The 118,130-nt window shown below is 43.5% G+C and overlaps 7 protein-coding genes and 1 long non-coding RNA gene across 14 annotated transcripts in view; 4 read left to right on the top strand and 4 right to left on the bottom strand.

Moving 5' to 3' along the window:
* Positions 1-600: 600 nt before the first annotated feature.
* Positions 601-6,289, bottom strand: dedd (death effector domain containing). 3 transcript variants are annotated; one of them, XM_055892434.1, is made up of 5 exons: positions 6,150-6,289; positions 4,348-5,009; positions 3,962-4,063; positions 3,701-3,838; positions 601-3,434 (listed from the first exon to the last, which is right to left on the bottom strand). In XM_055892434.1, exons 2-5 carry the CDS (start codon positions 4,922-4,924, stop codon positions 3,007-3,009), a joined length of 1,245 nt encoding a protein of 414 aa, XP_055748409.1. In that variant the 5' UTR covers positions 4,925-5,009; positions 6,150-6,289; the 3' UTR covers positions 601-3,006. The 3 variants fall into 3 exon arrangements, with proteins under 3 accessions (XP_055748409.1, XP_055748408.1, XP_055748410.1); XM_055892433.1 differs by having other exon boundaries at positions 6,158-6,289; XM_055892435.1 differs by having other exon boundaries at positions 4,348-4,861; positions 6,158-6,289.
* Positions 5,421-17,958, top strand: LOC129830144 (uncharacterized). Its single transcript, XR_008755492.1, has 3 exons — positions 5,421-5,644; positions 14,156-14,361; positions 14,550-17,958. It is a non-coding gene; the product is annotated as an uncharacterized LOC129830144 (long non-coding RNA).
* A 5,938-nt stretch (positions 17,959-23,896) lies between these two features.
* On the bottom strand, positions 23,897-38,793 carry LOC129830138 (extracellular matrix protein 2-like). 2 transcript variants are annotated; one of them, XM_055892427.1, is made up of 10 exons: positions 38,447-38,793; positions 38,032-38,157; positions 36,678-36,829; positions 35,712-36,219; positions 35,318-35,433; positions 34,013-34,148; positions 33,490-33,647; positions 26,287-26,426; positions 25,179-25,505; positions 23,897-24,648 (listed from the first exon to the last, which is right to left on the bottom strand). In XM_055892427.1, the coding sequence occupies exons 1-10, from the start codon at positions 38,601-38,603 to the stop codon at positions 24,456-24,458; spliced, it is 2,013 nt and encodes a 670-aa protein (XP_055748402.1). In that variant the 5' UTR covers positions 38,604-38,793; the 3' UTR covers positions 23,897-24,455. The 2 variants fall into 2 exon arrangements, with proteins under 2 accessions (XP_055748402.1, XP_055748403.1); XM_055892428.1 differs by having other exon boundaries at positions 35,712-36,216; positions 38,447-38,792.
* Positions 38,794-47,352: 8,559 nt separating this feature from the next.
* Positions 47,353-52,099, top strand: tpk2 (thiamin pyrophosphokinase 2). 2 transcript variants are annotated; one of them, XM_055892411.1, is made up of 8 exons: positions 47,354-47,595; positions 47,877-48,118; positions 48,210-48,273; positions 48,360-48,490; positions 48,601-48,719; positions 48,852-48,984; positions 49,084-49,180; positions 51,914-52,099. In XM_055892411.1, exons 1-8 carry the CDS (start codon positions 47,520-47,522, stop codon positions 51,958-51,960), a joined length of 909 nt encoding a protein of 302 aa, XP_055748386.1. In that variant the 5' UTR covers positions 47,354-47,519; the 3' UTR covers positions 51,961-52,099. The 2 variants fall into 2 exon arrangements, with proteins under 2 accessions (XP_055748385.1, XP_055748386.1); XM_055892410.1 differs by lacking the exon at positions 51,914-52,099 and having other exon boundaries at positions 47,353-47,595; positions 49,084-49,280.
* A 43-nt stretch (positions 52,100-52,142) lies between these two features.
* On the bottom strand, positions 52,143-59,545 carry LOC129830134 (rho-related GTP-binding protein RhoA-C-like). Of its 2 annotated transcripts, XM_055892414.1 has the most exons (6): positions 59,436-59,526; positions 57,105-57,201; positions 54,586-54,741; positions 54,252-54,372; positions 54,012-54,142; positions 52,143-53,690 (listed from the first exon to the last, which is right to left on the bottom strand). In XM_055892414.1, exons 3-6 carry the CDS (start codon positions 54,739-54,741, stop codon positions 53,517-53,519), a joined length of 582 nt encoding a protein of 193 aa, XP_055748389.1. In that variant the 5' UTR covers positions 57,105-57,201; positions 59,436-59,526; the 3' UTR covers positions 52,143-53,516. The 2 variants fall into 2 exon arrangements, with proteins under 2 accessions (XP_055748389.1, XP_055748388.1); XM_055892413.1 differs by lacking the exon at positions 57,105-57,201 and having other exon boundaries at positions 59,436-59,545.
* A 1,732-nt stretch (positions 59,546-61,277) lies between these two features.
* Positions 61,278-64,418, bottom strand: LOC129830135 (NADH dehydrogenase [ubiquinone] 1 beta subcomplex subunit 11, mitochondrial-like). The gene is made up of 3 exons (XM_055892415.1): positions 64,177-64,418; positions 63,346-63,476; positions 61,278-62,263 (listed from the first exon to the last, which is right to left on the bottom strand). The coding sequence occupies exons 1-3, from the start codon at positions 64,360-64,362 to the stop codon at positions 62,134-62,136; spliced, it is 447 nt and encodes a 148-aa protein (XP_055748390.1). The 5' UTR covers positions 64,363-64,418; the 3' UTR covers positions 61,278-62,133.
* A 10,499-nt stretch (positions 64,419-74,917) lies between these two features.
* On the top strand, positions 74,918-83,796 carry LOC129830132 (properdin-like). The gene is made up of 10 exons (XM_055892409.1): positions 74,918-75,037; positions 80,400-80,544; positions 80,662-80,843; positions 80,941-81,111; positions 81,238-81,432; positions 81,578-81,751; positions 82,066-82,254; positions 83,002-83,113; positions 83,340-83,466; positions 83,552-83,796. The coding sequence occupies exons 1-9, from the start codon at positions 74,983-74,985 to the stop codon at positions 83,464-83,466; spliced, it is 1,350 nt and encodes a 449-aa protein (XP_055748384.1). The 5' UTR covers positions 74,918-74,982; the 3' UTR covers positions 83,552-83,796.
* A 6,092-nt stretch (positions 83,797-89,888) lies between these two features.
* The window catches only part of tmem201 (transmembrane protein 201), a 34,948-nt gene continuing 6,706 nt past the window's right edge, over positions 89,889-118,130 (top strand). Inside the window, exons 1-7 of one of the 2 annotated variants that reach the window (XM_055892407.1) lie at positions 89,889-90,146; positions 93,521-93,641; positions 109,637-109,831; positions 109,968-110,147; positions 110,413-110,777; positions 110,931-111,134; positions 117,436-117,665. In XM_055892407.1, coding sequence (XP_055748382.1) covers positions 90,037-90,146; positions 93,521-93,641; positions 109,637-109,831; positions 109,968-110,147; positions 110,413-110,777; positions 110,931-111,134; positions 117,436-117,665 — 1,405 coding nt within the window. In that variant the 5' untranslated portion in view covers positions 89,889-90,036. Of the gene's footprint in view, positions 90,147-93,520; positions 93,642-109,636; positions 109,832-109,967; positions 110,148-110,412; positions 110,778-110,930; positions 115,099-117,435; positions 117,666-118,130 lie in introns of those variants that run through there. The other variant, XM_055892408.1, reaches the window with a different exon arrangement.

Here is a 118,130-nt window from a genome sequence, read left to right as displayed (position 1 = left end):
GTTCCATTTGCTTGCACTACACAAGAAAAATGCATTTTAAAAAGTTGCAAAGAAAACTAAATATAGCCTATTGAATTATCTACAGAAGGTTACAGAAGTTGTCTCATGTTTCTGGGGATCATAACTAGACATGCAATCTATTAAGGCTTAAAAACAATTAACATAGAACCTATATAATAGATACCAATTTGTAACTTTGTGTTATATTCCATTAGGGAAGCATGAACAGCTGTATCGCATCGTAATACTTGCTTTAATGTGTGGTGTGGCAAACTCAATAACGTCAGTTGGCTGAGGGGACTCTTTAAAAGAAAAATCTATAGATAATTGGGTAACAATTCCTTTTAAATGTATTTTTATCATCTAAAAGCAAGAAAATGTCAAAAGTATCAGTAAAACTGAAATAAAAGATGGCACATGACATATTGCAAAACAATGTGAATTTAATTTCTGGTCTTCAGAACCTGGCAGAACCTTTTATGTACCAAGATTAGATTTTAGTACCAAATATGACTAGCTTTTATTTAATACATGGAAAGGTAAAGGGAAATGTCCCTGATCATTTTAACAAGAGTTAAAAGCAAGAATGAATTTTGAAAGCAGTTGGCAAAATCCTTTAATCTTCCATAAAAGTGAATTGATCCAGGAAAAATCTAAGACTAAGTAGCAGCGCTAAAATGCTAATCTTGTCGGCTATAACATTAATTTACCAACACAAATTAAAACATATTAGGGGAATACAAATATAACAGATGCTGCACTCTGATTAACTATATTACCTTTTCATGTGGAATCGTATAGATAGTGAACATCCGTTTAAAGTAACTGATGTACACATTATACACTGTTAAACAGATGCGGCCAAATATATTCGCACTCTTGCATTTCACAATAGAGCGCAATGGAGGTGAATCTTCAGTTTGTTCTTTTCAAAACTGATTGAATGGCAATTTTTACCCCATAGGCACCTGCAACTTACAACAGGTGAGTAAGTAAAATTATGCAGTAAATGAGAATCATGCCTCCAACCAAATTAATTAGACTTTATTAATTAGTCCAGGCCATTTTTTACTTTGAAAGGAAAATCTGAAAAAATATGTTTTTGTTCTTCTTGCCCATGTGCCGTTGTAAATCAAAAAAATACACTTGTAAACACCAAAATATTTTTTAATTTCAACTTATTTTAGAATAAATAGTGAATCAAGCAAGGGTGCCAATATATTTGACCACATCTGTATATGAGACTGAGGACATTCTTACAATGCAAACAAGTATGAAGTGAACCACTTTCCAACACCTCACTGCTCTTGACCTTGCTGCATCTATGAAAGCCAACCTCACAACCTATAAAAAATGTTGCCTAGAAAACACCCTCATATGTCAGCGGTATAGCCAACTGTATTAAATAATTTATCAGATGGCAGTCTGATCAATGTCTGTGGATCTGACTCTGGCTGTACGTTCATCACACACGATATCTCAGACAGCACTGGGACGATTTTGACTAAACTTACTGATTGGTCCAAGGCGGTGAAACATGTTTAAAGTTGAAGTTAAAGTTGCCTCGTTTCCTAAGCAAGTATCAGAGGCTCCTAACTTGGGTAGCACTACACCATGCTACATTGTGTCAGACGGATTGTAGGATAATGAACTGTGGACAAAGATGTCTTGAAAATGTGGTCCAAAATAATCACCAACTACTCTGGTCTTGTACATTTGCATGAAACACAATATGCCTAATTATACCGTTGTAGTAAAATGTATCATATTGATGAACTCAATCAAACAAAATGGTGCTCCCAGTGTACTTCCCTAAATAAATGGTTGAAAGTACTAAATGCAGTGTGTAGAGCCTTTTCTCTTTACATGAAATTACCATTAAAAAGCAAAAACAAGGGGGGAACTTTGTATGTTGGTTGTAACTCAAATATAATAAAACAATTGTTTAAAGTTGAGATCCACATAAGGTGAAACAGGCCACTGGTCACCCCAGGCGCTTTTGTTTTTGTTTTGTTTATGAAACAGAGCAGCGGAGCATCGTGGTACCTACTCTGCTGTTCTATCGTGCTTGCAATGATGTGAGATGATGTCAGAGGGGAAAAAACTGTGTTGTTTGAAGTACCGTCCTTGTTGTAATATCGCAAACAGACGTGGCAGTTTCACCACTAAGGATTCCAGCTTTAATGAATGTGTCTTTCTGATTAAATTCTAATATTGACAAGCAAATCAGGAAATAAAAGTCTGAGCCATGGGTGAATACACATATTCAAAAAGGACATTTGTATTTGAGATGAGGGTAGATTCAAAATGATTTCAAAATGACTTGACGTTTTTTTAATACTTATTACTGCATTCTGTTGTTGAATTTTGTATTGCAATTTTCAAGCACATCTGAAACCACTCAGTACGCTTAATCTTTTCAATCCATTTGAACCAAATCATCAAGAACGACCCACACAAGAATAGTTCATTTGACAACGTACCAAAAATATTTTGAAATGATTTACTACCAAATAATTGTATGATGGCATGTCTCTGGCTTACAATGATTTTGTCCTTATCTGGCAGTAAACAAAATGCTAAATGTCCCAATAGGAACTTGTTTATAGCCATGTGTAGTAATAGTCTACTAGGGGCCATTTCAAGAACACTTTATGGCAAAGAGCTGTGTGATACCAAAAGAAAATGTTAAATCAGATTTTATAGTCAATTCACAAGTTACAGTAAAAAATATTAACATTGTCCTTCCAGCAGAAAAAACTAAACCTTCAACATTCAAAACACTCATCTTATGTCTGTGTTCCATACATCTAACTCAACTTCCTCTTGCTCACTTTAATTTCACATTCCCTTCATAGATGAAAGGGCAGGGCACCCAGCATTCTTCCTCATACTTCTTCCTGAATCAGACCATACTTTACACTTTCCTTGCTTCTGTCCTCGCCGTTAAGTTATCTTATTTGGGACATGGGTGCCCCTTCTGCTAAAAGAAGCAGACATGCGCTTCTAGGAGGATGGAGTCCCTCTGCCCCCTTCGGGAGTGGCAGCAGCCCCGGCCCCAGCCCCACCTCCAGTGACCAGGTTCCGGAGCAGCTTGCGGCGGCCGGCCTGATAGTCCTCCTCATCCACATTGACCAGCAGTTTGATGGCCTCATGGCCCACCGCCTGTTTGAGTGAGTCTGTGATGAAGACGCCCTTCAGGGCCTCCAGCAGGGAGCCATTGATGTAATCCCGCCAGAAAGCATCTAGGTATGTGAGCTCCGAGAACTTGATGTCACAGATGATGGAGCCCAGGTCCCGGGACTTGAGAATAGTGTTTGCCTGGTTGAACCTCTCAAACTGCCTCTCCAGAGCCTCCTGCTTGTTGGAGAAGACGTTTCCCTGAAGCGCTGATTCATGCTGGCAGTACTCGGCGCGCACTCGTAGGCGGATGTCTGCAGGGGTGTGGGGTGAATAGGGAAGAGCAAGTGGAATGTTATACAGAGGAAGTGTGTGCCGTCTAATGCCATGGAAACAATTCAGTCAAGGAATGACTTAATTCAGCAACTGTATAGTTTGGTCGCAGATATGTATGCATGTGCTTTAGCCAACTCTTTTGTAATTCATTGTCATGAAAGAACTGTCAAAAAGTAGATACACACATGCAACCTCTGAAGGCATAAAGTTACTAAACAAAACAGTTGCTTTTGAATTCCCTTACCACAAGTTTGCTTCTCCCTGCAGTCTCCTGTGGTGTGCGCCCTCTTCCTTTTGCGGCTCGGTAATGGGGGGCCTGGCTTGGTGCGGGGGGGGCCCACCTGGGGCCCCGATGGAGAACAGCATATTACTGGTTGGGGGCCTGTTAGTGGAGTATGGGAAAAAATGCTAAGATATATTCATTTCACTATTTCCACCAACTGTATTACTCCCCCCACACACACATACTGTATGTAGATGTATACATGTAAAGTCACACATTCACCTGTCCTTCTGTGGGGTATAGCCTCCCTGCTTTCTCCTCCTCTGGGGGACACATAACGCACTGACGTCTCTTCCAGGTACTTATCCACTGGGTCTGGGCACACTGAAAAGCAAAGCACAGCAACACTTTTGGTTAGTGACTTAATATTTACATTTAATGCAAATTCTCAATTAAGAAAACACAAAAAGTGTGTTTTCAAGAAGTTGGCGAAAAGTGGTAAAAAAATGTTTGGTATAACATTTTGGAGACCGACAACATAACATTTTGGGGATCGGCAACCTACGTTTTCTGCCTTGACGCCAATAGATTTAGTTTTCTTTTTCATTTTCAATAGAATTTTAGTGGGCCTGAAAAAGGCAAAGGTTGAGAAGGAAACCACCACTCACCGGTCTGTCTCTTCCTGAGTGTGACGTAGGGCAGCAGGTCGTGCCGTGTGATGATGCGGAGCAGCTGCAGGACGTGCCTGAAGTTGGTCTCATCACAGCGCCCCTGGCGCTCCAGAGCTAGCAAGAAGTCCCGGCCGCTCCTGATGCCTCCGCGCTCATACTCGTCGATGACGTCCACGAACAGGAAGGAGAGCACTCGCACGTCACGGTGCGTGAGCTGGGCTCCCACTATGTCAAACATGCGGTGCAGTGAGTACAAGCCGTAAGCGTTGTCTACGGCCTCCTCAGGCCAGGGTTCGAAGCGTCCCGACGAGGGCCTCCTGGAAATGGCAGAGTTAGTGCAGGAGGCCGAGGCGCCCCTGTTCACTGCCACTCCGCTGGAGGTCCCCACTGATGAGGACCCCACACCACCCATCAGACCTCTGTGGGGGGCAAGGTGCCCCGCAGCACTACTCTGAGTAGAGTCCAGCTGGTTTGGGTGAATGTGAGGCCTACCGTGGTGAGCTGAAGAGTTCTGGGGGACAAGGAGGGGAGGGTTGACGTTTGCATTGGGGAGGGGATGCTGCTGTGAGGTCATCACTTTGTTAGGGGTGGAAGATGACAACGGGGATGCAGAAATCCCAACAACTTCTTTGTTGTGTCTGAATACTTAAACTGCTTTCCTATAAAAAAAAAAAGAGGGACAAAACACTTCACACCTGGCAAAACAGTAAAAGACCGGAACTGAAAGAGCATAAACTCAAACAAAGGAATGGTTTTTAACATGAAATTAGGTTGATTATCTAAACTCAAGTTTCAGCATCTAGATAGGTAGCTAAGCTCTCTATTGTGTAACTTAACTAGTAACGTTAGTGTCTACCATGCCTATAGCTAGCAAGCCAACCAAACTGAAAGTTACTAATGTAATGATAACAGCTAGCTTCTAGGCCAAATCATCTTGCACGGTTTATCCCTTTAAAATAAGAATTACACACTTATTTGAGCAAGGGAAACAAATATACACAACATGGCTGTCAATCATGATATCAGTGACGTAACTCTCTCCCGAAGTTTACTAAACATCAACATGTAAAATGGGCAATGATGACTGGTTTTCTAGGCTAGCTCAATGCACCAAGCCAACAACGACGTAGCTAGTTAGCACACTCAGTCAGGCAGAGGTCCAAGCTAGCTGGCTAGTTATATACAATAGCATAGCCAGTATATATATATCATCTTTGGCATTAGTAGCTAACGTTAACCACAACAGTCAGGAAGCTAGGTAGGTCATTGTTAACAACAAACATCTAACGTTACAGTAAGTACAGTAGCTACTAGCTAGTTAAGTTAGCTACATGACATTGTTAAATTTCGCTAATCCTAAATGACTAACTAACGTTAGCTAGATAAACCACCCAGATAACTGGATAACCACCAATCTACAAGCAGCTTGTTATTGTAGAAACGCAGCTAGTTAGCTAATTAGGAGCTCGTATGGAGCTAGTTAGTTAACAAACTAACGTCGTTACGTCAACTCGTTTCAATTTAAATTAACGAACGTTAGCTAGCTTGCTAAACGTTATTTAGTTACACAAAACAACAAAAACGTGGTCACAAATTAAACGACATCATCGGTAGCTAGCTAAGAGTCGTTTTTTAAAAGACATTTAGCCACAGTAAGGACTGGTTTTCGTATGCTAGATAGTTGGCTAACTTTAGCAATGTAGATAACTAGTGCTAACCATGTTTACCTTAGCTACGTTACCTTAAGTTAATGGCGTTAGCTACCTTGATTCAAAATAAATCAACTTGAAAGACCGTACCTACTTACTTAACGTTCTTGGTGGAATGCTAAGCTCCTTCAAGATCAGAAAACACAATTATGATGGATAATGTCACACTCTTTCCAGAGGCTACAATTAGCATGCCCATTGTCCTTTCTCAACTAAAATGAAAGAATATCCGGTACACAGTATGATTCACATCCAGGTTATTAATTCAGGCCCTGTTATAATACTTGTGAACGAGACAGTCTTTGCTTGTAAAGTGCACCCTTCCTTCCTCTCTCTCTTGAACTAATATTTAATCAAACATGAAATGGATCATTTGTTTATGACAACAAAAACATAAACAGGAGTATGTTTTGGGTTATGATAGGTGATATGCAGCTCATAACTGAGGCATTTACAAATTAGGCTTCAAGATGGGAAGCCTATAACATCAGGGCATCATCCTGATTGCACCTATCCTATACATTTAATTCAATATAGCCTACACAGTATTTACATTATATATGATGTGGATTTTAATCTTTGTTTATACAGGTACAGGTAAGTATATTAAGAAACAATTCATGTTTACAATGACAACTTGTCCGTCCAAACAAGAACCTATTTGAAAAAGAAAGTAACAGGCTGATGTAGAGAGAGCGTAAACTGTATTTGGGCTGGATCCATGAATTCTGCGGTGCAGAGACGAGAGCTGTACTCCCTGCGCCACAAAAGCTTTAGGCCTAGGGGCGGAGGCAGAGCCTCTTTCCATTCACACCAAGCCCCAAAGGCAACAATTCCTTACAAAGGCCATCCCACAGCTACCACCAATGTAGCCTAATATGCAACTTGTGGTTGATATAAAATAATATAGACGCAGGCTACTGATTGAGGAGTGAATCCACACTGGAAGCTTTACTTCTTAACACACACTACAGTTGCCCTGTAGGACACCTCATCCAAATACCACACATGTCATAACAAAATCATCCACAACTCAAAGGACAAATTATTTCATATTGCTCCGATACATTGGCAACATTTAGCACATTTAGTAAAATAGATCACGGTTTATTAAATATATTATATTTACCACAATGTCTTGGAAAACATCTGTCCTGTATTCACAATCCTTATCCTTGGTTCTTCTGGGAATCTAAAAAAACAACAACATAAAATTAAAATTAGCTTCTCAAATATATTTATTTTTATGAATACTTTCTCTGGGTTCGCGCCCAGGCTCTGTCGCAGCCGGCCGCAACCGGGAGGTCCGTGGGGCGACGCACAATTGGCATAGCGTCGTCCGGGTTAGGGAGGGTTTGGCCAGTAGGGATATCCTTGTCTCAGTATGTAAAATGTAATAAAATGTATGCACTCTACTGTAAGTCGCTCTGGATAAGAGCGTCTGCTAAAATGACTAAAATGTAAATGCCCAGAAAGTCCTTGATATGCATCTCTAACTTTGGTCCTGGCAGTTCCAGCCAAGCACTTACACACACGATTCAATCTCCAGGACTTGTTATTTTTGTTTAACCTTTATTTAAAACCTCTTGGAAATAGGGGGCGCCCTTTTCCCTTCTGGATAAAATTGTGCCCAATTTAAACGGCCTTGTACTCTATCCTAGATCATATGCATATTATTATTACTATTGGATAGAAAACACTCTGAAGTTTCTAAAACTGTTTGAATTATATCTGTGAGTTAAACAGAACTCATTTGGCAGGCAAACTTCCAAACAGGAAGTGAAAATTCTGAAATGGGTCTCTGTGAAAGGCATTGCCTATTCAATTGTCTTGTATTTATGGATCTGTATGCGCTTCATACGCCTTCCACTAGATGTCAACAGGCAGTAGAACATGGAATGAAGTGTCTAGCCTTCCCTGGGACCGGATGAGAGTCGTTGGAGTGAGAGGTCAGCCATATTGGTAGTACTTGGCTACGCACTTAGGTTTGTCATATCGTTGTCTGCAATGCGTTAGGTAGACACGAAGAAATGCTCCGTCTGGAACGTTATTGGATATATTTGTGAAAAACATCCTAAAGATGGATTCTCAACTGAGTTTGACCAGTTTATTGAATTTTTCGTTCATGTGTAAAATCTTCATGGACACGTGAGCTCCACCATGCTAGCCAAAGTTGCTAATTCAACAGAAGAAATGGACATTCTAAAACAAAACAACGATTTATTGTGGAACTAGGATTCCTGGCACTGCATTCTGATGAAAGTTCATCAAAGGTAAGGGAATATTTACGATGTTATCTTGTATTTTTGTGGACTCTTTGGACTCCAACATGGAGTGCTGTGCTTTGTACTAAAGTTATATTTTTTAAATCTAACAGCGGTTGCATTAAGAACCAGTGTATCTTTAATTATATATGCAACATGTATTTTTCAGCAAAGTTTATGATGAGTTTTTCTGTTAGATTACGTGGCTGTCTAAAATTTCTCCGGACATTTTGGTGCCATTTGTGACCATGGCGGCAATGTAGAACCACGATTTATAGCTATAAATATGCACATTTTCGAACAAAACATAAATGTATTGTATAACATGATGTCATAAGACTGTCATCTGATGAAGTTGTTCAAAGGTTAGTGATTAATTTTATCTCTATTTGTGGGTTTTGTGAAAGCAATCTTTGCCGTGAAAAAATGGCGTTGTGTGTTGGGCTATTGTGGTGAGCTAACATAAATATATGTTGTGTTTTTGCTGTAAAACATTTAAAAAATCGGACATGTTGGCTGGATTCACAAGATGTTTATCTTTTATTTGCTGTATTGGACTTGTGATTTCATGAAATTATATTATATGATATCCCTGTGCCACTAGGCTAGGCTATGCTAGTCAGCGTTTCTGATAAGGATGATCCCGGATCCGGGATGGGGGGTCCGTAGAGGTTTTAACTGATGGAGACCCCAGTTCTACTGTATATGTATGTTTCAACTTACCTGGTTGCACACAGCTTCTACATATCGTACAAAGGCAAAGTGTTCACAGTTGAGTGAGAATAGTCGGTATGGGAATAATAAATGTTCATCAGAGCATCAAGCCTCTGATTTATCTTTTCCTGTGATGAGGGCTGGTGACCTCCTTCACACACAGGAAATTCTGCTTGCAGGCCATGGCGGATGGTACTCATCAGTCACACCTCATCTAGGATCAAAGCAGTTTGGGAATAAAGATGCACTTGAGGGTCATAAAATAGTAATTACATAAAAGTAGTTGTACATTTGTTGACTCAAGACTTTATGGCTATCATTAACTCTAAATATCAATATAAGAACTCTGTAACACACATTACATTTACATTTACATTTTAGTCATTTAGCAGACGCTCTTATCCAGAGCGACTTACAGTAGAGTGCATACATTTTTATTACATTTTACATACTGAGACAAGGATATCCCTACCGGCCAAACCCTCCCTAACCCGGACGACGCCCCACGGACCTCCCGGTTGCGGCCGGCTGCGACAGAGCCTGGGCGCGAACCCAGCCCAGCCTGGGCACGAACCCAGAGACTCTGGTGGCGCAGCTAGCACTGCGATGCAGTGCCCTAGACCACTGCGCCACCCGGGCGCACCAATCTTGTATTACCCTGTTTTCACATTCATGTCTCACCTGTCACTGCAAGATGGATTATGTGTCCATCTTCATCATATACACCCAAATGTGAGTATCCAATAGGGTAAGAGAATTCGATCAAGTCTCCAAACTTGGTAGCTGACAAAATGTCATCAATATGTACAGAACATACCATAAGAAATGCATTCAAAACTCCACCCTATAACAGCTTACCTATTCGGTTTAGCAGCAGAGTTGACATTGTAGATGCAGGTGCAGGTTTGTAAAGGATTTCACACAATTGTTCTTGCAATTTTCCAACATTCAATCTGTAGTTTTACTGTAGTTTAGTTATAGACTTGCAGTGCTTAACTTTTTGTTTTTAAGACATCATACAGTGCCTTCAGAAAGTATTCACACCCCTCAACTTTTTCCACATTTTGTTGGTGTTACAGCTTAAAATTAAATTGAGATGTTTTGTCACTAGCCTACACACAATACCCCATGATGTCAAAGTGGAATGATGTTTTTTGAAATTAATGAAAAGCTGGAGACTCCAGAGTGGCACAGCGGTCTAAGGCAACATAAGGCGTCACTACAGACCCTGGTTCACTCCCGGGCTGTCGCCGTAGGAACCGGACCGTGGATCGTTGCCGTAGGAACCGGACCGTGGATCGTCGCCGGAGGAACCGGACCGAGGATCGTCGCCGTAGGAACCGGACCGTGGGTTGTCGCCGTAGGAACCAGACCGTGGATCGTCGCCGTAGGAACCGAACCGTGGATCGTCGCCGGAGGAACCGGACCGTGGATCGTCGCCGGAGGAACCGGACCGTGGATCGTCGCCGGGGACTCCAGACCGTGGATCGGCGCTGGAGGAACCAGACCGTGGATTGTTGCCGGAGGCTCCGGACTGGGAACCCTCGCATGAGGCTCTGGACTGGGAACCCCCGCTGGAGGCTCTGGACCGCGGACCGTCACTGGAGGCTCTGGACCGCAGACCGTCACTGGAGGCTCTGGACCGCAGACCGTCGCCGGAGGCTCCGGACTGGGAACCCTCGCAGGTGGTTCTGGACTGGGAACCCCCGCTGGAGTCTCCAGACTGCAGACCGTCACTGGAGGCTCCGGACTGCAGACCGTCTCAGGAGGTTCCGGACCGTGGACCGTCTCAGGAGGTTCCGTACCGTGGACCGTCTCAGGAGGTTCCGTACCGTGGACCGTCTCAGGAGGTTCCGGACCGCGGACCGTCGCCGGAGGTTCCGGAACGGGAACCTTCGCCGGAAGCTCCGGACCGGGAACCGTTGCCGGAAGCTCCGGACCGGGAACTGTCGCCGGAAGCTCCGGACTGGGAACTGTCGCCGGAAGCTCTGGACTGTGGAGGCGCACAGGAGGCCTGATGTGTGGGTCCGGTACAGGTGGCACCGGGCTGGTGACACGTACCTCAAGGCGAGTGCGGGGAGGAGGCACAGGACGTACTGGACTGTGGAGACGCACTGGAGGCCTGATGCGTGGGACCGGTACAGGTGGCACCGGGCTGGTGACACGTACCTCAGGGCGAGTGCGGGGAGGAGGCACAGGACATACTGGACTGTGGAGACGCACTGGAGGTCTGGAGCGTAGAGCTGGCACAACGCGTCCTGGACAAGGCAAGTGCGGGAAGCTGGCACAGGATGCACTGGGCTGTGAAGGAGCACTGTGGATGCAGCGCGTAGAGCCTGCGCAGGATATCCTGGACCGAGGAGGCGCACTGGAGACCAGGCGCGCTGTGCCGGCACAACCTGTCCTGGACAGATACCCACTTTAGCACGACAAGTGCGAGGAGTTGGCACAGAATGCACCGGGCTGTGAATGCGCACTGGAGACACAGTGCGTATCACCGCAAAACATGGTGCCTGACCGGTCACATGCTCCTCACGGTGAGTACGGGGAGTTGGCTCTGGTTCAACACCTGGCTCCGCCAACCACCCCGTGTGCCCCCCCCCCCCAAATTGTTTTGGGCTGCCTCTCGGGCTTCCGTCGTGGCCGCGAACCCCGGTGTCGTCATTGTTGTTCCCTCGCTGCCTCCGTCTGCTCCCATGGAAGGCGATCCTTTCCGGCCTGGATCTCCTCCCACGTCCAGGATCCCTTACCGTCCAAGATATCCTCCCATGTCCAGGATGTCTGCTCCTCCTGGCCACGCTGCTTGGTCCGTTTGTGGTGGGATCTTCTGTCACGATCGTTATAATGAGTGGACCAAAGCGCAGTGTGATCTAGGTTCCACATCTTTTTATTTCTAGGTGGAACTCACAGCAAAACAAAATCTATATTTCTCAAAACGAAACGTGAAGTTAACAATAGGGCTAACAGGCAACTATACATAGACAAAATCCCACAAAGCACAATGGGGAAATGGCTGCCTAAATATGATCCCCAATCAGAGACAACGATAAACAGCTGCCTCTGATTGGGAACCATACCAGGCCAACATAGATCATTAATCACCTAGATAACCCACCCTAGTCACTGTCACGCTTCAACCAATATAGAGAATAAACAGCTCTCTATGGTCAGGGCGTGACACTGAAAGACAAATTCACCTTTCAGCATGACAATAACTTAAAACACAAGACCAAATATACACTGGAGTTGTTTACCAATACGACATTGAATGTTGCTAAGTGGATTAGTTACAGTTCTGACTGAAAATCGTCTTGACAATATATGGCAAGACTTAAAAATGTCTGTCTAACAATGACCAACAACCAAACTTGACAGAGCTTAAAGAATTTAAAAAATAATAATGTGCAAATATTGTACAATCCAGGTGTGCAAAGCTCTTAGAGACGTAACCAGAAAGAGTCACAGCTCTAATCCCTGCCAAAGGTGAATCTAAAAGGTGAATCTAACATGTATTGACACAGGGGGTTGAATACTTATCAATATACAGTATATTAGTGTTTTATTATTCATTACTTTTTTACAAATGTTAGAATTTTTCTTCCACTTTGACATTACAGAGTATTTTGTGCAGATCGTTGACAAAAAATTACAATTTAATTAATTTTATTCCAATTTTGTAACACAAAACATTTAGGAAGAGGTCAAGGGGCATGAATACTTTCTGAAAGCACTGTACATTATAGGCCTACATCTCTTCTGTCATGAAACAATACTAGGCTACATAGGCCCACTATTTTGTAAAGTTGTTAGTTGATCAAGAAATAAACTATAAGAGTAATTTATTAATAACCTACTTTCAAAACATAATACACACACAAACAATTCCTTACCTGCGGCAGAAAGATAGGCTACAGTCACAGAGTACAGTAAAGCTGCAGGTGTTCTCGCGCGTTAAATAAAATGCAAGTTGGGCAACGAATTTCACCACTGACTGTTGTAGAACTCAATATGTTCTTAGTATATGACGCTATGGTAAAATATATTGTAGCTCACATGCTGCGTGTAGTCCATTATTGTGTCAATAGTTTTGACCATTAAATCTTAGCAGGTTTGGTGGCAGGGCGTGTTTTTTTTTAGTTGAAGGGAAAGTCTTTTGTAAATTATTTCAAGTGTCAGTGACTCATTAATGTTTGGCCAGTATTTGTATTGTTGTCAGGCTGAAGCCTATTAAAAAGTTAGCCAGTCTGCAAGAATATTGAGAATATTCTAATAGGTGGGATAAAATAGTAAAATATTGAAATACCTAGAAAAACGTCTAATGACATTAATTTGTTGAAGAAATCACACGATTTCATTAAAAGTTATGCAAAATGTGCTAAATAATTTCCAAACACATCATAACAACAAAAAATGTTGAACAAAGTTTATGAGTGATCAATTCTTCGGTGATTAAAGGTGATTAAAGCTTTCAACTGACAGTTTGTATTGTTCTTTTATATCCAAAACATGAGGTCAGTTGAAAACAAACAAAGAAAATTATTTATTAATAATCATGGTTGACCTTAAAATGAGGGACAGGGTTTTTTTTCTTAAAATGATTCACTAATCACATAATATAAATAATAATCTTCAGAAATGACTTTGTCAAGCAACAAAAATAACTAGGGCTATGATGGTGAAAACTTGGGAAAATGTAGGGCTTAAGTGGGTTAAACTCTTCCTTGAAGTTCCAGAGTGCACATAGGAAATTGTCAAAATGCTGAATTTGTGAGTATGAATGTGCTCTATATTAAAGGGCAATTAATTTAACTGACTATGTAAATGCCTTATTGGTGCTAAATTTTTACTTAAAATTTCAAAGGGACGCAAAAGGGACTCATTTCGTGGAACGACCTGCCTAACGACCCACCTAAATACATTGGATTGATTGATTGAAGTGATGAGGATGATCCATTTTTTCCCAATATACAATATCGCCCACCCCATGCATGCAAAACAGACTTCAGTTATGTTTTATTTATCTATCTTTTACGCTACGTCAGACTATCAATTAATTGTTTTTGAACTGTTTAACAAAGTTATTTATTTTACATCTGAGTTGCATGTATTTCTCCCCAGCTGGTGCCTCTCATGCACTACTTTTTGTGGTTGCCAAACTGTACGGACATCCTGTTGCTGACACAGTGGAAGGTGGTCGGCACCACCTCCCAGGAGTTGATTGGGTTATCAAAGAGACTGATCCCGTTGTAGTAAGTCTTCTTCACACCAAAACCCTCAGGGCAGAAGTCATTCATGTCAACCTGGCTGATGTTGTTGGAGTGAAGGTAGACCACCTGTTTAAAAAACATTACATATATCAACTGTTATCAACATAACATAACATATCAAGTGAAATCACCAATGTTGATGTTTAAAAAACATTACAGATATTAATTGTTATTAACATAAGTGAAATGACCAATGTTGATGTGATTGATGCTGCTTCACAACCCCCTCCACACTTTACCTGCAGATGCTTCATTCCAGCAAGACCTCCAGGGACATTGGGGATCCGGTTGTTCTCTAGATGCAGCTCTCTCTGGTTTTGCAGGTAATCCAGGCTGCCGTGCTCAATGTGGCGAATGTGATTGTAGCCTAAACCCAACCTAACACCCACACACACACACACACACACACACATTGAAATTGAGTGATTGATGAGACAATGAAGGGCAGACAAACTAGAGAAGGGGTCCCTAATTACATTCAGCCGTGTGTCGATTTTTCCTTGAGCGAGTGGTCGGGCCACCGAAACATAGTTATTAATAATTTGTACACTGCAAATTGACCGCAACAATCCTAAACAGATATAGTTTTTGACAAAAACAGAATAATTTCAAACGTTGATGATTACATTGGAATACGATCACATATGCCTCTCCATTTTTGCGTGGGAATACTTGGAATCAGAATTCCTAAATTAAAATCACTTTCAGCTAATTTCCTGGTGATTAAACTGTATTTTATGTCCAAGAACGAAAATTATATATAAAAAAATCTTTCAGATGCTCACTTCGTATCTTCAAAGGAAAACATTTATTAAAAAAATTAAAAAGCATAAAAGTAACAACAGCATAATAGAAGAGTCATTGTTCAAGTTGCACAACAGAAACTGTCGGGTATCATCATGATAGGGGCACCCTCTATTGCAGGGTTCCCCAATAAGCGGCTCTCAGGCCAAATTATTTCCCCCCCAAGTTTTCTGAGCAAAGAAAAAAAATATATAGATCTACAGCATTCATAAACTCCTCATAAATGCATAATGCGATGGACTTTTAGAAACTCTCAGATATTGAACACTCTCTTGTATAGCTACTTGTCCAGACGTACCTGTGCAAACCCTCATATTGCCTTAGGTCTTCTAGTTCAATGGCTTGAATTTGATTCTGATCCAAATGCAACTCATGTAGACCCTCAGGGAGATCCGGAAGGTGAATGAGAACAAGTGACTGATAGATTCAAAGGATTTTTCAGTGGAAATGTGTGGGAAGTTGCAATGTAACAAACAGAACACTTAGCAGAACACTCCAAATATAATTATTGTAAAGGTTATGCCATGCTTTCTACCTTTAGGGATGCCTGTGAGTTTTGCCTCAGAAATGCGAAGGAAGGTAAGTTTGAGACCATCAAAGGCTCCCGGCTCCAAACCACTGTTCTGAATAGGATTCCTCCCCATCTCTGTAGGAGAAAAGTATGTGTTTAAGTCAATGCCAATACCTGCTCCAGTACTCAAGCGGCTAGATGTAGACCTCAAAGACCTTTAGATGTTAGATGTGTTTTGCTGTTCCCATATCTGGTACTAACACATAATAAATATGGCCTAAGGTCCAACTATAGCTTGTCATCTCACCAATGCAATTCATGCTGCCCAGGCCAGAGAAATCACCAGCCGCCACCTTCTTGATGTGGTTGTCATGGATACGGAGCTCCACCAGAGAGGAGGGCAGGTTCTTGGGCACGGCTGTCAACTGGTTGTGGGAGAAGTAGAGCTTTTGCATCCTTCCGAGGGGCATGAAAGCCCGCGGGTGCACCCTGGAGATCTTGTTATTCACCAACACCAGAGCCTGAGAAAAGAGGGATAGGTCATGAGGAGACCAGCCACCCTGACCCAAAATAAATATAGACCATCGCTCATAGAATAATACAAGCATTGTTTTCATTGTAATACTAAACCATGATATATTCAAACACAGATATGAATCAACCCATTACCATTATATAATAAGTTATGTACAATATATAGTAAACAATATATTACTTTTAACAGCATTAAAAGTGTTTATGTTTTCAGTATGGACACTGAAAGGGGGCACTACTATGAAAAAAAGCAAAGACAGACAAGTGATGTATCCTTCTATTGAAATGCCAGAACTCTCTTCCACCATTTGTGTTATGACTGTTGGTGCTCACATAGAGGTTGCTGAGACCCTTGAAGTCATCCTCTCTTATCTCTCTGATCTGGTTGCTTTGAAGGTCCAAGAGCCTGGTCTCCGGGGGGACGTCATATGGCACATAGTGTGAACCTGCAGATCAAACCACAAGAGATGAACTTACCTGCTTGACTTTACAAACTTTTCCACATTCTGTCAGTTCACAATGATTACAATTCAGTTGTAATATAAACAGTTGTTATTGTTGCTTTTCAAAAAGTGTTAAATCTATGAATCATGACAAAATACCTCTTGGACACACACAGTATGTTCTCACTCTTAAGGTTATGTCTGGATAATTCTACAAGTTAGAATTTATCATCATACTGTATTTTGGTAAATGCTGAGTAATTTTCTGGGCTATGGTTTGTATGCATATGTTGCACTTTGTTGTTGTTTGTGTGTGAGATGTCACCATATAATTAGGAAGACACCAGCTACCCCAGACTCCACGTAGCACTAACAAGTAACGTGCAGTTGTGCAGTGTGGCTGCTGTCTATACATTAACAATTGTATGTTAAGTGTGAAGAATCATTTGGAGAGAATATAATATTGTGACTTTGTATCTCTTAACTCACCCAAGTCAGAGCACTGCACAACCTTCTGGTTACACTGACAGCCGAATGGGCAAGTAGGCTGTTCTGGTTTGTAGTATTCCTCAACTGCTGAGCCCTCTTCATCGTTCATCATCATCATCATCAGCCCCTCTACATCGATGCTCTTCCCAAAGTCCAAGAAGCCCTTCTGCTCAAAGGGCAGTGCCACAGAGGGGATGGGTAGAGGGGTGGCACACAGCAGGAGAAGGACAACAGAGAAGGGAATCATGGCTAAGCCTTTTGTTGAAGAGAAATCACAAGAGGAAGACAAAAAAAAGCACAAGGAAAATGAACAGCAGTCAATAAAGAACCACAGTTATGAATCCAGCAACTATTCCTGTAGCCTACAATTGCAGAGTTGCTCCTCAATGTAAAAAATCTATTATAAACTGGGTGGTTTGAGCCCTGAATGCTGATTGGCTGAAAGCGGTAGTATATCAGACCTTATACCACGGGTATGACAAAATAATTATTTTTACCGTTCTAATTATGTTGGTAACCAGTTTATAATAGCAATAATGTACCTCTGGGGTAAGCAGTATATGACCAATATACCACGGCTGTAACGTCCTGACCAGAGTTCTTATGAGTTTTGCTTGTTTAGTGTTGGTCAGGACGTGAACTGGGTGGGAATTCTATGTTGTGTGTCTAGTTCGTCTGTTCCTGTGTCTGTGTCCGTTGCACCACACGGGACTGTTTCGTTTGTTCATTCGTTTGGCTAGTTTTTCCTGTTCGTGCGTTCTTCGTGTCTATATAATATCTCAAGTTCAGGTCTGTCTACGTCGTTTTGTTGTTTTGTTTCTATTCAAGTGTTCTTCGTGTTTTCGTCTTGTTTAATAAATATTCATTATGTCATCATACCTCGCTGCGTATTGGTCCTCAGTTCCTTCTCGCCTCTCCTCGTCTGAGGAGGAGGACGACTTAGACTGCTGTTACAGAACCACCCACCAAACTCGGACCAAGCAGCGTAGCAACGGGCAGCAGCGGCAGCAGCAGCAGCAGCGGGACCAGGAGAAATGGACATGGGAGGACGAGCTGGACGGAAAAGGACCCTGGGCAGAGCCAGAGGAGTATCACCGCCCCAAAGCAGAGCTGGAGGCAGCAAAAGCAGAGAGGCGGCGTTTCGAGGAGCTAGCTCGGCAGCAGGAGCCGGATCTGGGTTACACCACTTGGGAGGAAATAGACAGGTGGTCGGTTGACCCAGGGAGAGTGCCGGAGCCCGCCTGGGATTCGATGGAGCAATGTGCAGAGGGATACTGGCGAATGAGGTTAGCACGACGACGCGGTAAGAAGCCCGTGAAGAAACCCCAAAAATGTATTGGGGGGGGGGGCTAAAGGATAGTGTGGCGAAGTCAGGTAGGAGACCTGCGCCCACTTCCCATGCTTACCGTGGAGAGCGGGAGTACGGGTAGACACCGTGTTATGCGGAAGAGCGCACGGTGTCTCCTGTACGTGTGCATAGCCCGGTGCGGGTTATTCCACCTCCCCGCACTGGCCGGGCTAGATTGAGCATTGAGCCAAGTGCCATGAAGCCGGCTCTACATATCTGGCCTCCAGTACGTCTCCTCGGGCCGGTGTACATGGCACCAACCTTACGCATGGTGTCCCCGGTTCGCCAACACAGCCCAGTGCGGGTTATTTCACCTCCCCGCACTGGACGGGCTACGGGGAGCATTCAACCAGGTAAGGTTGGGCAGGCTCGGTGCTCAAGAGAGCCAGTACGCCTGCACGGTCCGGTATATCCGGCGCCACCTTCCCAGCCCAGTACCACCAGTGCCTACACCATGCACCAGGCTTCCAGTGTGTCTCCAGAGCCCTGTTCCTCCTCCATGCACTCTCCCTGTGGTGCGTGTCTCCAGCCCAGTACCTCCAGTTCCGGCACCACGCATCAAGCCTCCTGTGCGTCTCCAGAGCCCTGTACGCACTGTTCCTTCTCCCCACACTCGCCCTGAGGTGCGTGCCCTCAGCCCGGTACCACCAGTGCCGGTACCACGCACCAGGCCTATAGTGCGCTTTGAGAGTCCAGTGTGCCCTGTTCCTGCTCCCCGCACCAGCCTTAAGGTGCGTGTCTCCAGTCCGGTACCACCAGTTCCGGCACCACGCACCAGGCCTAGTGTGCGCCTCAGCAGGTCAGAGTCGGCCGTCTGCCCAACGCCGCCTGCACTGCTCGTCTGCCCAGCACCGTCTGTACTGCCTGCCTGCCCAACGCCGCCTGCACTGCTCGTCTGCCCAGCACCGTCTGAGCTGCCTGCGCTGCTCGTCTGCCCAGCACGGTCTGAGCTGCCTGCCTGTCCAGCACCATCTGAGCCATCCGTCTGCCCAGCGCCGTCTGAGCCATCCGTCTGCCCAGCGCCATCTGACCCATCTGTCTGCCCAGCGCCATCTGAGCCATCCGTCTGCCCAGCGCCATCTGAGCCATCCGTCTGCCCAGCGCCATCTGAGCCATCCGTCTGCCCAGCGCCATCTGAGCCATCCGTCTGCCCAGCGCCATCTGAGCCGTCCGTCTGCCACGAGCCTTCAGAGCCGCCCGTCTGTCCCGAGCCATTAGAGCCGTCCGTCAGTCAGAAGCCGCTAGAGCCGTCCGTCAGTCAGGAGCTGCCAGAGCCGCCAGCCAGTCAGGAACTGCCAGAGCCGCCAGCCAGTCAGGAGCTGCCAGAGCCGCCAGCCAGTCAGGAGCTGCCAGAGCCGCCAGCCAGTCAGGAGCTGCCAGAGCCGCCAGCCAGTCAGGAACTGCCAGAGCCGCCAGCCAGTCAGGAGCTGCCAGAGCCGCCAGCCAGTCAGGAGCTGCCAGAGCCGCCAGCCAGTCAGGAGCTGCCAGAGCCGCCAGCCAGTCAGGAGCTGCCAGAGCCGCCAGCCAGTCAGGAGCTGCCAGAGCCGCCAGCCAGTCAGGAGCTGCCAGAGCCGCCAGCCAGTCAAGAGCTGCCCTCCAGTCATGAGCTGCCCACCAGTCATGAGCTGCCCGCCAGTCATGAGCTGCCCGCCAGTCATGAGCTGCCCGCCAGTCATGAGTTGCCCGCCAGTCATGAGCTGCCCGCCAGTCATGAGCTGCCCGCCAGTCATGAGCTGCCCGCCAGTCATGAGCTGCCTCCAGTCATGAGCTGCCCTCCAGTCATGAGCTGCCTTCCAGTCATGAGCAGCCTTCCAGTCATGAGCTGCCCTACAGTCATGAGCTGCCACTCAGTCATGAGCTGCCATTCAGTCATGAGCTGCCACTCAGTCCGGAGCTACCACTCAGTCCGGAGCTGCCACCCAGTCCGGAGCTGCCACCCAGTCCGGAGCTGCCACCCAGTCCGGAGCTGCCATTAGTCCAGAGCTGCCTCTCTGTCCGGAGTTGCCCCTCTGTCCTGAGCTACCTCTCTGTCCTGAGCTACATCTCTGTCCTGAGCTACCTCTCTGTCCTGAGCTACCTCTCTGTCCTGAGCTACCTCTCTGTCCTGAGCTACCTCGCTGTCCTGAGCTACCTCCTAAATCATGTGGGGGCCTTGGGGAGGATTCTTAGGCCAAGGTCGTGGTAGAGGGTCGCCACTCAAAGGACGCTAAGGAGGGGGACAAAGACAGTGGTGGAGTGGTGTCCTCGTCCGGCGCCGGAGCCGCCACCGCGGACAGTTGCCCACCCAGACCCTCCTCTTGAGTTTTAGGGGTGCGTTCGGGGTCCGCACCTCAAGAGGGGGGTACTGTAACGTCCTGACCAGAGTTCTTATGTGTTTTGCTTGTTTAGTGTTGGTCAGGACGTGAGCTGGGTGGGAATTCTATGTTGTGTGTCTAGTTCATCTGTTCCTGTGTCTGTGTCCGTTGCACCACACGGGACTGTTTCGTTTGTTCATTCGTTTGGCTAGTTTTTCCTGTTCGTGCGTTCTTCGTGTCTATGTAAGTTCTCAAGTTCAGGTCTGTCTACGTCGTTTTGTTGTTTTGTTTCTATTCAAGTGTTCTTCGTGTTTTCGTCTTGTTTAATAAACATTCATTATGTCATCATACCTCGCTGCGTATTGGTCCTCAGATCCTTCTCGCCTCTCCTCGTCTGAGGAGGAGGACGACTTAGACTGCTGTTACACCGGCTAAGAGCTGTATCCAGGCACTCCGCCTTGCATCATCCCTAAGAACAGCGCGTAGCTGTGGTATATTGGCCATATACCACACCCCCTCAGGCCTTATTGCTTAATTATCTTCCAGTTAGAAAATAAAACAATACTGAGGATCTCTAGGCTTGGATTTGTGTCCCCTGCTCTATGGTGTGATTAAAACACACACACTTAGGCAGTTGCTGGTTGTTTCATCCTTAGTGGATGCTGAATTTGCCCTTTAAGTGGTGAGATAATACAAAATGGTTTATTTTGGGCATATATCTTAAATATAATTTGCTTAACTCACCAGGAGTGGTGGGATTGTATTGTATATAGTGTAGATATTGAATGAGAAGAAGTGTAAAATAACAAAAATGTATCTCTGTTTGTCACACACACTCACACACACATACCAAACCTATAGCTAGCATTGTGTTACAGTTATGAGTAATTTCATAGTCAACATTGCCACTCCAGAGCAAAAGTCAGTCCAAAACAAATAGTAACCAGGGAGAAAGAGGGAAATACACCCTGGCTTTCATACATATGTTTGTTAGGCTTCAATCTCAAGATGTGATCTATCATAGATGTCACTTAAAAGTCAGTCTTACTCTTCCCATCAATTTTGGGCTTGGCATAAGAGGCAGTACAATCATGGACCATGGATACTATGTGGTCTTTGGGTCTGTAACTACTACACTGTGTGCTATCTGTCAATATGTATTAGCAGGATTGTACTGCAAACTATTAATAGATGCCCTAAAGTAATTTGGAATCATCTCAGATGAGCCTTCAGTTCAAGGTTCTTTGTTGAAAATAAGAAGTAATTTTTTCATATGAGCAAAGAGTCTTTACTCTTTACTGTGGAACTGGAGTTTGACTTTTCTCTGCCTTTGCCACGTGTTGTGAAAGGCCTGCTTCCTCCCCTCTCTCAGGAGTCAAACTCCCACACCCTTTACCACAGTAAGGCCCCAGAAGCCACATAACTGGCTTTTCTCAGGAAAGGTTTTTTGTAGACTAAGGGCTGGATTCAATCCGTTTCGCAGAAGTATTGTGGAAGATCCACATTATAGCTCGATTGAAACTTTGTTCATTCTTAGAGACTGCATTCATGGTAAAACACTGCATATGTCGGCTCATTCTAAAATTACCTTTACATTTTTATGTGGATCTTCCTCGATACTTCCGTGATACAGATTGAATCCAGCCCCCACTCTTTCACAGCCACTCTTTTCCTAAAGCATATGCTATTTCAGCATAGGGTCCAACCTGCGCTGGAGTAGCGGTAACATAGTAAAAGTAAATTAGTATGATATGTTTTAATTTGTGGCTGTCCATCATCCATTTCACGAATTCCAAATCTTACAATATGTTAGAAATTTGCAAAATGTATGCTATACTAAGAATTCCAATTGGCTGTGGCTAACATTAGCTACAGTTGGTGGCTCACGCTAACATTAGCAAGGTGGCTATCTGGGTTAGGGGTTGGGGTTAAGTTTAGGGTTAAGTTTAGGGTTTGGAGTTAGGTTAGGGGAAGGGTTAGAAAACATGCTACTGTAAGTAGTTGCAAAGTATCTATAAAAGTAGTAGGTATTGCAAAGTTGTCCGTATTGAGATAAATGTTCACTTTATACACCTAGCCATCCACCCCAAACAGCTACCCTACTTTTGTTTTTGCGTTAAGTAACCTTCTGTCTTACGTAACCAGACATTTACTATGTTACGTCTAGTCTATGAGGCCAGGCTGGAGGGTCAAATTTCTAAATACAATGAATGGGATGGATGACATAAACAAAAATCACTTATTTGCTGTTAAATTAAATTCTTAGTCTATCATTTTGTAATAGATTTGTCTTCCTGCAGTGAGCACTTTAACTACAGTATGGGGTGGCTCAAAGTTTTGATTGTTTGTGAAATTATCCATGTTTGTTCTGTGTCAAGGGAAATTGATCAACAGCTATAAAAGGAATATATAATTTGTAGGCTAGGTAGGATTGCGTCACCCCCAGAATGTTAAAACAAATAATTTAAAGATACATAGTCAATTTCAAATGTTATTTATTACTTTAACAATCAAAAACATTTCAAATGCAGAATGTTCAACCAACTGTGAAATAAATCTGTAGCATATTGTGTCCTCTAACTGTAAATAATACTGAATATATGATCATCTTTAAGTCAAGAAGCTCAAATATATTTACTGTGACAGTCATAATGAGACAGGAAGGCATTACCTAAAAAAACAACAACTCATAAACTGATATACAGGATAAGTGTTTTATTCCATGAGATGATCCTTTATCTGTGAATCCATCTGCCAGCAGAGTCAGAGGTCTGCACAGTACCTGTTAAAAACCACAGAAGGAGTTACCAAAAGTATTTTAAGCCATAACCAAGAATTGGTCCAGTCCCCTTTCATTGCCACTTGTGTGTGCGTGTGCGTGTGCGTGTGTGTGTGGAGAGAGAGAGAGATAGTTATTTTAAACTTCTTCTCATTAGCATTTGAGATCTACAGTATATACACCAATTACAATCCAACCACTCCTGGTGAGCTAAGAAAATTATATGTAAGATATATGCCCAAAATAATCAATTTTGTACTATCCAACCACTTAAATAAAGCATCAACTAAGGATAAAACAACCAGCAACTGCCTCTACCCAGTGCTGCACATGTAGATTGATTGAGTTACTAAGACATACACAGGCTATTTAAAGTAACCATAGACAATGAACAGTAATTATTTTAAATGTTTTATTTCCAAAATGTTTCATTACACAAGTTGGTCACAAAGTTGAAACAGTTGTTCATCAATTCATAAAAAACAACAGTGAGTCTAGAGTAGAGGGCACTACTTTCAAGTAGCTACCTGGATCACCCTGGGTAACTCCACATGCTGTTTCTTTTGATACATGCTACTATCAAGCAAGATTAAAGTCACAAGTAAAACCTAACACTGCCTTACAGAGTGAATCTGGGAAACAGGTCAAAGACAAACACATAATCTGTCTTATTACTTGTGATAATGAAGCCCACTGACAAAGGGCTGGTTGCATTAACATTGCCCTGGACTTATGGTAAGACTTAGGATAGAAGTCTAAGATCACCTGTTGCATACAGCGTGGGTATCATAAGTCTGACTAACCTAATCACAACGCATCAGAGAAGAAGACAATCAGAGACAGACTCAGAGGGAATTATGTAATGAGGCACTAGGTCAAACCCAGGACAAACTGACAGGGGGTTGGAGAGAGGGGTGAAAGAGGAGGAGGGAGGGGAGGAAGAGGGATACTAGTAATCTTCATGGTGGTAATCTTCCTCGTGACTCTGTGGCCGTAGTATGATGCTGTGGTAGGTCTTGATGCAGGAGAGGGCAGTGGGTGGGATGAGGCGCCGGTCAATCAAGTTGTACTCCAGGTGAACGGAGATTAGGGGCGAGTCGTCGCTCAGGCGCGTGTCACACAGAGAGTTCAGAGGAACGTACCTGCAGGGAGGAGAGAAAAACAGACAGATGGACACTCAGTGACCACTGATAGAAAGACAGAATACTCAGACAAGACAGAAGGAGCTTTGACCCAATCAAAGGAAATAACAACTGAGAGAGAAAACAAAAAGTACACAGTGAGATTACACGGTGAGATTCACAATAGATTTGGATGTGCCATTATGGTTAGAGACTGCATGTGGCTAACTGGCTATCTGTCTCTATTTCGAAAAAGAGTACAGTACTGTGCTCTTCTCAAAGTTGGTTTGTCTCCCAGTGGGAGGAAGAGTACAGAGAGAGGAACTTAATTATGTTAGATAACGTTGTAGCTGAATTACCAGATAACTTCACAGTTGAGTTACCTGATAACATTGAGATTGAGTTACCTGATAACATTGTGGTTGAGTAATTTGTTAACGTTGTGGTTGAGTTACCTGATAACATTGAGATTGAGTTACCTGATAACATTGTGGTTGAGTAAATTGTTAACGTTGTGGTTGAGTTACCTGATAACATTGAGATTGAGTTACCTGATAACGTTGTGGTTGAGGCAGAGGAGGTGCAGGCTCTTGAGCTTCAGTAGCCCCCTGGGGATGGAGCGAAGCTGGTTGTGGTCCAGCAGGAGTTCAGTCAGAGAGTTGTACAGGCCCAGGAATGACACATTATCAATGGCGTCGTTGCTCAGCCTGTTGTGGGACAGGTGAAGGAGGTTCAATCCCGGTTTCATGTGGCCAAACACGTAGCCAGGGATCCGCTCAATCTGGTTGTGGTGCAGGTGGAGCTGCTGTAGGCCCACAGGGAGGAAGGAGGGAACATGCACCAGCTTATTGTGCGACAGGTCCAACGACTCCAACTTTCTGAAATGGTAAGGAAAATACAGGGAGATCTTTTGCTTAATATGTGAGAAGCTTGAAGACATGAAGAGATAGAAGGTAATGAATGTACTGCATTATGTCTCCAATTGACAGAGTTTTTTCAATTTTAGGACTATATTACTAGTCCACCTTTCCTTTAGAAGACTGGTTCAATGTTTCCAAATCTTTCACCAGAGGGTTCCATCATATCCATCATATCTATGCCACGACTTTGTAGTTTCAAACCACTAAGAGCCAGCAGTCCCTCCCTTTGGGCTTGACTCTCTCCAGAACCTATCATAAAGCTGGACTGTGTCTGCTGATCCGCTGTGTAGCCAGCCACATCAGCACGTCCCAAAACAATCTTCCGCTGCTTTTCCCTCTCTTCTCTTTTTTCCCCCTTTCTCCTCTTTCTTCAAATATGCAATTAAAATTGTGCCCTGCAAACATTATATTTTCCGCTCATTATTGCCACTCAAACTGGGAGACTAACACATGCACTGAGTGTCAGATGAATTACATAATTTCACATTTTGCTTCAGAATCCTGTATGTAATCATGTTAATATTCATATATTTTACTACATCGTTTGTCAAAAAATTATATTCAATACATTCATAAAGTAAATACAGGGGATCTGAAATACTGTATGTTTGCATTAATATTCCCTTCAAGGTGGAGATCAAAACCAGAGTAGCAGAAATCAGTAATCATTGCACTGAACAACAACCTCCTAAATGCTGCAAAAGTAAGAATGGAGAGAGGTTGGGTTGTTGGGACTTACAACAGGTGTATCCAGGCCCTTGGGGCTATGCGGTCCTCCCGGATCTTGTTATAACTGAGGTCCAGAAACCTGAGGTTAACGGTCTTGTTAAGGATCCTCTCATGTACCTCTTCTATTCTGTTATCTGACAGGTGAAGTGTCTGGAAATACAAGTCGCAAAAACCTTTAGTATCCGTGTATTTAGGGGGTTCAGGGGGACCTACTGTGTTGTTAGGGGGGTGAGGGGGACCTACTGTGTTGTTAGGGGGGAGGGGGACCTACTGTGTTGTTAGGGGGGAGGGGGACCTACTGTGTTGTTAGGGGGGAGGGGGACCTACTGTGTTGTTAGGGGGGAGGGGGGCCTACTGTGTTGTTAGGGGGTGAGGGGGACCTACTGTGTTGTTAGGGGGGTGAGGGGGACCTACTGTGTTGTTAGGGGGGAGGGGGACCTACTGTGTTGTTAGGGGGGTGAGGGGGACCTACTGTGTTGTTAGGGGGGAGGGGGACCTACTGTGTTGTTAGGGGGGAGGGGGACCTACTGTGTTGTTAGGGGGTGAGGGGAACCTACTGTGTTGTTAAGGGGGTGAGGGGGGCCTACTGTGTTGTTAGGGGGTGAGGGGGACCTACTGTGTTAAGGGGGTGAGGGGGACCTACTGTGTTGTTAAGGGGGTGAGGGGGACCTACTGTGTTGTTAGGGGGGAGGGGGACCTACTGTGTTGTTAGGGGGGTGAGGGGGACCTACTGTGTTGTTAGGGGGGAGGGGGACCTACTGTGTTGTTAGGGGGTGAGGGGGACCTACTGTGTTGTTAAGGGGGTGAGGGGGGCCTACTGTGTTGTTAAGGGGGTGAGGGGGACCTACTGTGTTGTTAGGGGGTGAGGGGGACCTACTGTGTTGTTAGGGGGGTGAGGGGGACCTACTGTGTTGTTAGGGGGGAGGGGGACCTACTGTGTTGTTAGGGGGGTGAGGGGGACCTACTGTGTTGTTAGGGGGGTGAGGGGGTCCTACTGTGTTGTTAGGGGGGTGAGGGGGACCTACTGTGTTGTTAGGGGGGAGGGGGACCTACTGTGTTGTTAAGGGGGTGAGGGGGACCTACTGTGTTGTTAGGGGGGTGAGGGGGACCTACTGTGTTGTTAAGGGGGTGAGGGGGACCTACTGTGTTGTTAGGGGGGTGAGGGGGACCTACTGTGTTGTTAGAGGGTGAGGGGAACCTACTGTGTTGTTAGGGGGTGAGGGGAACCTACTGTGTTGTTAGGGGGGTGAGGGGGACCTACTGTGTTGTTAAGGGGGTGAGGGGGACCTACTGTGTTGTTAGGGGGGTGAGCGGGACCTACTGTTGTTGTTAGGGGGGTGAGGGGGACCTACTGTGTTGTTAGGGGGGTGAGGGGGACCAACTGTGTTGTTAGGGGGGAGGGGGACCTACTGTGTTGTTAGGGGGGAGGGGGACCTACTGTGTTGTTAGGGGGGAGGGGGACCTACTGTGTTGTTAGGGGGGAGGGGGACCTACTGTGTTGTTAGGGGGGTGAGGGGGACCTACTGTGTTGTTAGGGGGGAGGGGGACCTACTGTGTTGTTAGGGGGGTGAGGGGGACCTACTGTGTTGTTAGGGGGGAGGGGGACCTACTGTGTTGTTAGGGGGGTGAGGGAGACCTACTGTGTTGTTAGGGGGGTGAGGGGGACCTACTGTGTTGTTAAGGGGGTGAGAGGGGCCTACTGTGTTGTTAAGGGGGTGAGGGGGACCTACTGTGTTGTTAGGGGGGTGAGGGGGACCTACTGTGTTGTTAGGGGGGTGAGGGGGACCTACTGTGTTGTTAAGGGGGTGAGGGGGACCTACTGTGTTGTTAGGGGGGAGGGGGACCTACTGTGTTGTTAGGGGGGAGGGGGACCTACTGTGTTGTTAGGGGGGAGGGGGACCTACTGTGTTGTTAGGGGGGAGGGGGGCCTACTGTGTTGTTAGGGGGGTGAGGGGGACCTACTGTGTTGTTAGGGGGGTGAGGGGAACTACTGTGTTGTTAGGGGGGAGGGGGACCTACTGTGTTGTTAGGGGGGTGAGGGGGACCTACTGTGTTGTTAGGGGGGAGGGGGACCTACTGTGTTGTTAGGGGGGAGGGGGACCTACTGTGTTGTTAGGGGTGAGGGGAACCTACTGTGTTGTTAAGGGGGTGAGGGGGGCCTACTGTGTTGTTAGGGGGTGAGGGGGACCTACGGTGTTGTTAAGGGGGTGAGGGGGACCTACTGTGTTGTTAAGGGGGTGAGGGGGACCTACTATGTTGTTAGGGGGGAGGGGGACCTACTGTGTTGTTAGGGGGGTGAGGGGGACCTACTGTGTTGTTAGGGGGGAGGGGGACCTACTGTGTTGTTAGGGGGTGAGGGGGACCTACTGTGTTGTTAAGGGGGTGAGGGGGGCCTACTGTGTTGTTAAGGGGGTGAGGGGGACCTACTGTGTTGTTAGGGGGTGAGGGGGACCTACTGTGTTGTTAGGGGGGTGAGGGGGACCTACTGTGTTGTTAGGGGGGAGGGGGACCTACTGTGTTGTTAGGGGGGTGAGGGGGACCTACTGTGTTGTTAGGGGGGTGAGGGGGTCCTACTGTGTTGTTAGGGGGGTGAGGGGGACCTACTGTGTTGTTAGGGGGGAGGGGGACCTACTGTGTTGTTAAGGGGGTGAGGGGGACCTACTGTGTTGTTAGGGGGGTGAGGGGGACCTACTGTGTTGTTAAGGGGGTGAGGGGGACCTACTGTGTTGTTAGGGGGGTGAGGGGGACCTACTGTGTTGTTAGGGGGTGAGGGGAACCTACTGTGTTGTTAGGGGGTGAGGGGAACCTACTGTGTTGTTAGGGGGGTGAGGGGGACCTACTGTGTTGTTAAGGGGGTGAGGGGGGCCTACTGTGTTGTTAAGGGGGTGAGGGGGACCTACTGTGTTGTTAGGGGGTGAGGGGGACCTACTGTGTTGTTAGGGGGGTGAGGGGGACCTACTGTGTTGTTAGGGGGGAGGGGGACCTACTGTGTTGTTAAGGGGGTGAGGGGGACCTACTGTGTTGTTAGGGGGGTGAGGGGGTCCTACTGTGTTGTTAGGGGGGTGAGGGGGACCTACTGTGTTGTTAGGGGGGAGGGGGACCTACTGTGTTGTTAAGGGGGTGAGGGGGACCTACTGTGTTGTTAGGGGGGTGAGGGGGACCTACTGTGTTGTTAGGGGGGTGAGGGGGACCTACTGTGTTGTTAGGGGGGTGAGGGGGACCTACTGTGTTGTTAGAGGGTGAGGGGAACCTACTGTGTTGTTAGGGGGTGAGGGGAACCTACTGTGTTGTTAGGGGGGTGAGGGGGACCTACTGTGTTGTTAAGGGGGTGAGGGGGACCTACTGTGTTGTTAGGGGGGTGAGCGGGACCTACTGTTGTTGTTAGGGGGGTGAGGGGGACCTACTGTGTTGTTAGGGGGGTGAGGGGGACCAACTGTGTTGTTAGGGGGGTGAGGGGGACCAACTGTGTTGTTAGGGGGGAGGGGGACCTACTGTGTTGTTAGGGGGGTGAGGGGGACCTACTGTGTTGTTAGGGGGGAGGGGGACCTACTGTGTTGTTAGGGGGGAGGGGGACCTACTGTGTTGTTAGGGGGGAGGGGGACCTACTGTGTTGTTAGGGGGGTGAGGGGGACCTACTGTGTTGTTAGGGGGGTGAGGGGGACCTACTGTGTTGTTAGGGGGGAGGGGGACCTACTGTGTTGTTAGGGGGGTGAGGGGGACCTACTGTGTTGTTAGGGGGGAGGGGGACCTACTGTGTTGTTAGGGGGGTGAGGGAGACCTACTGTGTTGTTAGGGGGGTGAGGGGGACCTACTGTGTTGTTAAGGGGGTGAGGGGGGCCTACTGTGTTGTTAGGGGGTGAGGGGGACCTACTGTGTTGTTAGGGGGGTGAGGGGGACCTACTGTGTTGTTAGGGGGGTGAGGGGGACCTACTGTGTTGTTAGGGGGGTGAGGGGGACCTACTGTGTTGTTAAGGGGGTGAGGGGGACCTACTGTGTTGTTAGGGGGGAGGGGGACCTACTGTGTTGTTAGGGGGGAGGGGGACCTACTGTGTTGTTAGGGGGGAGGGGGACCTACTGTGTTGTTAGGGGGGAGGGGGGCCTACTGTGTTGTTAGGGGGGTGAGGGGGACCTACTGTGTTGTTAGGGGGGTGAGGGGAACTACTGTGTTGTTAGGGGGGAGGGGGACCTACTGTGTTGTTAGGGGGGTGAGGGGGACCTACTGTGTTGTTAGGGGGGAGGGGGACCTACTGTGTTGTTAGGGGGGAGGGGGACCTACTGTGTTGTTAGGGGGTGAGGGGAACCTACTGTGTTGTTAAGGGGGTGAGGGGGACCTACGGTGTTGTTAAGGGGGTGAGGGGGACCTACTGTGTTGTTAAGGGGGTGAGGGGGACCTACTATGTTGTTAGGGGGGAGGGGGACCTACTGTGTTGTTAGGGGGGTGAGGGGGACCTACTGTGTTGTTAGGGGGGAGGGGGACCTACTGTGTTGTTAGGGGGGTGGGGGGGACCTACTGTGTTGTTAGGGGGGTGAGGGGGTCCTACTGTGTTGTTAGGGGGGTGAGGGGGACCTACTGTGTTGTTAGGGGGGAGGGGGACCTACTGTGTTGTTAGGGGGGTGAGGGGGACCTACTGTGTTGTTAGGGGGGTGAGGGGGACCTACTGTGTTGTTAAGGGGGTGAGGGGGACCTACTGTGTTGTTAGGGGGGTGAGGGGGACCTACTGTGTTGTTAGGGGGTGAGGGGAACCTACTTTGTTGTTAGGGGGTGAGGGGAACCTACTGTGTTGTTAGGGGGTGAGGGGGACCTACTGTGTTGTTAAGGGGGTGAGGGGGACCTACTGTGTTGTTAGGGGGGTGAGCGGGACCTACTGTTGTTGTTAGGGGGGTGAGGGGGACCTACTGTGTTGTTAGGGGGGTGAGGGGGACCTACTGTGTTGTTAGGGGGGAGGGGGACCTACTGTGTTGTTAGGGGGGAGGGGGACCTACTGTGTTGTTAGGGGGGAGGGGGACCTACTGTGTTGTTAGGGGGGAGGGGGACCTACTGTGTTGTTAGGGGGGAGGGGGACCTACTGTGTTGTTAGGGGGGTGAGGGGGACCTACTGTGTTGTTAGGGGGGTGAGGGGGACCTACTGTGTTGTTAGGGGGGAGGGGGACCTACTGTGTTGTTAGGGGGGTGAGGGGGACCTACTGTGTTGTTAGGGGGGGGGCCTACTGTGTTGTTAGGGGGTGAGGGGAACCTACTGTGTTGTTAAGGGGTGAGGGGGGCCTACTGTGTTGTTAGGGGGGTGAGGGGGACCTACTGTGTTGTTAAGGGGGTGAGGGGGACCTACTGTGTTGTTAAGGGGGTGAGGGGGACCTACTGTGTTGTTAGGGGGGAGGGGGACCTACTGTGTTGTTAGGGGGGAGGGGGGCCTACTGTGTTGTTAGGGGGGTGAGGGGGACCTACTGTGTTGTTAGGGGGGTGAGGGGAACTACTGTGTTGTTAGGGTGGAGGGGGACCTACTGTGTTGTTAGGGGGGTGAGGGGGACCTACTGTGTTGTTAGGGGGGAGGGGGACCTACTGTGTTGTTAGGGGGGAGGGGGACCTACTGTGTTGTTAGGGGGTGAGGGGAACCTACTGTGTTGTTAAGGGGGTGAGGGGGGCCTACTGTGTTGTTAGGGGGTGAGGGGGACCTACTGTGTTGTTAAGGGGGTGAGGGGGACCTACTGTGTTGTTAAGGGGGTGAGGGGGACCTACTGTGTTGTTAGGGGGGAGGGGGACCTACTGTGTTGTTAGGGGGGTGAGGGGGACCTACTGTGTTGTTAGGGGGGAGGGGGACCTACTGTGTTGTTAGGGGGGAGGGGGACCTACTGTGTTGTTAGGGGGGTGAGGGGGACCTACTGTGTTGTTAGGGGGGTGAGGGGGACCTACTGTGTTGTTAGGGGTGAGGGGGGCCTACTGTGTTGTTAGGGGGGTGAGGGAGACCTACTGTGTTGTTAAGGGGGTGAGGGGGACCTACTGTGTTGTTAGGGGGGAGGGGGACCTACTGTGTTGTTAGGGGGGTGAGGGGGACCTACTGTGTTGTTAGGGGGGAGGGGGACCTACTGTGTTGTTAGGGGGGTGAGGGGGACCTACTGTGTTGTTTCGGGGGTAAGGGGGTCTACTGTGTTGTTAAGGGGGTGAGGGGGACCTACTGTGTTGTTAGGGGGGTGAGGGGGACCTACTGTGTTGTTAGGGGGGTGAGGGGGACCTACTGTGTTGTTAAGGGGGTGAGGCGGACCTACTGTGTTGTTAGGGGGGAGGGGGACCTACTGTGTTGTTAGGGGGGTGAGGGGGATCTACTGTGTTGTTAGGGGGGAGGGGGACCTACTGTGTTGTTAGGGGGGTGAGGGGGACCTACTGTGTTGTTAGGGGGGTGAGGGGGACCTACTGTGTTGTTAGCGGGGAGGGGGACCTACTGTGTTGTTAAGGGGGTGAGGGGGACCTACTGTGTTGTTAGGGGGGTGAGGGGGACCTACTGTGCTGTTAAGGGGGTGAGGGGGACCTACTGTGTTGTTAGGGGGGTGAGGGGGACCTACTGTGTTGTTAGGGGGTGAGGTGAACCTACTGTGTTGTTAAGGGGGTGAGGGGGACCTACTGTGTTGTTAGGGGGGTGAGGGGGACCTACTGTGTTGTTAGGGGGGTGAGGGGGACCTACTGTGTTGTTAAGGGGGTGAGGGGGACCTACTGTGTTGTTAAGGGGGGTGAGCGGGACCTAACCAGTCTACACACTACAGATCGGAGTTTGTGATATGTGTGGACCTAGCTTGCAATTACAAAAAACAATGCATGTTTAGTAAAACATCAGAAACCTATGTCATGTTACTACATTATTGACGAGTCTGTGGACTATACCAAGGCGTATTTATTTTTTATTATATACTGTATATTTTGACTTTATTCAGACAGTGGGGAAATTAGATGGGGAAGGCTGGACGCAAGGATTGAACTCTGGTATCCAGTGGGGAGTTGTATACGTGACATGTGCCGGGGAGTGTGACCACTACATCATGGCTCTGCACCCAATAAGTATTTCAAATAAGGGAAAATAATTTTGTTTGATTGACCCAAATGTCTCAGAAAGTCATGCCTCCCCAAGCTAAACTCCTCTGTTGGATTGAGGCTACTTACTGCATGTCAATTGGCTCCTGCATGCTCACTAAAGTGGCATCACAGGCACCTTGTCCAATCACTGACCTGCAGGGTCGTAGGAAGCCCAGAGGGGATGGCCCGGAACTTGTTGTCCTCCAGTCGAAGATAGATGAGTTTCTTCAGGGGCCGGAAGGTCAAAGGTGACACATTCCCATCGTGGAAGTGGTTATCCTCAAGCTCCAGTGTCAGCAGTTTGGACAAACCTGAGGAGAGCCACGTTTTCAAATCGCAACACAACAATATCAACATGTCAATAATATCTGATGTAGTTATTTGACTTGTTTTCCAGATATTTGTTGCCAAATGGGCTATGCCAACAATGCTAAAGTACTATTCTGCACATCCTATCAGAACAAATCTTTGTACATACATACACACACACAAACACACTCTGTCTCTGTCTCTGTCTCTGTGTCTGTGTCTGTGTCTGTGTCTGTGTCTGTGTCTGTGTCTGTGTCTGTGTCTCTGTCTCTGTCTCTGTCTCTGTCTCTGTCTCTGTCTGTCTGTCTGTCTGTCTGTCTGTCTGTCTGTCTGTCTGTGTGTGTGTGTAAATCTCACACTCCTATACCTTTAAAGCTACTAGGTGTGAGGCCCAGGATCTTGTTGTCATTGATCTTCAGCTCCACCAGGGATGGCGGTAGAAACGAGGGGACTTTGGTCAGATTGTTGCCATCTAAATTCAGCCTCCTCAGCTTGGTCAGGATCTGAAACAAGCCAAAAATCCACCCACCTTAGAACAGAAGGTGTGCTAGAACAGAAGGCGTGCTGTGATGTAACCAGTGTCCCTCTCTCTCTATTATGGCCAAGCACAAGAACTGCAATTTTACCTTATGCTTCTACTTTGCTGTTTAAGAGATGTACCAAATGAAACACACATTGATGGTATACGGCCTTATACCAGTGTAACTACCAGCTGAATAACCTACGTAATTACTATACTCTGTAATAGGCTTGTAGGCTATGTACATAATTGTGTTTTTCAATGGCGCAGGAATAATAATTTAATTTCTCCAGCAATGTCTGTTCTCACTGTGGGGATTTTATTTGTCTTATTTATGAAGTGTTTCTCATAATGTGTTTTGTTATATAGTCTTTGTCAACTCTGAGATGTACTGCAAGCAGAGTAGTTGATAAACACTAATGTTCTCTCAAGGTAGTTTTTAGCACTGTGAGTTCTTGGCATCAAGGGACTATGACAACTGAGTGGGAACAGGTGAATGTTAGGACACCTTACCAAAAATGATTGTTCTGTTTTTAGTTGTGGCTTGTCTGTTGACCGACAATATTCCCCGATTTATTTCAACAGCTAAGTGAGATTCAACCTGATGGCGCCAGATTCGACTTCTGCTCTTATGCACTACCTGGGAGACAGCAGGACTTCTTGCAGTCCAACTACAAGATGGATCATCTTGTTGAAACATTAGGCACTACCTATAACTTAAATGACTGTAACATGCACATACCTGTACTATTCTATAACAGGGTTTCCCGAACTTGGTCCTGAGGGCTACCCCTGGGTGCACGTTTTGTTTTTTGCTCACACAGCTGATTCAAATAACCAACTCATCATCAAGCTTAGATTATTTGAATCAGCTTTGTAAGGCTAGAGCAAAAAACAAGACGTGCACACAGGGGAGGGATCCAGGACCGAGTCTTGGAAACCCTGTTCTATAACACTAGACTGTGACATATATTCCATGTTAATATTCTATCAGAACAGTCCGAGAGGAATCCAGGTAATGCAGCATGAGAATGGTCAATAGAGCCCTCAGTAACATAAGGCTGAGATGTGTAGGTGGGTCTGGGAGCGCAGTAGAGGTCCAACTGGAACCAAAGACAAATATGTTGAGAAGAAATATGCTCCAAGACTCACCCGGAACAGGTCAGGGCTGATGGAGGAGTCGTCCAGCTTGTTCTTGCTCAGGTCCAGCCACTCCAGGTTGGGCAGCCCAGCCAGTGCCTGGTGAGGGATCTTACTGATCTTATTGTCTGATAAGAGAATAGAACACAAGCTGACCCAGTCGCCTCAAACAGAGAAAAACCTGGGCCCTCATGCTATTGGACCTGCATTAGTGTTTATGCAGTATCTTTGTGTACAAACTATGTTTATATGCAACTGTGTATGCACTGTAAACCACATTTGATTGTATTGAAGCCATTATAGACAATGATAAATCCTTTGCCTTCATGAAATTCAAACTGATTAAACATAGCTTGACTATGCTAATTGTCCCTGTAAGTAGCATGTGAGATCTCTATCTCCTTACCTGCTAGATAGAGGGTCTTGACCCCCTTGTCTGAGAGGATGGGGATGTGGGCCATGCCAGTGCTGCCACAGGTGATCAGAGACTCCAAGAGCAGGCAGCCAGCAGGGAGAGACTCCATGATGCTGTGTCTCCTGGGGAACGTGACCACAGGATGTCCTGGCCCCGGCGCCCTCACCACGGGTTTCCTAGTGGTGGTCGTAGCCAGTCGGCCAGTCACCATGGTGACTGGTCTCCCCGTCGGTGCCACAACCGGGTGCCCGTTGGCCCTCATGGTGGGTTTTCCCATGGCCCTGATGATGTAATCGTCATCGTCGTCATCATCATCATCATCATGCTCACTGTGGTCGTGGTCATCGTGATCGTCATCATCGTCATCGTAGGGAAGGTATGGAAGGCTGATTTTGGTTATCTTCGGGTCACGCCTTTTGGCCACAGGGACCTCAGCCCTCCTAACCTCTGTCTTCACTGCCACTTCCATTTTCTTCACCGCTTCTTCTTGCTTCTTCTTCTGGGTGGCCACGGGTTTTACAACATAGACATCACACACAAAATATATACCATTATATATATTTAAATTGATTCTGCATTTGATGACTCATTGTCCTCACAAATATCCCTGTCAGCCAATTCTCAGTCATAAACGCAGGTTAGTGTTTTTCATCATGAATCTTGTTCTGGAGGCAGCTCTGCAAAGTGGTCACTAGCTGGAACAGCCACAAAGTCATAAAATATGATTTTAAACCTAACCCTAACCTTAACCAGACTGCTAACCCCAAGTCCTAACCCTAACCTTAACCAGACTGCTAACCCCAAGTCCTAACCCTAAATCGCCCAGTTCTGCCTCCAGGACAAGAATAATGCCAATAAACGCCAACCTGCATCATAAACAACATTTAAAGCATTGTTAGTTCATCTGCTGTGCAGGTCCTATAGCATTGCCCTCTTCATATTCCCGTGGGCCCCCACCACTTTCACTGGAGTAACAGGCTGCTCCTCTTTCTTCTGACTTCCTGCTCTCCTTTGGAAACTCTTCTTCCACTTTGGGATCCCCTCTTTGTCCTCTGCATTAGGGGAGGGCTTCTTGGCTTTGGGAGCCACTGTCTGCTGGTTGTTTGAACCTGAGGGAAAGAGCAATATATGTTAAATGTACACATGTACAGTGCCAGTCAAAAGTTTGGACACACCTACTCATTCCATGGCTTTTCTTAATTTTTACTATTTTCTACATTGTAGAATAATAGTGACGACATCAAAACTATGAAATAACACATATGGAATCATGTAGTAACCAAAAAACTGTTAAACAAATCAAAATATATTTTATATTTGAGATTCTTCTAAGTAGACACCCTTGCCTTGATGACAGCTTTGCACACTCTTGGCATTCTCTCAAACAGCTTTACCTGGAATGCTTTTCCAACAGTCTTGAAGGAGTTCCCACATATGCTGAGCACTTGTTGGCTGATTTTCCTTCACTCTGCGGTCCAACTCATCCCAAACCATCTCAATTGGATTGAGATCGGATGATTGTGAAGGCCAGGTACACTGATGCAGCACTCCATCACTCTCCTTCTTTGTCAAATAGCCCAGTTTCATCATAGCGCTCAATGGTTTTTAAAAGTTCTTGACATTTTCCGCATTGACTGACCTTCATGTCTTAAAGTAATGATGGAATGTCATTTATTTTTGCTTATTTGAGCTGTTCTTGCCATAATATGGACTTTTACCAAATAGGGCTATCTTCTGTATACCAACCCTACCTTGTCACAACACAACTGATTGGGTCAAACGCATTAAGAAGGAAAGAAATTCCACAAATTAACTTTTAACAAGGCACACCTGTTAATGTAAATGCATTCCAGGTGACTACCTCATGAAGCTGCTTGAGACCATGTCAAGAGTGTGCAAAGCTGTCATCAAGGCAAGCGTAGATATTTTGAAGAATCTCAAGTATAAAATATATATTGATATGTTTAACCCTTTTTTGGTTACTACATGATTTCATATGTGTTATTGTATAGTTTTGATGTCTTTACTATTATTCTACAATGTAGAAAATAGCAAAAATAAAGAAAAACCCTTAAATGAGTAGGTGTGTCCAAACTTTTGGATGGTACTGTATGTATGTTCAATTCCATGCCCTGATCAATTTGTACACTTTATGGGAGCATGGACCATTTCAACTAGAAGCTGCCATGAAATCTAATAACCACAAATAAGACTATAATCGTTCAATAACAATCTACAACTTGAATGATGAACAATAGGAGTGAAGGCAGACATACAAACTGGCTGCTGTGTAAATGCAGCTGCAGCTTACCGGCGCAGGGAACAGGGTGACAGCTGACAGTTCCCATCTGACACTGGCACACGAGGCAGGGCTGAGGCGACCACATAGCCCCGTCAAACAGGGACATCCCATTCACCGAGCACTGCCCGTTGCGGACTGCAATAGACAGACAGACACACACACACATACACACACAGACACACATATCATTACTCACCTGCACGACACATGATCCACAGGTAAAGTACACATGAAACTGATACAAGCCCCACACTCCAATTCAGTCTTAGAAAACTGAATGCAGTTCTTTGTGAAGCATTGTGGACCACCCTTGACTTGGGTAAATGCTATAATCACAAAAACTAGAAGCACTGTGAAGTATGCATGCACATTTCCTCCATCTAACATTCCACCACCCTTTTCCAAAATCATGTTGAAAACTTACCGGGGAAAACAGCATCATTAGTATCATCCGGTTCAGATGAGTCAGTTGCTACCAGGGGTTTGGACCTCCTGAGCTTCTCTGCTCTCCTGCTGGGCTTCCCACTGATTAGTGAGACTGCTGCGCATAGGCAGAGACATAGGAGCGCTAATCTGTTCATGGTCAGCTCTGCCCTGGACTCTCCTGGTCAGTCTTCCTTTGGACAGAAACCCTTTCAAACTGAGTGTGAGAAATCTCAACTCCTGAAGGACCTTTATATACTCTCACCCCCAACAAATATTTTTTGGCCACACACCCCAGAAAAACCCCAAAGGTGAGAGGAGAGAGGAGTGGAGAGAGGAAGCAGGGGAGTGGGTGAAAAAATAAAAGGAAAATATTTTCAGGACAAAGACCCTCTTTCATTCCTTTTCAAGAACCACCTACCTCTTCTCTCCCCACCTCTCTCCTCTCCGCCCCCAGCCCCTGGTATACCTAACAAACCAATAGAGGAGGTCCAGTCAGAGACTGCTTATCGAATTACAGTGATGTCAACCAGCGGAGTGCTTTCTGACAGCCCAAACAGACATTCCCATTCCCATTGGTTACAGGCCAGAGGAGGTATAGCCCGCTGTACGTTATGGCCAGGAAAGAAGAAAAAAGTTATCTCTCAAAGCCCAGCTGGAATGAAAGGCTGCTTTGAGCCCAACACCGCCACAACCCACCCCCACCACCAACCACTACCAGCCAACAGGACAGGGAGACACAGAGACCACACTCCTGAGAAATTCTTGGAGTTTTTTCCTCTGGTTTGTGACCCTGCTTGACCGCACAGTTTCCCCCCTGTAATGTCCCCAGGGCCTTGCCTCTCCTCTGTTTACACACAATGCGTGTAACTATGACAACCACAATGTATGTCGACAAAGTCGATTCATGTTTCCCGATATAGTAAGTTTAATATACATGAACACCAAACCTTATCCCTGGGAGTGGAGTGGGATATGGTTGCAGCAACACTTACTGCATTCTGGGCCACATCTATCACTGACCCTCTACCATTATTTCTCCCAGTATAAAAAAATTAAAAAAAATAAAAACATTTAGCAGACGCTCTTATCCAGAGCGACTTACAAGTACATACATTCATACTTTTTTGTACTGGCCCCCCTGGCCCCCCGTGGGAATCGAACCCACAACCCTGGCGTTGCAAGCACCATGCTCTACCAACTGAGCCACACGGGCCACATATGACCCCTGGTTGTATTTCATGTCTAATTTCTTAAACATTTCTCAAAACCCCATCCAAATTGTCCAACTCCTACTCGATTGTGGTGTCCACATCCTGTTAGTGAGATTTAAAAAGGTGTGCCTGACACCAACCACTCAGAGAGAGTAAATACCAAACACTCCTACATCATCCTGCTTTTAGAAACAGACACCTGCTGACCTGCTGCCTGGCCAACCAGGAACAAAACAGACTGAGTATGCAATCCTAATGAGTAATCTGAGCATAAGCCATAGATACTTATAGGATCAGATTTACTCAAAGATTGCACTAGTTCAAAGTCTGCAAATGGGCCTGTATTCATAAAGAATCTTAGGAGTGCCGATCTAGGACCAAGTCCCCCCTTTCAAAAAGGCTAAACAGATCCTAGATCAGCGATATTACTCTGAGACGGTTTATGAATATGTGCCCCAAAATGTACTGGTAAAGGTCAATAAAAGATTGTGAAAATTACAACCTTACTGCAAGTATAGAAAACAAAGGTGCAAACTTTGCACTGACGTAAATGCTTAATAATCTGTCCTGGTGCCTTTCAATGCACTGCATGGTCTGAGAATTCAGAAATCATGAATATTTTCACAATGCCTTTTTACTAAGAAGGTGATTGGCTAAGAGGCTGACCTCAATATACCCTTGACAGCGAAACACAGGTTATTTGAGTCCATGTGAGAATCAAGTCTGGTTTGCAACACAATTCATTTACTATTGTTTTTACTTTTATCATCTCTCACTGTTATAGAACATTTGTCTAAATATATATTATGTTTTAATAAGTACCTAAACCTCTGTTGCATCTGTATCTGTTGCAACAATAAGGAAATGACATAATTCCAGACACAAAATAACATGTGGCTAAGTAAAGTGCTCAAAGTAACTGAATTCATCCATCCCCATTATAAGTCCTGACACACCTCAGGTTATTCTAGAGAGTAGTGTGGTGTGAGAGGAAGTCACATTTGCCACCCACCTTTCAAAATAGTATTTTTACTCAAGGCCTGGTATAGCACTTTCAGAAATGAAATAAACCTGAAACCTCACTACGTGCAAAGAAATGATGTTCACATCAAACATGGAGTACCAGTCAAAAGTTTGGACACACCTACTAATTTAAGTTTATTTTATTTCATTTTTTTTACTATTTTCTACATTGTAGAATAGTGAAGACATCAAAACTATGAAATAACACATATGGAATCATGTAGTAACCAAAAAAGTGTTAAACAAATCAAAATATATTTGACATTCTTCAAAGGAGCCATCCTTTGCCTTGATGATGGCTTTGAACACTCTTGGCATTCTCTCAACCAGTTTCATAAGGTAGTGACCTGGAGTGCATTTTAATTAACAGGTGTGCCTTGTTAAAAGATAATTTGTGGAATTTCTTTCCTTCTTAATGCGTTTGACCCAATCAGGTGTGTTGTGACAAGGTAGGGTTGGTATACAGAAGATAGCCCTATTTGGTAAAAGTCCATATTATGGTAAGAACAGCTCAAATAAGCAAAGAGAAACGACAGTCCATCATTACTTTAAGACATGAAGGTCAGTCAACGTGGAACATTTCAAGAACTTTTAAAGTTTCTTCAAGTGCAGTCGCAAAAACCATGAAGAGCTATGATGAAAGTGGCTTTCATGAGGACCGCCACAGGAAAGGAAGACCCAGAGTTACCTCTGCTGCAGAGAATACGTTAATTAGAGTTACCAGCCTCAGAAATTGCATCCCAAATAAATGATTCACAGAGTTCAAGTAACATACATATCTCAACATCAACTGTTCAGAGAAGGCTGCGTGAATGAAGCATTCATGGTCGATTGTTGCAAAGAAACCACTACTAAAGGACACCAATAAGAAGAAGAGAATTGCTTGGGCCAAGAAACACGAGCAATGTACATTAAACCGGTGGAAATCTGTTTTTTGGTATGACGAGTCCAAATTTGATATTTTTGTTTCCAACCACCATTTCTTTGTGAGACGCAGAGTAGGTGAACGGATTATCTCCGCATGTGTAGTTCCCACCGTGAAGCATGGAGGAGGAGGTGTGATGTGTGGGGGTGCTTTTCTGGTGACACTGTCTGTGATTCATTTAGAATTCAAGGCACACTTAACCAGCATGGCTACCAAAGTATTCTGCAGCGATATGCCATCCTACCTGGTTTGCGCTTAGTGGTACTATCATTTGTTTTTCAACAGGACAATGATCCAACACACCTCAAGGCTGTGTAAGGGCTATTTGACCAAGAAGGAGAGTGATGGAGTGCTGCATCAGATGACCTGGCCTCCACAATCACCCAACCTCAACCCAATTGAGTTGGACTGCAGAGTGAAGGAAAAGCAGCCAACAAGTGCTCAGAAGATGTGGGAACTCCTTCAAGACTGTTGGAAAAGCATTCAAGGTGAAGCTGGTTGAGAGAATGCCAAGAGCATGCAAAGCTGTTATCAAGGTAAAGGGTGGCTACTTTGAAGAATCTCAAATATAAAATATATTTGAATTTGTTTAACAGTTTTTTAGTTACTACATGATTCCATATGTGTTATTTCATAGTTTTGATGTCTTCAATATTATTCTACAATGTAGAAAATTGTAAAAAATAAAGAAAACCTACCCTGGAATGAGTAGGTGTGTCCAAACTTTGACTGGTACTGTATATTCACACTTCATGAAATGAAACAACTAACTGACAGAGTTTGCCTCGGTGCAGATTGTGGTCACCTATCACCATAAAAATCTGATTATTATTTATGGTCTGTATATTTTAGGTCCGCATAAGAGATTTGACCTTTGACCTGGGGCCTGTAATACAGCTGGCAGACAATGGCAGGTACTGTCTGTGTCTCCAGCAGTACAGTAGATGAAGAGGAAATATTTATCACCGTGCTATATCACCAAAACATATTCTCTCTCTCGCTCTCTCTCTCTCTTTGACAGCTGAGATGTTGGTGCACACTATTTCCAATTCAAGGACACAAACCATCCAAAATAGCTTTACTGTATCTATGTATCTATTGTCATAATGACTTCCCGTGCCCATTTCACCCAACGATTGGCAGGGCATTCTCTTCCTCTTCTTTTGCTGATTTCAGAAGTTTGCTGTATAAAGTATTTGTAGCTAAAAATATTATACATATATAGGCCTATCAAGAAATAGGGAACATGCAGACCAATACACTCCAGTGTTCATGTGATTGCTTTTGAATAATCCTTAAAAACTACAAAATATGAAGAGCTTAAACAATTAAAATTAAATGTACATTTGATGCTTCTCTGTTGACTTTGGGGACATTAATACAGCTTATGATAGGCAGGGCTTCACTGTTGCAGCCCTCCACTTAGGCCCAACTGTAGTTTAAACCCCCTCTTAACACCATAAAGACTATTTGTACTGTATACACTTCATACACAGTGTTCACTATTATCTCCATAGTCAAATGAAAGATAAAGGTGCAAGTACAACACATAATATGTACAGTATCCCTGCAAAAAGACACTGATTGGAACTAATTTCTCTCCCCACAGACCAGTGCGGAGAGGCCACCAAATCCCCCCCAAAAAAACAAATCTTGTATTTGAAAGATAATTATTTTGCTAAGAAATTGCTCTTATGTCAAAAACAACCACATTGGCATAAAACAAACAAGTGTACTGATTTGACATGCTTAAAAAAAGTGTTCCTACTTGGTTTCACGTTTGCTCTAGGTCTAGCTTGGAGACAATACATGTCACCAATTTAGCTGCTGCGGCCTAGGCTCTTATTGTTGGACCATCTCTGTAATTCATTTATTTATAGTTATCCTTCTCTCTCTTGTGATGAGAACAGTGGGATGATGCAGAGAGGGGGTTCAGAAGTTTTTTAACACCACATGCCCCAAACAATAAAGGCTGGGGCAGGTGTTGCTTCTATCCTTTGTCTTGTGTCTGAGGCATTTGTGGAAGTATCGTTGTGTTCCGGTGACTGAAACAGAGACAAAGGCAGGCCAGCAGCCATGGATGATGTATACAAAGCAGCGGTGAGTACAGATACAGGGACAAAACCTGCAGGGTGGTAGGTGACACAGGGGGATGCTAGATAGTTTATGTCGAGGACAGTTAGAATCAATTAGGAGTCTTCATCTGATGTACTAAGGAGGAAGGAGGTTCATGATCTCAAACTTCCCTCATTGGTGTTGTAAAGAGTTGTAAAGTCAATGGAAATTCAACATTATATCTTTTGAATAAGCAACTTACAAGTACCAAGATTCACCAAGGTTAAACACAAAGTTAGTCATGTTCTATGAGCCCAGCTATTCTGAAAAAGTTAATTCAATTTGAATTACCCCTGTGCTAGCACAACAACAGAAAGCATGTTGTCATGTTAGTATGATCATTTGAGCTCATCATTATCTTCTCTGAGGACCCAGAGAACGTCCTGTGTGTTTACATGGGATTTCTGGCATTTCTCTGCCTGACAACAATAAAACAAGGACAGTTAGGAGGAAGAAGAGTGTCGACAGCTTTCGGCTCAAACATATGGCTGTCAGTGGAGTCGGTGCCAGAGCCCCCCATCGCCACCTGACAAGAATAGTAGGTGAAGAAAGCAGCGTGACATTTCAGTCAGACGGCACCAGGGGTAGGTGGCTGTGCTCGACAGGTTTTGGGCTGAGTTCAAGGAGAGGGAGAAGGTGCATTACACACTGCGAGGGCTAGGGGCTGACTGCGGATCAAGGGGAAGAGAGACAAGAAAATGAGGAAATGACCACTAATGGCCTCCAGTGTGGTCCAACTATGAGTGGTTTGTCAAATAATAAATGACAAGAGGCCAACCAACCTGCATAATTTAGACACATAAAGTAGGTTAAAATGAGTTCTAAAGCACTATAACTGCATGTTTAACTTGCTCCACTATTCCCTTCAGGTTGAGAACTTAACAGAAGAGCAGAAAAATGACGAGCCTTGCTTTTTCTACACAATAATCCCATGACATTTCTTCTTTACCTTTGCACCATTCATGTCTATGTAGAAACACTAGGAATACCCATAAGCGCCACTAAAACTGCTTCTCACCACTATGTCCCCACAGAGTTCAAGGCAGCCTTTGACATTGCATGTCAGGATGCGGAGGACGGCTGCATCAGCACAAAGGAGTTGGGGAAGGTGATGAGGATGCTGGGGCAGAACCCAACCCCTGAGGAGCTGCAGACGAGGTGGATGAGGATGGTGCGTCACCATGGCTGCAAACTTATTAACACTCAATACTACACACACAATATTACTGTACATCCCCTATACTAGCATGCTAACAGATACCCATAGACTTCTGCATTGGCTTGCAAAACTACCTCTAACTTCCTTCATACTGGACACAGAGACAAAGATGGTATCCACTAGTTCATCTGACTCTGGGGAAGTAGAGAAGAGGCCTCATTGCCAAATTCCTGAAGTATACCTTTAACCTCAGGCAAAATCATTAGGTCAAGTAGCCTGAGGGGGTGGTTCATACATAGTTTTCAGACTGGAAATGTTACTTTGGAACTCACCTTACTATGTTTCAACATTAAAACACCATGTTACAGCTGCTGTGTGTGTGTGTGTGTGTGTGTGTGTGTGTGTGTGTGTGTGTGTGTGTGTGTGTGTGTGTGTGTGTGTGTGTGTGTGTGTGTGTGTGTGTGTGTGTGTGTGTGTGTGTGTGTGTGTGTGTGTTTACAGGGAGCGGGACAGTAGGCTTTGATGAGGTCCTAGTCATGATGGTGCGTTGCATGAATGAGGAAAGCAAAGGGAAACCGGAGGAAGAGTTGGCCGAACTTTTCCGCATGTTTGACAAGTAAGGCTAATATCAAGCAAAGTGGTTGCCAAAAAACATTTGGGTTTACTCTAACAAGAACCTATAAAGACAAACATATAGACAACTAAAACAGTAATGTCAATAAAAGTCTAAGTATTTAAATTAATTAATATTGTTGACAGAGTAAGTAGAGTACAGTACAGTGTTATAAAGAATATGTGTACTCATTGGTGCTGCTTACAGAAATGGAGATGGCTACATTGATTTGGATATGCTGAAGACCATTCTGGAGTCAACTGGAGAGGCCATCACTGAGGATAACATTGAAGAACTCATGAAGGATGGAGACAAAAACAATGATGGAAAAATTGATTATGATGGTAAGACAAGAGGCCCAACAGTAATAGTTATGTTATGAAATACTGTGAATAGAATAGAATACTGCGGTCAATAATACATATCAAATATAAATGCGCTCAAAGACATTTGAGCCTAAAGATCAGGTTGGCACTTCCAGAATGTGTAATTATCATTTTTTTTGACACTCATCTAGGCTATCCTTTCATGCCAAACCTTTCACAGTTCAAATCCAGGCAGTCAGTAAGACATTTTATTGATGATCTACCATGTGCACTGGGTGTCATTCTCTTCCACAGAGTTCCTGGAATTCATGAAGGGGTTGGAGTAAAGGAATCAAAAGACTCATGGACCCTCAGACCTGGAAAATACTCATACTTCCTCTTAGCGCTGACATGCCATCACACCATTGCCTGAACAAGTTTGAAAACATTTAAATAAAAGCCTCATCTGCTCGGCTCCATCTACCACATGCATCCATCCTCAACGTGTATTGGCCTTGGTTAACATCTTGTATGTGGTCCAGTTTCTATCCACAACACTATCATCCACAACACGGCCAGATGTGATACAGCCTGGATTCAAACCAGGCACTGTAATGACACCTCTTGCACTGAGATGCAGTGCCTTAGACCACAGAACCAGGGTCTGTAGTGACCCCTCTTGCACTGAGATGCAGTGCCTTAGACTGCTGCGCCACTCTGGAGCCCTAAAAGCCCTTAAAGACAAGGGGTCTTGTTATGTCCTTGAAGTGAATTTCTTAAATATAAATGTATTTAATCCCCAATAATCCTAGATTATTCTATGCAAAATCTTAACAAAGGGGAGTTAACACTATACTCCACAATACTGTATATTTTCAATAAAGAAAGATTTTCAGTAATGCAGATGAAAGTGTATTCAGTTCAATAAAACTGATATCAGCAGGATTGCTTATCAACATTGTATTGTAGCCTATTATATTGTGGACGAACGAATAGCTAGCAGGGTTGATGCTGTATAGAGGGCACAATGTAGGTCTGGTGAGGCTCTTTAGATGAGTGAGAAAGTCCATGGTATTGGCAAGGGTTAATGCCACGTTCAAAACAACTGGGAACTCGGGAAATCTCTGACTACCGAATTCAGTGCGTTCAAGACAACTGGGAACTCGTGAAAAAACGTTATCCGACTGAGAAAACTCGTTTTGAACGGTCATCCGGGACAACTGGAAACTCAGACAGAAACAAGGTCAACTCATGATGTCAGTGATCTTCAGGTCGGCGCTCTAGAAAGCTCCCCTAGTTTCCGACATGGAATTCCGAGTTGAAATACCGTTCAACTTGGAATGTCAAGTCGGAGCCTGTTTTTTTTCCAAGTTCCAATTATTAAAGGCATTGAAGTCGGCGATTTCATAGTTCCCAGTTGTTTTGAACATGGCGACACGCACGCACACATACATACATACACAGCCCTGTGAGTCCAAATATCGGCGTACGTTAACCAGCTGCTGCAGCAGACGCGTCTTCAACCAATGGAAATGTTGCGAATCATGTGGGCGTTTTGTGCAGTGCGCAATCGCGCACGCCGAGTATACACCGCTGAGAGGAACATGGCGTTGGCAAAATAACCACAGTGAAAAGATTATGTAGCTACCTGAATAAAACATAACATATTGTTGTTTAATTTTTACCCTTCATAAAATCATTGGACTCGCGTCAGAAACCTATGCTCGAAATCATGACTACCTGGTCGGAAAAAATGCTCCAGGTGCTTCGCCGAATGAATAACTTTTATTCGCCAGGTTAGAGTTAAAACTATTTGTGATAACTGGAAGTGAATGATAAACTGTGGCTAGCTATGTGTGTTTGATAGCGAAATGATTAGGTGTTATGCCGCGTTCCCGTGCTAGTCAGAACTAGGAAATGTCTGACATACTAACTGGTAAATCTGGCACGTGTATAACTACAACCAGTTAGAAAGTCGGACATTTCCTAGTTCTGACTAGCACGTGAACGCGGCATTATCTAGCCTATACTACAAAGCATCTCTCTCGCATCCAATATGTATGTTTGTGTCACCCAGGCTCCAGTCGAACCACATGCCTTCGGTTTGAGGTGGGAGGAGAGCAAGTTGGGTGGGTGTCTTCCAAAGTGGCGTCCATTTTGAGTACATTTCCAGAGGTCTTCAATCCACCACAAGGTGGCGCTATTACTCTGTGCCAAAATCTTGACTCCTATGGGAGGAGGTCAGAGGCTGTAGATTCTGTTCTTCAGTCACTTAGGAGGGAAGGCTTGTTGACTGTCTTGAAAGGATGGAGAGATGAGGTGAGAGTATTACAATATGCTGTAAAACTGAAAACAGACTATACAATCTTTTTTAATTCCCTGAAATTATATATTTGGGCCTCTTCTATAGAAGTATGAAGTAATGCCCAGATTCTGCGACACTCCACTAATGTGTATGGAGAGATCTGCCACAAGTAAGTCGTGTCCTAAGCAATAACAGTAGAAAATAATCCCAGTGTTCCCCCTGCAATTGCATGCCCCATTAACATTGTCTTTGTAGGCCTTTTTGGAGTGAAACGATATGGAGTCCATATTAATGGGTACTGCCAGGATGAACATGGGGAACTCAGGATGTGGGTGGGACGACGATCCATGACCAAGCAGACCTACCCTGGAAAACTGGACAACCTGGTCAGTACCTATTGATTTAAAATTAGAATACAACCGATTACATTTTACCGGTACATATTTTTTTGTGAATGGCAAACTGGTTTGACCATGTTCTTCCACCATGTTTTCAGGCAGCTGGGGGACTAGCAGCAGGTATCAGTGTGAAAAACACCCTGATCAAGGAGTGTGAGGAAGAGGCCTGCATCCCAAAAGATATAGCAGAGACTGCCCGCCCCGTGAGCACAGTGAGGTGATTGACATCTCAACAGGAGTAGCCAGCTCTGTCTGCAGTGTCTCATTGAGAATATCTCTTTGCATGCTTTTACATAGGCCTACAATCGCATCCACATGATTTCAATCATCTCTGTGTCTTCTCTCATAGCTATACCTATGAGGATGAGGAAGGGGTGTTTCCTGAAAGCCAGTTTGTGTTCGACTTGGAGCTACCTCCTGAGTTCAAGCCTAAGATAGGGGATGGGGAGGTGCAAGATTTCTACCTCTACTCCATGGACAAGGTCAGCCACTCTACTTTTGAGCACCTCCAGTACTGCATGTTAGCGTTTACGTCTGGCCCACAAGGAATGTCTTCAAGAGGCCTACATTGTTGTTTTCAGGTGAAAGAACTGCTGATCAGTGACGACTTCAAGCCCAACTGTGCCATGGTGGTCCTAGACTTCCTCATCAGACATTCCTACATACAGCCTGACACAGGTTTGCATCAGTACAATCAATCAATGACATGGGATAACATAGTTATAAAAACTAGGCAGAGGCTGCAGATCTGTCGTTAACCCCCCCCCCCCCCCCCCCCCCCCCCGGTTATTTTCCCCCCAGAACTGAATATCCAATTCATGTTCCGCGCATGTGTTATTTTACGGACACGTTTTGTTTACATAGGTGCTGCTCACGCTCCCTTCGTTTCCTCACCCTCTTCTGAATCTTCTACCAATATGATTGACAAGATGTAGCTACGTTTCTGCCGCATATCTGAAAAGCAGAAATAAAAACCCCACTGCTATTTGAACGAACATTCCAAAGTAAATATATTTTGTAGGCTACAACCTTCTATGTCTGTTGTAAATAAGAATATTGCAAAAGCACAAGCAGGGCTCGGTCTACACATTGCATTAGGGAAAAACAGTCTGGTTTAACCACACTGTACATCTGTGATGTAGCCTCATCTTTATAGTTATGCTGCCATATCGTAGCCTGAGTTGCTGAAAAATAACACTACGACTGCCACCTGTTTTGTCGATGCTTGCAATGATGGTGAACTCCCCACCTGAGTTTTGCATTGGGGCAAAACAATCTGCGTAACAGGTTAAAACTGTTATTTCGCAAGTATCACAGGATATGATTGAAATTCGCCAGAGTAGCTGTTCCACCTATGGGCAGCCGAACGTTATAGGCAGCCGAAGTGTAGGCAGCCGAAGTGTGTACAGCCGTGGCCAAAAGTTTTGAGAATGATACAAAAATGTATTTCCACAAAGTTTGCTGCTTCAGTGTCTTTAGATATTTTTGTCAGATGTTACTATGGAATACTGATGTATAGTTACAAGCATTTCATAAGTGTCAAAGGCTTTTATTGACAATTACATGAAGTTGATGCAAAGAGTCAATATTTGCAGTTTTGACCTTTCTTTTTCAAGACCTCTGCAATCCGCCCTGGCATGCTGTGAATTAACTTCTGGGCCACATCCTGACTGATGGCAGCCCATTCTTGCATAATCAATGCTTGGAGTTTGAGTTTTTGTTTGTTCACCCACCTCTTGAGGATTGACCACAAATTCTCAATGGGATTAAGTTCTGGGGAGTTTCCTGGCCATGGACCCAAAATATTAATGTTTTGTTCCCTGAGCCACTTAGTTATCACTTTTGCCTTATGGCAAGGTGCTCCATCATGCTGGAAAAGGCATTGTTCATCACCAAGTTGTTCTTGGATGGTTGGGAGAAGTTGCTCTCGGAGGATGTGTTGGTACCATTCTTTATTCATGGCTGTCTTCTTAGGCAAAATTGTGAGTGAGCCCACTCCCTTGGCTGAGAAGCAACCCCACACATGAATGGTCTCAGGATGCTTTACTGTTGGCATGACACAGGACTGATGGTAGCGCTCACCTTGTCTTCTCCGGACAAGCTGTTTTCCGGATCCCTCAAACAATCGGAAAGGGGATTCATCAGAGAAAATGACTTTACCACAGTCCTCAGCAGTCCAATCCCTGTACCTTTTGCAGAATATCAGTATGTCCCTGATGTTTTTCCTGGAGAGAAGTGGCTTCTTTGCTGCCCTTCTTGACATCAGGCCACCCTCAAAGTATTCGCCTCACTGTGCATGCAGATGCACTCACACTTGCCTACTGCCATTCCTGGGCAAGCTCTGTACAGGTGGTGCCCCGATCCCGCAGCTGAATCAACTTTAGGAGACGGTCCTGGCGCTTGCTGGACTTTCTTGGGCGACCTGAAGCCTTCTTCACAACAATTGAACCGCTCTCCTTGAAATTCTTGATGATCCGATAAATGGTTGATTTAGGTGCAATCTTACTGGCAGCAATATCCTTGCCTGTGAACCCCTTTTTGTGCAAAGCAATGATGACGGCATGTGTTTCCTTGCCGGTTAACCATGGTTGACAGAGGAAGAACAATGATTCCAAGCACCACCCTCCTTTTGAAGCTTCCAGTCTGTTATTCAAACTCAATCAGCATGACAGTGATCTCCAGCCTTATCCTCATCAACACTCACACCTGTGTTAACGAGAGAATCACTGGTCCTTTTGTGGCAGGGCTGAAATGCAGTGGAAATGTTTTTTGGGGATTCAGTTAATTTGCATGGCAAAGAGTGACTTTGCAACTCATCTGATCACTCTTCATAACATTCTGGGGTATATGCAAATTGGCACCATACAAACTGAGGCAGCAGACTGTAAAAATGTATATTTGTGTCATTCAACTTTTGGCCACGACTGTAGCTGGAAACCAGTTTGACAGTGGAAAAATGTTAATGAATTCCAGTGATCGGTCTGCCGCAAGGACAATGGAAAAAACAACATTAAATCGCTATTTAGACTGTGTCTTGCTTGTTTGATGTCTAAATATCTGCATGTACTTCCTCCTGAAAAAAGAACATGGAATCGCTACTTAGACCGCCTGTTTGTGTCATGCTTATGTTTGTAATAGCCTACTGTTACATAAGTGTGTTGTACAACATGTCAAAGTTTGTAGACTACACCACACAGACGTCCAATCCGGAGCAGCTATGAATAAAAAAATATATGTAGAGTATCCCGCACATCGGGCCTCTCATACCTTTAACTGTTGGGACGAGGTCAAGTAAAAGTCGGATCCGCAGCCACACCATAAAAACTATTTACAGTAGTGCAATTGTCAATAATTTAAACACCAACAACAGCAGAAGATTCAAGAAAAATCTGACCGCTATCTTTTTTTCAGAGCCCTATTACCAGGAGTTTGTTGCTGGACTCCACCACACTTTGTAAATACTGAAGTGAAAAATGTTACATGAGGGATGGTCAGATGCAGCACTCCTTTCTAGATGCCTTGATCTATTCTGTCAAATGTTCAATCTTGTACTGTTTTGTAACAGAATCATGAATAAATTCCATTCACATCTTGGGATTTCGTGTTGAGGCATGACACATGAAAGAACGACAACCAATCATTTCCTATAACAATTTATTTTCTTAAGAGTACTTTTAAAAAGAGGACTGAGGAAATGTGAGGGTGCATTTTATACAAAAGACCCCCATCACAAATGACTAAGATATTATTTAAAGAAATGACTTGTGTTTAACAGTATGACATCTTGTCATAATCTTTTTCATGGATTACTAAGCATTTTACATGTTATTTTTTAAACTCTCATCCTAAAGTTACTAATTTTTGCTAAATATGCACAACTGATACAGGATAAGCCAGTAGACTCTCACAAGGTTGGTTAAACATACAATACAAGAGGGAAAAAAAGGGAAGACATACAGTTTTAGAAAGACGGACTGGAGGGAGTGAGCAATAGGTCACATTAAAAACCCACTTCCAATAATAGCCTGGCATGCAGGCAAAAACAATCTACAAGAGGAAAATACCAAATTTGCAAAACCTTTATCACTTAATAAAAAGTTACCCCCCCCCCCCTTTCAAACCAAACAGTGTCTGACAGTCCTCATCAAATGTAGATTATTTATCTGGCTTGAGGCCAACTAATGATAAAACAAAATCCTAAAATTATTTTTCATTACAATACATAAACAGGCGTACAAAAATCTGTTAGTATCAATATTATTGTATGCATTTTAATATGAATTTTATAGTCAAAAGCAAATAAAAATGTAGCCATTTAAAATCAAAATTGCTTGTATCAAATTAACTATACAATTGGACCAATTATATCATAGGTGCTGGTCCACGCAAGATTATGATACCATAGAAGGAGATGCTGGTCCGCGCAAAGATAGGGTTAGTCTATCCATTGGGAGAACAAAGAAAATAAACACCTATGGTATGGCTGGACAGAAATTAAAGACAAGCGCAGACACACACTGCAAGCCAGGGAGGTCAGAGTTGGGAGAACATGCACCATGATGCAACGAAACCCCCTTTTTCTCTGACAATGCTCAGCTCTATGAACCAGGGCAATAGCGCTGTGGTGAACAACCTATCATGAACACCAATTTTATCCCGTCCCTCAGAGTACACCACCCTGACAAGTTTACCAGAGAGATGTTTTTTCTTTACCCTTCTACTTGTCCAAGACCCAATTTAAAAAACCTTAAATCATATGATTATCTTATTTAAAAAAAAAAAAAAAAAAAAACAATTGGCAATCACCTTGGCCTTAAATGTAAACTCCCCTTTTCGTTACATTTGACCTTCACCGTCTCCATTTCCTTTGGCCTAGTTTAATTGTGTTATTCTCCCTCGCACACCCCTTGAAACTCACCCCACCCTTCGAGGCAGACTTAGGAGAGGGGTGCAGCGTTTTCCTCGGCCCAATTTGTTTCCCCCTTCCTACCCGCTCCCGTCTTTCCCCAGCTCTCTATAGCAGGAGGCAGGCATTCTTCTTTCCACGTTTCTTGGCCTGCAGCGCGGCCCTGGTGGCCATCTCAAACACCTCCCTCACACCGTCTTTCGTCTTGGCTGAGCACTCCAAGTAGCCAAACGCATTGATGCGGTTAGCCATGTCCCGGGCCTCTTCTGGCTTCACTGGTTCCTGTTCACGTGTCAGAGGTGTAAGTGTTCAGACGTATTCTATGGTTGGCATCCATTGTGACATACTAAACCACCAATCATAACAAGCCAAACAAAAACATAACTAGCATAACTGAACAAAACAAAAACCTCAACCTGTGTATATTTAGACAATAGCAGACAATACATGAAGTGTCAGTAGCTATGAGGCAACACGACCACATTAAAACAAATGTCATGGATTGTTTAGTTTCAATGCTACATTTAAGAAATATCCTGAATGGATCAGGACAATGAGTGTTTGCTGAAATTATAATATACATTTTTACAATGAATACTGTACCTGCTTCATTTTTGCTAGCTCCCGACGTGTGTGCTCGTCATTCCGCAGGTCCTTCTTATTACCCACAAGAATGATGGGTACATTTGGACAGAAGTGTTTTACTTCAGGGGTCCACTTCTCTGGGATATTCTCTGTTTCAGACACAGGGGATCATTTTAGGAAAATGCTGCTAGTGAAACAGAATAATTTGTTGCATTTACCACACATGATAGATTAACATTACAGTCACCAATGTATTACCCAAGCTGTCGGGGCTATCTATGGAAAAGCACATGAGGATGACGTCAGTGTCAGGGTAAGAGAGAGGCCGTAGTCTGTCATAGTCCTCCTGTCCAGCTGTGTCCCAGAGGGCCAGTTCCACCTAGAACCCACACAGAGAGCAGAAATTCACATTTTAATCATTTAGCAGATGCTCTTATTCAGAGTGACTTATAGTAGAGAATGCATACACTGCTGTTTGGCCAAAAACTGTAACTTGCTCTGGAGAAATGGTGAAAACTAAGACTTCAACATAAAAATTGTGTTTTAAGTTATGTCTTAATAGCATACTGTGTGACTAACAGTACAATCTCACCTGCTTACTGTCCACCTCAATATCTGCCACATAGTTCTCAAACACTGTAGGTACGTAGACCTCAGGGAACTGGTCTTTACTGAAGACTATGAGCAGACAGGTCTTTCCACAAGCACCATCACCAACAATCACCAGTTTCTTACGGATCGCAGCCATCTGCAAGAAAATTTCTCAGTTGATGTGCAAATCTAGCAACATTTTGAGTTTGTGATAATATAGCACAACCAAGAAAATTAAGATTTGTAAGCAAATGTGTTCATACAGTGTTAACCTGTTACTCAGACCCCCTCTGGTGGCATTTTCTAAACAATGCATAATATTGTATACTACCCTCAAAGTAAATTTTGTTTTCAAAGTTATAAGTCCTACAAACACAGTACTGTTAGAAAAGTATGAACTGTGGGACTCGGATAAAAGTGTCAGAAACTATGTAACTACTACAGGGCCTGAGATACAGCAGACCATAAGAGATTTAGTCTGGATTTAAGAAAATATGTCACCAATTACTGTTTAAATATTTTACCTAAAGATGGCTTAAACATACGTAAATTCCCATGGGATCACAGACATTTTAAAAGTACAGGGCTTTTGGAACGTGGTATACTGTCATCTTACAGGAATGATATACTGTACATATGAGTAGAAAACTGAAGTCTACCTATCCATTTATTTAAATATATCCTCCGCCTAATTCCCAGTTCTTCCACTAGAAAGCAGTAGGAGATCACATGACGTCTCTTGGCCACTTGAAAATAGTTGTGTCTGGTTTGGGTAGTGAGTCATTGTGCCAAAATGGCTGAACGGATTTTCAAGCCTGTCATCTTAAATTACCTTCGCAATCGGGGCTTTCAAATTATGAGGTCGTTTTTTTGGTATAAAATACAGACCGGTGAAGAAACATAATTTATTTCCTCATTGTTAATGAGCTAGCTAAACGGCACATGTGGAGGATGCAAACAAGATAATGTGGATGGAGAAGGAAATGCATTGCATACTCAATGCATATGTGGTCAGTGTTCTGGAACTCTACGGCACTGACTGAGTTGGCCTAACGTTTTCATCAGCCCATATGTCCAATAGACATTTAACCTTCGTTGCGTCCCAATTGTAACTACATGTGGCCTCTTGCACACATAAAAGCATTGGATTGTAGTAAGCCACCTTTTATATCCATGAAGGCCATGCACTCCTTTTGGCTCCAAGTAAGTCTGAGCCATTTTGTCAATTGCCCACCGCCTACAATCCATAATACTGTGTAAGCCACTTCATGTGTCGGACTGGACTGCATTTTATCCAACGGCCTTTGAATGTGACCCAAACCATGGTTCAATGGTACCACAACGGTGCATGTTTAGTGCACAAGTGTTCCTACCATAGTTTCCATTGTGAAAACGTGGCGCTGGGCATTTGACCGGCAGCATTGTAAATTTACGGGACCCATGTGCATTGGATGCGTAATTTGATTAGGGCGTCCACCCATGGTGCTCAGAATGACAGAAATCACATTTCAATTAATTAATCTTAAACAGAACATGCAAGTCGAGCGTGTCTTTACCACGCACTTTGAAGATGTTAGAATAACTCCACATGTACTTTACCTCAGCCAACAAGAACCAACAGCGAAATAGCCTACTATTCGTAATGTGAGTAGATTAGATCGAGTTAATCTGTCTAAATTCTGACTATCACTGTTTGCAAAAAATACTGTTCAATGCATGGATGAGCGCGTAGAAGGCCTGGGCTATAGACTATCAGATACGTTACTTATTTCTTTATAAGGGAAAACCACATTTCATGCAATTATACTACACTATACGTGTGGAGACATTATCAAATGTTTTTTATACGACAAATTACAGGGTGGCCTACTCTGCTAACACTGACAATCATAAAGAAAAATGACGTGAATATAATAGGCCTACGAGAAGGGGAAACAAATAGAATGAGGGTCCATCTAAACTGGAGGAAATGATTGTCCAAAACAAACTTAAGTGGAACTGACTCAATAATGATAGTGAATATGCGCGGTGCGCACTCACAGGGGATATGGCGGATGCTCTCAGCTGGTGTCAATAAGATAGGCTCTAGGCCTACTGTTTGCTCAATTAAGTTGAGAATTTTGATAACTAATAGACCGTTTGGGGTAATTTCATTGTCTTCTCTTTACAGCAATAGCCAGTTGCTTTCCCGGGATTTTATTTTTAAATATTGCGATATGACTGGTTGGGCCTCTACTTTTCACTGACAATCACAACTCGGCTATCTGATACTTGCTGCCTTTCCTTCCCACTGTAGGCAAAGCAATAAATAAAAATTGTTTTAAGGCTAGGGATAGCTAATGATCTACTGTGGCCAAATCATGCTTTAGAAGGCTATTTTGAATGGTTTTATCTATTTCTGTGTAGACAGGAGTATGCTAATTAGCCTGTCATTTTGGCAATTTAATTACATTTACTAGCTTATGGGCCTGTGAGCCCATGTCATTCTACTCCCCCACCCCCATTAGTAGAAAAGTTTACCTTTTATATCGGTCAGCTTGTTGAGAAAGAAATAGCCCAAACAGACTCTAGGACAGTTGTGGGACGGTAGATCCCAAATTCATACAAATCAGTAGGCCTAGGCAACAAAAGTTAAAAAGCAATGAATCTGATGCAACAGATCAGAAAGTTTAGCTTAAAGTGTTGATAAACTATTTCTTAACATTATTAGCACAGGAATGCGCAATAGGCTAGATGCAAATGTACATTTGGTTACCGGAAAATGAAATATATATATAGTACATGAGCGAAAATAGGCTTCGTTTCAATTGCTTAATGAAGTCTATAAAATAATATCTTCCACGGATATGGTCGGATTTTGCCTAGGCTACTTTGAAGGAAGGTATTGAACTATGCCTCATATTAAGTAAAACGTTCAGGGTTCAAACAATTAAGTAGCTATGTTTTCAAAATGCATAGTTGCATAGTGCCTCATACTCATGGCAAAGTGTTGTGATGCGGTGATGAAGCCTGGCATGTTGCCTAGCATTTGAATGGCGAATGGATAGCGCGCTTCAATTACCAGTTGAGAAATATACGATTGCGTTTAGAATTGTTGCGCAATATTGGGTTTATAAAAGCGCCGTCTGACAGATTTTCCGCTCACAGGCTCTGTATCTATGTTGTGCACGTGTGATAAGATAAACGAATACACACGCGCGCCAATTTAGTACCACGACATTATGCAAATTACCCATAGAAGATAGGTATGATCGGTGAAATGTATTTACAAAAACGAATAGGCTAAAAGTCGATTTCGCAATGGGATTTTTTCCCGGGCAATTTGCCGGTGCCAATTTTATTTATCGGCTTGATATTACCGTCTAATTGAAACCCTGTTTCCCACCTGTTAAACAACTGTTAAACTGAATTTGGGGCTAAGCCTCCTAAATTCATCAACGGTCCCAGCCACCAACTTCAGCTCCAATGACAACAGAATCTGTACATCTGGAACATTACCCTATAACCAGTGTCCCACACACAGATTTAGCATAGTCCTCCTCGACTAAGAAGAACATTCAACGAAGAATCGCCATTGCACAGTGCTTTTCAGTCCAGGACTAGGGTTAATCTGAGTCCTGGAAAACAGTCCATAGTGCTCAAGGCCTGTAACCCCATAGAGTTATAGTAACCAAACTTAAATTATTTCTCTAAGCCTACAGAATTTCAGGAAAATACATAAATGCAAATATTTAACACATTAACATGGAATGATCCCTCAAACCAAAAAAGTCACTATCATCACTAAGGGCAGACTGACTACCTGCAGAAGACCCTTTGATTGTCATCCAGCGAGCCACCACATGGAAGCATGTCCTCAACACCTGCACCCTAACTCACAAAAACCCTCAGTAGGGTTTTCAGGGATTAGCTTCGCCCACGCTGTGTATTAACGTTAAGAAACGTCACTCGTCTCTTGCTAAACGGTTTTTGAAACATGCTGATATGCCCCTCTTTCATATTTGGGGGAAATAATCTTTGAAATAAAAAATATAGTAAGTAAAGCAGTTTTGCACAGACCTATATGCTGTGTGTGCCTCCAGTTGACAAACTACACTTCATATCCAGTTACACTTACAGGTGTCCAGAGTAAGCTAGATAGCACAGGTACAGCTTCCAAAACCTGTACCGCAAGCGAAGTGTTAACGATGAACGTTGGGGATCTTAAAATTCCCCATGGCAGATGATGCTACAATAGGCGCTAAAGGTAGTTCGTCTATGAATGGATTGGCCGCTCCCAAATTCTATTAGCTAGCTAATTCCCCCCTCTTCACGTAAACTCAGTATTAGATAACTACTGTAGCTAGTTGGACAAACAAATGGTTAGCTACAATGATTCTCATTTAAAAACGCCCAGTATTGCAAGTTCGGTGGACGGCGGTTATTTACATTGTCAGTGGTATCTAGCGAGTTAGCTAGGATAGCTTGTTAACCAAGTTAGTTAGCGAGAGCTTGTCGACTACACAGGGCGAAGAGTTAGCTAGCTAGCTCTCAGACCAGGGATGTGTTACTAACTTCCTAATGGTGATGATGGCACTGTATACCCGACTCTGGTGACCTGCTAGCTATCTAGCATTGGCCTGTCTAGCTCTGACTGGTGGAGCTGAAACGAGGAGTCTTTTCACTTCAATTGTTCGTTCGTTTCCGGCATCAACGCCGCTAGCTAATTTGTCACTGGCCTAATGTCATCTTGGCTACAGAAAACACGTTTTAAAGCCTCATCCACGCATTTAGTTTATAAATGGTCCCTTTTTATGGTGATCAATAACAAAGATGTTAAAATAGGATACATTTAGCTACTAGTTTTATTACCGTTTTCGTTACAGACGTCCTCGCCTTTTTCTTTTCCTGTCCGACCCCTCAACCCCGCCCCCGACAGTGTGCCACGCCGATAACATCCGCCTATGCCCACGATCTCGCGCCAATAGGACGCCTCAAATTAATGAGTGACAGATATTTATTTATTTAAGTCAACAAATAGATACATGTACTGTATACCGGTTCAGGGAAAAAAACGTAAGTCAAGAGTGGATCTTGTTCGGTCCATGCTATTCGGGATCCTTGGGACGTCCCTAACCCAATATAGACCAGAAACTGTCGTTCCGATGGGAGAAAAATAATCATAGTGAAAAGAACAAGCAAGGTGGGCAGAGCCAAGCACAAGATAGTGTGATCCTATTTGGGTATTCTACCATTTATTTGCATTTTTACGTTAGGGAACGCCTACTCTGTGCTAAAGCGAACTCAATTTGCCCTTGCACTAATTCAAAACAACACACTTTTGTGAAACTTTGGCAAAGGGTAAGGTCTACAAAACGCAGTCCACTCAGTTACAAATTCTAGTTTTGGAAACACAAAACTGTATGGAGATCAAATGTTTAATCGATGAGATAATTAGCAGAATTTCGGCCAAAATCGATCTAGCTACATCTTCTCCCACTACCGGCCATTGGGCTTCCTCTCAGCACCATATTTGGTAGTAAGTGGAAACGCCAAACGGAAGCTTCTCATTTATAGATCTGGGGACATATCTGGCTCATTGTTCTAATTTTTGTAAAATGTTAAGGGTTATGGTAGGGTTTAGGGTACAAGTAGGGTGAGTCAACATGTTCTTTACTTGCACGAATGTACACAGAGAGAGAGAGAGAGAAATCAGAACCATAGACAGCCACATCATATCGAGGTTTACATTGATTGGACTGAATTGTTTTTGGTATCTTTCAGTTGTCACTATTAGACTAAGCATAGGTGATTTGATGATGTTGAACTGGTGCTGTAATAGTGGAGGCAGCTCCTGTTTTCTTTGCGACTTGCGCTTGCCGTCCATGGTTCTAAATCAATAGTTGTTTGTTAGTCCGAAAATGATGGAAACATTAACTTGCTTGAATATGCTGTAGGTCATGTAACTGTTTGTTACATGTAATATGCTTTGTGGGCTTCACCGGACAGAGGTTGCTTTCCGGTTTTGTGATGAAACAAAAGGTTTGGTTGAATTTATTTCACCACTGTCTTATTGTCTCGGCTTTAGGCCTATACATCACAGTCGCAAGGCATATGAACTAACAGGTTATAGAGCAAACAATGCAATTTAGCTAACCCTTCAACCTAACTCCTAAACATAACCCTAACCTTAACCCAGCTAACGTTAGCGAGCTAGCTAACGTTAGCCACCGAGAGAATTTGTAACATATATGGTTTGCAAATCCATCAAATATTGTACATTGACATATAAACATACTGTTTACTGTTGTTTTTCAGTCTGCACAGGCTCAGTTGCGCATATCATGGGTGTTGTGCAGCCTATGGTGTTGTGTGATAACGTTTTTATCCTGATTGTCAAACAAATCCCTTTGATCCACCATAATAATTGCATAATCATTTATTTTGCTGATACTCCGTACCTTTAACCCCTAATCTAGCCAAGGTTCTGCTTATAATTTTGGACATTTGGTAGGTAATTTGTTTGTCAACTATAGTCATATACAGCTTCTCTTCTGTCATAACTTGTTGCCCTAGAAGACTAAATAAAGTAGTGCTCACCAGAATGTCTTACGTCAATAGAATTAATTCATTAATGTTGTTAAGATAGGTAAAATTGTCTTTCGTTTAGGGACTGGGGGAAAAATGCAATAACTCAAACAGTGGAAAGATTGGTCTTGTGCAAATGTCAGTTTAATTAAGGAAATAACATTTTTCTGATAAGACCTAAGTTAATATTGGGTGCATATTTCAATGTGGTTGAAATACTGTCTGCATAAGTGTCAAATAACACATTACACACATCTTCACGTTTTCAAGAAATAAATCATATTTCTCCACTCCTTTTCCAGAGACAAATTAACATTTGTTGTATCATTTTACTGCAGAAGTGAATATAACATACTATATGTGAGAGGTTATAGGCTTGAGATCAACTAGATTCTGCAGCGAGCCAAAAAAGAATCTTGAGTGTATTGTCAGGGGGCCCGGAATGTAATTACAAATAATTTGTTGACTGCAATTTGACCGCAGGTACCCGAAACGGATACATTTGTATACGATCACATACTGTATCTCTGTATTATGCGTTGGAATACTTTGGAACAGATTTCCAAAATTAAAATTCCTTTAGCCGTGTTTTATTGGCCATATAACACAAACTCAGAAGTGCCTTATTGATATTATAAACTGGTTACCAAATTAGAGCAGTCAAAATAAAGGGGGCGATGCATGATAACAAAGTCACACTTTCACAGCTGTGGTATCATCCATTGGAGATGTGATGGCATGGCCCGGGGCAACTACAAGGGGCTCACAGAGTTGACTCCAGTAGTTTGACTCTATCGTACCATTTCATGATCACTGATACGGTCACAGTTGCTACTAAAGGCTATTCAGTTTGACCACTGGCTACAAAAGAATGATCAAGCAATGGTGTAGTAGAGTAGTGTATTTTTTATAACATACTGAAGAGAAATTTACAGTCAGAGAAATAAACAAATTATTAATGTGCAGCTCCTTATAGTACATCCTACTCTTCTCCGGCTCCTGGTAGCACAATCTTGCTTGGGTCATAGTAGTTCTCCTCCATTAGAGGAAGGCCTGCAGCCTCCCTCTGTGTGATCAACCTTTCTGCTTCCCTCCTGGCCCACTGCCTCATACTGGTGAGAAAAATACAGGCCAAAAAGATTAATGATCAATTATTGTGTTTGTGATGATTAGTTAAATCAAACATGTAAGATGTGTGTTGGTTTGTTGGATGCTTGTTTAGAGGTTCAGAGATGGAGACAACATAAGTGAATTTGTGGAGTCCAGAAGGGTATCCTACGAAGCAAGCTAGTCCTACTCAGGGGTTTCTAAAGCTAACCAGCTTCAGTTAGCTTCACATTCCAACTCAGGCTTCATCCGTACTACGATGGTGGATATTGCTCGTCCTCCTTCCAACTCAGGGAACATTTAAGTAGTCTCTCCTGTCTTAGATTTGACGAGGTTGAAACACTTCTGACACCATGTTATGATCCTAGTCAGATATGACTGTACTGCAGAACACGAGCAAATGGCTCAGCTTCAAAATGTTAGTGATCAATTTAGTGATACCCGACCCCTGCCCATATCCTAGTTATTGATGAAAAAAACAGGCCCTAACCCAATATATAATGTCGAAGTCAGGTAGCAGAGCTCTTATCAATGCACAGGCACCCCCCCCCCCCACTCCTATCGATACAAAAAGTCATACAAGTGTTACTGTGCTTGAAGTTTAAAATTCATTCTGTCATTACTAAATGTGTAATGTGATTAACATTACTATTTTTTTAACACAAAAAAAACATTTGATTAATAAAATACTCAGTCATCTTCTTCGTCAAATGAAGGGGATGATGACGCAACCTTTTCCAAAGACAATTTATCTCCTCACGTCGCTGCCTTTAACTGAAAAGGACTGGTTTCCGGTAGTTTGGTTTCCTCAAAGTAGTGTCTGGTTGACAAGCTTCATCAAGACATTCTTCTTTAACCTGTCTCCCCCCCTTCATCTACAATGATTGAAGTGGATTTAACAAGTGACATAAATAGCGTTCATCTGAATTCACCTGGTCAGTCTCATGGAAAGAGCAGGTGTACTGTATGTTTTGTATACTCAGTGTATATCTACTGTAGCTGGGCTTTTCAGTTCTCAGTTACTCTTTGTGAGAGCAAGTGACAGAGCAAGTAACAAATAGGGATGTGCAGTGCAGCTTAAACATACCCATGGTCTGGTAAATAGTGGATGAAGGTACCCCCAACCACAATAGCCATAGAGATGCCAAAGAAGAAGGCCATCCTCATGTTCCACTCGTCAACGACAGGGTCCTGAGAGAACCCATGATAATCTCGATTCTGTAGAGATTTGAGAGAGATTGTTGTCATGGTTTCATGATATCCTGCACTGTGAAGAAAGTGTTAACTAGCTAGCTAACTTTTCTAGCTAGTACTATCCCTGAATGCAGATAGGCCAAATATATCAAGGACAACAACCACCCAAGCCACTCCACTGCCTGCACCCCGCTACCATCCAGAAGACGAGGTCAGTACAGGTGCATACGACTGTTAAACAGCCATCACTAACACAGAGAGGCTGCTGCCTACATAGACTCGAAATCATTGGCCACTTTAATAAATGGATCACTAGTCACTTTAATAATGCCACTTTAGTAAGGTTTACATTTCTTACATACATTATTTACATATGAGATGAGTATTTTATACCATCTTGCCTATGCCGCTCGGTCATCACTCAAACATATATTTATATGTACATGTTGTTATTCCATCCCTTCAGATGTGTGTATTATGTAGTTGTGGAATTGTTACTGCACTGTCAGAAACTAGAAGCGCAAGCATTTCGCTACACTCGCATTAACATCTGCTAACCATGTGTATGTGACCATTAACATTTGATTTAGTAATGTAGCTAGCCACTATGTTTGACTGAAGGAATGTGTATCGTTATGTCAAAAACTACAATGGATGAGAAAAATGTAAATAACAGATGAGCGCTAGAGAATGTTATTTACGTTTAGATTCAGGACCAACTCACCTTTTCGAACGCGCTGACCTCTGCGTGTCCATGACTTTCCTTGGCATGTGAAGGCTGCAAATCCGACACTGTGGCCGAACCAGCAGCACCCGATGGTGGCGATTGAGATACGAACCGAGTCCCGCACACAAGATTAAGGCGAGAACGGGCCAAGGCAGGCCCAAACCGTGACAACCGGGCGAGCATTTTGTCAGGTCAACACTTTGAGTCTCCGGAACCGGAATTGTTTCGCATTTTCTTCTTCAACTTGCGAGACAGCAGCAGAGAATTCCAAGATAGGTATTGTCGCCACCTACAGGACGGGGTGGGAAAAGGGGGGATTGCAGTCTGCTGCTGTCACCAACCACGAACACAGCCCAGTGGGCCAAGTATGACGTCTTTTTATGACGCCTTATTTTGGTCACAACTGGTTGAATAAAAATAAATAAAAAGTTGGTCCAGTTGGTCATAATTGTGACCACTATATTATGTACCGGTCAAAATTAAGACCTCATCATAACCTGGTAATGACCACCTGTTATTACATTTACATTTTAAATGTGTCATTAAGCAGATTATTTTATCCAGAGCGATTTACTCATACAATACTAGTGGTTAAAATTGTTTCCTCAAACCGGTGACATCTATGAACATTTTTAAGTAATATACAAGAATAAGTAGGAACAGGAATAGTACTTAAGTATATGTTAATTTACATGTTTTTCACCCAGCCTAAGAAATTAATTACCAAATTACATAACAAGCCCATACCCTACCTGCATTTGGCAAGGAAAATTAAAGCATTCATAAAAAAGGCACTGGATAAAGTTGGATATTGAAGACATTGTTAATTACATTTATATTTGTTTCCATAGTCACCAAAATTAAAGTTTAATCTGCAACATATTCTTACAGTACATTTAAAATAGATCAAGTAATCGCAAAAACAAATCTAAATTACAATTTTGTTGCACTTCTGCATACAGTAATTGTTTCATAATTCACCCACAGACATTGCATACAGTATTGACAACAACATTCAGCCGGGTGTGAGGGCTGTCGCTGACCGAGAGGACTGGGTGATCTCAAGTCGGCCTCGGAGAGCGAGAAGGATCTTTAATCAGGTCAACACCCACAGGGCTGCGGGTCCTGACGGTATTCTAGGGCATGTTCTCAGAGCATACGCAGAACAGCTGGCAGCCATATTTACTGTCATTTTCAACTTCTCCTTGCCCCAGTCTATAATCCCTGCATGTTTTAAAATGACCACAATCATTCCTGTTCCTAAGAACTCTCAGTCTTCATGCCTCAATGATTACTACCCTGTAGCACTCACTTCTGTAATCATGAAGTGCTTTGAGAGGCTGGTTATGGCAGACATTAACTCTACCATCCCAGCCACCCTAGACCCACTCCAATTTGCGTACTGCCCCCACAGATCCATAGACGATGCAATCTCAATTGCACTCCACCCTGCCCTCACCCGCCTAGATAAGAGGAATACCTACAGTTGAAGTCGGAAGTTTACATACACTTAGGTTGGAGTCATTAAAACTCGTTTTTCAACCACTCCACAAATTTCTTGTTAACAAACTATAGTTTTGGCAAGTCGGTTAGGACATCTACTTTGTGCATGACAAGTCATTTTTGCCAACAATTGTTTACAGACAGATTATTTCACTGTATCACAATTCCAGTGGGTCAGAAGTTTACATACACTAAGTTGACTGTGCCTTTAAACAACTTGGAAAATTCCAGAAAATGTTGTCATGGCTTTAGAAGCTTCTGAAGGGCTAATTGACAAAATTTTTGTCAATTGGAGGTGTACCTGTGGATATATTTCAAGGCCTACCTTCAAACTCAGTGTCTCTTTGCTTGACATCATGGGAAAATCAGAAGAAATCAGTCAAAACCTCAGAAAATAAATTGTAGACCTTCACAAGTCTGGTTCATCCTCGGGAGCAATTTCCAAACGCCTGAAGGTACCACATTCATCTGTACAAACAATAGTACGCAAGTATAAACACCATGGGACCACGCAGCCGTCATACCGCTCAGGAAGGAGATGCGTTCTGTCTCCTAGAGATGAACGTACTTTGGTGCGAAAAGTGCAAATCAATCCCAGAACAACAGCAAAGGACCTTGTGAAGATGCTGGAGGAAACAGGTACAAAAGTATCTATATCCACAGTAAAACGAGTCCTATATTGACATAACCTGAAAGGCTTCTCAGCAAGGAAGAAGCCACTGCTCCAAAACAAGTTCTCCCACTTAAAAAGATGAGAGAGGCCTGTAATTTTCATCATAGGTACACTTCAACTATGACAGACAAAATGAGGAAAAAAATCCAGAAAATCACATTGTAGGATTTTTAATTAATTAATTTGCCAATTAAGGTGGAATATAAGTATTTGGTCACCCACAAACAAGCAAGATTTCTGTCTCTCACAGACCTGTAACTTCTTCTTTAAGAGGCTCCTCTGTCCTCCACTCGTTACCTGTAGTAATGGCACCTGTTTGAACTTGTTATCAGTATAAAAGACACCTGTCCACAACCTCAAACAGTCACACTCCAAACTCCACTATGGCCAAGACCAAAGAGCTGTCAAAGGACACCAGAAACAAAATTGTAGACCTGCACCAGGCTGGGAAGACTAAATCTGCAATAGGTAAGCAGCTTGGTTTGAAGAAATCAACTGTGGGAGCAATTATTAGGAAATGGAAGACATACAAGACCACTGATAATCTCCCTTGATCTGGGGCGTGGAGCCCCAGCGTGGAGCCCCAGATCAAGATCTCACCCCGTGGGGTCAAAATGATCACAAGAACGGTGAGCAAAAATCCCAGAACCACACGGGGGGGCCTAGTGAATGACCTGCAGAGAGCTGGGACCAAAGTAACAAAGCCTACCATCAGTAACACACTACGCCGCCAGGGACTCAAATCCTGCAGTGCCAGACGTGTCCCCCTGCTTAAGCCAGTACATGTCCAGGCCCGTCTGAAGTTTGCTAGAGAGCATTTGGATGATCCAGAAGAAGATTGGGAGAATGTCATATGGTCAGATGAAACCAAAATATAACTTTTTGGTAAAAACTCAACTGGTCGTGTTTGGAGGACAAAGAATGCTGAGTTGCATCCAAAGAACACCATACCTACTGTGAAGCATGGGGGTGGAAACATCATGCTTTGGGGCTGTTTTTCTGCAAAGGGACCAGGACGACTGATCCGTGTAAAGGAAAGAATGAATGGGGCCATGTATCGTGAGAATTTGAGTGAAAACCTCCTTCCATCAGCAAGGGCATTGAAGATGAAACGTGGCTGGGTCTTTCAGCATGACAATGATCCCAAACACACCGCCCGGGCAACGAAGGAGTGGCTTCGTAAGAAGCATTTCAAGGTCCTGGAGTGGCCTAGCCATTCTCCAGATCTCAACCCCATAGAAAATCTTTGGAGGGAGTTGAAAGTCCGTGTTGCCCAGTAACAGCCCCAAAACATCACTGCTCTAGAGGAGATCTGCATGGAGGAATGGGCCAAAAAACCAGCAACAGTGTGTGAAAACCTTGTGAAGACTTACAGAAAACGTTTGACATCTGTCATTGCCAACAAAGGGTATATAACAAAGTATTGAGATAAACTTTTGTTATTGACCAAATGCTTATTTTCCACCATAATTTGCAAATAAATTCATTAAAAATTCTACAATGTGATTTTCTGGATTTTTTTTCTCATTTTGTCTGTCATAGTTGAAGTGTACCTATGATGAAAATTACAGGCCTCATCTTTTTAAGTGGGAGAACTTGCACAATTGGTGGCTTACTAAATACCTTTTTGCCCCACTGTACAAACTGTACATTTATTTGGGAAAATTGCCAAAATTGCTTAATATATTTCCACATTGAATCATACCATGATTACAATGGCTGTACTAAAAATGTATGATAATCATACATTCAAAATCTAAAAGTGGATCTCTAACACGCTGCCCAGATTACAGCCAGTTCTGGGCCATACACATTGATCTCTCGATTGCTGATTGCTGTGTGTACTACTTGATGACATTTTTTATTTATCTTTCATCTTTGTCGGCCGTCATTGTAAATAAGATTTTTTTCTTAACTGGCTTGCCTAGTTAAATAAAAAATATAACAATCTTCTTTTGTTTTGCCTATTCAGTCTGGCAGGGTTAAACAGGGTGCATTTGTGCAACACTGTATAACAATTGAGCAATAATGCTGAAAACATTTTCAAGATGGTCAGGGGGAGGTATGACCCAGTGAGCAAAATGACGTCCGGACGCTGAAAAGATGTCTTGTACGAACATTGAAAAGACGTCTTCTACGCACGCTGAAAATACATTTATGGACATTGGAAAGACTCCTTTTACGTTCATTGTTTCTATGGCCAAATTACAACCGTATATACAATCACTTATATCGACATGCCAATGAAGAAAGCATATCACATTCAACATTTTTATTCCAATTAATATAGGAAAATGGAGCAAACTGAAGATTGCATTATGGAATATGTATTATTCCTCCCATCTGTCACATGTACTTATGTCTGCTTTTTCTGGCAGTGATCATGTTCAAACTTTTCAGACCAAAAGAAAACGCAACAGAACGAAGGTTTTGTATGTAACCACAGTTATGTGAGCTATATGGATCACTCCAATATATTAGTATCACTCTGCGGCGGAGGGATACATCCGAGGTGAGGATTTACAGATTTACTCCCGTTAACACCTGTGTCACGACTGGGGTCCGCCCCTATATAAAGACCCCATGGACACACGTTTCCTACATAATTTTTGAGGTGCCTCAAGCACCGTAGAGGATTGGATTGATCCATATAGCTCACATAACCGTGATTACATACGTAACCTTCAGTATGTTTCACTATATTGGATCACTCCAATATATTGGTATACCCGTACCAGATTTAGTCGGTGCTAGAGGGACCTGGCCAGGCAGCGGTGAAGTCCCAGCGCAGGACCGAGACGCAGGGGCCATCAATGTGAAAGCGGGGTCCCGGCACAGTCCCCAGAAGGGGAGGCGACGCCCAGGACCGCTGAACCAACCGCAGAGGGAGGTGCCACATTTACCCGAAAGTATCTAGCAAAGCTGCAAGAGGAAGCCCAGCTGGCCGCAGCACAGATATCAGCGAGGGGTATTCCTCCCAGTAGAGCCCAGGATGCAGCCACACCTTGTGTTGAATGTGCCACCACAGATCTCAGCACTGGCCTGCCAGCCAGGCGATGTGCTGCCGTAATCGTGTACACGATCCATTGAGAGAGCCTCTACTTTGATAACCCAGCCCCCAGGACTCTCTCACCATAACAGACAAAGAGCTGGTCTGTTGTTCTCACTGTCCACTCCACATAGCCAGCCAGTGCCCGCACAGGGAACAGCATTCCGGAGGGAGGCCCAGACTCCCCCGCCACTGCCGGTGGGTCGTAAGCAGACAGGACAAAAGGGATGTTCACATGCCTGTCTGACAGAACTTTCGGGAGTTATGAAGGGTTGGGGCGGAGAGATATACTCCTCCCATCGGGGTCCATCCGGTAGCACTCAGAACTTACCCGAACGAGCATGGAGCTCACCCACCCTCTTCATGGAAGTAATTGCTACCAAGAAAGCCACCTTCATAGAAAGGTGTTTCAGGGAGGCAGACTCCAATGGTTCGAAAGGCGGCATTGCCAAAGCTGCCAAGACAACATCCAGATCCCAGCTTGTCATTGAGCGGGTCCTAGCTGAACGCAGGCGACGAACCCCCTTCATAAACCTGGAGACCAAGGGATGGCGCCCCACTGGCCTGTCCATCCACCCCACATGGCAGGCCGATATAGCGGCCAAATACCCTCTCAGTGTAGAGGCTGCCAAGCCCTCATCCATGCGAGTCTGCAGGGATTGGAGGACATACTGCACCCCGCATGACTCGGCCACAACCTCAATACCAGTGCACCAAGAGCAGAACAAACGCCAGTGCAACTGGTATGCCGCGGTTGTAGCCGGTGCCCTTGCGCTCTGCATGGTGTTCATTATGCCCTCCTGTAGTCCTAGCATGGACCATTGGTGCCGTTCAGCGGCCAAGCCCACAGACTGTCCAGCACAGCCTGGATCAGGGGAAAAGGAGGGAATGATTTCCAGCCCTGGCCAATCGTGAGCCAAAGCATCTAAGCCCAGAGGCCCTGGTGGCTCTGACATGGAGTACCACAGGGGGCAATGTGCATTGTCCAGGGAAGAAAACAGGTCCACCTGCGCCCTCCCGAACTTGTCCCACAAGTGCTGCACCACCTGGGGATGTAGGCTCCAGTCCCATCCGCTGCCAAAATAAAGGATGGCGGGTACGTGCGCTGCGCGTAGAAATGCAAGACGTCCCTGAGCCTAGAGAAGGAGCTCCCGTGCCATAAGATGGAGGCGGTGGGACCTCAGTCCTCCCTGATAGTTGTCTGTTCCCACAGGGCCAGCAGTACAGCTTGGAGCTCTAGTGTATTGATGTGCCTGCCACTCCAAGGGGGTAGATAACAGCCACTGGCCAACCTGCCCTTGGTCCCTTGAAACACGCGGGCTGGGGACAGCATGTGGAACCTCAGTACCTTCAAGTACCCATTGAGGTTGTGGAGGTCCAGAATCGGTCGCAACCCTCTATCTTTTTGGGACCACAAAATAAGTGGAGTAGAACCCACCTAGCCGTTCTGATGTCTCAATCCTGCGGATGGCACCCTTGTCCAGGTGTGAGGAGATCTCCAGGGTTTTCTTTTTCAGGGGGTCGGCCACCGTTGTGACACGAAGGACAGGGGCCGGCACCGGAATTGGAGTCGGTACCCCTCGAGCATTGTGGACAAGACCCAGAGGTACTCCACACCCAGGGGGACTCCACAGATCAGGAGGACTGGCCAGGGAAGGGTGTATCAGGGGTCCTGCTGGGACCCGCCGTTCTTCTGGCGCACCAAGTGCCCAGGTCACCCAGGCACGTCCCTGTGACGGTTGACGGGTTGTTGCTCCACCGCACGCTGTGCCCCTCGCCGCTGTCGTCCCTCAGCACGAGGCGATGGGGCAGGAGGGGAACTCCACCGTCGTTTGGGCGCAGGTGGGTGTCAACGGTCCGTCTGCCTTGGACCCGGGGCCTGAGGAGGCGGCATGAACCGTCTCAGGGTCTCCTGATCCCTACGAACCTTATCGGTCTGCTCCAAAATGTCATCAACCCTTGGGCCAAACGTAAGCCCTGTAGTGATGGGAAGAGTGGCAAATGTGCTCTGGAGTGCAGATGGCAGACGGGATTAAGCCAGCCAGAGATGGCGCCGAGAGGTAACCACCCCCAGTTCTCCTGCAAGGCCTCGCAGAACTCAGCAGAGATGGGGACAGATGGAAAGTCATCACTGTCCACCAGTCAATGTCCAATGCAGTGAGTAGGCAACTCATAGCCTCTCGAGCCGCTGGGGGCGATGAAGCCCCACTGCCGACTTCTGATGGCCTGTCAGCCTGGCATCCCTGCTTATGTTGGTGAACAGTGCCAGCACCGTCCCCCAGGAACAGCCTATCACTGGCCAACAGGGAACAGCTGTCGTCGCCATCAAAACTATCAACCTCCTGACGCAGGGCATGCGCCCTCCATTCAAGGTGGTCCCAGCAGTCTGACTCCTGCCCTCGTCCAGGACTGGCAGCAGATTGGCTCTGTCTGTGGTGGCTCGGGCCACACTTCCTGGGAGGGTTACTGGGCACAGTAGAGGGACTAATAGCTCGCTGGCGCACCACTCCTGAGGGAGAGAGCTCGTCCCCAGCCTGAGCCCGAGCCTGGCCAACCCACTTCCACATGGCCTCCAATCGCGCCAGGCACAGTCGTTCTGAGAACACCACACAAACAGGCATCCAATAGGGCGCTCCACCGCCCTCGTCGCGTGGCTCAAATCCAGGCAGTGCATACACAAGTTTTGCAGATCATCAGGGGGGGATGCCACCATCACACTTGTCACAAAGGGAAGCCATAAGCTCAGCCAAGCCAACAAGGCCACGGAGCAGAGATCCGACGCCCTGGGAGAGCTTATGTCGTGACCCGCTTGGAGGAATAGGAACTTGGTGAGGGATAAATTACCCAGTACCTCTGCAAAAAAAGAAGGGAAGACCTGTGTGGGAAAAGCAAGCAAACCAAAAAAACAGCAACAAGGTAATGTTTAATATCCAAACAGCACCATATGGAGTAACTCCGTTAAGGAACTCCAAAGTTAATGTCTCAACGAAGTGGAAAGCCCACCACGACACTCTTCCAGTCGGCAAGTTGTGTAAGGGAAAATAGTTTGTGGCAGCAAAGCCACCATACTAATGGATGCACACGGAGTCGTAGTGTAACGCTAAGTATGACAAACCAGGGGCGGTAGATACAGATCAACAGCGCGCAGCGAGTGGAGCACTCAAGAGGAGGGACTGGCCATGTGGCCGGCTGCTCCAGGCTGCAAACAGCCAGAGTATACTTCCACGCAAGATATTACACTTACGAGTGACTTACCAAGCGAACTTCAGAAAGTTTGTTCCTCAAACCATACGGATGTCCGCCGAGAAAATGAAAGAGAACGTGTGTCGCGGCCATGGGGTTTATATATATAGGGGCGGACCCCAGCCATGACACAGGTGTACACGGGAGTAAATCCTCACCTCGGATGTATCCCTCCGCCGCAGAGTGATACCAATATATTGGAGTGATCCAATATAGTGAAACATAACACTTCAACTACAATAAGATTGTCAGTAACAGTTACATAAGTGTATTTCTTGCTATGACTCTATGTTGTTGTTGTTTATCTACCTTAGTTGAATGCATTGACTGTAAGCCTCTCTGGATAAGAGTGTCTGCTAAAAGCCCAACATGTAAATGTAAAAAGGAACACTGCATCTACAGTACCAGTCAAAAGTTTGGACACCTACTAATTTACTATTTTCTACAATGTAGAATTATAGTGAAGACATCAAAACTATGAAATAACACACATGTAATTTTATATTTTTCAAAGTAGCCACCCTTTGCCTTGATGACAGCGTTGCAAACTCTTAGCATTCTCTCAACCAGCTTCACGAGGAATGCTTTTCCAACAGTCTTGAAGGAGTTCCCACATGCTGAGCACTTGTTAGCTGATTTTCCTTCACTCTGCGGTCCAACTCATCCCAAACCATCTCGATTGGGTTGAGGTCAGGTAATTGTGGAGGCCAGGTGATCTGATGCAGCACTACATCACTTTCTTTGGTCAAATAGCCCTTACACAGTCTGGAGGTGTGTTTTGGGTCATTGCCCTAGTGATAGTCCCACTAAGCGCAAACCAGATGGGATGGCGTATCACTGCAGAATGCAGTGGTAACTATGCAGGTTAAGTGTGCCTTGAATTACTAAATAAATCACAGACAATGTCACCAGCAAAGCACCCCCCACACCATCACACCTCCTCCTCCATGCTTCACGGTGGGAACCACATGCGGAGATCATCCGTTCACCTACTCTGCGTCTCGCAAAGACACAGCGGTTGGAACCAAAAATCTCAAATTTGGACTCAAAGAACAGATTTCCACAGGCTAATGCTTGTGTTTCTTGGCCCAACAGGTCTCTTTTTCTTATTGGTGTCCTTTAGTAGTGGTTTCTTTGCAGCAATTCGACCATGAAGGCCTGATTCACGCAGTCTCCTCTGAACAGTTGATGTTGAGATGTGTCTGTTACTTGAACTCTGTGAAGCATTTATTTGGGCTGCAATCTGAGGTGCAGTTAAATCTAATGAACTTATCCTCTGAAGCAAAGGTAACTCTGGGTCTTTCTTTCCTTTGGCGGTCCTCATGAGAGCCAGTTTCATATCGCTTGATGGTTTTTGCAACCGCACTTGAAGAAACTTTAAAAGTTCTTGAAATTTTCTGGATTGACTGACCTTCATGTCTTAAAGTAATGATGGACTGTCATATATTTGAGCTGTTCTTGCCATAATATAGACTTGGTATTTTACAAAATAGGGGCTAACTTCTGTATACCACTCCTACCTTGTCACAACACAACTGTCTGGCTCAAACGCATTAAGAAGGAAATCATCTTCATAAATTAACTTTTAACAAGGCACACCTGTTAATTGAAATGCATTCCAGGTGACTACCTCATAAAGCTGCTTGAGAGAATGCCAAGAGTGTGCAAAGCTGTCATCACGGCAAAGGATGGCCCCTTTTGAAGAATCAAAAATGTCAACACTTCTTTGGTTAGTACATGATTCCATATGTGTTATTTCATAGTGTTGATGTCTTCACTATTATTCTGCAATGTAGAAAATAGTAAAAATAAATACAAACCCTGGAATTAACAGGTGTGTCCAAACTTTTGACTGGTACTGTCTCACAGGTTTGGACAGTACAGTACAGCACAGTAGAGTTTAGTACAGTACAATGGTACATTATACTGTACTTTACTGTACTGCACTCTACTGTATTGTACTCTACTGTACTGCACTGTATGCTGTACTGTCCAAACTTGTGAAACATAGACATCTATGATTGACCAAATCTGAACCAAACATGTTTGTGCCAAATCAAGGCCCGTCCAGACCGGACCAAAAATCTACATCCATGGACGTTGAAATCAAGGCCGGTCCGGACCAGAAAAAAAAGAGGTCTGGACCAAATAAAAGACAGCCAAAAGACACCGGCGTCGGTCTGTGCTTACTGGGGAGTTTATTAACTTTACAGGAATGGGAAGCACATCTTTCCTGTTTTTTTCCAATAAAGTGAAACATTAACCAGATAAGCCTGCTAGAGAGAGTGGACAGAGCTTACAGTAAGAAGTACTAGGCTTAGACAAAGACAGAGAAATGGTGCAGTTGTTGTGGGCTTCATTAGTGTTGCTGATGACAGTAAGGGAATCAGGTCAGTGCCTTTACTATTGTTGTTTAAGTAACACTAGAATAAATGTGATATTTAAAAAATATTTATTTGTGAACACAACACTTCACTATAATGCTAGACACCACGTTACTTTTCAATTCTGACTCGGCATCATAACTGAGACGAATGGCATAAGTGATGCTTTTAATAATTTTATCTCGGCAGACTTTTTGTTTGAGAGACACGGTGGTTGAATTGACCCTGGTCAGTCAATCAACTGCTCTTCCTTCTGCTAGCCTCAAGCCAACATGACGGTTAACTCGTCAACTTCTAGTGAATCTCTGTTTTCATTTCAACAATTTACTACCTGTGATGTGCTAGATGCCTTGCTTAAAATTGATGTAAAAAAAAAAAAAATCCACTGAGGCTGATGTGCTTGATCCATTTTTGCTGCAGTTCTCGGCCACCCTGATTGATGAATCATTAACCCATATTTTTAATCTGACGATTATATCTGGTACTATCCCCAAGATTTGGAATCCGGCCCATGTACTACCCCTTCACAAAGCAAGTGACCCTTGTGACCTAAATAATTATCGCCCATTTTTTTTATTTCTTGCCTAGCTAAAATATGTGAATCCTTGATTCATTCTCAGCTAAGATCTTTCTCATCTTTGAAATGTATTCTAAATGTAAATCAGTTGGGTTTTAGATCAGGTCATAGCACTATCTCTGCTGCATCCCTAGTTATAAATGATGTGGTTAACTGTATAGGATTCCTTCCAAACCACTCATTGTTGAATTTGGGATTTCCAACTTGTTGTGTAATGTTTATGTCCAATGGCCGATGAGCACCGATACGTTTAATCTATCATTTCTCTTCATATGACAAGGATTGAAAAAGATTTTCCAGTATATAGTCAACTTGATTCATGATGATGACTGCTTGTCTAGCTTGCTAGCTAAGTTTTTGAAAGTATGATGTTGACATGATCAGTCCAATCAAAGCTACGGTAAATAAAACAAAAAAAATTCTGTGGCCAGTAACCTTGAGCCTTCTCGGATGGGCACTTCTAATGTTAATCTACGGCAGCACCCAAGGGGCTTGAATTATCAAGCTCTCCCCGTAAATGGGGTGACGTAGTGTCCCCATGCGTGACAGAACACTGAGCCATTCATAGCGCAACAAGAGAACATTACCAACCCCTACACTCCTTTTTTTCCGCTGGCTGCCCCACCACCACAGAAAGCATTGAGCTAGGCTGAAACACCTGTTTTTTTAAGCTGCCTTACTCAAGAAAGCAAAAAAGAGACAATGTTTGTATGCAGCTTCACTAAATCAATGATTTTCTTTTAACATTGTTTTCAAACTGATATGTAACAAGTACAGTGCATTGCAAAATTATTCACCCCCCTTGGCCTTTTTCCTATTTTGTTTCATTACAACCTGTAATTTAAATAGGTTTTTATTTGGATTTCATGTAATGGACATACACAAAATAGTCCAAATTGGTGAAGTGAAATAAAAATTAACTTGTTTCAAAAAATTATAACAAATAAAAAACGTTAAAGTCGTGCGTGCATATGTATTCACCCCCTTTGCTATGAAGCCCCTAAATAAGATCTGGTGCAACCAATTACCTTCAGAAGTCACATAATTAGTTAAATAAAGTCCACCTGTGTACAATCGAAGTGTCACATGATTTGTCACATGACCTCAGTATATATACACTGTTCTGAATGGCCCCGGAGTCTGCAACACCACTAAGCAAGGGGCACCACCAAGCAAGCGGCACTATGAAGACCAAGGAGCTCTCCAAATAGGTCAGGGACAAAGTTGTGGAGAAGTACAGATCAGGGTTGGGTTATAAAAAAATATCTGAAACTTTGAACATCCCATCGAGCACCATTAAATCCATTATTCAAAAATAGAAAGAAAATGGCACCACAACAAACCTGCCAAGAGAGGGCCGCCCACCAAAACTCACAGACCAGGCAGAGGGCATTAATCAGAGAGGCAACAAAGAGACCAATGATAACCCTGAAGGAGCTGCAAAGCTCCACAGCGGAGATTGGAGTATCTGTCCATAGGACCACTTTAAGCCGTACACTCCACAAAACTGGGCTTTACGGAAGAGTGGCCAGGAAAAAGCCATTGCTTAAAGAAAATAATAAGCAAACACGTTTGTTGTTTGCCAAAAGGCATGTATGTGGGAGACTCCCCAAACATATGGAAGAAGGTACTCTGGTCACATGAGACTAAAATTGAGCTTTTTGGCCATCAAGGAAAACGCTATGTCTGGCGCAAACCCAACACCTCTCATCACCCCGAGAACACCATCCCCACAGTGAAGCATGATGGTGGCAGCATCATGCTGTGGGGATGTTTTTCATCGGCAGGGACTTGGAAACTGGTCAGAATTGAAGGAATGATGTATGGCGCTAAATGCAAGGATATTCTTGAGGGAAACCTGTTTCAGTCTTCCAGAGATTTGAGACTGGGACGGAGGTTCACCTTCCAGCAGGACAATGACCCTAAGCATACTGCTAAAGCAACACTCGAGTGGTTTAAGGGGAAACATTTACATGTCTTGGAATGGCCTTTGCATCTTCAAAGTGGTAGTCAGGTTGTGTAAATCAAAAGATACAAACCCCCAAAATCTATTTTAATTCCAGGTTGTAAGGCAACAAAATAGGAAAAATGCCAAATGGGGTGAATACTTTCGCAAGCCACCGTCTAAATGCCAAAATAACATGCAACACAGGGAGGAATAAATAAATATATTTATTTTGTAGCTAAACAGGTGGGGCTCAAACAGGTTGGGCTCTGCCCCACCTGCCCTTAATGACGGGTCGTCATTAACTACCTTCACTCCAACAGTCTACCTTCACTGTTTTACAGAAAAACTTTATTGACCTGAAATTAATATTGAATACAGGTAAAACTAAGTCTGTTGTTGTCTAGAGCTCATACAAATAATTAATATGTACATATGTACTTTGGATGGTGTCTATATTGATCGTGTCCCTGATTACAAATATCTGGGCATCTGGATAGATGAAAAGCTGTCTTTTAAAATGCATAATGATGAGTTACTTAAGAAGCTGAGAGTAAATATGTATTCTGTAGAAATAGGTCATGCCTTTTGCAAAATAGTAGAAGTAAAAGGCAGATTATTTAGTTGACATTCTTATTAGTCCTAGACTATGACGACATCATATGTATAAATGCAACTCCCACTTTATTAAAGCCGTTAGATGCAGTTTATCAAGGGCACTTTATTACGGGCGACAGTTTCGGTACTCATCCCTGCATTCTCTACCTGAAATTTGCTTGGCCCTCGTTGATGTCACGTAGGTTGATACATCGCTATGTTTTCATGTATGAAGCCCGTTTACAAAAACTTGACTAACTAACATCATTACTAAACTTTAGACTTACCCGGTCTAAGGGATGGCTAACTCTGGAAATTCCTTCGGTCGTTGAGTTAACAAAAATCTGATTTACCTTTCTTACACCTTATCTGTGGAACAATCTTCTAAATGTTCTTAAATTACTGACCTTAATCATGACCATGTTTTTCTCTTTGCTTGCATTTTTTTTGATGTGTGTATTTTCTGTAACTCAGCACGTGGCAAATAAAGTTTGATTTGATCTGTCAAAGACACCTTGGTGTCAGTATGACTCCCTGATAAACTAAAGGTTCAGTAAAAAATACATATGGTGAAATACTAGAAAAATGATTGAAGCATTGATTAGAATCTATGAATGTTCTACAGTTGAAGTCGGAAGTTAATATACACTTAGGTTGGAGTCATTAAAACTCGTTTTTCAACCACTCCACAAATGTCTTGTTAACAAACTATAGTTTTGGCAAGTCGGTTAGGACATCTACTTTGTGCATGACAAGTCATTTTGCCAACAATTGTTTACAGACAGATTATTTCACTGTATCACAATTCCAGTGGGTCAGAAGTTTACGTACACTAAGTTGACTGTGCCTTTAAACAACTTGGAAAATTCCAGAAAATGTTGTCATGGCTTTAGAAGCTTCTGAAGGGCTAATTGACAAAATTTGAGTCAATTGGAGGTGTACCTGTGGATATATTACAAGGCCTACCTTCAAACTCAGTGTCTCTTTGCTTGACATCATGGGAAAATCAGAAGAAATTAGTCAAAACCTCAGAAAATAAATTGTAGACCTCCACAAGTCTGGTTCATCCTCGGGAGCAATTTCCAAACGCCTGAAGGTACCACGTTCATCTGTACAAACAATAGTACGCAAATATAAACACCATGGGACCACGCAGCCGTCATACCGCTCAGGAAGGAGATGCGTTCTGTCTCCTAGAGATGAACGTACTTTGGTGCGAAAAGTGCAAATCAATCTCAGAACAACAGCAAAGGACCTTGTGAAGATGCTGTAGGAAACAGGTACAAAAGTATCTATATCCACAGTAAAACGAGTCCTATATTGACATAACCTGGAAGGCTGCTCAGTAAGGAAGAAGCCACTGCTCCAAAACTGCCATAAAAAAGCCAGACTACGATTTGCAACTGAACATGGGGACAAAGATCGTACTTTTGGGAGGAAAGTCCTCTGGTCTGATGAAACAAAAACAGAACTGCTTGGCCACAATGACCATCGTTATATTTGGAGGAAAAAGGGGGAGGCTTGCAAGCTGAAGAACACCATCCCAACCGTGAAGCACGGGGGTGGCAGCATCATGTTGTGGGGGTGCTTTGCTGCAGGAGGGACTGGTGCACTTCACAAAATAGATGGCATCACGAGGTAGAAAAATTATGTGGATATATTGAAGCAACATCTCACGATATCAGTCAAGTTAAATCTTGGTCGCAAATGGGTCTTCCAAATGGACAATGACCCCAAGCATAGTTGTGGCAAAATGGCTTAAGGACAACAAAGTCAAGGTATTGGAGTGGCCATCACAAAGCCCTGACCTCAATCCTATAGAAAATTTGTGGCAGAACTGAAAAAGCGTGTGCGAGCAAGGAGGCCTACAAACCTGACTCAGTTACACCAGCTCTGTCAGGAGGAATGGGCCAAAATTCACCCAACTTATTGTGGGAAGCTTGTGGAAGGCTACCCAAAATGTTTGACCCAAGTTAAACAATTTTTAAAGGCAATGCTACCAAATACTAATTGAGTGTATGTAAACTTCTGATCCACTGGGAATGTGATGAAAGAAATAAAAGCTGAAATAAATCATTCTCTCTACTACTATTCTGACATTTCAGATTGTTAAAATAAAGTGGTGATCCTAACTGACCTAAGACAGGGAATTTTTACTTGGATTAAATGTCAGGAATTGTGAAAAACTGAGTTTAAATGCATTTGGCTGAGGTATGTAAATTTCCGACTTCAACTGTATATGTTTCCAGTATCACAGGAGGTGAACTGTTACAGCAGCTTTGATTCTGGAATTTGTGATGATCTCTGGCTACTGGGAGAAGTGACAATGGATGACTGTTGTCTTAACCCTCACTACGGATACATTGGAGCAGACGGAAAATGCAAGTCTTGTGGGTGAGTACAGAATAATACAAAATGCTCTGAGACCAGGTTGGTGTCAATGAGTTTCAGATTTGAACATCCAATGTCCCAGTGCAGGATGTGATTTGTTGTGTTTTTTGACACCTGTAGCCCACCTTCATGGTCTGAATGGACTGCTTGGGGCCGCTGCTCTGTCTCCTGTAAGGAGGGAGTTTCGCAGAGACGACGAGAATGCCAGGGACAGGGAAAATGTGCTCAGACGACTATCCGTACAGAGATTCAGAAACTCGCATTAGAGACCAAAGTCTGCATTGATTCAAGCTGTTGTCCAGGTACATACCCTCTAACAGACAGGGAACATAAATTAAAAAATATCAGAAGTCAAAGTATTTTGGGCCTCTTTTGATGATCTTGCCTAACATTTTTAAGAACAAGGCCAATGGAGTAAGTGGGGTCAGTGGCAGCCCTGCTCAGTGACTTGTAATAAGGGCGTAAGAAACAGAGTGAGGACATGCACCGAACCCAAACCTACATGTGGAGGCAGCTGTGACGGTCCAAGTGAAGAGAAGGAACCATGCGTGGTTGATTCCATCTGTCCAAGTAAAGACCATCAGGATTTAGACAATACACACTATTCCTTCACGTGTAGTAACCATCACCATACATGATACAAGTTTGGCATGTCTTTCCAGGAGTAAGTCGGCTCTCCTCTTCTTTTGACTGTAGCTCATGGTGGTTGGTCTAACTGGGACGGCTGGCAGCCATGCTCAGGCACTTGTGGTGGGGAGAATTTACCCAGACCTACACAGCGGCGCAACAGATCATGCAACGACCCACCACCGTCCTCAGTGCCTCCTGGTGACGAATGCCCTGGGTTAGGGAGCAACACTAGGACCTGTGATGAGCTTCCTTTCTGTCCTGGCAAGTGGCATGGCAAAGCGATCTTATTTTCCTCTGAGGGTCTGACTGCTACCCTAAAGTGTTTGCTTGTTTACATACACAGAATGTAGCAATGGCATGTACTCATACTGTATGTGAAACCAACCTCCCTCTTTATCCTCAACAGTGAATGGTAACTGGGGGCCGTGGGGCCCCCCTAGCTCCTGCTCCATTACCTGTGGGGTGGGGATTCAGGAAATGCTCAGACAGTGTAACAACCCAGCCCCTAAACATGGAGGTCTGCCCTGCTTTGGATCCAATAAAGACCAAAAAATCTGCAATACCAAAAACCATTGCCCAGGTAAATACTGACAGCCAGAGGAGAACCCATTTCCTCTGCCAATTTCATCAATTATTAACATTTGAGCAAATATTGTTTTTAGCAGAATAGCCATTTGATAAAATGTTGCCTCTCTTAGAAGGATTATAGCCGTCAACAGCTGATGTTCAGTTTAGATGTTTATTTCATCACTGTAATTAGAATAATATTATACACTTTTACAGTAATACTATTACTGTATATGGTACTCTGTAGTGAAAACATTGTATCCGTCTAGTCCTCCTAACAACTGAAAGACTTCCCATGAGGATAATAGTTATTTCTTTGTCCAACAGTGGATGGTCAGTGGTCGCAGTGGGGGAGATGGGAAGAATGTAAATCTAATAGAGGAAAAATTCGTTGTCGAAAAATTGGTGGACAGCAAAGACGGCAAAGATGGTGTGAACACACAGGTTTTGATGGGAAGACGTGTGAAGGAAAGATTACAGACTACAGGGCCTGCTATGACATTAAGTTATGTGACTGTGAGTTAAACAAGTTTTAGCTTCCATTTATTAAGCTGTGTTGTTTGCTTTCTTTCATTACATTTTATTCAGCCCAAGTGTTGTATGTTTTTGCAGTGATAATTGGATTATACAAATTATGCATTTCATATGCAGTAGGCTAAAGGCATCCACATGCATAGGTTTGGTTTGCTCCTTGCTGAACTCAGCTAGGCGAAGTGATCTTCTGTGTTCAAGGCATGCTCCCTTAAAATACCTTCGCTTGAAAAACAAGACAAAAGTGGCAGTATTACTGTTTGTCCCACTTGAGACGCCGTAGCAACAAGTACACTTCCTGAAAATAGTCCAAATTAATCCTAGATAACTCAATAAATTTGTAATTAATTTTGACGTTTTTGCAGAGGAGGTCTTAGTCTCGCAATTGGACATTTAACTAAGATGTTTGGGGCAGTATTTCTCAAATGAGAAAATGTGTATGAAAACTAGTCATTTGTTGTTGAATGACAAATACTTCATAGAAGAATCCCTACTGTTGACCAATCACAGATGAAGGGGCGTAGACTTCAGCTACCAAACTCCAACAAGCCTAAAAAAATATATTGTGTGCGTGAACAGCCAGATAAAATACAGCCTAATGCTGCCGAATCCCAAAATGAACAAAAACGTCACAAAATGTTTTCATAATATACATGTGAACTGTTTAGACTGGGAAGAAAATGGTAAGCTTAAGAAGTAATATTCCTCACATAATGCTTCACTTGTGTTTAGTTGATGGTAAGTGGAGTGAATGGAGTGAGTGGAGTCAGTGTGAGCCCCCCTGTGGAGAAGGAGCCAAAAGGACCAGAGAACGAACGTGCATACCGGATCTGTCCAAATATGAGTAAGGAGACTGTATAACATATACTATTCCCTGATTAACCAAGTAGTTTGTGTGTATCTGCTCCTATGCCTCTTAATAAATAGGCTACATATGATTTATGCATGGCTTGGTCTCTGTGGCACATTCAGGATTATCCGGTGCAGTGTGAAATCTATGCACTCTGCTGTGTTTTGCTGTGTCAGATGTAAATTAGGTGAATCTAACTTTTTATTTGTTTCCTTGCCAGTGAGACAGTAGGGTTTCATATTAAGGTTAAAGCATACTTTGATGGGACACCATTTGCGAACTGTACACTGTTGAAGGACCCAAAACAAAGTCTGGCCTGTATGAATGTTCCTCCATGTGACACATAGGTAATATCTTATTAACACTGCTTTCAGTTACAATATCAATTTCAAATGGACTTTGGTCAGCTCTAATGTTCTCTCTACATTTCAGAATTTTTTCCGTTTGACTGCTTTGAGGACTTAAGACAACTCAATGTTCAACAACCATCAACCCACAAGTCTGGAGGGGAATACACATTGTCAATTTCTAGCAATGTGATTTCACTGCCTTTGATCATGTGTCTGTGCAGCCTTCATGAACCATCAGTAACACAAAGTAGTTTATTATGACTACACTTTTCATAACAGTGTAATTTCCTGAAGAAATAAAAACATTGTTCACTTCCTTTCAGCTTATTACTTTAGTCTGAGACATTTTTTTATGAGCTAGAGAGATTATGGCAATTAATTCATACAAATTTGGTGAAGTGTTTGACTTTAGGCATTTTAGACCAATTATATGAATATTTCTACTCAAAACGAAAAATGTAACATTATGCAATATTTACTGTAGTTAGACTGGTGTGATGAGCAATGCAGTGAAATGGATTGGTGGTGTGGATGATAATGTGTTGAAAATGCAGTGTATGCCTCTGGTAGTTTTTATTTTTTATTCCTGTGTATTATTCAAACATGTCTGGGAACTCCTGTCTTATACGGGACACCATACAGGAAAGTATCATATTTGCACATTCTTTATTAGCAGAATACTACTTCCACAGTATTATGTGTAACTTCCACAGTATTATGTGTATAGTATGGTTTATTCTACATGGATCTGTTACACTGGAAAGTTATCAAAACACTCTGTTTAGAGTATCTACATAAGTTCAGCAGTTGCCCTCTTCTCATATTACTATGTAGGCTACTTACCAGTGCAATGCTTCCTCCTGAAGCTTTGAATTGGTCATTAGGCAGTAATCTACAGAGTGGTACGAGAAGAGTGCCATCCTCCTGCATCTCACATCTGCCTGTTGTTATTGAACTATGCTTGCTGGACCCATGGGTTGAGGCAAACTATCATCCAGGATGAAGTGTCATGTACTCTACCCATCCTGCCACCTGACTGCACCCGTCTATAACCTGTAATACATGACACACTATAGATTGAAGGGACTTCATCACCCACTGGAGACAGAACCTCACCCAGAGTGCTGTGCATGTTAGTGTGTGGTTAAGACAGCTGAAGTTGTACTCTACATTCAACTTAGAACATAAAACTGTCTTTATAAGCACACCAATATGATACTTACAGCGTAACGTTTTGTCTTTGTAGCACGAACACAACGATTTTTAGTCAATGTATCTACACAAGCTGGGCTATGTTTTTGCAAAGTCCACGTTGTAGCCTTCACCTGTTGGAGGGAGATTAGTAGTTCTGGGCTTTGTCCCACGGGAAAGATCTAACAGCGCACATAAGGAGAGACGAGACAAGACAAGACTAGCCAGTTATGTAATACTGTGTTGTAGGACAGCTGAGCTGACTCAAGACTGGGAATTCAACTCACACTTGATACCTTTTCCACGGTAACATATTTATTTAACCTTTATTTAACTAGGCAAATCAGTTAAGAACAAATTCTTATTTACAATGACAGCCTAGGAACAGGGGGTTAACTTCCTTGTTCAGGGGCAGAAAGACAGATTTTTACCTTGTCAGCTTGAGGGTTTGATCAAGCAACCTTTCGGTTGCTGGCCTAACGGTCTAACCACTAGGCTACCTGCCGCCATTTACATGACGCAATGAAACGTTGAAGCTAAGTTGCATGCTACTTTCATAGCAAGGTGTTGCATGCTACTTTCGTAGCAAGGTGTTGTAGAAAGAGTGTCTTAAAAAACACATCCCTGACACTGGCTCCTGCTATCTTGCCAAAATTGACAGAGAAATATCAGCTACAGTAGATAGGACTGCCAGCTGCAGTTATCAGCAAGCTATGCTAGCTAGCTGCTGTCAGCTTGGCTAAACACAATGTCAGCGCAGGCTTTAGCCTACACATACTGTAGAACTGAATTAGCTCAACATCTTGAGAGATGGCAAGTCAGTCAGGTGGGGATAAGTCCTCAACTTCAAAATTGAGTTATATCAGTAGCAAAGCTAACTTTGCTTATCTCGCTGTACTCACTACTGGCGTAGATAGAACAATGAGACAGATATATTTTACTGGATGTATGAATGTGAATCATCCGGTTGGCGATTCCACTCACTACCAAATATGGTGATGAGACAAAGCCCAGTGGCCGGCAGTGGGAGAAGATGGAGCGAGATCGATTTTGGCCAACATTCTGCTAATTTTCTCATCGATTAAATATTTGATCTCCATACAGTTTTCTGTTTCCAAAACTAAAATCTATAACAAACAGAGTGGATTGCGTTTTGTAGACTTTACCCTTTGCCAACGATTTAAAAAGAAATTGCATTGTTTACAAGGAATGCGAGGGCGAATTGAGTTGCACACGCGCACTTCAAAGAGTAGGCGTTCCCGAATGGGAAGAGGTCTCTCTTTATGTAGTGTTGTGTCTCTCTTGTCGTGATGAGTATTTTGTCCCACTTTTTATTTTACTCAGCCCCGTCCCCGCAGGAGTCCTTTTGGTAGGCCGTCATTGTAAATAAGAATTTATTGCCTGACTTGACTGACTTGCCTAGTTAAATAAAGGTTAAATAAACAAAAATATATAAAATAAATCAATATGCAAATAAATGCTAGAATGCACCAATATGGTCTCAATAGCAAGTGCTTGGCTCTGCCCACATCCTTGTATCACGTTTCAGGGAATACCCTGATGCAGACAGTGTTGAAGTAACAAATCTTTATTACTAGAACAGGGGGCAGGCAAAACAACAGGTCAAGGGCAGGCAGAGGTCAGTAATCCAGATCAGAGTCCAAAAGGTACAGAACGGCAGGCAGTCTCAGGGTCAGGGCAGGGAGAATGGTCAAAACCGGGAAAACAGGAACTTTAGAAAAGACAGGAACAAGGGGAAAAATGCTGGTTGGCTTGACGAACAAAACGAACTGGCAACAGACAAACAGAGAACACAGGTATAAATACGTTTATAGATTATCTCTTGTTATATAAGTGGGGGTGGAGACAATCACAAAGACGAAACAGATCAGGGTGTGACACCTTAGTTGTTCTGCCCACTGTGATTAATTTGCCTCCATTGGAAACGACAGGCTCTGGTCTAGGGTTAGGGTTTGGGTTTGGGTTAGTTATAAGCAATATTTGCTACTGGCCTTGTTTGTTGTGATTGAATGGCAAAGACACACCCAAGAAACACCCACATTAAACCACATCCAAGACAAAAGATCACGTATATAACCACAGTTATGGGAGCTATTGGATCACTCCAATATGGTATCTTTCCGCGAGCAGGCACTACTTCCACCTCGTGTTCTTTTCGAGGCACTGTAGATAACTAACAAAGAGGATTGGAGTGATCCAATAGCTCACAAAACTGTGGTTACATACGTAACCTTTGTTATGTAGCACTATATTGGATCACTCCAATATGATATCATAATACCCGATTAATCAGTGAACTGGGTAAGGGCCAGACATAGTTACTATGTCCCTCTGGGAAGTGGAGGCAACTCCCAGCACAGCCGTTCCGACCTCATTGGTGGGGGACAACAATGATTCGATAGTACCTACAAATATAAGGGCCGGTCCACGTCTGTCAAATAAGAATGAACGGTTAAGACAGAGGTTGACACTCTTATTTGGACCCATTCAGTACTCACTGAAAAGGCATTCACCCTCTTAGTGGAGGTAATAGCCAACAGGAATGCCATGGATAGGTGCTTCAAAGTCATCAACTCTAGGGACTCGAGGGCGGCTTAGCAATCGCTGACAGCACCACGTCAACGTTTCAGTTTGGCACCGAGCGGGCCATTGCTGGTCACATACGTCGAACTCACTTCATAAATTTGGCGAGCAATGTGTAGCCAGCCATGGGTCCCTCTTGGCCTTTGTCATGACATGCTGAGATAGCGGCTAAATACACTCTCAATGTGGATTCCACTCGGCAGTAAACACTGCACAATACTGTATAATAGTTAAGATTACTACGGACCTACAGTATCAGCCTTTGTCTCATACACTATCTGAATGAAGGAGAGGAGACACAAATGGTTGTAGCTTTTCCATGAGGAAAAATAATTAAGCCAACAGTGTAAACTGCCAGACAGTGAAGGGGCAGGGCATTCTACCTCACACACGTTTATATCTTATTTCTTGCTTTATACGTGTGGGTCGGCTGTAACTCACGTCACGTTTATAGATTATCTCTTGAAAAATAAGTGGGGGTGGAGGTTGGCAGGACTTAAGGGAAAGTGTGTTTATAACCGTGCTTAGTCCTGCAATGGTCACCTCTCGTTATTCTAGCTACTTTGCATAGCTCGTTATCTAGCTCACTCTCGGGGGGGAGCTGCAAGTCCGCCAGAGCGAAACATACAGTCTCCCGATCTTGCGGGTTAGGCAAGGTCCCCGAACCCAACAGCTATAACTGGGAGGGTTCCGGTGGACAGACAAGTCACACAAACTACTAAGACAAAATCAAATCAAATTGTATTGGTCACATTCACATATTTAGCAGATGTTATTGCGGGTGTAGCAAAATGCTTGTGTGTTCCTAGCTCCAACAGTACAGTAGTATCTAACAGTTCACAACAATGCACACAAATCTAAAAGTAAAAGAATGGAATTAAAAAATATATAAATATTAGGACGAGCAATGTCAGAGTGGCATTGACTAAAATACAGTATATACATATGAAATGAGTAAAACAGTATGTAAACATTATTATAGTGACTAGTGTTCCATCATTAAAGTGACCAGTGATTCCATGTCTACTGTATGTACATAGGGCAACAGCTTCTAAGGTGCAGGGTTGTGTAACCAGTTGGTAGCCGGGCTAGTGGTGGCTACTTAACAGTCTGATGGCCTTGAGATAGAAGCTGTTTTTCAGTCTCTCGGTCCCAGCTTTGATGCACCTGTACTGACCTCGCCTTCTGGATGATAGCGGGGTGAACAGGCCGTGGTTCGGGTAGTTGATGTCCTTGATGATCTTTTTGGCATTCCTGTGACGTCGGGGGCTGTAGGTGTACTGTAGGATAGACAGCGTGCCCCCGGTGATGCATTGGGCAGACTGCACCTCCCTCTGGAGAGCCCTGCGGTTGCGGGCGGTGCAGTTGCCGTACCAGGCGGTGGTACAGCCCTACAGAATCTGTAAGAGTTTGTGAGGGTCTTATGGGCCAAGCCTTATTTCTTACTGCATACCTTACTGCATTCTTACTGCATTCTCATGTAGGTGTTCCTTTTTGGCCAGGTGGGTAAGGGCAGTGTGGAGTGCAATAGAGGCTGCTTCATCTGTGGATCTGTTGGGGCGGTATGCAAATTGGAGTGGGTCTAGGATTTCTTGGATAATGGTGTTGATGTGAGCCATGACCAGCCTTTCAAAGCACTTCATGGCTACAGACGTGAGTGCTACGGGTCGGTAGTCATTTAGGCAGGTTAGCTAAGTGTTCTTGGGCACAGGGACTGTGGTGGTCTGCTTGAAACATGTTGGTATTACAGACTCAGACAGGGAGAGGTTGAAAATGTCAGTGAAGACACTTGCCAGTTGGTCAGCGCATGCTCGTAGTACATGTCCTGGTAATCCATCTGGCCCTGTGAATGTTGACCTGTTTAAAGGTCTTACATCGGCTGCGGAGAGCGTGATCACACAGTCTTCTGGGACAGCTGATGCCTTTATGCATGTTTCAGTGTTACTTGCCTCGAAGCAAGCATTGAAGTCATTTAGCTCGTCTGGTAGGTTTGTGTCACTGGGCAGCTCTCAGCTGTGCTTCTCTTTGTAGTCTGCAAGCCCTGTCACATCCGACGAGTGTCGGAGTTGGTGTAGTACGATTTGATCTTATTCCTGTATTGACGCTTTGCCTGTTTGACGGTTCGTCGGAGGGCATAGCGGGGTTTCTTATAAACTTCCGGGTTAGAGTCCCGCTCCTTGAAAGCGGCAGCTCTACCCTTTAGCTCAGTGCGGATGTTGCCTGTAATCCATGGCTTCTGGTTGATATATGTACGTACAGTCACTGTGGGGACGACGTCATTAATGCACTTATTGATGAAGCCAGTGACTGATGTGGTGTACTCCTCCATGCCACCGGAAGAATCCCGGAAAAGTCACTGGTTCTTCCTGTTTAATTTGATTTAAAATATATGATGTAGATTGGGAGAGATTGTGTGAAAGGGTTAGAGAGGCTAGAGGGGGTTTGGGTGGTGTAGTGGGGGGAGGAAAGTGTTGTCTAGAGCTCTATTCCACGTTCTTAGAGGAACAGGATTAATGAAGAGAATTTAATGTAGGTAGGCAATGACTGGCCTCACACTCCAGTACAGTAGGTGGCGGTTTATGCACCTTTAACGTTGGATGCGAACCTCCAAGCCAATCCCAAAGAAGAAGACGAAGAAGAGGCGGGGCTTCTTTCCTCTCTGAAAGAGGTCAATTCGGAGTTTGCCTCGTGCATGCTCGATACATGTCTAGAAATATAAACACTAGCTGCCATACACTTCTGTTTTAGATAACTGCCAAACACTGGGAATAAATGGAGGCGTTCAACCAGCTGATCTTGGAATATCCTCAATTCATGTACGGAGGAGCCGGAGCAACGGTCTTTATGGCTGGGGGAGCTCTGATTTACAAAATTGCAACAAGGTATGCAGTAAACTAGTCTGTCATGTTTGCTTATCATATTTCACGCAGCTAATGAGCCAACTAACACGTAATCATACACTACTAACATTAGTTGCAGCCATCTAAAACGATTAATATAAGATCCTATGACCAAATAATATTCCTGCAAATCGCCTGTCAACTGGTAATGAGCCAACTAGATAGCTGCTAGCTAACTAACATTGTTCGTGGCGAGTGGGCCCCCGCGCGCGCCTTTTGACTAGTACATTAGTAACATTACACTACAGGATGTCCGCTTCGAATGTATCACGTTTCATTTATTTTAACACCGGGTAGTAAGCTAGCCATAACTTAGTCTGATTTAATTAGGCTATAATACAATCAATTGGTATCTACTAGTGGTGAAACGGTTCACAAAACTCACGGTTCGGTACGATACAGTGGTGTTACGGTTTAAAATTAAGTCACATTGCAGTGCCTTGAAGAAAAAAATAATAATCCGATTTTCAAGTTTTTCTTTAAGATTAGGGTATCCACATTATCTGCAGTGAGCACACATCGGCTTGCTGTGACAATGGCAGCCGCTGTGGAGAATAACCTCTCTCTTGGGACAGAGGTCCCAGGCACAGCCAGGTAGCGCCTTTCTAACATGGCAACATGAGGGTATATTAACTCTTTGGTCTTCCACCATGAACACTTATTTTATCTTAATATAATACATCAATAAAATCAATTTAGCCTCAAATAAATAATGAAACATGTTCAATTTGGTTTAAATAATGCAAAAACAGTGTTGGAGAAGAAAGTAAAAGTGCAATATGTGCCATGTAAGAAAGCGAACGTTTAAGTTCCTTGCTCAGAACATGAGAACATATGAAAGGTGATGGTTCCTTTTAACATGAGTCTTCAATATTCTCAGGTAAGAAGTTTTAGGTTGTAGTTATTATAGGAATTATAGGACTATTTCTCTATACGATTTGTATTTCATATACCTTTGACTATTGGATGTTCTTATAGGCACTTTAGTATTACCAGTGTAACAGTATAGCCCTCTCCTCGCTCCTACCTGGGCTCGAACCAGGAACACATCGACAACAGCCACCCTCGAAGCAGCGTTACCCATGCAGAGCAAGGGGAACAACTACTCCAAGTCTCAGAGCGAGTGACGTTTGAAACGCTATTAGTGCGCACCCCGCTAACTAGCTAGCCATTTCACATCGGTTACACCAGCTTAATCTCGGGAGTTGATAGGCTTGAAGTCATAAACAGTGCAATGCTTGAAGCATTGCGAAGAGCTGCTGGCAAGCGCACGAAAGTGCTGTTTGAATGAATGCTTACGAGCGTGCTGCTGCCTACCACCGCGCAGTCAGACTGCTCTATCAAATCATAGACTTAATTATAACATAATACACAGAATTACGAGCCATAGGTCATTAATATGGTCGAATCCGCTCTGTAGATCAAGTAGTCCAACTGTCTGGTAGAGAAACAGACAGCGTTTCTGACAACTCGCTCTCAAGTTGTTCTTTATTTTAAACATGTTTAAACATATTTCTGAACCCCGCATTCTACTACAGAGAAAGGTCTCATATTTGCCGCTATGAATTTTGCCATCCTGCGTAGATTTTTTTTAGCCCTACTGTAGTCAGCCGCATATTGTTGCCTGAAGGCTGTGGGGAGAGGTGGTTGCCGGGAGATTTTTTTTGCGTAGTCCCACCGATTGGCACTTTGGGGTGATGTCAGTGCAAATGAGTTGTCATGTAACTCGTATTGCCACTCAAATAGTCTATCGGCAATGAACAGAGCCTACATGTTGTAGAAATGTTATCCACCACTCGCTGGCAATCCCCGTTATAGTTTACAGGGAAACCGAAATGTTCCCAGACGGCAGACCTGAATGATACCAGGGCCTCTTCTAGTTCTGGCTTGCCATGTTGCTCCTTTGCATTTAGCTAACTGCTAATTCCTTCATCAGCTAATTGCTGCTACGACGGTCTCTCAGCTCTGTTCTCGCTGGAGTGAAATAACTAATGAGCGGAGTTGCATACAGCTACGAGACGAAACAACTCTTTACAATTTTTTTTAATACAACCTAATTACTATGTTGATAGTTTTCCCATGTTAATTTACACGCCATTGGTTTATGCAATATTTTCTTTACAATGATATATGTATATATTTTCCTAGCTATAATATATGATTAAAGTAATGTTCGGTTCACAGTGCGTACTGCACCGTGGACCCTGTACCGAACGGTTCAATGCGAATACACGTACTGTTTCAACCCTAGTATCTACAGCCTCAAACGAATGACTGCAAAATCATGTAAATGTTCCTTAAAATCCAGAAGGTTTCGTACAATTACATTCAAACTTAACATACTCTACCGGTTGTCTGTGCGGTCTCAATTTGAGACATTTGCTCACCAATACTAGCTATTGAACCAAGCATGCCATGAAAATGGTATATTCTAAATCGGGAGGTTGGAGAACAATCCACATCCTTTTTTTGTTTTAAGATTGAAATCTGAATAAAGTGTTTGTTTCATGGCATGCTTGGTTCAATAGTTAGAACGTTTTATATTGGATATTCAGTTTTCTATTGAACCAAGAATGCCATGACAAGGTATGTGGATGGAATGATGAAACGCCAGCAATTATTATAGGTTTAGATGGAATATAGATTTGCCACATGCATTTAAATGTGTGAAAGCAATGTCAAACATTTCAACAAGAAAACAAAGCACTCTCCTCCACTGGCGGGAGTTTGGCGATCACAAGTGGAGAGATACGCCTACAGTAATTAATTTGAACAAATTTCAAATGCAATCTTCATAAGTAAATGTATACATTTCAACAATTTTGACATAGCCTGCTAAATGACCAGTAGGGCTACGCTAGTAATTGTTGCTTGGTGCTCCATTGCTGTTGAGTTTGCAAAATAAACAGTTTATATTATTGATCACCAGTTTGTTTGTGGAGCTTCCTATTTATGGCCATCCTTTCGCCCTACAAATTGACATTTGCGCTGCACCCGATTCTATAGCAGTACAGCAAATCAGCAGTCTGTTTGCTAGCTTACCCGACCTCTCCAATCAGAGGGCCGAGTGTGCGTTTCACTAGCCAACTTATTTTTGTAAAGGCGGTTCTGCGTCTACTGTCTCTGGCTGGGTGGAGAGTAATGCACGGAGAACCTAGACAGAATTTCAAGTAATCAGTCTCAAGTCGAGGGCCGAGTCTTGACGCTCCAAGCCATTTTAATTTCTATCAAGTTGAGTCTCAAGTCATCAAATGTGTGACTCGAGTCCACAACTCTGCATCTAGCTCTTTACCTGGATCAGCAATGTTACCTTTAGACAGTGTATCTAAAGTTAAACACTTCTCTTCCCTATGCAGAAAGAAACCCACACATGTCAATGTGAATTGCTGGTTCTGCAACCAGGACTCAGTGGTCCCATATGGAAACAGAAACTGCTGGGACTGCCCCAACTGTGAGCAGTACAACGGCTTCCAGGAGGTACTGCAATTCATCTTACTGCACACACAATTAAATCCACACTACTGATTGTCAATGCAGCTGATTGTTGCGTGTCATAGATGGTGGACCGTGTCAACATGATGGATCTTGTTTTGTCAAATCAGTAGCCGGGCTTGACTACATTTTTTTAGCCACTTGTCCGGAGGACAAGTAGGACAGAAATTTTGGGGTCGTGTTTTTTTACCCAAGTCACTTATCCAAAAATCTTGAACACCATTTTTACATCAATGTATGACACAAAATAAATGCATTACTATATTTTTTACCATTAGAGAAACACACAAAGGGGGGAGGCGAGTGTCTGCGGGTTTTCGCTCCTCCCTTGTACTTGATTGATGAATTAACATCACTAATTAGTTAGGAACTCCCCACACCTGGTTGTCTAGGGCTTTATTGAAAGGAAAAACCAAAAACCTGCAGACACTAGGCCCTCCGTGGAATGAGTTTGACACCCCTGACCTACACTTTGACGTGTAGGCTTTTTTTATTTATGTATATGAAAAATAGATTTTAATATTATTCCAGCGTTGGCCTCTTATCCAATTCTGATCAGAGTTATTGTTTGATTTTGTGATTATTATTTTTCTTTTTACTTGTCCATTCAGACAACTTAAATCTATTTCTCTTGTCAGACAATTTTTTATTTTATTGTCCCGGACAAGAGGACAAGCGTTAATGTCGAGCCCTGAATAGTACTTGCACACTTATCTATAATGCCATATACATTTCAGGGATTCATGAAAGTCAGGACAATCCTTGTCTGGCAAGGACATATCATTTGTATTATTTGATCTAAAAAATAGCTTCAGGTGAAATTTATAAGGGATAAGGTTTGTTTTTGTAATTTTCCATAGAATTCATTTCCATGTTTCTCTGCCAGGAAATGCCCTTGTCCTGAGCAAAGGATCAACATTTCAAGCTCAGGAATGAGCAGGGTCAGCTATAGAGTACTTGTGTTGTCATAAAACCTAGCGGTCAAACACGGAACTGATTTCAATCTTATTCATCAATATATTCGGCTCTATTTACTGTTTTGAAAATGCTAATTGTCAACAAAGTAGATAAATCCCCGCAAGCCCTTGGACTTCATCTCTAGCCAACACCTTTGCTGCCAGCTAGCTACTAGCTGCCTTGTTCCAAAACGGAAGATATATTAAACATTTTCATCTACAGTTCCATATTCTATTTAACTTTGTTAGCTTATTTATATGCTTTTGGTGTTGTACATATTACTATCGTGGTAGCAGTCAGATATTTACAATCCAGGGTTTTTTCTGCATACAAAAGTCTTGGGTGGGCTGTTTTTTGTTAATATTTTCAGTGTAAATGACTAAAACCAGATGTAAAGTGTGTAGAAAAGATAATGGACCTACATTGCATTCCGAAAGTATTCAGACCCTTGACTTTGACTTATTCTAAAATGGATTAAATAAAATAAAAACAATTCCTCGTCAATCTACACACAATAGCCCATAATGACAAAACAAAAACAGGTTTTTAGACATTTTAGCAAATGTATTCAAAAAAACAAAAAACATACCTTATTTACATAAGTATTCAGACCCTTTTTGCTATGAGACTCAAAATTGAGCTCAGGTGCATCCTGTTTCCATTGATCATCATTGAAGATGTTTCTACAACTTGGAGAGGAACTGCAGAGAAGAATGAAATAAACTCCTCAAATACAGTTGTGCAACGCTTGCAAACCTGTTTTTGCTTTGTCATTATGGGATACTGTTTGTAGATTGAAGGGAAAAAACACTTTACAGTCTTATTCTAAAATGGAATAAAGTAACAAAATGTGGAGAAGGTCAAGGGCTCTGAATACTTCCCGAATGCGCTGTATATTGGGCCTGAATCTATATTTTTGGTCCACCAGTCACTGGGGCAGGTAGTTAAAAAATAAAATAATAATAATTTAAACATCTTCCAGCCACTCAGATTTTTTACCAGCCAAAATGTTTTTTTGTTGCCATAATTAGACTTTTGAGTAAATTAGACCAACTTTTATGCCAGTGTTTCTAAAGAGGAATCTAAAGCACTTCTATCACAGTACGCACAAGTCTGCCCAAAATGATGCATTTGGGGGTATTTTTGTCATGGCATGGGGCCCCCATTGATTATCACTACGGCAAACAGGAGGGCCTCTAAAATTTTGGTTGGCGACCGCACCAGTGACCATTCCCACAGACACTCCCACTCCATGTCCACCACCCAAGCCCTATTTCCCCCCCCCCAAAAACTGGATTTTGTCATGAATAGGCACATTTTCTGCAAAGGGGCTAGCTACCTAGATGATATTAGCAACATACCATATTTTACCAGATCTTCTCCTTCAGCCAGCTAGCCAACTTAATTTGCCAATTGGCTTCAGCTGGCTGATGTGCAACCATGGTGAAGTTGGTTTGACATTGGATCGCAATAGCCTGTCTCTGGGGCTGGTTAGGGACCGCCATAAAATTACACAATGTAATTGGGACAATGTTTTCATGTTGCACATCTTTTAATTGTCTCATTAAATGCGTTCAATATTTGTATATGAATTTCAACAATTTATAGTTGCTTTGATGTCAACTCCAGCAGAATGAAACAAATGCACACATAACCAACCTTTAAATAAGGAAGCCGTGCCTATACATCCTCCATTATGCAGTTTTTCTGCACAATTCTAGGCATTTTACCATGGGGTGGAAAGAAATGTTTGCAGTTTAACATATGATACCATATCTGAGTGAGTGACTAACAAAATCTTTGGGGTGCCCCCGGGGGTGTAATTAGACCATGATTACTACAAGTTTAGCTGGCTAGCTAGACTAACTTATCAATCTAAAAAAAAAATTGCTTGATTGACTGTCAGTGACTGACATAACAATATATATTTTTTTGATGCACAACCAAATTTCAAATTGTGCATTCTGAGTCTCAACAGTAAGTGGAGAGAACCCAATGGGGTGTTTTATTTTTTATTTTTGTGGAAATTGATCCGCAGGCTTACAAAGGGTCAGTTGCCCATCCCTGAGCTAGACCAACTTTGTCACCAGCATCGTCAGCGTAACCCACTAGACCATGCTGAACAGACCAGCTTGAAATTTAGGCTGGTCTATGCTGTTTTTTTCAGCAGGGAGGCACATACTGTACCAACCAATACTACTCACCCGACAGGTGTGGACCAGTGCTACCTTGGCTACAGTCGTCTGGTCTGCCACTGTTCCCTTAGCAGCTGCCACTTTGGCACAAGACAACAAGTTCAACTTCAACTAAAGAGTGGAGCATGCGTTATAGATCAATACCATCAGTTGTACCCATTGTGCCGAGTAATGACTTGGGGCAAAGTAATGACAGGGCTGATATACATGCAATGCATGCCAGTCTCGCTTGGCTAAGAATTGTGGAGAGACTGACTGCATCACTTCTTTTTATAAGAAACAGTGTGTTGAAAATCCCAAATTATTTGCATAGACATGCCATCAGGGGTCTTTTCACAGTCCCCAAATCCAGAACAAATTCAAGAAAGCGTACAGTACTATGTAGAGCCATTATTGCATGGAACTCCGTTCCATCTCATATTGCTCAAATTAACAGCAAACCTGGTTTACATTTATTTATTTTTTTACAACATCTCACAACGCCTCTCCCCTATTTGACCTAGATAGTTTGTGTATGTATTGATATGTAGGCTACGTGTACGTTTTATTACATATTTTTTTTAATGGGATTTTATGTAGTTCTGTCCTTGAGCTGTTGTTTATTAATGTCTGTATTATGTCATGTTTTGTGTGCACCCCAGGAAGAGTAGCTGCTGCTTTTGCTACAGCTAATGGGGATCCTAATAAAATAGCAAAAAAGGGTGGACAACTCCATATCTGGTAGGCAGGAGTGTGTGCAAGCTTTTGTTACAGCCCAGCTCATAACTGATTACAAATCATCGCCTGTTACAGTGATTATTTCTTTTTTTTGAAAACTCTGTTTATTCAGTTTTACACACAAGACAAAACAATATAAATAATATACTCAACTAGAAAAAATACAATTTAAAAAAAATACTAATAATTAGCTTTAAAGATACAGTACTTTAGACAAGTTAAACACACCAGGCAGAAGGCTACAAAGGTTAAAGGGCAATCTGTAGTACAGGGACAGAGAAAACACCTCACCATTGTTCCTGTAAACAGTCAAGGGATAGGGGTGGAGAAATGCAACCACTCAGTCATGGCCACAGACCGACCATCCACTGGGCCAAAAAAATAACTTTACAATGCTTTAAAAAAATGTTTTTAATTTTTTTATGTAAGCGTGAAGAAAATGTACCCCCCCCCCCCCCAAAAAAAACCAGGGCAAAACTAGCTCACATGTTAGTCTCTGACCGAACTGTGGCAAACCTCTTCAAGGTTATGAGCATTTGTCACAAATTAAGTGGGAAACTGTCACCAAATTACCCCAGAATGAGAGTTCTTTCGAACAGGACAGTACCTGTGTGTTTGTCTCTCCGTCCTGGTCCACCCAGGTCGTAGGCAAGTTCAAGGATAGCAGGGTTCGGTACACGAATCGGGTTCTCAGTAGGTCCAGGTCCAAACGCCAACAGGTAAGTCCAAAACAGTCCAGCTCATACACAGTAAATCCAGCCGATATCTATTGTCTCTTTCTCTATGGTTCACAGATCCTTCCAGCCCTCACTTCCTCTTCCTGGTTTTCCTTGACCCTTTATCTGTGTGTCGGCTCCACCTTCTGTGGGTTCCCCTTGCTTCTGGGACTTGTAGTTTTGGCAGTCGGCCATTTTGTGATCTGTAGTTCTGATCGGGGTGGCCATTTTAGTGATCGGGCAGAGCCCATTTATTAGTTCTGCTCTCACATATCTGCCATTTATCACTCGACCCCCTTCTTTGCCACATATCTCCCCCCCTAGATCCGACCCCCTAGGTCGGGCTACCGCAGCAAAATATGCGTGCATGCGGGATAACCCATCCACATTTCCCATTTCCTTCCCTGCTTTGTGTTTCAAGTCAAAGTGAAACGGTTGGAGACTCAAAAACCACCGCATCACCCGAGCGTTCTTCTCTTTAGCCCTATGCATCCAGGTGAGTGGGGCATGGTCACTGATGAGGGTGAAGTGGCGCCCCAGCAGGTAGTATTTTAGGCTTTCTAGAGCCCACTTTACTGCCAGCGCCTCTTTCTCAACGACCGCGTAGTTGGTTTCCCGTGGTTCCAGCTTCCTGCTTAAAAACAGGATGGGGTGTTCCACCCCTTCTACCTCTTGGGATAGCACTGCTCCCAAGCCGACCTCTGAGGCATCCGTCTGAACCACAAACTCTTTCTCAAAGTCTGGTACCACCAGCACTGGATTACAGCAGAGAGCCTCCTGTAATGTCCTAAATGCTTTGGTGGCCCTTTCATCCCATTTGACCATGTTTGGCCCTCTGGCTCTAGTCATGTCGGTGAGTGGGGCGGCCACTGTGGCATAACTTGGGATGAACTTCCGGTAGTAACCAGTCAGCCCTAGGAACGCTCGAACTTGCTTCTTATTTACTGGTTTCGGCCATTCTCTAATTGCCTCCACCTTCTTCTGTTGGGGTTTGATTAACCCTCTTCCCACGGTGTATCCCAGATACTCTGTTTCCCCTAACCCCACATAACACTTGGCAGGGTTCGCCGTGAGCCTTGCCTTTCTAAGGGCGTCTAACACCGCCTGTACCCGGGGTAAGTGGGATTCCCAATCAGGGCTGTAGATTCCCACGTCATCTAAATAAGCTGCGGCGTATGCCTGGTGCGGTTTTAGGACCCCGTTGAAAGGTGGCTGGGGCCCCGTGTAAGCCGAATGGCATGACGGTGTATTGAAACAAACCGTCAGGGGTTGCAAAGGCTGTCTTTTCTTTGGCCCTGGGGGTCAGAGGAATTTGCCAGTACCCTTTTGTCAGGTCCAGGGTCGTAATGTACCGAGCTTTACCAACTTTCTCCAGTAGTTCGTCTACTCGGGGCATGGGGTAGGCATCAAACTTGGAGATTTCATTTACCTTCCGAAAGTCGTTACAGAACCGCAAAGACCCATCGGGCTTGGAGACCATCACAATTGGGCTAGACCACTCACTATGTGACTCCTCGATCACTCCAGCTGTCAACATTTTCTCTGTCTCTGCTCTAATCGCGGCCTGTCGAGCCTCGGGTACCCGATATGGCCTCATGCTCACTTTTCTCCCTGGTAGGGAAACGATATCGTGAGCCGTAACCTCAGTTCGGCCGGGTACCTCTGAAAACACATCTCTGTTTTTCTGGATCAGGGTCTTTACTTCCTGTACTTGTGCTGGGGACAGAGTAGGTGAAATATTTACTTCGGCTGCCCCCTGAGTGTGTGTAGGGTATGTGACCATTAGTGTTTCTCTCTCTCCATGCTTTTAACAGGTTTATGTGATAGATCTGTTCCTGTGGCCGTCGACCTGGCTGTCGGATCCGATAATTCACTTCTCCTATTCTCTCCAGTACTTCATATGGTCCTTTCCATGTGGCTAGTAGTTTGCACTCTACCGTGGGGATCAGCACTAACACCTTATCTCCCGGTTGAAATTCCCTCAGGGTAGCCTGCCGGTTATAAGTGTGCCGCTGGTGCTCTTGTGCTTGTCTCATGTGCTCTCGGACGATGGGCATGACTGTGGCTATCCTGTCTTGCATTGCCGTGACGTGCTCTATGACACTAGTATACGGGGTGGATTGGTGCTCCCAGGTTTCCCGGGCGATGTCTAAGATTCCCCGGGGGTGCCTCCCATATACCAGCTCAAAGGGAGAAAACCCCAGTGAGGCTTGAGGAACCTCTCTAATGGCAAACATCAGATACGGCAACATGCAATCCCAGTTTTTCCCATCCTTATCGATTACCTTCCTGAGCATTGACTTCAGGGTCCTGTTGAATCTCTCAACCAGCCCGTCCGTCTGAGGATGGTAAACCGATGTCCTCAACTGTTTCACCTGCCACAATTTACAAAGGTCCGCCATAAGGTGGGACATAAAGGTGGTCCCCTGGTCAGTAAGGATCTCCTTTGGAACCCCTACCCTGGTGAACAAGAGCACTAATTCCTTGGCAATATTTTTGGAAGTCATCGTCCGAAGGGGAATGGCTTCTGGGTAGCGAGTGGCATAATCTAGAATGACGAGAATGTATTGGTGTCCTCTGGCGGACTTGGGTAGTGGGCCCACTATATCCATCGCTATCCTCTCAAATGGCGTTTCGATTATGGGGAGTGGCACTAACGGGCTTCTAACAGCTGGTCGGGGAGCTGTTAACTGGCACTCCGGGCACTCTCCACAATGCCGAGCCACTTCAGCCTGAATTCCTGGCCAGTAAAACCTCCTTACAATCCGGTCTCGGGTTTTATCGATACCAAGGTGTCCACCCAGAATGTGCCCATGAGCTAGATCCAGTACTGTCCTCCGGTACCGGGTGGGGACCAACAACTGTTCAACCACATCAACCCCTATTTTTGAGACTCTGTACACCAAACCTTTTTTCATAATAAAGTGGGGAAAACTATTAGGCCTCATCCCATCATTTATGGGAGTACCATCGACGACCTGCACGTCTGCTCTGGCTTGCTGCAGGGTTGGATCCTGGTTTTGGGCCGTCCCGAAATTAGTCAAAGACCCTGCCAGGTCTGCTGGTTCTAGATTGTCATCCTCTGGATTCAGATCGACCCCAGCCCCAGTAGTACCAGGCTGTTCGTTGTCAACGAGGTTTGCCACTTCATCCTCATCCTCCCCTACTAGCACCTGTGAGGTTGGCCCCTGGGAGACCTCTTTTCTTGGTTTTGGTTGAAGGCCCCATGCCTCTTCCTGCTTGGTCAGGGTTGTTGGCTTCTCAAATATGCCATTCTTTTGGCCTAACTTCGCAAAGTTAGGAAAGTGTCTACCCAATATTACATCATATGGCATCTTTGGGACCACGCCGACCTCACAATTCAGCAGATCGTCCTCTGTTTGTATGCTCACTAAGGCTGTGGGGTACAGACGGGTATCCCCATGAATGCAGGTAACACTGATATCCTGACTTGTATCCAGTTTATGAGTTGGCACTAGGTTTGCAACGACCAGGGTTAGCATACTGCCGGAATCCAGCAGTGCTTCAACCTCTTTCCCTTCAGTTTATCGTAATCCTGTGCATCTGTCAACTCCAGGTCGAAATACGCTTTTTGAGCGTCCCCTGCCAGGTATGGTGCCAGAAGCCCTGCCCATTCTTCTTTCGGCCACTTCTCCCTCTCTGCAGTCCTTTCAAAGGTGGTAAGATATGCTTCCACATCATCCTGTGCTGTCATTTTTTGAAGAAAATGATTGGCCCGCCTCTGGGTATTTGCAGCTGGTAATTGAGCCCCAATTTGGTCCGCTAGCCCCTTTAGGCCTTCTCTTAACTCCTGGGTGTTTCTCTCTTGTTCTTCTCTGAGCAGCTGGTTGGTGCGGTGCTGGACCTGTAACGTGTCCTGGTACATTCGCATTGCATCCTGATGAGCTATTTGTTGAGCTCTAGTTGCCTCTTGTTGGGTGGCCGCCGCTTGTAACAGGGCTTGTATGGCTCCCTCCATACTCATTTTCCTGAGAAACTGTCCTAACCAAACAAAGCCACAAAAAAAAACCTGACTCCCCTTTGGAGTGCTAACTGATTTTTTTTTATTATTTATTTATTTTTTTACCTAACCAGCGGAATGGTTAGTCCATATGCCCACATTCTCCACCACTTGTGGCAAACCTCTTCAAGGTTATGAGCATTTGTCACAAATTAAGTGGGAAACTGTCACCAAATTACCCCAGAATGAGAGTTCTTTCGAACAGGACAGTACCTGTGTGTTTGTCTCTCCGTCCTGGTCCACCCAGGTCGTAGGCAAGGTCAAGGATAGCAGGGTTCGGTACACGAATCGGGTTCTCAGTAGGTCCAGGTCCAAACGCCAACAGGTAAGTCCAAAACAGTCCAGCTCATACACAGTAAATCCAGACGATATCTATTGTCTCTTTCTCTATGGTTCACAGATCCTTCCAGCCCTCACTTCCTCTTCCTGGTTTTCCTTGACCCTTTATCTGTGTGTCGGCCCCACCTTCTGTGGGTTCCCCTTGCTTCTGGGACTTGTAGTTTTGGCAGTCGGCCATTTTGTGATCTGTAGTTCTGATCGGGGTGGCCATTTTAGTGATCGGGCAGAGCCCATTTATTAGTTCTGCTCTCACATATCTGCCATTTATCACTCGACCCCCTTCTTTGCCACACCGAACAAGGCATCCGCAGGGCACAGTCAATAAGCACATCAACCTTAATGCCCCCCCCCCCCCGAAAAAAACCACGAAGAAATGCTCATTCAACCCTTAAGTCACAGGGGAGTCAAATACAGACTTATTTTTGTTTTAATATGAATGCCATCAGAGGATGGACTGTTTAAAGTAAGACCGGAATGGAGCCCAAGCCTCATAAAACAGTTTGGGGTTCCTACGTGTATTGAATTACATTTTTTCTAGTTTCAGAGAACACATCACATCTCTCACCCAATATTTATAAGATGGGGGAGCTGCCATCTTCCAGTTCTGTAGTATTAGCCGTCTAGCTAAAAGAGTTGTATAAGCAACAGTGTCCAACTGGATTCTTGACAGGGGGGTACCTATGGGCAGTACACCAAAAAGGGCTGTGAGGGGAGACGGATCTATAACAGTGTCCATATATATCAGAGAAACATTTAAATATTAATTCCCAGAAACCGGAAAGTTTGACAGCCCCAAAATATATGCAACAGTGTGGCTGGTTCCATTTTACATCTGACACGGGTAGGATCAAAATCTGAGAATATTCTTCCAAGTTTGGCCCCGGACCGGTGGATACGGTGAACCACCTTGAATTGAATGATGCTGTGTAGTGCTAAAAGAGGACGAATGCACCCTGTGCAGCACAGATTCCCAGGTGTCTTCCCCAAGTTCCTACCCCAAATCCTTTTCTCATCGAGTCTTTAAAGGCACCAAAGAAAGGTTCTGTAAGTCATTAATGATTGCATATACATCTGAAATTGCACCCCTAGGAAGCTTGTTCAGCTCAAAGATGCTCTCTATAGCTGTATTCGCAGGCCTATGGGGAAATTCAGGTGTGTTAGCTCTGACAAAGTTCCTAGTCTGGAGATAGTGGAAAAAGTGGGATTGGGGGAGGTGGAACTTTTCCTGTAGCTGAGCAAAAGATGCAAATGTGTCAAAGAATAATTGGGCTAGTGAGGAGAGGCCTAGTGAGTGCCAGATGGCAAAAGCCCCATCATTCAAAGATGGAGGAAATAATATGTTCTGATTGATTGGGTCTGATTGAGAAAAGCCTTGGAGGCTAAAGGCTAAACGGAACTGACTGCTTTACAATTGGGTTGACACACCTTTTGCCTAGGGGCACTGGGAGAGATGAGCACAACACAGAAGAAAGTGCTGTAGGTTTACATGATTCAGACTCCATCTGGACCCAGAGTAATCAGTCTGCAGCCAGTACAAAAGTGCTCTGAAATTTGCAGCCCAATAGTATGTCTGAAAATTTGGTAGAGCTAAACCACCCAGTTCCTTGGGATTCTGTAAATGTCTTCTACCAATCCATGGTATCTTGCCATCCCAAATAAAATACATGAATGTTTGATCCAGTGAATTAAAAAAAGATTTTGGAATAAAAATGGGTAAACTTTGAAATAAATATAAACATTTGGGCAACACATTCATTTTAATGACATTAATCCTTCCAATAAGAGAAAGAGGTAGCGAATTCCAAAAAGTAAAAGATAGTTTCAAACTGTCTGCTAGAGCAACAGTTTTCCTGAAACAAATTTGAATATTTCCTTGTCACTTTTACTCCCAAGTAGGTGAAGTGATCCTGGACAATCCTAAACTGAAAACTTGCAAAAGAGGACTTTAAAGCAGCCTTATTTACAGGAAAAAGTTCACTCTTGCCTAGATTCAGCTTGTACCCTGAGATTGATCCAAACTTTTTAAGAACAGATAAGGCACATGGTAATGAGGTATAAGGGTTGGAGATAAACAAAAGGAGGTCGTCAGCATATAGCGAGACTTTCTGCTCTAAGCCCGTCCTGATTATACCATGAATGGCATCATTAGATCATAGTGCAATGGCGAGAGGCTCGATTGCCAGAGCAAACAAAAAGGGGGAGAGTGGACAACCCTGTCTGGATCCGCGCTGCAAGGGAAAATAGTCAGAGGACAAGTTGTTAGTCCGTACCGAAGCCATGGGAGAAAAATAAAAAATCTTTATCCATGCAATGAATTTGGGGCCTAAGCCAAATCTATAAAGGGCAGCTGTTAGGTAGTCCCACTCAATACGGTCAAAAGCTTTTTCCGCATCAAGTGAGACCACCACCTCCGGGTCCCCCGACGCTGGGGAGTACAGTATATTCATAAGGTGTCTAATATTGAAAAACAAGTGCCTATTTCTCACAAAGCCAGTCTGGTCAGAGTGTATTACTTGGTGCAGCGAGCCTTCCATACGGATGGCTAAAAGCTTGGCTAGGATTTTGTTATCACAGTTAACTTCTACTTGGTCACAATCCCGGATCCGGGAGCACCCCCATCAGTAAAAAAGCTGACTAGCATAGCCTAGCATAGCGTCACAAGTAAATACTAGCATCTAAATATCATTAAATCACAAGTCCAAGACACCAGATGAAAGATACACATCTTGTGAATCCAGCCATCATTTCTGATTTTTAAAATGTTTTACAGGGAAGACACTATGTATTTCTATTAGCTAACCACGATAGCAAAAGACACAACTTTTTTTTCTCCACCATTTTTTTCCTGCATAGGTAGCTATCACAATTTCGACCAAATAAAGATATAAATAGTCACTAACCAAGAAACAACTTCATAAGATGACAGTCTGATAACATATTTATTGTATAGCATATGTTTTGTTAGAAAAATGTGCATATTTCAGGTATAAATCATAGTTTACCATTGCAGCCACCATCACAACTCTCACCAAAGCAACTAGAATAACTACAGAGACCAACGTGAATTACCTAAATACTCATCATAAAACATTTCTTAAAAATACACAGCGTACAGCAAATGAAAGACAAAGATCTTGTGAATCCAGCCAATATTTCAGATTTTGTAAGTGTTTTACAGGGAAAACACAATGTAGCATTATATTAGCTTACTACAATAGCCAACCACACAACAGCATTGATTCAAGCCAACAATAGCGATAATGAATAAACCAGCAAAAGATATTAATTTTTTCACTAACCTTCTCAAACTTCTTCAGATGACAGTCCTATAACATCATATTACACAATACATATAGAGTTTGTTTGAAAATGTGCATATTTAGCGGCACAAATCGTGGTTATACAATGAGAATAGTAGCCAAGCTGCCAACAATATGTCGGGAGAAATCTTGGGAGAGGCACCTAATCTAATCATAAACTTGACTAAAAAATACAGGTTGGACAGCAAATGAAAGATACATTAGTTCTTAATGCAACCGCTGTTAGATTTTTAAAATTAACGTTACTACGACATACAGCGTGCGTTAAAGCGAGACCGCACCGAAATTAATGGCGGAACAGTAGTTTAACATTTTCGAACAGAACAACGAATTAACATCATAAATACTTCTTACTTTTTGATGAGCTCCCATCAGAATCTTGGGCAAGTTGTCCTTTGTCCAAAAGAATCGTTGCTCGGTTGTAGATTGTCGCCTTCAACTTTGGAATTAGCAGTAAACATTAGGCGTGTGGCGAAGACGTGTCCAATTCACCATAACGCAGCACAAATAAAATACAGAAAATCGCAATATACTGATATAAACTGATATAACTTGGTTTAAAATAACAACATTATGATGTCTTTAACACCTATATCGAATACAATCAGAGCCGGATATATCTAAGGGCTATAACGGGAGCTTTCTAGAACGCCATCCTGAGGTCTGTCTTGCGTCATGGCGAACGAAGGAAAGACTGGACCCCACGTACCCAGTCCATTTATATGGCCTCAGATCTGCCTAGCAACTCAATTCCAATTCTCACTATTTGCTGACATCTAGGGGAAGGCGTATGCAGTGCATCTCAACCAATAGAAGACTTGCAAATTAATAAACTAACTTAGAACAGCCTGGCTCATTTCAGATTTCTCACTTGCTGACAGGAAGATTGCTCCAACTCGAGTTCTGTTTTACTCACAGATATAATTCAAACGGTTTTAGAAACTAGAGAGTGTTTTCTATCCAATATTAATAATAATATGCATATTGTACGAGCAAGAATTGAGTACGGGGCAGTTTAATTTGGGAACGAAATTTTTACAAAGTGCAAACAGCACCCCCTATTGAGAAGGTTTTAAAAAGCGAGATTGGGCGATAGGATCCACATTCCAGTGGGTCTTTGTTTTTCTTTAATAGTAATGAAATTGAAGCCTGATAAAGACTAGGCGGTAGCTTTGAGGTATTAAGGCACTCTGCAAATAATTGAGACAAGAATGTGCAAACCCGCCTAGAAAACGTCCTGTAAAATTCAGTTGGAAAACCATCCGGACCCGGTGATTTATCACTTTTCATTGCGGACACTGCTGTTGCAATCTCCTCAGGTGTAGATTATTCTTCTAGACAGTCATGGGAGTCTGTATCAATTGAAGGCATATTCAAGCCATTAACTTCTTACGGCTGAGATCGGCTGAGATCCCGTTAACGGGATCGACTTGACAACAGTCAGTGAAAGTGCAGGGCGCCAAATTCAAACAGAAATCTCATAATTAAAATTCCTCAAACATATAAGTATTTTTCACCATTTTAAAGGTAATCTTGTTAATCCCACCACAGTGTCCGATTTTCAAAAAGGCTTTACGACAAAAGCACACCATCTGATTATGTTAGGTCAGTACCTAGTCACAGAAAAACACAGCCATTTTTCCAGCCAAAGAGAGGAGTCACAAAAAGCAGAAATAGAGAAAATTAATCACTAACCTTTGATCTTCATCAGATGACACTTATAGGACTTCATGTTACACAATACATGTATGTTTTGTTCGATAAAGTTCATATTTATATCCAAAAATCTTAGTTTACATTGGCGCGTAATGTTTTGCCTCCAAATCCAAGCCACATCAATTTACAGAAATACTCATAAACATTGATAAAAGATACGTGTTTTACATGGAACTTTAGATAAACTTCTCCTTAATGCAACCGCTGTGTCAGATTTCAAAAAAACTTTACGGAAAAAGCACACCATGCAATAATCTGAGTACGGCGCTCAGACACAAAAACAAGCCATACAGGTACATGCCATGATGTGGAGTCAACAGAAGTCAGAAATGGCATTAGAAATATTCACTTACCTTTGATGATCTTCATCAGAATGCACTTCCAGGGATCCCAGTTCCACAATAAATGTTTGTTTTGTTCGATAAAGTCCATCATTTATGTCCAAATACTTCCTTTTTGTTCGCGCGTTTAGTACACAAATCCAAACTCAGGAGGCGCAGGCAAGTCCAGGCGAAAGTTCAGATGAAAAGTCATATTACAGTCCGTAGAAACATGTCAACGAAGTATAGAATCAATCTTTAGGATGTTTTTATCATAAGTTTTCAATAATGTTTCAACCAGAGAATACCTTTGTCTGTAGAAACGCAATGGAACGCAGCTAACGCTCACGGGAGCGCGCAAGACTGATCTCGTGGCACTCTGCCAGACCCCTGACTCAAACAGCTCTCATTCACCCATCCTTCACAGTAGACGCATCAAACAAGGTTCTAAAGTCTGTTAACATCTAGTGGAAGCCTTAGGAAGTGCAATATGACCCCATAGACACTGTATATTCGATAGGCAATGACTTGAAAAACTACAAACCTCAGATTTCCCACTTTCTGGTTGGATTTTTTCTCGGGTTTTTGCCTGCCATATGAGTTCTGTTGTACTCACAGACATCATTCAAATAGTTTTAAAAACTTCAGTGTTTTCTATCCAAATCTACTAATTATATGCATATTTTAGCTTCTGGGCTTGAGTAGCAGGCAGTTTACTCTGGGCACCTTATTCATCCAAGCTACTCAATACTGCCCCCAGCCATAAGAAGTTAAAGAATGAATCCATCAGCAAAGGGTCTTGAGAAGATTCAGAGGTGTATAACGCAGAGTAAAATTGTTTAAATTGATCATTGATCTCTATGTATAACTGTAGTGGCACCAGACGGGGTCCTTATTTGTGGGATTAAACGTGAGGCCTCAGATTTACGGATCAAATGTACAGTGATTATTTCAATCAGGTGTTAACGCTGGGCTGGGACAAAACCCTTCACACTCCTGCTCTTCAGGACTTGCAATGACTGAAATATACCAAAGCAGGAGAATAGTCTTCAGGCTAAAACAGCTTACCTAATTGAGAGGTTGGTTTGTGAGTGCCACTTTCAAAATTACTGGCTGAAATTATACAGAACAGTTCTAGCATCGCTTTAAAATAGATGATTAACATTTAATCAGAATATTAATAATTGTCCAGCAATAAATGCTTCATTTATTTAAGTATTTGCTGTGCTAGACATAAGGGATAATGTTTGCGTTATAAATCTTGTTTTATGTTCTGAATCTGGAAAAACATGCCAAAATGCTAATGAAATTGCCCCCCCTGGAGCATTATACGGTGGCATAAAACAAAATACATTTGCATAAAATATTTGAATAATGTGACGTTGGAATGAAACAATCAAGGCCTTTAAACACTTGTTGGACAATGATGATAAAATGCCTTTTATGGTGTCTGACGGAGTTGACATGAATACAGTTAGGTGCATTTAATGAAAAAAGCTTTTAATTAGATTGTTCCTTTACATGGGATGATAGCTGATACTTGGGTATATAAAAATATTTATTTCAAAAAAATATATTTCAATATTGTTAATATTAGGAAAAAACATAAATGGTCCCATCTTTCAAGAATCCCAGAGCCTCACTTTGGTCCTTGTACTTGTCTTGCTTGCTTCTTCTAGAATGGCGACTACAACAAACCTATTCCTGCTCAATTCTCGGAGCATCTAAACCATGGCGTGTCTGCCGGCGTGCCCTTGCCTGAGACACCAAAGACGCTGCAGTGGGTCAACTGTCAGATGCTGTTGTGCAAAAAATGCAACAACAACCAGTCTGTCAAGATCAAGCAGTTGGCCTCATTCATCCCAAGGGAAGATGTATGTATCATTATTATTTTTTTTGATTTGTTTGATTTGTGGAAAACTGCAGTGTGTGTGATCCACGGTGAGTTTGTATAAAGCCAATGTGGTCATTAGGAAAAACAACAATTATTTTTTGGTTTCCCTACCCTAGGATAACTATGATGAGGAGATTGAGGTGTACAAGCACCACGTGGAGCAGACCTACAAGTTGTGCAGACCCTGTCAGACGGCCGTGGAGTATTACATCAAGCACCAGAACCGCCAGCTCCGGGCTGTGCTCTTCAGCCACCAGCTCAGACGCAGCAGAGACTGTGACAAAGCATTCGTAAAGGTCACTTTCAACAGAGACAAGTCCATCTGATAAGACTGTTGAGCAAGCATCAGCACTATACTTATAGTAGAAAATGATCTTCTAAGAAATCGAAATGCATTTACCACTGTCAGGTTTTTTGATGAGTTTCAGAAAGAAATTAAGTGGATAAATTGAATACTCTGTAGAAATAGGTGTGCACATTTTATTAACCTTCACAAGGGGCTCTAGATGTGGCAGTATAGGAATTTGCATCTATCCTTACGCTCTAAACTTTTTTTCACAGAGCTCCTACTCCTTCAGCACACCAGTTGGAGTGATATTGCTTCGTGTCATGGCATTTGTCACCTGTGCCTTCCTAGTTGCAACAGCATTGTATGGCTCTGGGGACCAAACTGCATCCACTGGTGCACCCCAAACACTAAGCGGAGGGATCATCCCTCCAAAGCCTGCTCCCTCCAACAAATCGACTCCCAAAAACGGTAGCAGCGAGGCTGGACAGGTGTTGCAAGACCTGCTGGAGCTGCTTCCAAAGGAGGCCGTAGAGAATGCAAAGCTTGTCTGGCAGTATGGAAGCAACCATCAGATGGCTGTGGTCTCCATTGGCCTGCTGACCTGTATCACTGGTGTCTGTCTAGGAGGACCTGTCAGGTAATTAATTCCTCTTAGCTCATTGTTTCTATGATGAACAATTCCGGGTATGCACTGGTGCCTGAGTCTGGAGTTTTGGCTACTTAAAATGAAATTATCTTTGTTAATTTTGAATCCAGATAGTAGTTATATACTTTGTTCCTGGTTTTTCAGATTGAGGCGAATTGATGCCGTGGCCTCTGTCCTGTGGTTCCTGGTCTTGTGCCTGTACTTGGTGGAGAGATACCTGAAAGCTGATGTCTCAAGCTGGCTGGATACAGTCAAACTCTGCACTACCTCCTTATGTTGCCTGGTCGGCTTTGCCGCTGCTGTGGCAACACGCAAATCCATGGGCCCGAGAAGAGCGAGAGGTCGAAGGTCAGAATCTGAACAGTGACACTTAAATGTACTTATAGACCCACCGAATACACTAGGACCCACTTGTGAACACATAGGATATGTTTCTATAACGCATATGACTTTCCCGCCTTTGCTGATATTAACCAACTAATTGATTCACTCATGTTATTAGCCTAATTTAAAGATTTATTACTTGGCATTGGTTGTCTAATGCAGCTTTCTGATTTATCCTGTTGATTTGAAAAGTAATTTCACCAACAACCCTATCTAAACTACACAGGGACTCCCATTAAGCATGGAGCATAGCTAACACTTAAATTGTAGCTGTATTTTCGGACTTTTGAAAAAAATATATATTTAACTTAGAAAATCGAAATCAATTGTCTGTGTAACAGATATGAACAGATCGAGGTGCTGCCTTTTTCTTTGACATTAGCATGGCTCAAGCCTCAATCTTGTTTTTAAAACCCTGATGGCTAATACAACATTTTGACTGGGCAAACCACGCCTATCAAATTTAATCGAAGGCCTAAGAGTGAGTCATTTCAAAACCTGATTATTGTGACGAATCCTGGGGTAGTGATTGTAGTGGGAAAGTGATTTTAATCTGAAAGTTCTATAACACTTGCTAGCCGGCGAAGTAGTTTGACAATATCGTCCGATGCCTCCAGTTGTGTGCTGTACGTTTTGTATTTGGTGGACTAATAAACGTTTTGGAAGGAGAGAGTCTGGGGACAGGCTCTGGCAGAGGACTAGTTAGTTTAGATTGGGGCGAAAAAACTGTTCCCGGAATCAAATTGAGTAGCTCGCCAGCATGCACACAATATTTGTGTTCTAGTTGCGGAGATTATTCAAAACCCAGGATTGTTTGCCGTCCAGTATACTTTGCTCCCTGCCTGGGCTGCACTACGCATGTAAAATGGAGCCCATAGTCTTTTGCCCAAGTCCCATGTGCGGGTTTCTCTTTGAAGTTATTGTATTTTTCCCATGCACCTGCAACAAGATATCTCACATGAGCTTTTTTAATGTTTAATGCCCGTGCCCTACACCAGTATCAAGTCCAGTTGTGCTGAATTCAGAAATTCATCACAAGTTTTGCACTGTAAAAACAGTATGGTTTGTTTGACTGAGCCTATTTCACAATAATGATGGATATCTAGCCACTGTGATAAGCTTGGGTGACGAGGTGTCTCATTGTTAAAACGCAAGGCAAATATTGTTACATCACTGCTTTTTACCTAAAATATTTTGCCCTTTTGTTTTGCAACTATAAAGACCACACTGATATAATGGTGTTGGTTGGCTTTCCTGGCATACTGAATTTATTCTTGAAGTTTTGAATGAAACCATAGTTGGGTAGGTGTTGTGAAGAAAGGTTTTGTTGACATCTTTACCAATATACCAAAAAGACTGACTACTCTTGGTGTTGAAACTCAAAAGTGCCCCTGCTTTTGACCTGTATTTCTCTACTGTTGTGTAGCACAGGTCTTGCCTAGTTGTATAAAGAAGACAAACAAGCTTATGATTAAGTGAAAGCTGTATACAGTTCACATGTAGTTTCCCCAGGTACAGGGTGCTCTCCTGAAGATTTTTTTTAAAGTATTTTTCATATTCTGTGTACACAAGTACTTTAATTTTTTTTATCCCCCAGGGTGGTAAATTTGTGGCAGTCTTTAGAGGAAATTTGAGATGCCAATCCTCCCTAACTTTCTGTCTTTGCATGTTAGGTTCTGATGTAGAATTCAATATCCTCTTGTAAAGCATATGCTAATCCATATTTTAGAGAAAGTAATAGGCCTAACTATACTGCTATCTGCCTCCACTTTACCCTCCTAATTTTGTGTTCATCCACAGCACCATATTTACAATATGTAGGCTATTAAAATCCACTGACAGCTCCCCAGCCCTCAAGCATGCACTAATATTGGGTTTGATGATACTTTGTGTTTAATGTAGCTTTAGAAGGTGATGTAGGAATGCTACGCATAACATGCTATAACTATTCATGTGTATCTTCTTTTTTTTGTGTGAAAAATGACTTTATTTAAATGATAGATGTGAAGAACGACTGTAGATTGTACTCGAGAGTAACAGTACTGCACCAACTCATAACTTGTGTGTTGTATTCTCAACTTTTTGTTTTATGTACCAAGTACAGCATCTGTAACCAGGTTTCCATCTAACCGTTTCCTTTGGATGAATTAAGTCACGACCGGGCTGATGGAAACAGTAAATTCCGGTACTATATTTTATAAATGTTGACAGACTATTAGTTCAAATAAATTTTGAGAGTAATGACGGTGGAAACGCCTTTGTAAAAATATTGATATTAAACACATCACATTGAATATAAACTTGGCGTTACGCTATGTGTTGTCCTCTCACCACGACTCGGTTTGCATGCAGTTTATTAGGCTCCAGATTAAATAAATTCTGATGAACTTCACAGAGTGGTGAAAGTGCATGGTGATGAGCTTCTCCTTTCCAATAAATATCGAGGGTGTTGTTCTGGTGACATAATCATCGATGCTTGGCTGCCGTTTTGACAAATAATCTGTCTCTTATCCATAATAATCTCATGTTGGTAGCCTACCAGCACTGTATCTGCCAGCTGTTGTCAAGAGTGCATGTGTCAAGACCATAGTGGGCACATTTGCTATTTAATGCAACAGTTTTTGACAAAACCATCAGAGATGGAAACTCATTTAACTTGTATTTTTTTAAATTCAGTACATGGGAATTTAACCGCAAAAGTTAATTTTGTGCAGTAAGTCAGTTTCGATGGAAACACGTGCATATTGTTTTCTGCAGATTTTAGAATATCATTAAATCTTTCGCTAATTGGCTGGAAACCTATCTTGAGACAATACCCACAGTCGGTTGTGAAAATCTGGATTTCTGTGATACAGATGCTGTCCAATTATTGTTACATTGCTTTGACAGAGTTTTCAGTCTGCAAAAATATTATGAGTATGTAGCTAATATTTATGTAATACGCGTTACAATGCCAAATGTATTTAACTGGTTCTAGCACATTTCCCTCTGTTAGTAGTTTGGCATTTGCCTATGAAATCGTACTTGACTCTTCATGTTTTGCATCATATGAGTATGCTAGTATACCTGATTTAATGGATACTAACAACTATTGTTTATCTCAACCAATGTTTTTAGCAAACATTTTTTGCCTAACCTTATTCTTTTAACTGTTGTGAGTATACGTCTCTTAGTGTCACTTATGTGTATGTTATGCATGTTTCTATTCACCATAGTAACAAGGGATTACATGATAGTTATTTTAGTTTATGCCAAATTGGCGACTAGGTTATGAAACTTAAAACTATTTGTGCCCATTATTTATGTGTGCCGCTAACAATGTGATAGTAAGAACTAATTAGTTGTGAATCTAGTGCATTTTTTGCTTACCTTTTTATACTGTGTATGTGTTGCAGTGCTGGAACACTAAAAGATTCAGTACCCTGAAGGGAGATTGACATTTTCCCCAAGATTAAAACGATTGTTCAGACCAATTACAAAATAAATAAGTAATCCATTTGTTTCCTTACCTCTTCTTGTCCAAAGACTACTTTACAGGTAAGGAAACAAAAATATAAATATGTTATTTGGCTGAACTATCCCTTTTAATACACCAAATAATTTATGGTACTTTATCTTATCATTAATTTATGACTATGGAAGGATTAATGCGTATTCCAAAACATACAATATAAGCTTTCATGTAATATCCAATGCTCATTTATGTGAATTTCCTATATTTTTGGTAAAGCAACTATTTAAGCTATTCCGTCCATTCTAAAAATATAACTGCAGCATATTCCAACTGAAACACGTTCTCTTGGGTACTGCATCTTGAATATTGTAGGTTGTCACTACCCTTCATATAGCCTATTGGGTTCATTTTGTATTAGTAAACCATGTATGCTGGATCACTGTAAATCAAATTAAATAAATTACTGAAATGTTATGCCTTTTCTATTTATCCCATTCTTTTGTGAGAAATGCCTGACCTGTTCTTAACCCTTACCTTAAAAGAATGTTATAGCTCAGACACACCACAAAGAGAAACAGCTAAAAGTAGCAAGTAGCTATTGTGTGTTTGCAATCACCTGCACATAGTGGTCACTGACAAACGGTGGACATTCAACAGGTGCAATTGTCAGAAAAGGATGTCTGATGTTCCGGTCACTGTTAATCCTGTGTTTTGACCTTTTACAAAATACATTTCTGTGGTTTTCACCTTAACTACTATAGTCTAGCCTACTTCCTTTTTTGTCATGTGCTTAGGAAGAGAGCACTACATTCTGTCAGCGCCAAGTAGCCTAGATTTGAAGGGGGTATAGTGTACTGCAGTGTTTCCCAAACGCTGTCCTCGGGACCCCAAGGGGTGCACGTTTAGTTTTTTGCCCTAGAACTACACAGCTGATTCAAATAATGAACTAATCATTAAGCTTTGATCAGCTGTGTAGTGTTTGATCAAAAACCAAAACATGCACCCCTTGGGGTCCCGAGGACTGAGTTTGGGAAACGCTGGTGTACTGTATGTTATATAACATTGTTTAGATCTATTTATAAACTGGGCGGTTCGTGCCCTGAAATGCTGATTTGGCTGACAGCTGTGGTATATCAGAATGTATACCACGGGTATGACAAAACATAAATTTTTACTGCTCTAATTATGTTGGTTTCCAGTTTATAATAGCAGTATGATACCTCAGAAGTATGTGGTTTATGGCCAATATACCTCGACTAAGGGCTGTATCCAGGCACCCCGCCATGTATCATGCATAAGAACAGCCCTTAGCCGTGGTATATTGGCCATATACCACTCCTCGTGCCATATTGCTTAAATAAATGTTGTGTACTGAATGTAAGTAAGCTACTAAATGGACGTGGCAGTTGTGTGTGTACTCCTGACTAAGATCTTTTATGAATTGTTCTGTGTTTGCCACTAGCCTACTAGTATAACAGGCACTGTCAACTGGTTTATGTTTGTCAGACAGCTGGGATAGACTGTCAATGGCTCCTATTTACATATAGCTTCATCACTATACACAGTATCCCGTGTCTAACATTCACTGCTGGATAGAAGGGTTGTTTGATCTTGTCTGACCATTGCCTTAATGTACACTTGAATAAGTATTTGCAGGGTGGATTGAGGTATACCGTAGGTCACCAATTTTCGGACAAAGGATTACTGTCATCGATCTCAACCAGGATTTAATAGTCCTACCTTCATTAATGATGTCGAGTTGACCTTACTAAATGGCAATCTGCAGTTAACACAACAGTGGTCATCCCGCAAGTGTTTTGGCTGAGGGATGGGGCTGGAGAAATCTAACCACTCAAATTCATAAACAAAGCTATGGATGCAAGGTCTAACTTTAATCCACTGTAAAGTCCAATGTGGTCCTTCTCGATTTGTTCCCCCCCCCCATGTACAGGAGGCAATGCAGGTATCATTGTAGCTCATTTTCAATGGTCTGTTTCTGTTTTGCGGAAATTGTTTGCGCTATCCTTCAATTTGACTAGTTGGACCTTTACAAATACAATTATTAATATTACATCTGTAAAGTAATCAAAATATTATTTTACAGTTGTAATATTAATTGTATTTACAAAGCACATTTCTAGCACAATAGATTTCACAGTATTAAAAATGGCTAAAGGCACAAGGCTGCCATTTTTATTTTGACATTAAGTCATTTTAGGGTAACAATTAAGTACCTTAACATAATACATTTACAATAAAAAGGGGCAAAAACAGCTTTTTAGCTAAAAGATTCTCAAGCAAAAATTCTGCTAGGACTGTCTGGGAGTGGACTGAGTGGAGAGGGGAAAACTAGCTGTTATTGGCAGAGGTGTGGAACTCTTGGTCTATTAACCAATTTACCACATGGGGATGTCACCATGCTGATTAGAAGGTCCTATGTAGTTGCTGGTTGAAAATACAATCTATCAGGAAATAACACTGATCACATGTTTTCACACTTTCAGTGTTCGTTTCATCAGTTGTACAATATGATATAAAAACTGAATTTTCACTGCACTGGGCCTTTTAAGAAATACTTTTCTGGAGGGCAATACAGAGAATTTGATTTGGAATTGTCACCACTATTGTTAACAATATTGGCTGTATTACAATACCCCAAACCACCTCTACCTGCAAAGTCTCTTCTCCATTTTGATTAATGTATTTACATAAAACGGAAGGAAAACCCTGTTACTGATTTTCAATTCACATAGCTATCTGCAGAGGTGTCGAGTTCAGTGGTGGATCGATTGTGCTCTTCTTCTGTTGCAGGTACCTTTCCGGTAGCTCCGTGGACTCGCTGTATGGTGGCCAGGCTCCCCTGCTCTCTCCCATCTCCCCTGGCTCCTCCTCTACCTTCATCCCCACTCCACCCCCAAACCTCTCCCAGCTCATCAATCGACAGAAGAGCCCCCGAGAACGCAAAGCCTCTCCCTCTTCCCTGCCCGGTCGCCTCAACCGAGCCCTGTACCTCGGCACCATCCCATCCCTCGCCAGAACAGGTAAGATGGCTGGCGCCTTAGGTTGTCTTTCGGGTCCTGTACATGACTGTTCTGCCTTTCATTCTATGCACTGTGATTCAGCGCCACCCGGTGTTCATATCTAACTGTGTAGCTTGCACTTCTATGGTACTTTCTTGGCTGACTATCAAATTAGTTATACCATAAAGAGGACAGTACAATGACATAAGGCAGTAACAGGGTTATGTGGCGCGGTTATTACATGCTTCACAACATTGGTAACTAGCTAGTAGAATTCTAAAACATGGCTACAGAGATCACTGAATGACTTACATTGTTTTGTATGCATGTTGCATGGAGGTTTATTTGACTGGGAAATGTTCTAATTCAGGGTTTACCAAACACGGTCCTGGATCCCTCCCCTGTGTGCACGTCTTGTTTTTTGCTCTAGCATTACAAAGCTGATTCAGATAATCAAAGCTTGATGATGAGTTGGTTATTTGAATC

The sequence above is a fragment of the Salvelinus fontinalis genome, chromosome 31 (assembly GCF_029448725.1).
Source record: "Salvelinus fontinalis isolate EN_2023a chromosome 31, ASM2944872v1, whole genome shotgun sequence".
NCBI lineage: Eukaryota > Metazoa > Chordata > Actinopteri > Salmoniformes > Salmonidae > Salvelinus > Salvelinus fontinalis.
This window is presented reverse-complemented; position numbering and strand designations above follow the sequence as displayed.

What these genes read in the sequence shown, in the direction of transcription:
- dedd (XM_055892434.1), bottom strand. Translation starts at nt 4,924, where the DNA reads ATGACCTCACAGCAGCATCCCCTCCCCAATGCAAACGTCAACCCTCCC. An exon ending in ACTCAGGAAGAGACAGACCG is followed by an intron (nt 4,064 to 4,347) that starts GTGAGTGGTGGT and finishes TTTGCTTTTCAG; the next exon opens with TGTGCCCAGACCCAGTGGAT. An exon ending in CAGGGAGAAGCAAACTTGTG is followed by an intron (nt 3,435 to 3,700) that starts GTAAGGGAATTC and finishes ACACCCCTGCAG; the next exon opens with ACATCCGCCTACGAGTGCGC.
- LOC129830138 (XM_055892427.1), bottom strand. Translation starts at nt 38,603, where the DNA reads ATGAACAGATTAGCGCTCCTATGTCTCTGCCTATGCGCAGCAGTCTCA. An exon ending in TAATGATGCTGTTTTCCCCG is followed by an intron (nt 38,158 to 38,446) that starts GTAAGTTTTCAA and finishes TGTCTATTGCAG; the next exon opens with TCCGCAACGGGCAGTGCTCG. An exon ending in GGCTTCCTACGACCCTGCAG is followed by an intron (nt 26,427 to 33,489) that starts GTCAGTGATTGG and finishes TTGTATTTCCAG; the next exon opens with ACACTTCACCTGTCAGATAA.
- tpk2 (XM_055892410.1), top strand. Translation starts at nt 47,520, where the DNA reads ATGCTCGAAATCATGACTACCTGGTCGGAAAAAATGCTCCAGGTGCTT. An exon ending in TATGGAGAGATCTGCCACAA is followed by an intron (nt 48,274 to 48,359) that starts GTAAGTCGTGTC and finishes TTGTCTTTGTAG; the next exon opens with GCCTTTTTGGAGTGAAACGA. An exon ending in ACCTCTACTCCATGGACAAG is followed by an intron (nt 48,985 to 49,083) that starts GTCAGCCACTCT and finishes TGTTGTTTTCAG; the next exon opens with GTGAAAGAACTGCTGATCAG.
- LOC129830134 (XM_055892413.1), bottom strand. Translation starts at nt 54,741, where the DNA reads ATGGCTGCGATCCGTAAGAAACTGGTGATTGTTGGTGATGGTGCTTGT. An exon ending in TTGAGGTGGACAGTAAGCAG is followed by an intron (nt 54,373 to 54,585) that starts GTGAGATTGTAC and finishes TGTGGGTTCTAG; the next exon opens with GTGGAACTGGCCCTCTGGGA. An exon ending in AGCTAGCAAAAATGAAGCAG is followed by an intron (nt 53,691 to 54,011) that starts GTACAGTATTCA and finishes ACACGTGAACAG; the next exon opens with GAACCAGTGAAGCCAGAAGA.
- LOC129830135 (XM_055892415.1), bottom strand. Translation starts at nt 64,362, where the DNA reads ATGCTCGCCCGGTTGTCACGGTTTGGGCCTGCCTTGGCCCGTTCTCGC. An exon ending in AGGTCAGCGCGTTCGAAAAG is followed by an intron (nt 63,477 to 64,176) that starts GTGAGTTGGTCC and finishes AAATCTCTACAG; the next exon opens with AATCGAGATTATCATGGGTT. An exon ending in CACTATTTACCAGACCATGG is followed by an intron (nt 62,264 to 63,345) that starts GTATGTTTAAGC and finishes TTTTCTCACCAG; the next exon opens with TATGAGGCAGTGGGCCAGGA.
- LOC129830132 (XM_055892409.1), top strand. Translation starts at nt 74,983, where the DNA reads ATGGTGCAGTTGTTGTGGGCTTCATTAGTGTTGCTGATGACAGTAAGG. An exon ending in GGTTGATTCCATCTGTCCAA is followed by an intron (nt 81,112 to 81,237) that starts GTAAAGACCATC and finishes TTTTGACTGTAG; the next exon opens with CTCATGGTGGTTGGTCTAAC. An exon ending in TGAGCTTCCTTTCTGTCCTG is followed by an intron (nt 81,433 to 81,577) that starts GCAAGTGGCATG and finishes TATCCTCAACAG; the next exon opens with TGAATGGTAACTGGGGGCCG.